Source organism: Poecile atricapillus, chromosome 17 (assembly GCF_030490865.1).
Source record: "Poecile atricapillus isolate bPoeAtr1 chromosome 17, bPoeAtr1.hap1, whole genome shotgun sequence".
Classification (NCBI taxonomy): Eukaryota; Metazoa; Chordata; class Aves; order Passeriformes; family Paridae; genus Poecile; species Poecile atricapillus.
The window spans coordinates 2,507,806-2,615,552 of record NC_081265.1 but is presented as its reverse complement, the minus strand read 5'-3'; the positions used below and the strand labels follow the sequence as shown (position 1 = coordinate 2,615,552).

The 107,747-nt window shown below is 50.8% G+C and overlaps 4 protein-coding genes across 7 annotated transcripts; 2 read left to right on the top strand and 2 right to left on the bottom strand.

The window, feature by feature from the left end:
• The first annotated feature begins 6,550 nt into the window (after window positions 1-6,550).
• Window positions 6,551-35,894, top strand: GNA13 (G protein subunit alpha 13). The gene is made up of 4 exons (XM_058852169.1): window positions 6,551-6,939; window positions 9,206-9,432; window positions 26,726-26,776; window positions 31,142-35,894. Exons 1-4 carry the CDS (start codon window positions 6,657-6,659, stop codon window positions 31,712-31,714), a joined length of 1,134 nt encoding a protein of 377 aa, XP_058708152.1. The 5' UTR covers window positions 6,551-6,656; the 3' UTR covers window positions 31,715-35,894.
• A 16,642-nt stretch (window positions 35,895-52,536) lies between these two features.
• SLC16A6 (solute carrier family 16 member 6) lies at window positions 52,537-60,552 on the bottom strand. Of its 2 annotated transcripts, XM_058852438.1 has the most exons (6): window positions 60,403-60,552; window positions 58,253-58,494; window positions 57,515-57,658; window positions 56,692-56,820; window positions 55,029-55,850; window positions 52,537-54,468 (listed from the first exon to the last, which is right to left on the bottom strand). In XM_058852438.1, the coding sequence occupies exons 2-6, from the start codon at window positions 58,485-58,487 to the stop codon at window positions 54,212-54,214; spliced, it is 1,587 nt and encodes a 528-aa protein (XP_058708421.1). In that variant the 5' UTR covers window positions 58,488-58,494; window positions 60,403-60,552; the 3' UTR covers window positions 52,537-54,211. The 2 variants fall into 2 exon arrangements, with proteins under 2 accessions (XP_058708421.1, XP_058708422.1); XM_058852439.1 differs by lacking the exons at window positions 58,253-58,494; window positions 60,403-60,552 and having other exon boundaries at window positions 56,692-56,948; window positions 57,515-57,652.
• Window positions 60,553-64,139: 3,587 nt separating this feature from the next.
• On the top strand, window positions 64,140-86,419 carry ARSG (arylsulfatase G). Of its 3 annotated transcripts, none has more exons than XM_058852435.1 (12): window positions 64,140-64,251; window positions 67,987-68,714; window positions 69,005-69,192; window positions 70,007-70,054; window positions 70,134-70,245; window positions 70,484-70,624; window positions 73,049-73,239; window positions 73,831-73,911; window positions 77,510-77,618; window positions 81,622-81,742; window positions 85,472-85,562; window positions 85,847-86,419. In XM_058852435.1, exons 2-12 carry the CDS (start codon window positions 68,512-68,514, stop codon window positions 86,173-86,175), a joined length of 1,614 nt encoding a protein of 537 aa, XP_058708418.1. In that variant the 5' UTR covers window positions 64,140-64,251; window positions 67,987-68,511; the 3' UTR covers window positions 86,176-86,419. The 3 variants fall into 3 exon arrangements, with proteins under 3 accessions (XP_058708418.1, XP_058708417.1, XP_058708420.1); XM_058852434.1 differs by lacking the exon at window positions 64,140-64,251 and adding an exon at window positions 67,025-67,651; XM_058852437.1 differs by lacking the exon at window positions 64,140-64,251 and adding an exon at window positions 67,030-67,651 and having other exon boundaries at window positions 70,487-70,624.
• Window positions 86,420-87,133: 714 nt separating this feature from the next.
• WIPI1 (WD repeat domain, phosphoinositide interacting 1) lies at window positions 87,134-107,212 on the bottom strand. Its single transcript, XM_058852440.1, has 13 exons — window positions 107,056-107,212; window positions 105,054-105,136; window positions 103,679-103,848; window positions 100,075-100,171; window positions 96,758-96,855; window positions 95,628-95,720; window positions 95,319-95,389; window positions 94,531-94,638; window positions 94,007-94,171; window positions 93,771-93,878; window positions 92,352-92,473; window positions 91,644-91,744; window positions 87,134-87,671 (listed from the first exon to the last, which is right to left on the bottom strand). Exons 1-13 carry the CDS (start codon window positions 107,124-107,126, stop codon window positions 87,624-87,626), a joined length of 1,335 nt encoding a protein of 444 aa, XP_058708423.1. The 5' UTR covers window positions 107,127-107,212; the 3' UTR covers window positions 87,134-87,623.
• Window positions 107,213-107,747: the final 535 nt, after the last annotated feature.

Below are 107,747 nucleotides of genomic sequence, written 5' to 3'. Positions count from 1 at the left end.
CTTGGGCCAGGGTTTGGAGCAGGCACAGAAACCGATGGAGGCTGGTTGTCCATGAAGGGTGATGCGGTGCCCGGGGCAGCACTTCAGGGCGTGATCTGTGGTCACAGCATCCTGCTTGGCCACGGCTCTGCAGGGCATGCAGGGTCCAAGGAGTGGCAGCCCCATCCCCTAGAGTTTTGGGTCATGACCCCCTATTGCATATCCCTGTAGATCCCAGCTCCAGGCTGGCTCCAGGGCTCAGGCTAGGGCGGGCAGCATGTGCTGAAGTGGTGGAGAAAATAAGGGCATAAGACCATTCTGGAATTTGTGAAGTCATGTAAAGCAAGCTAAGGCCAAGGTGCTGTGACTGAGGGCTGAGCAGTGCTTTGGGCATCTGCCCCTTGAATGCCACCAGCCTTGGACAGCTCAGCTGCAGATGCAGGAGTCAGGTGGGCAGTTTGGGGAGCTGGTGGCTTTTTCACACCAGGAAATTGTGATGAAGAGTGAGCAGAAAAAGACCATGTGGTTAAAGTGCTTTGTCACAGTGGAACTGCCTCATGCCATGGGGCAGGGGGTGACAGTACCTGACTGGCAGCACTGGAAACCAAGAACTCCAGCAAGATTTTGCCTGGTTCCTCAGAAAGTGGCAGAGTTTCCTCTGCTGCCCCCAGCTCAGCTGCCAGTGCTCAGCTGGAGAGGCTGAGTCCTCACTCACACAGAATCTGACTGTGCCAGGGCTCGGATGACGCATCCACAGGAATTCTTGCCAGCCAGAAGGCACTGCCCTTTGTGTGAGTACCTTCCTGCACACCACAGGGAACACACACACAGGAGTGTGAGCTCACACCTGTGTGTGCCTGGGGTGTCACCTGTACATGTCCTGAGCAGGCACTCACACCACTCTCTCCATGAGCTGATCCCACCCAACACCGTTGGCATTCTCCCTGTGTGCCCAGGACACACGGGAACAGGTTGTGCAGCACATTTATACCCCCAGCCATGTGTACATCACACACTTCACATCCACGTTGCCACGTCCCGAGGGGAGCACCCACGCTCCCCACGCCTGTGCAGCTGTTTCTCAAGGCAGTGCCTTCCCCACCAGGGTGTTTGTGACTGCTCTGGATTTAGGATCTGTGGTTCTCACACTTGAGGGCAGCAGGCTGGCCCTGAGCTGGGAGCAGAGCTTTCTCCATGAACAGTAATGCCCTGAAGGCACAGGCTGCTTTCCCATCTGCTTCACTGCCCTCATGGAAGTGTTTTATCTTTAGCTCTGCTCTTTCATAGCACCCAGACAAGCCAGTGTTTTGGAAGGCCTTTCTCCTGTGTCTGCTCAGCCATTCCCATGTGGAATTCCCCTCTAAGTCACAGCAGCTGCTGGATCAGACACTCTGCTCCACGCAGATGATGAGCAACCTGTCATTCCACACTGGTATCCAAGTTATCCTGCCTCATGCTTCAAGGCATCAGCTGACGGCCAAAAGGAGCAGGAGGAGAGTTCCTCATGTTTGCAGTGTCTCATAATTCAGGGTCTGAGTTGCTGTTTGGTTCTGCCAAACCAAGCCCAGATCCTGGTGCCCCTCTGAAATGCCAAGGGTGACAAACTGCAGTAGCACAGATGGTCCTGGAGGCAAAAGGCATGAGAAAGGGACATCAGAGGGGAGTTAGGAAGCAACAGGAAAGACAGCACGGGCTTGCAGGCATTTTGATGATGCTAGTGAATAAAAGTGCTTCCATCTCCGAGAGAGAAAGATAGTGGCAGGAGTACATGCAAGGAATTCTTTAGGACATAATATCACAGTAAGGAGCACATAAAAATATGTAGCTCATTTTCTTGGTTTGGTAGGCAATAATCTACCATGGTGTCTCTGAATGCAGTTTAAAACCAAACAACTTGGTCTGTTTCACAAGGGGTGGTGAAAGGACTCAGAAATACTCCAGGTGTGGTGCTAACGCTGGCCTAAGTAAAGGATCAACTACCAACACTTTCCTGTGCCCCACACACTTAAAGGGATAAAAATGGTCATTTCATCCCAAAATACTGAATTTAACAGTTCCACTGAGGAATATAGGTGTCTGATTCACAACGAATATTTTAAATCTGGGTCTTCAAGTGAGTTCAAAAATAAAATGGTCTTGCAGGAGATCCAGGAGAAATAACTCTGAGAAGCTCATGCTGAGGTATGAGCTCTTCAGCCTTGCTGAGCTCCAAAGATTCTGATAATTTTTAATCCTTCCGATCCCCCAAACACCCCCTCACAGGTCAGGTGTGGGTTATTTTTCTATTTCTAGTCTTCTCTGACAAGCTATGATGAAGCTTATGGATATTCCTCTATTATAAAGGTACTTCATGTATTTTCCACAAGATGTCCAAGGTAAATTCAGCTTTGTTAACATCTGTGAGTGACCCACAGCACCAAACACACAGTCAGAGATGAGCTGAGATTTCACCTGTACCCAGGTGAACCATCCCAGCAGTTAATGCTCTTGGGCAGATCTGCCACACGAAGCACGAGGCATTTAAATCAGATTATAGAGGCTTGTCTAGGGCAGACACTCCTGGGCCTCTAATCACGAAACCCACACTTGTGGAAAGCAAAGAATTCTCCAGTCCTTGACACAGCCTGGCTGGCTGATGTGTGAATTTGTCAGTCAAGGAAACAAGGGACTCGAGCAGCAGTTAGAGTGGTGGAGAGCACTGGCAGCAGCCATGCGGGCTCCCTCCAGATTTCTGATTCCTCACGTTCATCCTGGCCTTTCTGCCCCCCAGATAATGGAGAAAGACATTCTCTGGGGAGTCCCCTTTACCTCCTGTTTTGTATGGTAAATGCAGTGGTATTTATGTAGCTGCAAGTTTCCATGGGTGCTCTACCCCATGCAGGGGGGTAGATGATGCTATAGTGGAAATACACTTGTGGTCACATCACAGGGCAATGGTGAGTGTCCATGGGCTCTCCAGAACCCACAGATCCCTGCCAGCCTCTCACACAGTGGGTCCAGGCTGGGGAAAGGTCTGCTGAAAGCTGGATTTTATCCCTCTGGTCTCCCTGTGAAGCCCCACAAGCTGCGATTGTTCTCAACAGACCCACTCTCAATTCTCCAGAGTTTCTCTTGTGGAAAGCACTGCTAAGGGAATCCCCCCCTTTTCTTTAAAAGGTCACATTTCCTACGTGGTTGCCCCTTCTTCAGACATCAGAAAGTTGAATCATCCAGCACAAAAGGCATGTGGTGAGTAAGCCACCTTTCTATGTAAGGAAGCTGGGGATGGCCCTGAGGGGAAGGAAGGAGTAACGTAAGTGAAGCAAGTGGCAAGTAGAGGCTCGGTTTCAGCACACAGTTCCTTCCAGGAAGATTTCAAAGCAGCTGCAGTTTACCCATAAATAAATAAGCAAATAAACAAACAAATAAATAATGGTGCAAACTGTGGCATAGAGAGAGGTGTGACTTAAGCTCAGGTCTGCCAGCAAGGCAATGGTTAAAGGAATATCTGCAGAGCCCATTGTCCTGCCTGGTGGGGCACAAGCACTCCAAATGAGAAGCTTCCTTAGCAGCCTCATGGGAAGAGCTGCGAGCACAAGTGGGCAGCATTTGTTTCCCGTCATTCCCGGGCTTTCCAGGAAAGCTAAGGAAAGAAGTGGCAAAGAGGAAGGAAGAAAAACAAGCAGAGAAAGACCTTATGCACCCTGCCTTAGAGATGAAGCCTGGCTGCTGGGGTGGGAGGATGCAGCTGGCTTCACACCTGACCTGGATGATGCTGAGCCCTCTCCAGGGAGCTTCGTCATGCGGGGCAGGAGCAGCCCCTCCTGCAGTGCAGAACACCGAGAGCCAGGCTGCTGGGCCAGGACACGGGGAATGGAGTACCCGGGGGCTGTGGAGAGCTCCCCATGCAAAGGGGACAGGAATGGGGACATCAAGGACTCCCCAACACTTAACTGACTCGATTGTGGAAACTCAGCAATCCTCTGCAGCTAGGGGGGTGAGATGAGAGTTGAGTCAAATGTCTTAAAACTTGGTTTTAAAACTTAGAGTAGAGCTCAGGAATGACTGGCTTCCACACCTGTACCAAGAGCACCAGGACGTGCTCCTTGAATTAATTTTATACCACATCCTGTTCTCCTACAATAAATGTTGTTTTTTTTCTTTTTTGGTAAGGCCCTGTGAAATAATTCCCATGCAGTTTATCTCCATGTAGGACCAACCCAAGGTGAGAACATTGATACCCATTTCAGATTTTGAAGGTCCTTCCAGCTGGGGCCAGGTGACATTTCCTTGTTCTAAACTCACCTCACAGTTTCTACATTTATTTCTTCCTTTTTCTAAGTTATGATTAATGTTGGGAAAGAAAGCAGAAAAAGATTGAGAGGAAAAGTCAGCAGACATCAAAGACTAGGAGATGTAGGGAGAGACAAATGTTTAATGCAATCTTTGCACTATGATGGTGTAACTGATGGTAGTTAACGATAATTTATTAAACAAATGACTAAAAGAACAGCTGTGCTTAGGGCTGGGTTGAATGAAGTGTGGGATTTTCAGTCCTTGGGATTTTCAGTCCTTGCAGATCCCTCAGCCTATGAGTCATTCTACCCCTCACATGAAGGGCTGCCATTGAAAATAATGTCTTTGCTTCTTTTAACTCAGAACCAGATGAAGAATCCCACTCCCTTTTGCTCCTTGTACAGCCTCGTGAGAGGTCGGGCCCAGGGTGTTTGCTCAGTTTGCAGCCCTGCAGCACCGGGAAGCTCTTCTCAGCCAGGCAGAGAGGAAGGACGTGCCAATTTTTCAAAGTGTTTTAACAAAATGACTCTCTTTCTGCACTGAGAACAAAACCTGCTTAGCTGGCAAGCGCCATCCTGACCCCCTGACCGAGGGCTGACCTCCCCGGGCCGCTTGCCCGGCAGCTTCCCTGCAGCCATGGGGTCGGCTGAGCCTGGGGCCCGTTTCCATGGAATCCCAGAATCCCAGATTTGTTAAGGTTGGAAGGGACCTCCTGAGATCATCAGTCCAACCCCCCTGCCTAAGCAGGGTCATCCAGAGCAAGTGACACAGGAACAGGTCCAGGTGTGTTTGGAATGTCCTCAGAGAGGGAGGCTCCATAATCTCCCTGGGCAGATGTTCCAGGGCTCTGCCCCTCCATGGAAAGTTCTTCCTCACACTGAGGTGGAACTTCTAGTGTTTTAGTTTATGGCCATTGCTCCTCATCCTGTCACAGGGTACCACTGAAGAGTCTGGGACCATGCTCTTGGCACTAATCTTGGAGGTATTAAATGCAGTAATGAGATCTCCTCTGTCTTCTCTACTAAACATACCCATGAGAAGCTGGGGACAGGGACAAGGACAGGGACAGGAGTGGCTGTGTCAATTCCTGTGTCCAGTTCTGGGCCCCTCAGTTCAGGAAGAATATTGAAGGGTTGGAGCATGTCTGGAGAAGGGAATGGAGCTGGGAAGGGGCTGGAGCACCAGGAGCTGCTGAGAAAACTCCGGGGGCTCAGCCTGGAGAAAAGAAGGTTCAGAGGGACCTTCTCACTCTATAACCCCTGACAGGAGGGTGCAGCCAGGTGGGGGTCAGGCTCTGCTCCCAGGGAACAAGGGACAGGACAACAGGGAACAACCTCAGGCTTCTCCAGGGGAGGTTGGGTTGGATATTATGGAAAATTTCTTCATAGAAAGGGTAATTAGACATTAGATTGGACTGCCCAGAGATGTGGTGGAGACACAGTGAAAGACTGGATGTGGCAATTGGTGCCATGGTCCGGTTGACAAGGAGGGGATCAGTCACAGATTGGGCTGGATGGTCTCAGAGATCTTTTCCAATCTAATTGATTCTGTGTTTCTATGACTTAGTCTCTTCTGCCATGCCTATAGTGAGAGGACCAGCGGACATGGCCTCAAGATGACACATGGGAGATTCAGATTAGATAAAAATCACTGTTAGGGTGGTCTGGCCTTGGCAGGGGCTGCCCAGGTGGAGTCACCATCCCTGAAGGTGTTGGAGAAACATCCAGACCTGGCGCTGATGTGGTTTTGTGGTTACAGGGGCAGCGCTGGGTGGATGGTTGGACTTGATCTTAAAGGTCTCTTCCAAACCTTAATGACTCCATAATGCCCATGAAGTCATTCTCCACCTTATTTTCCATTACAAAGCATGTTAAAATTATGATCATGTGCATCTATAAACCTTTAACTCCATTACACAGCAGCACCCTGTGCATGAATGTTTTCACTGTGTTTCCTCGTGAGCGGCCTGGCACCTGCCAGGAGGTACAGCTTGGATCTCCTCCAGGAACGGTGCTGAAAAATCGCAATTTCAAGCTCAAGTTCAAAGCGACTCGGGGGATTTCTTGAGGAAAAGGCAGTTTTATAAGCAAATCGTCAGTCTGGTTAAAAGAAGCTCCGCCTGCCAGAGCTCAAGCAGCGATCGCACAAGGCTCTGAGCACCCGCTGGGATGGCTGAGGTGCGCTGTGCAGGGCTGTGGGGGCTCCCGGGGGTCCCGCCGCTCCCGCCATTTCCTGTGAGGGGCCGGCAGAGGGCGGGGCGCGCGCTGTGGGCGGGGCACGCGCTCGTCACGCGCCGGGCGGGAGCGTGCGAGGCGGGCGTGGCGGGGCGCGCAGGCGCGGTGCGGGGCGCGCGCGGCGCGGGCGGCGGGCGGGCGCTCCCCTCGCTGGCAGCGCTCGCTAAGATGGCGGATTTCCTGCCGTCCCGCTCCGCGCTGTCCGGCTGCTTCCCCGGCTGCCTCCTCACCAGCGGCGAGGCCGAGCAGCAGCGCAAGTCCAAGGAGATCGACAAGTGCCTCAACCGCGAGAAGACCTACGTGAAGCGCCTCGTCAAGATCCTGCTGCTGGGCGCGGGCGAGAGCGGCAAGTCCACCTTCCTCAAGCAGATGCGGATCATCCACGGGCAGGACTGGGACCGCGCGGCCCGCGAGGAGTTCCGCGCCACCATCTACAGCAACGTGATCAAGGGTGGGTGAGGGCGGCGGGGACGGGCCGCCCTGCGAGCGCCGGGCCCGGCCGGGGCGGGGAGAGGCGGCTCGGGCGGGTCCCGCGGGCCGGGGGAGCCGCGGGGCCGCCGCCGCCTCCTCCTCCCGCGCTGTCCCGGCGCCTCGTCCTTCCCCCGGGGCCGGCGCGCAGCCCCTCCGGGCCCGCGGGGTTGTCACCGCGCCGCCCGGGCGCGGCCCGCGGGGCGGCTCCGGCGCCCGGCCCCGGCAGCAGCGGTTTGAGCCCGGGAGGTGCCGGGCTTTGCCTCTTGGTGCTGCGCTGGAGCGAGGCCAGAGAAGGGCAGCAGAGCTGGGGAAGGGGCTGGAGCGCAAGGGGCGGCTGAGGGAGCTGGGGGGGCTCAGCCTGAAGAACAAGACGCTCAGGGGTGATCTTATCACTTTCTACAAGCACTGAAAAGACGTTGTAGCCAGGTGGGGATCGGGCTCTGCTCCCAGGGAACCAGTGGTAGGATGAGGGCACAGTCTTAGGCTGTATCAGAGGGGGTATATGTTTGACATTAGGAAGAATTCCTTCACTTCCGACACGGGAATGGGTTGCCCAGGGAGGTGGTGGAGTCACTGTCGCTGGAGATGTTTAAGACTGGACGTGGCACTTGATGGCAAGTCTGGTTGACAGGGTGGTGTTCGGTCATAGGTTGGACTGAATGATCTCAGAGGTCTTTTCCAATCTAATTGATTCCGTGATTCTGTGATTTCCTGGTAATGCGAGTGCAGTAATGAGCGGTAATGGATGGGGGGAAGATGCACCTGGAAGTGCGTGAGGAGGAGCCCAGCCCTGTGCTCTCAGCATTTCGCTGCAATGGAAGAATCGCTGCTGTTGTGTTGGAAACTGGGCTGACACATCAATTAACAGCAACCCGCAGGCAGAGCCTCTCTTCATAGATGCTTTGCCAAAACCTCCACACATGGTTTAGGGGAGTAGTGGACGCTTGATTTCACTGCTGTCATCCCGACTTCACTGGTCATCCTCGTTTTCTCTCTTATCTAAATCACTTGTTGGATTTGCGGTTTGGACTCTTAATAGTTGGACAAAATCTTAATGAAGTTTCTCAAATAGCAAAGTGTTGCCAGACTCAGATCCTGAAAATCCAGCAAATCTCAAAAGAGAATTGTTTTACAAGCCTGCTTATGAATCAAGCCTGGAAAAACTATTGATAGCAGTAGAAGGCAGTAGAAATCACGAGCATGTATGTCAACCAGGTTAAAGTTTATTAATAAAGCTACGGTGTACTCTGTGAAAATATACACATAGGAGCTGCACATCTGGCTGGGAGGCTGTTTTCCTGCAGTCACAGATTTGACAGATACCTGCCTTTGACAGAGAGAAAAAACATGGAAAGGGAGCAAACTTTAACAAAATACTTTTGCACTGAACGAGCATATTACTGTACAGTCATTTGTTGCCACATCTTAATTTCCTTATATCTCTTCCCACGCCTTTACTGTTGCTTATTCTTTCTGGAATTTTCTTTCTATTTTCTCATCAGTAAATTTAGTACTAGAAATCATTTCCCTGCATTTACCTTGTCAATATGAGCACAGTGAGTTTATATCCTTCAGAAGGACTTTCAAAAGAAGTTTAAAATACTCTTTTTTTTTTTTTGCTAGAGAATATTTACCAAAACAACCACAGAAGTGCAGGGAAGCCTTTAGGTGATACAATTCCTTCTGCACTTAAGCTATAGAAACATATTTTTAGCAAGTGCAATGATTTTAGAACATATCAGTGTCTCTGAAAATATTAAAGGCAGTGATGGAAATACTCTCAGTGATAGAGATTCTTTGTATAATTTGATATAACTGGATACCAAGTTGATAAGAACACAAACTAGAGAACCTTAAAGCAAGACATCAGGTGGTTTAACATATTTTGAAATAAACTTTTAAGCATACTTTGTCTTGTACACATGCCCAGTGAAAGAGTTTGGTAGCACAAGTTGGATAAAATTAGTAATTAAAAATAACACTTTTTCAAGAGTGAAACTCAAACTGTGCATATAATTTTGTTAATCATGGTCATGTACTTGAGATAGCAAATCTGGGGTTTGATATTACCTGTAAATGTAGTGGTTTGAGCCAGTTTTTTGGAGGCTTCCTGATTCCCTACGAGTGGATGTTCCTATTGAGCTTTGTGCAGAGTAGGTGCATTGTTTGCCTCTGTGCAGATCTTTGGGCTGGTGAAACAGTAGATGCTGAGAAACTGCTCACAGTGCTCTTCCTTGTCATTGCAGGTGTGCGAGTCCTCGTGGATGCCAGAGAGAAACTCCATATCCCTTGGGGAGATCCTGCCAACCAGAGCAACGGGGACAAGGTGATGGCTTTCGACACCCGCGCGGTCACCGTGGTGCAGGGCATGGTGGAGACCGGTGTTTTTTTGGACTACCTGCCGGCCATCCGAGCCCTGTGGGCAGACAGTGGCATCCAGCACGCGTACGACAGGCGCAGGGAGTTCCAGCTGGTAAGATTTGGCCTTCAGTGTCTCGAACTGCCCGTGTGTGATTTTGTTCCTGTGTTGCTCTCTGTGTGAAACACCGACCGAGCCGCTTCCTTAAGCGTTTTTGAGTGGTTGACTGTTATTCTGTGGTGTTGCACACAGCTGCATTTAGCTACTTCCCCCCCTTTTTTTAATAATAAAAGAGATTCTGACGTAATGGTCCTCATTTCATATGTGGGAAAGCTGAGGGCTTTTAAGTCTTTTAACAAAGCTCGTACCTGCACAGTATTTTTACCATATGATTATTACCACCCTTTTATTAACTGGTGCATCAACTCAAAAAACCGAGCCAAACAAAAAAAAAATGATTTACAAAAAAGACAGGCTTAATAGTAATGTGATTTTTAAAGAAAAGATACGCATGGGTTAATGAGAAGAATTTAAAAACCACTCCCTTCTCTATTCCAGTTTGAGCAATCTAGCAAACATTCCCTCTGTATACTTCCTGTTTAATTTTGAATGTCTGTGTTAATACTCGTGTAATGAGATTTTTGTTACATTGAAGTTCTGAGCTGAAGATGGAATACACAATTTAATAGTGGAGTAGAGATGGAGTATACAGTTCAGTAGTGGGGTTGGAAAGGAAAAAGAAACCTCTTGATTCTTGAGCTGCAGCTCAAACTGTCTGTGACAGCTGAACTCCCTTTGCTCCATTCCCATGCAAAGACTGCAAAAAGAAATGAAAAATTTTATTTGAATTTGATTGTTGGTTCATAGACTTGTGTGTCCCATTGGCATAGGGTTTTGTGGGGGTGTGGGTTGAGAACCTTAAAATAGATTGAATCTGTTCTTGTAGGTCTCTCAAACATAAGTGGCTTCGTGTTTTTATGTCTTAAAAATAACCTTTGTGTTAGTGTGAATCCAAACAATAGCTCATGATGTCTCCTGTTGAGCTATTATGAATGGTTGTGTAATCATGGCCTGACTTAAAGAGGTTGTGTAAATATTCTATAAATATATATTGCCCTGATCATGGAATGTCTTCTGGAGATTGCAGAATGGGCAGGTGCTGCATTGGCCTATCACCTGGCCAGCCCTGGGCTGAGCTCTGTAAATAAGTTCCTAAGGAGACCTGTTGCTCCTTGAGTTTCACCTTCAAGTGATCATAAAAGAGTAATTGCTCTTCTGTAGTCAAGATTCTGGTGCAGATGTGACTTCTAGTGGTGTAATTGCTGTGCTAGAGGGATCTGCTTTAAAATCTGTTCAATAAAACAGTTTTGTCTTCAATTAAATATGTTTAGTGACTTGAGGCTGTGTAGCAAAGGGAAGGGAGCAATTACTTGATGTTCTGTCATCTTGAGGCTCTGGGAAGTGGGTTCTTTCCATAACTGAAACATGTGCAGAGTTTCACTTTGAGTGGGTTGTGAAGAATTTGTTCTTCTGAACCTTTCAGAAAAAAAGCTGCTGCTTTTTTCTGTAAATCCCTAAATCTGCGTAATTATCTGCAAAAATATATCTTTATCATGTTGTGCTTTAGGGCAGAACTCAAGAATATTTTTTTAGGTGCTCTTAATAGTCGAGTACCATCCTAATAATTTCTGAAAGCAAGGTAACTGCTTTATTTATACTTATATTACTTTATTTCTTAAATCCTTTCAAAATCTCAGCTGGATGTATTTATGCCAAGTTATAAACATGAAGAAGAAAAAAGGCAGCTGAATGATGTCATTGTGTTGAGTGCAGGCAGTGTGATCTGTGCTGGCCAAGCATGAAGTCTCAGTTTTACCCCAGTAAACTTCAGCTTAAGTTCTGCCAGAGCTCCATGTGGGCGGCAGAACAGAGGGAAGCTCCTGGAGCAGTGTGGATTTTTGCTGTACCTGCTCCAGGCTTTGCAGGAGGGTGTTCAGAGTTCAGGTCTGTGCTGTGACGAGAGAGGAGGTCACAAATGGTTAAGGAGGGAGTGACAGGCGTGTCCCAGTCAGGAGGTAGAGCAGGGGGAAGTTGGGAGAGACACAGACAGTTCAGGCGTGTCAAGTACTGACTCTTGAAGTGAAAGCTCCAGACTAAAAATTTTTAACACTGTAGAATGGGGAAAAAGAGGAAAATACTGTTCTGCTTCCAGTTTAGCTGCTTGTGGCAAAAAAAATATGATGAGAAATAGCAGCAATCATTAGATGAGTTGGAGAGAGGGAAAAGTGGCACAAAAATAGGGTAAAGCATTGGGACTGACATGGTAGAGGAGCATTATTGGACTGTTACCTGCTCTAACTTCTTTTCAAACTCTTGAGTTTAACTTTTCACTGGACTGAAAAACATGGCTCACACTAAGCACAGGCAGAAACACTGGGGAAGTATTGGCCATGGGAATGGGACACTTTGGGACAGAGGTAGAGGTGAGCAAATGGAAAATGGAGCAGTGATGGGTAAGGAGTGAAAAATGTCAGAATTTACATATAAATTCTGGAGGAAAGGCAGCAAGAATGTGTAGTGTAGGAAGTATAGAGGAAAAGGGTTTAAGATTGAAGTTTCTGCAAGAATATGCTTAAAACTTCAATATAAACGCATAACGTACATTGTGAGGGCTTGTTGAGCTGCTCTTGCTTTTTTTGTTTTTCTCCAGTATCTTTTACTGATGAGAGTATCTTTTACTGTTGGGAGCCTAAGGAAACAATGTGATCTTTTTATAGCAGCAAAAAAAACTTGGTTGTATTTTAATGGAATTAGGAATCAGCATTTCCATGTCTAGTTCACTGGAGTGTCCTTCCTCATTTTGTTAACTCAAGTGGTCATGGGATAGCCAATATGATTTATTTTCCTTGGTATAAAAATAGGGGCCTTCTGGCCACTAGCTGGAGCATTTATGAAAATTCATTAGGTCATGCTTGTGTAGTGTTTTAAAACTGGAAAGAGCTAATTAGAGCTTAGTGCAATATGTGCCACTTCAGTGCTTCCCAGGTGGTTAATGTTATAATCCCTCACATTTTATTACAAACCAAACTCATTCAGGTGATTGTTCTGCTAGCTCAGGTGACTGCAGGCTGTCCTAGCTCTGTAGCTGAGGCGGTTCTGTAACTTACACTGGAGATTCTGGTCATCCTCAGCCTTCCTCTCCCTCAGCCACCAGGCTTGTTCCTCCTCTGGCCTCTCAGGTGGCTGACACGGATGAGTTACAGATTTATTCTGAATCAGCCCAACACCTTCTGACACCTCATTAACATTTCACATTTCCCGTTGCTGCTTGGTTTCTGGTAAAAATCTCCTGAAATGAGTTGGATAAACACAGCCATTCTGTTAGTTCTGCAGCATGCAGACTGACTTACCTGGGCATTTCCCAGCTGTTCTGTTTGTGCTGGTGAGCTGTGCAGAGTGTGGCTGTGAGGGTTTGCTGTTCTCCTGGAGCTTTGCTCCGAGGCATTGGCAGCTGAGCAGCATTTGGTGCTGTGGAACACTGAGCAGGGCCCTTGTGAGTAAGAGCAGCCTTGGACTCCCCTCTCGTGTCAGTCATTTCTTGAACTTGCTGTGAGAGCTGTTGAGAGAAGCATTTTGAAGTGTTCTCCAGGAGTCTCCTTGTTCTCTGAGAATGGAAGAGTGTGATGAGAGCCGAGTTGCTCAGATGCGTGATAAGCTTTGAATGTGTTCAGGGTTTGTTCTTGTTAAAGGTAACTTTTGGGTGGGTTTTGAGCTTTGCTACCAGCAGTTGTTGATTTTCAGACAGATAGTTTTTGCCCTACTTGCAAGTTAGGCTGAATGTTGTTGGGTATTTTTAAGCCAGAAAACTGCAGAGCAAGAGATGACACTTTATTTTTGTCCATATTTGCGTAGAACTGCAAACACAGATGATACAGTAGGGATTAGAGGATATGCACTCACCTCTGGATCACAACTTTTTCTGTGACATGTCTGCAAGTGCTAGATCAGATTATAGAAGACAGGAAAAGGCGTGTTCTGCTTTAAGTTACAGTGATAGCTTTGTAGTAGCTTCCATGTAGCATTTTTCTGTTGCAGACAAGTATTTCTGGCAAGTACTGTTCAGTTTACTAGGAGATTGTATTGTAGTTTGTCTTATTCTGCTTGGGCTGTTCAGGATTTGGTCTGAATATTGGTGGAGCTGTTGTACACACAAGATTATTAATTAAGCTCTACTAAAAGGATGAGTCCTCTGCTGAACATTAGGAAAGTTTATTCTTCTTTAAGGTGCACGGGCAACATCTTGAAATGTGCCTGATTATAGAGCACTATCCTGCTGAGCTCAGTTGTGTGTGCAGCCAGGCTAAGTTACCAAGGTCTTGCCCTTTTGGAGGGAGGATTCCCATCTTATGGGACAGCTGAGAGATCAGTGCACAAAGTCCCTCTGAAGTGTAGAGCCTGGAAAAAGAGTGTCTTACCTGTCATTCATTAAAGTGTCTCCATTGTGTTTGTGACAATGACTCTCAGAAACTTTTCACCAGCTTCTGCAGTGTGTTGATTTTCCTCCCAGTGTTCATCTCTTTAACCTCCCCACACCCCTCCTTTGGGAAGTAGGCATGGATTTCTCTTTGGATCTCCTCTTGGGTCTGGGATTGGGTGTTCAGTTGTCCCACTCTGCTTGAAGGGTGCAGGAGTTGCTTCTATTGGGACATGACTCCTGTTGGGAAAAGATTTCAGAGACTGACAGGATAATCTTCATTACCGATGTGAGATCCAGTCACCCAACATTTCTCTGAACATTGACTATTTGGGCGTTTAATCACATAATTGAGAGTCAGTTTATTGAAATACAGTGTTGTAATTACACTAACTACTGCTTAAATGTCTGTGTGGAAACCCAAAAGGCTGCTGCTTTTTATATGTTGAATTATGAACAGTTTTTTCCCCTTTCAATCAATCAATACTCTGCCAAATATCAGATCACAGGATGGCTCCTTAAAGCCCTTGGAAAGGGCAGCTTGCCATGTCTTGGTCTTAGGGTGAAAAGGATTTATCAAAGATTGTTGCTGTAACTGTGGAAAGAAAAGTGCTTTACAAATTTATACTTTAAAATGAGCCATTCAAATCTTCAAAAGAGACTTGGATTTTTTAAAGATTTGCTGTTTTTCCAGCCCCAATGGCAAGATGATGCTGGTTTTGAGTTGGTATTAATAAGGCTTCTTATAGGGATTAACTCTAGAGTCCAGCAGTGGAGGGTTGAGTGTCCTTCCTCCAGGTTTGTGGCCAAAAACCCTTCAGTGTGTGCCAGTACTTTGGTAGTGGGGATTCATGGTAATATTTCACTCAAGCTGAATGATCTTCAGGTGAATTATACTAAACACAAATTGTCATTTTTTATTATTTTCCAAGTTGGGATTAGGATTTCTGTTTCAGCCTCTGAGAGCTGAAATGCTGGTTTTGGGTCTGCCCTTCTTCCCTTTCCACCACTCTTCCTTTCCTGCCTGCTGACTTTTCTTGTTAGCAGCAAAATATTGAAGTGTTTGGAGAGTGGACTGGTCTTTATTGCCAGCTGGTGCTGGTCTGGTTTTACTGGAGAACATCTTTGCTGTATTTTTTTTTTTCAGAATGTTGCTATATTCATTTTTTTTTATTATTATTTTTATTTTTTGGTGCTATTAAGCACAAATGTGGTTCTGGAATTGAGAGGTCTTTCAGCAGGAGCTGTCTTGATGTAGATGTGTTGTGCCAAAGCAGGATGAGCTGTCTTCCAGCCAGGAATGATTTTGGAGTCCTGTGTGCTACGCTTGGCTTGTAAAAGCCTGTATTTTCTGCATGGTTTCAGTGCAGTTTCTGAGGATGGAATTCTTACTTCAAACTCAATCCAGATATTGAGTGAACTGGTCTAGTGGGAGGGGTCCCTGTCCATGGCAGTGGGTTGGAACAAGGGGATCTTGAAGGTCCCTTCCAATACAAACCATTCTGGGAATATGTGATCTGTTTATGGGGAACCACTGCTTTTAAAATGCAGAATTGCACAATGCAGTGTGGGAGCAGAGGGATGTGTTCTTATACATATTTTATCTCCCAACAAGCTGTGTTGTGTTGGTAGTCATGTGCCTTAGTTTCCTAAACATTTTATTGCAGAAGACTAGAAGGTGACCTACTTCTTGCAAAAAATGGGAATTCTATAATCAAGCCGTGATTAAATAACTATAAAATACAAGTGCCCTTCTGAATATGAATATTCACATCTTGAGTGTGTGAACCTCTTCTCAGCAGGTTGATTTAAATCTCTGCAAATGTGTTAGAGGAGCTTTTGCTGCTTGTGCTGTGCAGTGTAACACGAGCCCTTGGTACAGACATTCATTCCGAGCTCATTTCTGTGCTCTCCACTCACCTGCAAGGTGTTACATGTTGGTACCTGCAGAGCTGTTTCCTTACAACCTTTGGAATTCAAACAGCAGTGCCTGCACCATTCTGTGTCCGTTTAGAAATGGCTTCCTGAACACAAACCCTGCAGTCCCAGGACTCGTAGCTGTCAGCAAATCTCCATCATGCTGGCAAAACGTGTGGTAGGAATGCAGTGTCATCTTCATGTCTGTGTTTTGCACCTGAGGCAAAGAGAGAGGCAGCTTTTTCATGTGTAAATATGGGATCCTTCAGTGCCGTGCCAGAGGCACTGTTGAGTTGTGCTGCTGTTCCCTAATTTGAGTTTACTGTAACAAGGCTTTGGCCTTAGAGGCTGGTGGAGTCTGCTCCCACCAAGTACATGTTATACCTAGGTTGTATTGGCTGACTGTTTTGGCTCTTTATCATCCCAGACTTCAGTTAATGGAATGCTTTGATATTTCTGAGTTCAGGCCATGCCTCTTACACAGAACTAGCAAAGGGGTAGGAAACTTCAGCTTGTAGTAACTAAGGAAGTTGCTTAAGAAAATGTGAGAAAACCCAAGTGCAGCTGACCTCACTACATAAGAAAAGCAATAGAATAACTGTAGTTGTGGGAAAGCAAGATAATCTTCGTGCCAGCATTGTGTCTGCTGGCACTTTTCTTTGCTAAGCATCTGAATTATCAAATTCAGTGGAGAAGTTTAGAGGGTGCAGAACCCGCCCTTTTACAGAATGACAAGCTGTATACTCACAGTGCTGATGGAGGCTGCCTGATACCAAGTGGAATCTTGTATTACTCTGGAATATGAAACCTTTATTTATATTTTAAAAGTGAATAAATGAGTCATAGAACAAGATACTAGTTAACTTGGCAGCCTCAAACTGTAAATAAAATGTATTTAATCCAAATAAAAATTTGAATAATCCTGGAGACTAACACTCATATTTTATCCCAGAATTGCCTGATGGGTTGAATTTAAATAGTGATAAAGAAAATGTTTAAGCAGCTAAAGAAGTCCTAAATTACTTCCAGTATCTTCTCCAATTGTATGTCTGCATTAACAAGAAACATCAGGTAATAGAGCTGGAAGAGGTGGGGAATTTTAAATACAGAAAACACCCTGAATTGTCATCACAATAACTGATAACAGCTTATTCAGAAAAGAAAAATTTTGAATAGTAATAGGGAGTGAGCTGCCTTTTTCAGCACTCAGTTCACTGTACCATGTTGCACACCTCTCTATCATAGTTATTCCTGCTTTAAATTCCTTTTCCTTCAGAGTCTCCTCAGTTAATAAATGAGAGATGCTCCTCTTCAGAGACTTAACCAAGAAACTGAGAAGACCCCAAATTCTTTTTGTGGCTAGGGTAGAGGAATGTGTAATGAGTTTCTGTTTCTTTTTCCCTTTTTAAAGATGCTGGGGAAATTATTTTAAACAAAATGCTGGGATCTCTGCAGCCAGCCTGGGAGCACTTCTCTGTTTGGGCACAGGATGATATTGTATCACCCGCTGGTGACCAAATCAAGAAGATGCAGAATTTCCAGGGGTGGAAACAGTGCACTGGTACTGTCTGTATTTCAAAATAGCTACACAAAATTGTGGGGGAAAAAAAGTAATAATTACTGAAATTTTACGTGTGGGTGGTATTGGGACCTTTAATTGGTTTCAGTAGCAAAGTTACTCGGCTGCTCTAGTAACTAATTCATATTTCTTTCTAGGTTTAATTAATTTATAGTATGGAATCTACAAGTGACTTGAAATGTTTTCAGCTTCTTGCTGTTGTTTAGGGAGTCTTGTGTACTTTACTGTTACTCTGAGCTCTTTCAGACAAAACTTTTAGTAATTTTTAAAAACACCAATATTCAGCTAATGATACAGTTAGATCTTTCACTAGACCCAGTAAATTATCACAGGATCTTGTCAGATGGCTTGGAACAAGAGCTGGTTTATGAGTGCATCACTGGCTGCAAACAGAAATACCAGAACTTAATTGAAATGGATTCTTCTAATTGGGACAGAGGAAGGAACTAAAAAGCATTTGGTCATCTGGATTTCTCATGAGGCTGAAATAGGAACCAAATGTACTTTAAAACTGAATCCTAGAGAAATGCATTGGGATCCAGTTCAGAGCTCTGATTTTGAAATGCTGTGATTTAGTGCAGAGTTTATGCAATAATGGACTTTTCAAGCATCTTCAAGTTCAGTATGGCCAGTTTTAGTGCTGATACATTTCCACATGCCAAATATTTGTCATGTTTTTGGGAGCCTTTGCTGGTCTTGTACAACTTGGAAGCAAGTAAAGCTCTAAATGATGGATGGTAGATTTGCAGACTCACCAGTGCTCCAGCGTTAGATTAAATGCAGTTGGAGTTGCAAACACATGAAGTCATGGAGCCAGTGGGTCAGTGCTCTGAAAGAAGAGCAAATGTTTACAGTCTGGTTCCAGTCTGTTTTGTGTGCAAAACATCTGAGGTTTATAGAGATGCTGCCCAGAGTGTAAATAGTAACTGGGAGGTGGCAGTTTCTCCTTGGTCAGTGCATGTTTTCCTAGGATTTCTAGGCCTGTGTGGGGCTTGGAGGATTGGTTTCATCAATGAAATTTGAAAATCTTCTGCAAAGTATTGATATCTTTCCTAAAGTAAACTTTGTGGAAGAGGAGTTCAGACTGTAAATACTTAGGGAGGGAGTAAAAAGACCTTTGAAGAAACAAAGTGCACCTGATCCTTGCTTTCATGGATTAATTTCTGTTCGGGTTCTGGCAAACAGCAGGCTTTTGGTTGGATGCTCTGGGTCTGTGGTGTGTCCCATGTGGCAGTTCATGTGTTCCTCAACCTGGCTCTGCTCTCCAGAAGGGGCTGAGTTTGTTTCCTATTTGAAAGCATGGTGATCCTAAGGAAAGTCATGGAATCACAGAATGGTTTGGGATGGAGGAACCTTAAAGCTCACCTTATTTCTCTCCCAAGCTTCCACTATCCCAGGGTGCTCCAAGCTCTGGCCTTGGACATTCCAGGGGTGGGCCAGCCACAGCTTCTCTGGACAACCTGTGCCAGGACCTCACAGCGAAGAATTTCTTCACTCCAGGATTAATGCTGTGGAGTCCGAGGGTTTTTAATTGTTGGAAGGAGTCTCAGCTGTTTCTAGAACATGTCACATCCTGGTTTCCAAGCAGTCTTTTAGAATTAGAAATATGATAGCAGAATGCCTGGTGTGGAGAAATTGTAGTTTTGTAGGCTTTAGTGGAATGCTGTTTCCTGCCTAAAAGCTGTAGTGAATTTGCATATTTTTTAGCAATTAAGAATCTGGCTATTAAATTCCACCAGGAGAGGGGAGGAATACCTTACCAGGAAAACTGAAATGGATTCTTCCCTCATAGGAAAGTAATTGAAAACTGGGAGAGTTTGCTCTGTGGTATACTGGTATGCAGATTAACTTCTTTTTAGAGTTTAATTGTGTTTTAATTAATTTAATTGGAGTGGCATGGTATATATGAAACCATGTAAATGCTCTGCTGATGGGAGACAATCTGAGTGTGAGTTGTGTGAGCCTGGCACTTTGAAGGGAGAGCGCTGCAGAACTGGGTGCAGGAAGGAGCGACAGCTGATGCTGAAGCCTTGTTTGGAGTATTTAGTTCCAGGCTGGCTTGGTGACATCCTTCTGTCACTCTCAGGGTATGGCAGATGTCCCCAGCTTGCAGGTGCTGCCAGGATGTCCCAGTGCAGGCCCTCAGGTTGGCGTGCTCTGTCTCCTTCCATTTGTTATGCACATTTTGAGAATTATGGATTAATTGGATTACACAGTAAATAGGGGATAATAGATTAAAGGGATATTATTAAAGGTTAAACCCCTTCTTAAACCCCTTCACCTTTCTTTGTTAATACTGTTATGCAAGACAAAAATGTCAGTCATGAAATAAACTTGGTGTGACTCCTCTCTTGGTGCTTTTGGAGTTGAGCACCCTCCAGCCAAGGTGATCCAGGTGTTGCAAACACAAATTCTGCTCAGCCACCAAAAGGTTTTACAAAAGATGGCTTCTATGAGTTGGGACTAGAACCTTTCCTGTTTTTAGGACAGATACTCAGTTTGTGTGACCAAACACAGGGCAGGTTTCACTTCTACCCCGCATGACGCAGTTCTGATGGCTCTGAAAAAAGGCAAACACGGCTCGAGCCGCACGCAGAGGACGCTGAAAAGGGGAAATAGGTCTGTGCTCTCAGAGCTGTGACGCATTTGTGATGTGTATTGATGAGGAGCAGCATTATTTTGTACTCCCGTATCAGCAACTGTGTCTGAACGCTCCGTTCTTGCAAAGAAACAGGAATTAATGCCGATGTGCTGAATTTTATCTCTGGAAATGGGCATATCAGGTTTAAATGGCTATTCAAATGGTTGAGCTGGAGAGAAAGATGCTGGGAGATGTGAGATGTCTGGTCTTGACACACGCTATCTGTGCATCAGCCCTTTTAAGGCTGCTCCATTCATGCTTCCACAGGCAGCAGTGCCATTTTCCAGCAGTTTGCCCATTGGTTTTGGAAAGTTCAGGATTAGTTTTGCATGGAACTGTTGGCTGTTATGCACATGGCCACAGTAATGCTCATGTGGACATAAATGGGGACTGCTGTGCTTTGGCCATAATTAACACTTAAAGGAAATCTCTCACTGGGAAATGTGTTTTGTGTTAGTGCACACTCGATATTTTTTGACCCCAATTTGCAGTTTGGGAAGTGAATATATTACTGCTTACCTGGGCCTTTTTCCCCTAATACCTTCAGTACCATTATTAAAAGTTAGTTATTGTATATATAACAGGAGAATACTGCTATTACTGCTTAGAGAGTCAATGTTAAATCAAGTATTAGAGCTTGGAGTGGCAATTCAGAAATAAATTGTTTCCCCTCATGTTAGGAGATACCAATCAAGTTGCTGGATTGCTGCTATAAAACAGGGAAAGTATATTTTTAAAGTTTATTTCCTTGAATAAAGAGGGTATAGGTATGAATGTGGGGAAGTTTTGCCCAAGGCTATTGACTGGGCCATTTTTGAAAGAGAAATTCTCTTCAAAAAGCACTGGGAGGAGTGACTGGAAAGAGAAATTGTAGAAACCTGAAAGCTGTGGAGGAATCAAGATTGTTTCATTTAGCTCCAAGTCTGAGACCAGCAAAAGAGACCAAACCAGTTGAATGTCTCGACATGAGACTTGGTTAAACCTGCTGGTCTAACAATCAAGACAGTTGTGGATTTGAACTCATTAGTGTAATTAGGATACACATTCATGGCATAAATATATCATCTGGATCATCTCCCTCCTTTGTGTAATGCTGCGGATATTCCCTGTTTGGGTGGAGGAGGTTGTGCCCTCTAATCTCCCTTCCACTGGGAATCTGCATTGATTGATTTGACTGAAATGTTTCTCCATTCATTATCCCTCTGTTTATTACTGTCATTTCAGAAGACATCTGCTAAAACTTCAATGGCAGCAGTATTGATTTGTAGTCAGTCTTCTTTTAAATCAGCTTCGGGTGGGGTAGCAAGAAAAATAAAATGTTGTTAGAGATTCTTTCCTTTGCCAAAATCCTCGGATATGGATTTTCCTGGATTAAGCCCCTAACAGAAAAACACCCTGTACATAATGAAGTGTGTGCTATAAGCATTACTAGGGTGCTGCAAAATGCAAAATTTTCAGACTCTGCTTATTTCTCCATCATCTTCCTTCAAGCTGATTCTCCAGTTTTATGGATGGTTTGGTTTGCATATTTAGGCATGTACACACCAGCCTAAAAACACTGTAGTTACCTGTTCTTATTCTAAGCTAGGCTTGTAAAGAAGCTTATTTATGGTGGTGTTTTTGTTTTTTGTGTTTTTGTGGGTTTTTAATTAAATAAAATAGGAAATATTTGTTTCTCTTACTCGAGAAATTCAAGTAAAGTCAAGAAGAGAAAATGTTTGGTGGTTCTTAAAGTTGTAATATAGAGCTACTAAGTTATATCTCCTATTTTCTTAAAATATCTGATTTATTATTTCAATACTTAATAAGCCTTGTCAGTTCAGTATGTTCCATTGAACTTGCAGCCAAACCTAGATGATTTGATAAATTGTTTCTTTCTTTAAGCCTTGTGATGACTAAATCTTTATTTGATGCTTTTTCTCGATCTCTTTTTTCTTTTTTAAGCAATTGGTAGTGGAAAAAATGCAGTGTCCCTGATCCCCTTGAAGAGCTAAAAAGCCATTTGGCTATGCTAAGGTTTCAACAAATCATATTTAGATTGCTGACACTGTTTTCATGGAAACCAAATAAATGGGTGCTTCCTGGGTTTAAAAGATGTGTTCATCTGGTGTGTATTTTGTGTAGGTTTTCTTCTTCTTCTTTCCTCCTCAAAAAGTATTTTTGTGGTTATTTTAGGCAGTAACCAGACAGTGATCTTTGTGCTGTGTTTTGCTTATAAAAGATTCGTGCTCTCCTTCACTGCAGATGACCACACCAGCAGGTCTTGGTCTACAACTAAATGACCAACTCTGCTGTAACCAGAAAAAGTCTATCTTTGAAAAAGAATGAATTATAAAACTGGAGATATTTCATTTAAATAGTTAAATGTAAAGTTGTAGGGGAAGCTGTTGTGGTAGCATCAGGCACCTTGATGGGAGTAAGATTTCAGTGTTTTCTTGTACTTTCATGATGAAGTGCCTTGGCTCTCTCAGGGAGGATCACAAGGCTCCGGGAGACACAGGCTGGTTTGACTCAAACCTTTCTGAAAATGGAATAGCTGACAGTTATGAATAAAGTTACTTAACAGACAACTTCCTGTGGTTTACATGCATTTCTGAATCAGGAGGCTGAAGGGCCACAGCTGAGACGTGTATATTCCATTTGAACAAAAAAGGGCATCTTTCTCAAGCACTCAAAAGGGACTGCTTAAAAATCTGATATCTGGATATAATTCAATAAAACTAAAAACAGCCAAAGCACCCTCCTGTAACACCAGAAGGTCTTTGAAGCTGATGTGTGCGTAGTTCATTCTGCTGTATTGGGGTGTGCTCAAGAAGTTTGCTTTATTGCAGTCCCTCACTATTCATTTGAGATATGTGCCCAAGCCTGTGTTGGATTTTGTCCTTGTATCAGCATCCTTGGGCTGTACTTGAAGTGCAGGAGAGGGAAATGGGCAGGGCATGAGTTGGGCTCCAAGGTGTGGTGGTTCCTGCAGTGTCATTGCTGGCCTGCAGGATCTGCATTTCCAAACTGCTCAGCTCAAATTACATCAAAGGGTTCGTCTGCACTTAAAAAAGGAGCTTCACTTGTGACTGGTTAAAGACTATCACACAGAACCACGGAATGGTTTGGAGGGACACCTATCCCAGATTGCTCCAAGCCCTGGCCTTGAACATTCCCAGGGATGCAGCATCCACAACTCTGGGCAACTTTTGCCAGTGCCACAAAATCCTCAATGTAAAGAATTTCTTCCTGATAACCAATCTAAACCTACTTTCTATCAGTGTGAAGCCATTCCCCCTTGTCTTCTCACACCAGACCCTTGTAAATAGCTTTTCCATCTTGGCTGTATGCTCCCTTCAGGTAATGAAGCCCACAATTAGGTGTCCCCAAAATCTTCCCTTTTCCAGGCTGAACATTGCCAGTTGTCTCAGCCTTTCCTTGTAGGAGAGGTGCTCCATCTCTGTAATCAACTTGGCCTCCTCTGGACTCCCTCCAACAGGTCAAGGTCCTTCCTGTGCTGGGGACATCGCTGTATTTTTAGCTAATCTTTAAATTTCCGTCCTATGTACTCACAGAACGTGGGTGTGAAGTCAGCAGGAGTGTAATGGAGATCTGTGGGGGTTTTAATGGGGGTAGATCCTTCAGTTTCTCATTTCTGTCTAGATTTTGCTCTTGGTGTGGCTCCTTTGTGGCGTGACACCACAGATTGATTGCTGAGCAGCCACGTGGCAGGGCTGGACATGGTGAGCCACACTGGCGTTAGTGGGACAGAGTGGGGAAACCCAGTTTCTTTTTTCTAGTAATTTTGGGTAAACCAGAGAGTTTACAGTTTGTCAGAAGGGAAATTTTAGGTGACAGCTGTTGAATACAGCTATTTATATATGGTCACTGTCATGGATTTACTGAGTGGGATCTGGTTCTCTATCTAAGAAAAAGCAGCCTTGCACAGAAGCTGTCTTTGAGGCTGTTGTTGTACAGAGATATGAATGGATCCTTTTTAAACTGATTTTTAAAAAGTGGTGGCATTAAGGCTTTCCTCAGTTGGTGTGTGCTGAGTTTTTCAGTGTGTTTCTCTTCATTACTGGATAAAATAAAAAACTTCTCTCTTTGGGAAGAGATTGAAGCTTGGCTGCTTTGTAATGCTGCCTCTTTGAAGCTTGTTTAAATGGGTCAAAACTCTCTGCTTCTCCAGTAGTGCACTTTGATAGTGATCTGTTCAGAGGTAGTTTGCTGTTCAAGTGTCTGTAGTTAGCAGAGCTCAGCCTGCTGATAGCAGCATGTCCAGGGCAGACAGAAAATCACCAGTGCTCAGGGCCCTGGGTGGTGGCTCTGTGATATGGGTGAGGGGCTGGAGTGGGATGGAAGAAGAGATAATGAGTTTGAAGCTGTTCTAAGTTTTCAATTGGTGTGCAGATTGGTAAAAAACAGTGAATGAACAGCTTTTATCCTTGGTTACAGGGTTGAGTCATGTCCACAGCACTTGCTGTCTGAACAGATTTTTATGAGGGGAGAACCCAAGCAGCTGAGCCCACGGTGTGGAGGAGGGAAGCTGGAATGTCTCTTCTTAATGAGCTGTGTGCTGTTGGAACTGATGGATTTAATAGTTCCATCTCCTGAGTTTCAGCACGGGCACCTTGATGTTTGTCTGCCATTGACTCTGAGAGGTCACAGCCCAGAAGTGGAGTTGGTGTCTCAGAGTTCCCTGGCAGTGACTTTGCTGTTGGATGTGTGGCTCTGGAGCGTTGCTGTCACTGCAGGCCTGTGTATTTTGCATTTGTGATTTCAGGAAATCCCCTCTTTTGGAAAGCTGCTTGTGGGGATGTTTTGTGACCTTTCCAGGCTGTGTGGTTTGCTTGTCTGCTCCAACTGCTCAATCCACTGCAGTAGCAAGCCGTGGGACTTAAAGGAGAGGTAGTAACTTCCACATTAACTGCAGAGTTAATGCTTCTTTAGGGAGTAGGTATTGCTGTAAGTCATATAAAAAAGCTGTCTAAGATTAAAATACTTGTTTGTATGCACACACACACAAATTCAGCCTCTGAGGCCCAGGTATTCCAGAATAAATACCTGCACTTACTAAGTCTGAAATCTGCCTGATTGGTCTGTAGCCAGCCCTGTGGGGAAGGGAAGGTTGCCAGCTCCTATTGGCACCTAAAAAAGAAATTAAATCTGACCTTAAATTTTATTTTGCCTTAGTATTTGGCTACAGACAGTGGTTTTAGCACTTGGAAGGCCAGAATTCTGACCCTGTTACTCCTTGGGAAGCTTGATGGATGCATAGATCAGGATTGTTTATTTTCTGTGAAATAGGAATGCTCTTCCCTGTACACCTTCCTTAGAGGATTGAGGCTAGAACAGATGCTGGAAAAGATGCTGTGTGCTACTAAAATGGTGTTCCTGCTGCAGTTTGTCACCCCAGAGAAAATCAGGACAGCTGAGCCAAACAGGAGGTAAAATAAGGTGCTGGAGGTGTGTCAAGCATGAGGCATGTTCCAACCAGAGCCCCAGTCTTGCCTCATTAAATGTTCAAATTGCACACTTAAAGGTGTGGTATCTAACTTGTATTATGTAACTTATTTTAGGAAAACTTGCAAGGTACATTGCTGAAGTGTCTGTCAGAAGCCTTTTTGGCCTGTTATTTACCCTACTCTGCTCAGGGCAGATGCTTAGATGACACAGTTGAATAGTGAGGTTTATATTCTGCCCAGATAAGTTTGCAGAATTCACAGTGAAGCAGGGGAAGTCATTATCAGGGTGTAGCTCCTGTCCTAATTCACTTATCTGGATTAGGTGTAGTCACCCTGGCCTCGGATGCTGCTTGATTTTCTCAAGAAAGCTCCATCACAATTCCTGCTCTTCCACCTGCAAAGTGAAAGGACAGGTGATTTCTTTCCTGCACTTACTGTAAAATGAATAAGTTACAGGTAATTAAGAGCTTCCAAAAGGAAGCAGATTTGTGCTTCTGTGAGGATGCTGAGAACCTTACAAAGGTGCTTTCCTCTGCAGTGGATTCCATCAGTACATTCTTATTGAACTCAGGTGCAACAATATCCATGGAAGAATTCCTCCTTAATCCCAGCCCTCTGATGGAGTTCTGCAGGGTTGACTGTGGTTCAGGTTTACCATGAAAAAATCTTCAGTTCCACATTACTGGAGGGATTAAAAACTGCAGTTACCCTGTGCCAGGATAGGGATGACTTAAATCCAGAAGATAAACCTGGATAGTAAATGTGATATCATGCACAGCAGCCTGGAGCTCTGCTCATCACTCAGAGTAAGGTGTTCTGGTCCAACTTGGTGTCTGATGGGAAACTTGAGTAAAATGCTTTGTCTGTTGTGGTTTCTGATCCTTTGTTCTGCTCATCACTCACTGTGCTCTGGGGAAGTACCTGTGGGAATGAGTCCTGTGGCACTGCAGTATAAATGAACTTTCTCTGGTGATTAATCCCTGTACCTGAATGGTTGTGTGAGCACACTGCAAAGCCTCACAGGAATTGAATGTTTCTTTTCATAACGAAGGTGTGGCTGCTTCATTGATGCTCCCTGTGGATAACACTTGGATTTATTTATCAAGTCTAAACTTGGAAAGAATGTGACTATTACAAATGTGCCTTTTATCCTTTTAAGCTTAAATATTAACTGGCCTAAGAATAAATCATCAGTTGTGTTCTTGGGATAGCTGCTTTTAAAAATGGCAGTGATTAAAGCTTACAACTTTTAAACGTAGGTTTCGATAAATTATCTGGACTTCAGAATGTAAACTATTGGGATCAAGGACTTGGCTTATTTAAATAACTGTTTGATTTGTTTTTAGGGGGAATCTGTAAAGTATTTCTTGGACAACTTGGATAAACTTGGAGAACAAGTAAGTCCTTTTTTCTTTTCAGTCTTGAGTTTTAAGTAGTATTTGTGATCTCTGGGTTTTAAGTAGATGAAATGTAATTAGTGTCTACTCCAATAACTTTATCTTTAGTTAACTTGCACTGTTGCATTATCTCAGCAGTTCATCACTGACATGTCAGAAACACAGGGCAATGCAAGGGCCAGGAGACTTTCTGGAAATAAACCTTCTGTCAAAATTGAACAAAAAAAACAAGTTACAAATGCTTGTCCAGGCAGGAGACTGTTAAAGTAGCTTTTCAACACAGGATGACATCCAAAACCAACTGGGTTTGGGGTTACATGTCCAGTTAGGAACTCAGTTAAATCAGGTACAGGTCAGTGGTACCTTCCAGTAATACCTACTTTAACATAAACTCAGTAAAGAATAAAGTCTGTTTTCTCGGCAGAAAAACCTGAAATTTCTGTACAATACTTTTTCTATAGAACTATTAATTAGCACTTGAATGATGAAGGTATTTGCTGATGCTCATCAGTTGTGGATTGTAGAGATGACATGTGGAAAAACTGCCTTTAATGCAGGAGTTTAATATGGTGCTTGAACTCTGTGGGAAGGCAGTTTCTCCATGGTCATTCCCAGCTGATGGTAACCAATGAAGGAATCCAAACCACTTCAGTGAAACCCTGTTACATCATGCTTAATTTCAATTTTCTTTTTAACAGATTAAATTTTAAGCCAGACTATTTTTCTGCTTTGAACTGTCATTGTTCTAGCTAAAGCACTGGTGGCCATTGTGCTTCCCAGATCTCTGGCTTGAGAACTCCAGCACTTGGTCTCTGAATTTGAATTTGGTCTCAAGTTATAAGACTTGCACTTAGGAGGAGAACTGCACTTACTCTAATGAACTGCTGAACTCTCTGCCAGTGGTGGATTTCTCATGGTCTTTGAATCCAGTGCCTTTGAGTTTCAAAGGCCTTGGATTTTTCCCAACAATACTGGATAGAGTTTTGCAGCTCCATTTCAAAGTTCTTCACAGAGAAATGCTGGTCCATTTTGATTAAAGTGTGAAACTTAGTCAGTAGTTGGGTTTTTTAATATTTTTATACATACACACACTTACTGCAGGTCTGATGTTGCTGTGGGAGTGCTGTGATTACAGCTTTTCTGGCTTCAAGTTGGACCAAATGGTGTTGAGAATCAGAGGGACTCATCAGGATCTGCTGTTGTAAGAAATGTTAAATATTTGAGGGAAAAAAGCACTAGCTAAGTTTTGTTAGTAAAAGATTTGATAGGTTCTTCTGATTTATTCTTATCTACATGCAAGATTGTCTAATGATTGTTTCCCCAAATTGTAAATAAAAGTATTTATTCTTATCTGATGCAACTGGGCTGACTTGCAACTAAATTGCTTATAAACACATAGATCTGCAATTCACGTGCTTCTTGACAAAAGGGAGCTGATAAGAGCATGGAGGGCAAAGAACTTAGTGTTCAGATTTAATCAGATCAGCAAAATCAGAGTATCTGACGGGCAGACATGCGTGGGATCTCCTGGATTCCTTGCAACTGTGTGTTGCTATTTCAACTGCCAGTGCAGACTGTATGTATCCAAAATACCTCACAGAGAAACTTGGCTTTCCATCTTGTGATTGGATCTTAGTCATGCCTTAAGTTGTAATTTGAACTAGGCAAACAGTGATGTGATAGCCTAAAGAGCTACTGATAACCAAAGGAACCCCTTGAGAAGCAGCAGACTGCAGTGAATTTGAGGAAAGGAGATAGGAAAATCAGGAAGAAAGCACATGTTCCAAATCAGTATCAATGTGAGGATGCTTATGGGGAAAAATCCACTTACAGACAATGGCAAATATAGGAAGAACTTGGAAAATCAGTGCCAGCCAAGAAAAATGCTCACCTGATGCTGCAGTCTTCAGACGTGGACAATGGGATCAGCACTGAGAAAGGAGCAAGCTGCTTGTATTCCAAGGATCTGGGCATGAGGGAGAAAACATAATTGTCTTTCAGAAAGATAACAAAACTGCTGGGAGAGTTGCTGGGAGTTGTTTGGTCTCCTGTAGCCAGATGATGGCTGGATACCAGCACTGAACTGACAGAGCCCTCATTTGCTGCCTTTTGGATCAGAGTAGCCAATATCCAGGATAAAACATGAAATGGTTTGGGTTGGAAGGGACCCTGAAGATACCCAGTTCCATGGTAGGACTTCTGTGCACGTGGAAGTGGAAAGCACTTGAAAGGATTCTCTTTGTGGCTGTAAGTCTGGAAGGAATTTTCAATGAGTAATAGTACTGGAGAGGGAATTTGTCAGGAATTCTGGGGATAAGCTCCTTGTTCTTGAAAGCTTTACTGAATAAACATTGCAGGCCAACTCCCAGGAGAGTTTGCTTTGTGCCCTTGTTTCAATATTGAAGGTGCCTGTGGCTTTGCCTATTACATTAGTTGGTTTTATTTGTTTATGTAATTCAATAATTTCAGTCACTCCTGAGCTTTCCTAAGACTTTTTGGTTTTGTTCTGGGAAGTTGAACAAACTTCCTGAAAAACAAAAGAATATACATTTCCATTTGGAAGCTGGAATGAGTGTTGAACCTGTGACACTCTTGCCTACATGTTGACAGTCAGCTTTGCTCAAAATCCCTTCACATGTGCCCAGTGACATTTCATACAGGCCCTGCACTGTTTGTGCTGGTTGTTTTCCTCTATAATTTCAGTAGAAAAGACCCAAGATACATTCAACAAAAGGAAAAGTCTTATCACCCTAAAGCTGTTCATTAATCAGGCAAGGGGGTGGCAGCACCTCTTTTGGACAGTGTGGAGGGAACTTGATGTTGTTTTAGGAGTTCTCCTCCAGATTTCGGTGCTGTGGGGTTTGGATATGTAACAGTGCTGTGGCAAAGGCTGCAGGGTGGGGAGCCTGTGCTTCAGAGCTGCTTTGTAATTCGTGCCACAATAAAAATCAGTGCCTTAGTCATGGGCAGCTCTGGAAAAAGAACCCAGAGTTCAGACAAAGCCCTCTCTCTCTAGTTTCACTTCAGGACTTACTGGGTAAAGCAGAGTGATCCTTGAGTTTTTGGAATGTTGCACTCACTTTATGATTTTTAAATTTTAATTTTGTGGTTTGAACTTGCCCAGCTGCCTTAAACTTGGGATACAAGTGCTGAAATAGCCATGGTTCTGTGTGCCTGTTCCCCCACCCAGCTGACTGGCTGAATCAGACTTTCTCCATCATGGTCTTACACATCTTTATAAAAGCTCCAAGTGTGGGAACTGGAACTGTCAAAGGAAGATCATAGATCATTCACTTTTTGAGAAGAGACTGAAATTCCAAACCTAAATTGCGCTCTCTGAAATGGAAAAATGTGAGGAAGAATTTCCATAACAAGTGAACAACAAGGTTTTAAATTCCAGCACAGGCAGCTGTGTGGTATTGATGCACTTTGGAGATAACAGAATGACTTGGACCATAGACAAAATGTAATTCTAGGAAAGGAGAAATCCCCAATCTCAGTGTTGAATTTCATGCTGTCAAAAGCTGATTAATAAGAATTCCTCTTCCTGTGGCATCTGCATCCATTGAAGATGTTTGTGTAACAATAAAAAAAAAAATAGTCTCTTGAATGCCTCTTAAATTCTGGGGAGAAGTGCACTGGAGAACTTCAGGATACAGCTGTCTGTGTCCCCAGACTGCAAAGGCACTGCTGTCCCCAGCTCTCAGTTTCTTCCCCTGTTCTACTCCTTGCACAGTAAATTTTGGGCAAAGTCAGGCAGTGTGAGCTCACCAGTGGGCAGTGATACAGCAGGATGCAAAGGTGCATGGCACAAACACAGGAAGTTACTTAGATTGTAGTTTTCAGGCATAATTGATTGCTTTAAAGTTATTTAGTGGAGCAGCTGGTTTGTTTCTGGAAGCAGTCATGCACTTTGCAGGAGAGCATGGGAGGAATGGAGAGCCCACAGCTGGCATGGGATATCCTGTAGTTCTTGGTTTGGGAAAGCTTCTCTGGAACCCATTGCTGCTGTAGTGTTGGCGTTGTGGGAAGAGAATGGAGGAAGCATGAAGTGATCCAGAATGAGGGAAACTGGCATGAGGAATTGTTGGTTCATCTCCGAGGTTGGTTATGGATCCTCGTCACGTGGCAAAGAGGAAGCTTAAGTTCTTTGGGGTACATGTTCTAATTTAATATTGGGTGTGGTTCCTGCTTTGGGCTCCAGCTCTTTCCCAAAATCTCCAAATGTCAGTGTGGAAATCCACATCCCTGTATTTTATTGAGAACCTCGTCCTGTTCCCATGCAAGCTGCTCTCTCCACTGCAGCTCAGCTGGGCCCATACCTATGATCATATCCTAATCAGAAAACTCTCCCTTTTTTTGCAGGATTACCTTCCCTCACAGCAAGACATCCTGCTGGCACGAAGGCCCACCAAAGGGATTCACGAGTACGACTTTGAAATCAAGAATGTCCCTTTCAAGATGGTCGATGTGGGTGGCCAGAGGTCGGAACGGAAGCGGTGGTTCGAGTGCTTTGACAGTGTCACATCCATATTGTTCCTCGTGTCCTCCAGCGAATTCGACCAAGTGCTCATGGAGGACCGGCAGACAAATCGCCTCACGGAGTCCCTGAACATTTTTGAAACGATAGTCAACAACCGTGTGTTCAGCAACGTCTCCATCATCCTCTTCTTAAACAAGACGGACTTGCTTGAGGAAAAAGTACAGAAAGTCAGCATCAAAGACTATTTCCCAGAGTTTGAAGGGGATCCCCACTGCCTAACAGATGTCCAAAAATTCCTGGTGGATTGTTTTCGCACGAAACGCCGGGACCAGCAGCAGAAGCCCCTGTACCACCACTTCACCACTGCTATTAACACAGAGAACATCCGGCTAGTTTTCCGTGATGTTAAGGATACCATCCTGCACGACAACCTCAAGCAGCTGATGTTACAGTGATGTGCAAAAAAAGACTGGTTTATTTCAGTAACTCTTGTGTGTTGTTTAACTAGAAGTTTACAGCAGGAGTAGAGAAATCCAGATCCTGTCAGACTTCTTGATATGTGGCTAAAAGCTGCTGCTGAACACATTATTGCCAATTTCTGCAGAAATTCAGGCTTAATCTCTTCCAGTGTAGCTTCAAGTTGACTCAAGTTGTAATTTTATAGCAGACCTATGTCTAAGTTACCTGTAAAGTGGTAAATTTGACCTTTTACAAACATATGTATTATCCTAGAAAATCCAGAATTCCAAGTTGAAACTTCAATGAAATTGTTGCAATTATTATACTGTGGCAGTAGTTTAAAGTGGGGGGGGGAGAGAAACTTTTCACATCTAACTTCATTGTAAAGACTGTGATACCATAGCTGACTTATGATTTCTCAGGTCTATTTTTGGTTAGAAATCCCATCAAATCCCTTGCTGGAATCATCTCTTTGAAGCGTGGGTTCCTGGGTGTAATGTACTTCCTGTTTAAGTATAAATCATGGCGTTGGGTTGGAATAGGAGATGCTTTAAAAACATATAAAATCAGGAGTTTCAGACATATCTGTCAGGAAGTGCTGAGTCCAGTGCCGAGGGATTAATGGTTGGCACAGTACACGGATTCACTCCGGAGGCGTCCGCACGTCCTGGAGCCGTGGCACAGAGCACTCTGATCAATCCTCTCGGCATTCTGGTGTGGGATGGGGGGAGCAAGCCCAGCTGGTGTTTTTTATCTTCACTGACCAGATGTTTACTGGAAGTAGCAGATGTTACCTGTGGCTCACCTGTTCTGGAAGCGCTTTAACTTAGCACTGGTTTATTTGAGCTCCCTGCCTCCTTCCCAGATGCCTCCTCTGAGTCAGGAGCGTTTGGTGATGGAGAGAAGGACTTGCAAACCTAAGTGCCTCCTTTGTTCTGTTCTCCTCTGGCATTTTCAGTGGCCTTATGAATTCCCAGCAGAGGCCTTGTGTAGCTGACACCGTGCAGATGAATGTTTTCTTCTGAAAAAAATTAAAGACAGTGTTCCAGCAGAATGTGCTTCGGCTGATGAGGTTCTTTCTGAGACTTTCCAGTTGGGTCTAAGCAATCCTAAGTGTACTTGAGCCAAATAGGTTGCACAGCATCTTCCAGAATGCTGCTTGTGACTATTTTACCCAAAGTCCTTTTGCAGTTTTGTTTAATTTTCTTAAGGAGAATATTGCCATGTGATTAAAAAAAGAAATTATAATAATAATAATGAAAAATAGTGAAAATAAAGCAATCCTGATGTACCCCACAGCACACTGCAAAAAGAGAGTGAGATTGTGATACAAAAACCAGTGTCCCTGCCATGTTTCCCCCAGGCTGTAGTGTGGTGTGGGCAGCTCAGCTGCTGCTTTCCCCCATGGAATTGGCCAGTTCCTGTGGATCATGCTGCTGGCCAGTCCTTGAATACATTTTTATTCTCATCCCACGAGCTGGGGGTGACATGGTGGTGTCACTGCTGGGAGCAGTGGCCCTGCCAGGACATAGGAAATCTGCCTGTCTCCTGAACTTAGTCTTTGCTTACTGTGATTGTAAGTTGTATTAACATCTCTGTACCTCGTTCTCCTGGCAGTAGAAGGGGAATAGTGTATTTTTATTTAGTTAGGTGCTTTGAAAGACCTCTATTTTTTTATATCATCCAGCAAATAGTCATAGGGTAGTCTGTGATTCTGGCCATCAGGCACTGTTTAGGGAGAAAAGAATTCTAAAAAGAGCTTGGGAGAAGTCACAGTGCAGAGTCTAAACACAATCCTCATGTCTGGATGCAGCACTGATGTCAGGAGGGTTAACAGAATCTTGGATGGGGATATTTAATGTAGATTTTGCCTCTACTGGACAAGGATTATTTCTGATTTGGTGTGTTCAGGTTATATGTGAGCAATTCAAGAAGGACAATGAAGCAGAGACCTCTTTCAAGGACTGAACAACACACCTGTGATGGGAGCAGAAGTTCTCCTTTGGGCTATAAATGTTTCATGAGCAGACACAAACCTCTGGTGGCTTCCAAGTCCAGTCTTGGAAAGCAGAAAACAAATCCATGCCCTTGGTTGTCAACAGGAGGAAGAGTTGGGTTGGTTTTTCCTTTGCTGACAGTTGTCTGAATAAGTGTCTTTTCAAAACAGAGACTTACCTCTGATTAAAACAGTTGATTTGGAGAAGTCTGCAGAAGGTGCTTTGGAGTGTGTCAGACCCCAGATGATTGCAGAAAAGACTGAAGGTAGTGGATGATAGGGTGAGTACCAGGGATTTGTCTAAACTAATTTATGTGAAGTGTTGATGAATTTTTTGTCAATTGAACCTGTTAATGTACTGAAGATCCTCAAAACTGATGTCAGTCTAAGGATGTAGCCAGGATCACTGGGCACTTGTGCCCTTAGCTAAAGTGGGGAAATCCTCATCAGCTTCTCCCCAGAACCACCACAAAAATCCCTGTTTTGAATCCTTTGAGATCACCCTCCTGTGAACCCCAGGGCCTGGAACAGAGTGAGGGGGACCCCCATGCTGGGTCACTCGTAGGCCTGGTAGATAAAGCACTATATGAATCTCAGGCAGAAATGAATTGTTTTAATGAAATAACTGAGTCAAATCACTCGGGTTTCCCACTCCCAGTTCGTGAGAGGGGTGAGGCAATGCACCTGGATGTTCCTGTTTACATGGTTCCTGTGTTACCCTACAGCCAAAAACCCCAAACCAACACCCTTGTCCATCTTCAGGCTCACTCTTCATGAGCTCCCTGAACGGAGCAACCTTGGGCTATTGTATTACCTGTTAGATTTGTTCCTAAATATCATTTATTTGTAGCAGGACATAAATCTGGTACAAGAGCTGAAGGGTTGATGCTCTGAACAGGCTGGGTTTGTCCTGAAACAACCACAATTACAGTTTGCTGGTGAGAGTGAAGCTTCCTCATGGAGACCAGTCTGTGGTACAAGGTTGGGATGTATTCCTAGTGAGGGTGGGAAAGCAGATAGAAAGTGAAGTGTCCCAGAAAATCAAGTTTCCTAAAGTTCCTTAGTTCTCTTTGCTGGAGTGAGCTGTGTTCTAAAGATCACTGACCATATGGAGATAAACCACTGTCGTGTCCAAGCTGTACTTGAAGGTGAAATTGTTCTTTTAGTGCTGCAGAGTGTTCAGCTGAGGCAATTGATACCTAAAAACTGTGGCTGTTCATCAGGGCTTTAAAAATATGACTGGGGTTTTTTTCTATATATTGTACGTGGGAGCATAAGCCATCAGTTTGTGTGAAACTTCAGCTTTCTTCTAGAATAACTGTTCTTAAAAAAAGAGTCAAGTTGATCTCAAAGGCTGTTTATGGGGCTTGTGTGTGAGTAGCTTGAAATTCAGCATTATCCAGCAGAGGGGTGGGGTGGGTGGGTGTTCCTGAGCCGGGGGATGTTCCTGGTGGATCCCAGCCCTGAGCCCCCAGGCTGAGCTGTGGCTCCTGCCCGTGGCCAGCAGAACACCCCCTGCAGTTCCTCTCGCAGTTCCTCTTGCAGAAGGTTCATTTTCCACTCCTGTTCCACACCCTCGGGAAGTCTCCTGCCGTGCAAATCATTCACCAGTTCACTTTACAGGTCTTGTCTCTCTGATGGTACCATTAACGTAGTTTTTAATTACACAGCATTGCAATACAGTGCCATTTTGCAATTTCTTTGCGTCGTACTTGAAAATAAGTTGAATTGCAGACTATTTAAAACTGCTTTCCTGCGCTTACAGTAGCAGTGAGAGCTTACCTTATGTGAAGCCTTTATGTAAAAATATATTTTATAACAACCTCATAGATCTTTAACAAAACCAAGATTTGTATTAGCTTTGTATAAATGTTTGTGGCTTACAATTTTATATGTTTAACTTTTTATAAACTTTCCAGGGACTACTTTTTATTGTAAATTTTTTTTTTCTCTCCTTGCTTCAGTTTAAGATTGGCAATAAATTATTTCTAAGGGAGGTCTTAGAAGAAAAAACATCACTTCTTTTTTATAAAACGGTTAAATCAATTCATAGTTTCAAACCTCTTACACTCGCTTGTACATTGCTCTGTACATACTCTTCCAAAAGTGTTGCCTTTCAGCTATTAATATTTGCCTTGTGTACAAAAATTACTGACGATGAATAAACATATACAGCCTCATGTTGGTGTGATGAAATCATTTTTTCTGTTTAATAATGAGCCAGCAGACTATTTTTTTTTTGTTGGTTGGCAAAGCCCAGCTGGTTTGCTCCTGCAAACACATCTTGTGTTTCAAATAAAATATGTAACAGAGTCAAACAAACTCTGCTCCTCCAGGTCCTGCTCAGCCTGATGACTTTGTCCCCGGCAGGGAGGCACCACGAAATTGCTGACTTGCATTTGACAGCCAGTTTTTGTGCTTAATATTTAAAATATTGATGGCACTCGGGTGTGTTCTGCGACAAACCTCCATGAATTATGGATCTTGATACAGCAGAGTTGATTTTATTATTTTTTTTTTAGCCCTGTTTGACTAAGCCAGCCTCTGCCTCCTGGAGAATAGGCTCGCTGGCTGCAGTATGAAGCAGAATTTTGCAGCAAAACATTGATTTCTCATCAGTTTTTGTAGGCCTGAAATGCTTCATTTTCCACAAGAGCCCTTGGATTTGGCTGGCATGCGGTGGACACTAAATCCCCGGAAATACTCAGCCCAGGTCATCCTTGTTTATAGAGCTGGAGCTCAGCATTAGTGCTGGGGCTGCTAACAGGAACACAGGCACTGCAGGAATTCTCTGTGCGTGTTGTGCTGGGTGAGTTGGAGCCTGGATGCTCTCAGAGCCACCTCTGAGCACTGGAAGGAGTTCAAAACCTGCCAGATGCCCTGGAGCTGAGCTCAGCTCCGTGTGGTTTGGATTCCAGGTCCTGCCTATCCCTTTTTCACTCTGGCAAAGTCACACCAGCTGGACACCGGGATGTTCCTCTGACCTTGAAATCCAGGGGTTTTTTGAAGCCTTTTTTTTTCCTTTTTTCCATCCTATTTCCTGAGATGCCACCTGAGAAGTAAAACCAAACCCATCTAGAGCTCAGCTTAACAAGCCATGTTTGCTGTGTTTTATAATCCAAGTGTCACAAGTGTAATTGCATTGCTTTCACCTGGGCTTCTGGTGAAGCTTTTGAGCAAACTGGTCTAGGGGAGGTGTCCCTGCCCATGGCAGGGGTTTGGAACTGGGTGAGATTTTAAGGTCCCTTCTGACTCAAACCATTCCATCATTCTATGACAATTCTATGGAATAATTAATGACATATAAATAACTAATAATTTCTTCTTAGGAATGGGTTAGTGGTGTTGGGCTGTCCTGGGTTATGATCACCTCACCACACTGATGTGCTGGGGGCTGAAGTGGTGGGAAGAGCAGAAATGGAAAAAAGAGCACGTCCCAGGATTTATTTCCAGGAGGAAATGAAGTTTCTTCACCTTTGCAACACTTTTGATTTACTGAAACGCCTCGTTGCAGTGCTGAATGCAGGTTGGGTGTTCCAGCCTCTTCCTTCCTGTGTAAGTAACTCTGTGATTGCACAGTAACTGACAGGAGGGATTAAAAATGCAGTGGGGATGTGCCCAAGGTGTCCCTGGCTGTCCCCTGGCAGCAGGAGCCGGGTTCAGAGCTGAGCTTGGTCCATTTGACCCCTCCTGCTACACTGGCCACTCCTGTTTTCCACACCTGCTCTTCTCAGTGTATGTGAAATGGGAATTACCTGATTAAATTGATTACAAGGACCCAGATGGATGGAGTCCCACAAGGCTCTGCAGTAGTGTTTTATTTGTGCCCAACTTCAGATGCTCTTGGATTGCCTTTCTCTGCCTTCTTTGATGCTCATGAGGGGAAGCCCTTGGTTCCAGCTGGAGTGCAGCTCCCACAGAGAGCGCTTTTCTGGGCTCTGGGGCTCTTGCTCGCTGCTGAGAGCAGCTCCTGCAATTTCCAGCCCTGCTGCAGGCTGGGAGTGCTCTGTGGCAGGGCCTGGGCTCAGTGAAGAGACAGGAGACGAGGAATCCAAACATCCCCAGCGAGGGGAGATCATCCCTGCCCCTGTGTGCAGCTCTGAGCCTCTGCTCAGAGCCCAGAGTTTGATGAATGCTGAGCACTGGAGCTGACACTCCTGGAGCTGGGGCTCTGCAGGGAATATCTAAAGGCTGAGCACTGCCAAGCTGTGAGCAGCAGCTTGTGTTTGGGCAGGGAGGGCTCCAGGGCACTGCAGGGGAAGGCAGGAACATGTTTGTCAGCAGATCCCAGACAGGAATAAATCCCATTTCTCTGCCTGGATGGGTGGAAATGCAGTGACCCACTAAGATGATGCTGAGCAGTGCAGACTGCTTTTTATTAATTTAGGACTTGCAGAGCAGGAGGAAGCACGAGATCCTGTGCATCCAACAGCATCCAGAGTGAGTTTATCCCACTCCCAGTATCCAGTAGTGGATCTTGCCTTCCCAGGGTGCCCTCCCAGGATTCTGCCCATTGACAGGCAACATCTTAGAGCCCAAATCCCTGCCTGATGTCTGAATCCCTGTCCTTGGGTGGCTCTTAGCCAGGCTGCAGGTGCTGCCCTGTGCTCTGCTGCTGCCTGCAGCCTGGAACACAATCAATTTCTCTGACTAGCAAAAAGCCACCTCCATCATCTCCAGAGGAAAAGCAGGAGTGGAAAAAAAGGAGAACACCTAAGGTAAGATCCCCATTCCCCCAGACAGCCTTTGCACTGCTTAGGGGACTCAATTTATTTTCCTTTCCTCTAGCATCCCACATGCTTCTAGTTGAACACAGCACATGGAAATAAATTTATGTGCCTTTCCCACCCAAAAGTTACTTGGTGCTTTTTTTTTGGCTCAAAAGGATTACATGTCTTGTGTGAAATTTGGGGGGTGACAGCAGCCGTGAATAACTCACCTCCAGGGAGTGATCCCACCTCCAGCACTCCATCACCATCCCCACGTGAGGTTCAACTCCTCTGTGCACCCCCTGGGGGCTGGTGGTTGTTTTCAGCTTTTATTGGAAGAAAATCCAGCATCTATCAGTGATACAGAACTTTCTGGGGTTGCCTCGGCAGAACATTTTGCAATTTTTCTGTATGAGCTGATTCTCTTGTATTGATCCAGAGTCTAAGGGTGGGAGCAGCTGTGAATTGATGACTGTTTCCTGCTGTAGTTTCCATTTTCCCCAAAGAAAAGGGAAGCAAATGAAAGAACTTCAGTGAAATCAGCATTTTCAAAGCGTTATTAACATCAGGATTTGCAGGGGGGTAAGTTGAGCAAGGCTTCAGCAGCATCAGCCATCTTACATCATGTCTGGCATTTGCTGAAAAATTGTCTAAAATTAAGGGGAAAACTTCCTCTTTTGTTCTTGCAGATGACCCACTCAGATTCTCCTTCCCTCTCTCTCCCATGCTCACTTAAAAACTTCAGGAGAAAAGGGGATATTTCTCATTTTATCCTCTGCTGCCTGGGGAAGGGACACCAGCCTGAGACTGCAGCAGAAACTGCTCCAGTCCCTCCCTGTCCCTGGATCTTCTCCCACAGCAGGAAACCCTTCTGCTGCTGCTCCTCTCACCTCTGCAATACCCAAGGTGAAATATTATTAAACACTTCTGTAGATCCTCCTCTCATTTCCAGTGAAAATCTGGCTTTCACTGCGCTGAGATGAAGCAGTGCAGAGCCACCTCTGGTGTTCTCTGGGGATGTCACTGGGGAAAGGAACATTTTTGCATGTGCAAAAGCAGCAGGTGTGTGGTTCTCTCCTTGTTCAGCTGACTGGCACCACTGCAAGGATCTGATTGTGGTCCTCCAGTCCCTGGAGGGAGCCTGAAAGAGATGGACAAAGACTCTTTGCAAGGGCTTGAAGTGATGGGACAAGAGGGAATGGCTTCAAACTGACAGAGTTCAAGTTCAGATGGGATATTGAGAAGAAATCCTTCCCTGTGGGGTGGTGGGGAGGCCCTGAGGGTGCCCAGAGAAGCTGTGGCTGCCCCTGGACCCCTGGAAGTGTCCCAGGCCAGGCTTGCAGCACCCTGGGACAGTGGGTGCCCATGGCAGGGGTGGCACTGGATGAGATTCAAGGTCTCTTCCAACCCAACCCATTCCACAATTTCTCCCCTTAGAAGAGCAACCCCAGCTGGCTGAACTGGCAGGTTTGATATATATATATGGAGAGTATTTAGACATTTGTTATTCAAATGAATTGCCAGAGGGAGCTCCTCTCTGAAAGGCTAGCAAGGTAAAGTGTTGTTCTCCCCTCTCCACAGCAGCAGGGATGGAATATGGAAGGGTCTGGCAGCCATGCAGCCATTCCTCTGGAGCCAGGCTTCCCACTCCTCGTCTCCCTACCCCATCTCCCCTGCTTGCCGCAGGATAAATGCCTGTGATGGTGCCAAGGGAAGGAGAGCAGAGGAGGAAAGCACAGCCTGGCACATTCCCGTCCTGCCGTGGCTTCCCTGGCTGGGAATCGCTGCCCACGTGGAGGGAATGAATGTTCCTGGGAGCTGGCAGCTTCCAGGGGCAGCAGGAGGGAGGGAAAGGCACCTGCAGAGAGCAATCCTCAGCCTGAGGAGGTGTCCCAGGTCGGGGGGACCAGTGAGCCCCAGATGTGAGCGGCCAGCACTGTCAGTGGAGTGAAAGCACTGAGCCAGAGCCCCCCAGCTCTGAGCCCCAGCTCCCTGCTAAGGGCAGGGGGGTGAAGGTGGGAGAGTGCAGAGAACTCGAGATCCTTGCAGGAAAGGTCCAGAATGGCTTCTTGCTGAGGGGGGGTTCAGGGCTGGGCTCCCCAAGGCCTCTTTGTGGCAGGATTTCACCTGTCCCATCTCCATTTTCACTTTTATAACACTCACAGACCTTTGCATTTAAGTAACTCCTTGTTATTTGTTTGCATTAAAATAACTCCTCCTCCTTTAAACAGCTCTTGGCAGTAGTGTGGGACACAACCCCACATATTTACAGTTCCTGTAAAGCAAAAGAACAACTAAAACATCTGAAACAAAACTAAAAACTGAACATCATTTCCCATTTTTACAGCTCTTTAGATCTCACATTTCTTTAGCACAGGCTGATTTTTTCCCTGATCTTCTGGTCAGATGGGATTTCTGTTTATGGGATGTGAGTGTCACCTCATCCTTACGTGCCAGGCTGTTTGGGAAGAGCTCCTAATGCAATGTTAGTGAAAAATAATTCAGAGCTGAATGTATTGGTAGGAGGAACAGATCTTTGCTTGACTGACATGGCCAGATTATTGTCTGCAGCCAGTTCTGTTCAGCCCTGGCTCAGTTTGAAGCTGCAGACCAAACCACTGTGGAGGAGCTGGAGGGGTAGAGGGAGGACCATGATCCATGTTCGTGGTCCTGTGCTGTGATGTGAGCACAGGATGGATTCCAGGAACATCAGAGCACTAAATAAAGCAGCTGTGCTTGCTCAGCAGCTTCAGGTCCAGCAGGTCTAGGGGGAGGTGTGAAATTCAGTCTCCATCACCACATTAGTAACGCTTCCTGAGAATTCCAGGATCCCTCTTTTTCCTGCTTTATGTCTCTTTGAAATGCTGGAGAAAGTAATGAAATTATTGTGGGGAAAAAATAGAACATTAATATATGGCTGTAGGAACCATGGGCTAAACTCCTCCTCTGTCTTCCAGCAAACCTCACCAGTGTTTGTAAAAGCTTCCAAACACAAAAAGCATCACACGAGTGTAAATATTGGAGCTTTTATTTGTTTGGATTTAATAAAAACCCCAAAGAGCTGTTGGGTGTGTTGAGGAAATGCTGCTCCTGAGACACCTGTACAAACCAGTAAGCCCAGAATGCCTCTGGCTATAGAGGAAAATATCGGAAAAATGTTTCCTAGGAAAAATGCATGGAGGCAGGTAACTCCCCGAAGGGTTTCAGCTCAGGGTTGAGAGCGTGATCATGGTACATTGTCACTCAAGATGCTTTTTCCCCTCAATGTTGCAAATTCCACCCAAAATCTCCTCCAGAAAGGGTGTTGTCATTACCAGGACCTCAAAGTTCTCCTTCCCTTGCTGCTGCTTTCCTGCAGGTCTCTTAAAACTTTTAAATAAGCTGGATTAATAAAATATGCTCCATCTCTCTCATGCACACATTTTAAATTAATAATGGCAATCCTGCTGGCAATTCACACTGGAACAAACCAGTCCAGCACACCCAGTCCTCGTGTCCCCATCCCACGTGTCCCTGTCCGTGTGTCCCTGTCCCGTGTGTCCCTGTCCGTGTGTCCCTGTCCCGTGTGTCCCTATGTCCCTGTGTCCCTGTCCTGCGTGTCTATGTCTGCGTGTCCCTGTGTCCCTGTCCCCTGTGTCCCTGTCCCTGTGTCCCTGTCCCTGTCCCGTGTGTCCCTGTCCTTGTGTCCCTGTCCGTGTGTCCTTGTCCCGTGTGTCCCTATGTCCCTGTGTCCCTGTCCTGCGTGTCTATGTCTGTGTGTCCCTGTGTCCCTGTCCCGTGTGTCCCTGTCCCTGTGTCCCTGTCCCTGTCCGTGTGTCCCTGTCCCGCCTGTCCCTGTCCCGTGTATCCCTGTGTCCCTGTCGCTGTGTCCCTGTCCCTGTCCCCGTGTCCCGTGTGTCCCTGTCCCGTGTGTCCCTATGTCCCTGTGTCCCTGTCCCGCGTGTCTCTGTCCGTGTGTCCCTGTCCCTGTGTCCCTGTCCCGTCTGTCCCGTGTGTCCCTGTCCCTGTCCGTGTGTCCCTGTCCCCGTGTCCCTGTCCCTGTCCCCGTGTCCCTGTCCGTGTGTCCCTGTCCCTGTCCCCGTGTCCCTGTCCCTGTCCCGTGTATCCCTGTGTCCCTGTGTCCCTGTCCGTGTGTCCCTGTGTCCCTGTCCGTGTGTCCCTGTCCCTGTCCCGCAGTCCCTTGGGGCGCCGGCAGGGGGCGCGCGCGGGCCGCGCAGCCGGGGGCTGCTGGAGCGGGGGGACACGGAGGGGACACGGGGAGAGGACACGGGGAGGGGACACAGAGGGACAGAGGGGACACGGAGGGGACACAGAGGGACAGAGGGGACACGGAGAGAGGACACGGGGAGGGGACACAGAGGGACAGAGGGGACACGGGGAGAGGACACGGAGGGGACAGAGGGGACACGGGCAGGGGACACGGGCAGAGGACACGGAGGGGACACGGACGGAGGACACGGGCACCTTCCCCCCACCTGCCCCGTCCTCACGGTCCCTCTGCTCCGGCCGCCTTTGGGTCGTCCCTGGCCGGGCCAGGCGCGGGTGAAGGGCCGGAGGGACAGGGACACGCGGGGGGCGATGGTTCCCCTAACGCCGGCTCTTCATCCTCTCCTGCCTCGGGAAACCGGGACTGGCTCTGGTCCTTGTCACGGCCAGCGAGTGCAAGCTGGGATTCGGGACTCCAGCCACCTGTGGGAACGGGACTGGCATCATTGGACCCTGCCTGGAATGGAATGGAATAGAAAATTAGAATATTATAGAATGGAATGGAATGGAATGGAATGGAATGGAATGGAATGGAATAGAATAGAATAGAATAGAATAGAATAGAATAGAATAGAATAGAATAGAATAGAATAGAATAGAATAGAATAGAATAGAATAGAATAGAATAGAATAGAATAGAATAGAATAGAATAGAATAGAATAGAATAGAATAGAATAGAATAGAATAGAATAGAATAGAATAGAATAGAATAGAATAGATGGCAAGAGAACCACAAGGATCATTCAGGTCCAGCACAGACACCAGCAATCCCACCCTGGCAGTGCTGTCCAAGCTCTCCTGGAGCTCTGGCAGCCTCAGGGCTGTGCCCATTCCCTGGGGAGCCTGGGCAGTGCCAGCACCCTCTGGGGGAAGAACCTTTCCTGATATTCTACCTGAACCTCTGCTGACACAGCGAGCCTGGGGCTGCCACTGGTCCAACGTGAGAGAACAGCCAGGGCAGGGAGCCTGGGCAGTCACAGCAGCTGCACCCAACCTCTTCCTTCCTCCCTTCCACAGCGCTGGGGCCCTGCTGGTGGCACCCAGTGCAGAGCCAACCCCTGCCCTGCAGAAACCAGGGCCAGAACATCTCAGAGCCCATGGCTGCACCCTTCCCAAGGCCTGCTGAGGGTGTCCTGCAGCACAGGGGGATCAGCAGGATGCTCTGGGCAGATTTTTGGCCACTCTGCTTCTCTGGAGCCTCGTGCCTGGCTGGATGTGTGCCTGTCTCAGAGCTGCTGGGCCCTGGGAGCAGCTCCCTGGCCCCTGCTGGTGTCACCTCTGCCTGGGAACCATCCCCACACACCTGACACTGGATTTCACCCCCATCAGCCAGCCCTGCTTTCTGACTTCCTCTCAGGATGTATTTCACAACCCCTGCCTCAGTTTGTGTCTCTGTTGCTGTAGATACCACCAGCTTCTGCCTGTGTGTGTTTGCTTGTTTTTCTCATCTTTCTACAGCCTTACAGACACAAAAACTGTAGAAGCACATAAGTTCAGGTTTTCCAAAGGAAGCTGTGGTCTGAGACATGCAAAGAAATGTCAGTGGTGGAGAGTTACACTTGTGGTTAGTGACTGTTTGTTTGTTTTGCTAAGTAGAAGCAGGTGTTACAGAGGGTATTTGGGGAAAGAGGAGAAGGGTTGTGTTGCTCAGAGGTTTGAAAACCACCTCACCAGTGTTTACTATCACTTTCAGACACAAGAAGCAGAATGCAGGTGAGAGAGAGAAGGATTTTGTTTTGTCTTTCAACATGTGGATAAAAATCCTTCAGCTTTCTCCTTTCATTTTCATTTTGTGTGTTACAACTTGAAAACCTTATTATCAAGGACTGCACAGAGATGATAGTGAAGCAGTGGCAGGAACTCCAAATGAGTTCACCAAAACCCTACAAGTGTTCAAGGAGAACCACGAGAGGTTATTAAAATGCCTCCAGGTGCTGCTGCAGGATTGAAATATAATATATCCAGAAAACTTTGTGTATTTAAAGGGTTACTATCTGCCATCTACTATGGACTATTTTAAAATTTACTGTCTGACAAGGAACTACCAGTGCACTAAAAATTCTTCTCTGGAAAGCTAATGTTTGTATCTCTTGGCTGACACCGGTTGCTAACACGATGCTCAGTATTTGGTCTGTGCTGAAGCTGCCTGTATCCAGGAATGTTTGTCTTCATCACTCTTGAACGCTCCTAAATCGAGTCTGGGAGACTCCAGGGAGAGCAGGCAAGCCTGCTTGCATCTAAGATATTTCATGATGCTCAGGAGAAAATGCCTTGAATTTAATCCAGGTTATTTACATAGTTTCTCTCTTTTATTTATATATTTATTTTTAAATCCGATTCAGGTTTTTAATGGGTGCTTTGTGTGAGAGGTTTCATTTCCTGTGTCAGGATGTTATTTGTAATTACTGTAACCAGGATTTGGGCAGGTTTCCGTTCTTTACCTCTCCCAGGTAGGACACTTCCTGCTCAGTGCTGACAAATTGACTCCCGTGGACCTGGGCCCCAGATCAGGCTGATGGGGCAGATTTCCCACTGTGCACAATTTTCAGGGCTAATTTTTGCTCTCAGCTTTACAGATCTGCTTTTGTCCTCCCTTCCTGCCCTCACATACTGTGAGCAATTAGCTCCTCTAAAGCACGTGAATTTTGCTATTTAAAGTCCACACCAGAGTGGGTCTGTAAGTGTTTTAAAAGTTGCTCCTTAGAAATGGAGCCACTTATGCATTTTAATTTTCACTGCTGTTGTTTCCTTGGTTGACAGAATGGAATTTGACACGGATAGAAGGTTTATGTCCAGTTCCCACTTCACACACGGAGCAGTTTGGCCTCTCTGCTGTGCTCAGGGGGTTTTAAAGAAGGAGAACTCCACAGCAGGTCAGGCTGCAGGGTCAGGGGCTCGTCCTTGAAGACAAACACTGAGCTTGGAATTCCTGACTCGCTCAAAGCCCTGCAAAGGAGCTGAAGAGAAACCTTTGAGATGTGACGCTGCCCGTGGAGCTCTGGGGAGGACTGGGGCCGTCTCCATGAGAAATAAAACTTTAAGGGGGTTGTGTTTAATTATCTGGGTGATGTGTTTGCAGCAGGGTTTGCTCTAAGTGCTGGTGGGGGACTGGGTTCACCTGCTGGGCTCTTTGTGCTCTTGGCCAAAGCTGGGAAAGGCTCTGACCTCTGTCAGTGGAGGCAGGAGAAGGGCAGCAAACGGGAGAAGAAACAGAGAAATTCCCTTTGTGCCTGCAGCCCCTTTGCAAGGCACAGATATCTGATATATTTTCCATTTGGGGGGGAATTGCTGAGAGCCCGAGAAGGGGGAGCTGGGCAGGGCTGTCCCTGGGGATGCAGGAGGGAGTTTCTGTACGGGCACAGCAAAGCCCTGGCTGGGCTGGGAGCAGAAAAGGGCCGTGTTTGTCCCCAGTGTCACCCATGGGAGGGGACAGCAGGGTCTGTGAGCCCCGATAGCCCCGGGGCAGGGCAGGGCTGTGCCTGTCAGGGCTGATAAGGCAGTGGCAGCAGCGCTGGGGTGAGGCTGGGCTGGCACAGGGAGAGTTTGGGGCTGCGGGATGGGGAGCTCGGGGCTCGCAGCATTGAGGAGGGGAAGGGAGTGATTTCAGGGCAGGCAGGGAGTCTGCAGCCCCTGGGAAGGAGCTGGCCCTTCTGGGGTTCCTCTCCAAGCCTTTGCTCCCTGTTTCCATTTTCCCAGCGTTGCAGTGCTTGGCAAGGGCTGCCTTGTCCCCTGCACTGCTTTTGTAGGAGCAGCAGAGACAAATCTCATCCTGCATCCCCAGGGATTCATCCTGCCCTGCATCCCCAGGAATTCATCCTGCCCTGCATCCCCAGGGATTCATCCTGTCCTGCATCCCCAGGGATTCATCCTGCCCTGCATCCCCGGGGCTGCATCCCAACCCGCATCCCCAGGGATTCACCCCATCCCACATCCCACCCCATCCTGCATCCCCAGGGATTCATCCTGCCCTGCATCCCCAGGGATTCATCCTGTCCTGCATCCCCAGGAATTCACCCCATCCCACATCCCCAGGAATTCATCCTGTCCTGTATCCCCAGGGATTCATCCTGTCCTGCATCCCCGGGGATTCATCCCATCCCACATCCCCAGGGCTGGTCCCATGGCACTCCTGGTGCCAGGCTGTGGAGGGCACCTTGCCCTGCTCTCCCCTCCTGTCTGTGCCAGCCAGGCCAGCTCTCACTGCTGGTCCCCAGGGTGGGAATGGTGCAGCAGCTGCTGCCTGTGCTCACAGCACCCAGCAGGAGTGGCTGTGGGTGTCCCCAGGTGTCCCCAGGTGTCCCCAGGTGTCCCCTGGTGTCCCCAGCTGTCCCCAGCTGTCCCCAGGTGTCCCCAGCTGTCCCCAGGTGTCCCCTGGTGTCCCCAGCTGTCCCCAGGTGTCCCCAGCTGTCCCCAGGTGTCCCCAGGTGTCCCCTGGTGTCCCTGGCACCTCTGCAGAGCTGTGGGATGGGCAGGCTCTGGGCAGCCACAGGAGAGAAGAGAAAGCTCCAGGTTTGTCCCAGGAGCGGTGTCAGAATTGGACCTTTCTGTGACTCTCCATCCACCACTGCATTATTTGGTCATTAATTTCCAGTTTACAGCCACTGAGGGAATTCCAGGCACAGAAAGCTCTCAAAATCTTGTAAATACAAGCTTAGATATAGACACAGACACGGGATTTTACTTGAGGCCTTGGAGAAAGCTTCCAGACTTAGAATCACAACTAAGAATGTGAATTTAAATAAAAAGACATTAAGTTAGTTTGTAGGAAGTTTTAAGGTTTTAAAGTTAAGGTATAGAAGTAGTTATAAAGGTAATAAGAGGTTTAAAGTATAACAAGTAGCTTTGTGTGTCAGTGTATGATTGGTTAAGAAAGTCCTCACTGAGGCAGAGACGTATAAAACAAAATAATTAACTATTGGTGTGAAAGTAGAAACATTCTTTTGTGGCATTAGTTTATTGGTTAATTAATCTTTAAAAGAACTTATAACCTGTGTAACCTTGTGACCACCAAATCACCCAAGATTTCAAATCACCCAAGACCAAGAACATCTGGTGAATAAAGTGAAGATGTGCTCACTCCTTCATGAGACCGTAGAAGAAAAATAATAAATAATAAATAAAATATTTATAAAAATATTTAATAAAATAAATATAAAAGAAACAAATATAATAAATATAAATTATTAATAAAATAAAAATAATAAATAAAAATAATAAATCATGCTTTGAAATGTCTTTAAGTGGTCCCATCTCTCTCACAAAATCCCAATATACAGCCCCTGAGGGAAGCCTGGAGCTGCAGCCAGGGGTCAGGGCACAGTGAGGGGAGCTGGGCTGCTCCCTCCAGCCCCAGGACAGGGCTTGGGAGGGTGCTCAGCACAATTTAGGGGTGTTCTCATCTCAGGCAGGTGTGGGAGCTGGAAAAATAAAAACTCCCACAAGGGTTTGGTTTGCAGCCTGGGAAGGAGCTTGGGTTAATGTAATGATAAAGGTACACAGACAATAAGTAGAAAAATTATAAACTTCTGTTCTTATAGTTGTAAGTAAGAATATGCTTTAAGTAAGTAAGAAATTAAATTGGTTAAGATAGTGAAAAGTTTTAAATTGTAATAGTGGGGTTTTATAGAGGAGACTAAGGATTTGGAAGTTATAATAGAGATGTGTGTGTGTGTGTATGTGACCTAACAATCTATTGGCTGAAAGACAGAGGCAGTGTGGCAGAACTTAACAAAAGTGGTAAGTTATAAAGTCAAAACAAGCCCTGTGTCAGCTGTCTATTGGCCCAAAATGTTGTTATATATTCTGTGTGAAGGAGAAACTCGTGACTACCTTGGAGCTGTGACTGACTTCAAACCTGACGCCTTCAAACTGAGATCTTATCTGAGAGATTTCAGCAATAAATCAGATCAATAGCACCGATGGTCCCATCCCTCCTTATCCATCTCGACAGGCAGGAGCATCCCCCCGAGCCTGTCCCCTGTGTGGGAATGGGAAAATCCCACCCCAGCACTGCTGGGACCCCTGTGCCCATCCCCTGCCACCCTCAACCCCAGCCATAACCTCACAAACAGCCTCTGCTCTTCATTGCAGAACTTGGGTCTTTGTCTCTTTTTGCAACACGTGAAAAATAAAAATAAAACCAAAAAAACGCATCACAGCAAAAGGCAGAAACCCAGAAGGGCTTAAAACCCCCAATTGTGGCAACTTCCCATGGCCCAAGGCCACCCTGGTGGGGATTGGGGTGCATCAGTGGGGCACAGAGGTGGAGGGGAGGTGCCAGCCCTGCAGCTGGCTGAGGCAGGAGCACAGGGTGATGCTCAGCACCCTGCTCTGCCCTCACCCCTCTCTCAGCCACCCCCTGCTCTTTGGGCTGCCTCTCCTGTGCCAGGCTGCCTGTGGCCAGCACCCAGCAGTGGATGAAGCAGAAAAAGCCTTCACAACATTAATGAAAGCTCTGACAAAGGGAGGCGAGGGGAGCTATTGTCTCCTTGGCCTTCTCCTCACAGCGTCTGCGTGTAATGAGACTTTTGGTTATGCTTGTGGCTTCTGTGACAAAGCTGTGATTTAAGGGCTGTCTGTTCCGAGGCAGAGCCGCTCACACGGGCCAAAGTGCTGGTGAGTAATATTTTACCACAAATTGTTGTAACTGGAGCTCAACGACTGCAGTAGGAAGGAGGGGGGGGATTGTATTTGATTTATTAGATGGCTTAGTGCAATTTGCAGCGTGAGCTTTGTGCTGGTGTGGCCGTGGGTTTGCAAGTCCAGCAAGTAAAAGTGGATGGGAATGGGGCTGGGGAGGGGAACACGCCATGGTTTGCTGCTGCCACGATGTCCAGAGGAGGCCTGGATCTGCAGGAGGACCAGCAGCAGCTGGGGATGCCCAGGAGCCCTCCCCGTGTGTGCCAGTGTCCAGTGGGAACCATGGAATCACAGAATGGAATCATTGAGGTTGGAAAAATGTCCAAAATCCACTCCAACCTTTGATGAAACACCAGCTCATCAACTAAAGCAGAGTGCTGAGTGCCACATCCTGGCATTCCTCGGACACCTGCAGGGATGGGGACCCCAAACCTCCAAACTTCCCACACCTGACCACCTTTTCCATGGAGAAATCCCTCCTGAATTTCCTCCTGAATGCTCCCACCTTTAGCAAGTCCACCACGTGTAAAACAGCCCCTCTGGGCAAGCAGCACTTGCTCCTCACAGCCTTCACACAGAGCCAGAAGCTCGAGGGATGCTCTCCTAAACCCCAGGCTTCTCCTAAAGCCCAGGCTTCTCCTAAACCCCAGGCTTCTCCTAAAGCCCAGGCTTCTCCTAAACCCCAGGCTTCTCCTAAAGCCCAGGCTTCTCCTAAAGCCAACCTGTGCAGCATCTCCAGGATGGGTTTGGAGGAGGGAGGAGGTGTGGAGGGCAGGCTGCTGCTGGGATTGCATCACTGTGAGAATTCAGGTCATGTTTACTACAGGCAGCTGGAACACGATGATCTCAGATGGTAACAAGTAACATCTGAGGGGACGCGTTAAAACATTCAAGCTGTTTTGTAAGCACCTACTTTGCTTTCTTTCCAAAGCCAGCTTGGCTATTTGTGAGGATTCAACTGTCCCCTGAAGAAGCTGGTGTCATTTTGTTGAAATAAGTGAAAAAGAACAAGAGGTTCCCCTTCCTCTTAATTTCAAATGGAAAAATGATTTTGTCCTTTTTGTTTGTTTGGTTTCGTGTTGTTTTGGGGTTTTTTGGGGTTGTTTTTTTTTTTTGTGGTTTTTGTTTTTTTGATTTTTTTTTTAAAGTCCCCAAAACAACAAACAAAGCCCCAGAGTCCAGCTTCCTTTCTGCTTCAGAAAGGACAGATACCTACAGTCTGAGCACTTCTGGCCTCTTGCAAGCTGACCTTGTGTAATTTCCTCTATTTACATTTGGCCAGCACTGGCCTCATTGACTACAAGAGTTTATACAACTCCTTTGGAGAGGAATACCAAGGATTGCTGAGGCACGTCCTGCCCCACATTGTCCTATTTACTGTGCTGCTGAATAGATGTACAGTGCTGCTGAGTAAATATGTCCTTATCCTATTTTGTTCTGCCTTTAATGCCTTTGTAGCAGGATCACACAGAAGGTCACAGGCAATTAATTTAAACCAGGTGGGAAAAACAACTCTTAAAATCTTTGTGTGCAGGGAGGCATCTGATAGTGCTCCAGTTAAATGTGCTTTTATTTACGTGAGCAGGCTTTGCAATGCCTTTTCTGGGGGGTTGTTTTTGAGGAAACTGTTGCAAATAATGTTTGTAAGCGAGCCAGAGTCAAATTTGGAGACAGATTATCTTCCCTGGACTTTGGTGTTGGCGTTCAAGCCTGCTCTGCTCGCATGCACGGCTCACCTCTGCTCTAGGACTTTTGCAACCAGAATGGAAACAGCTTGTACTTAATACACATCAGTGTGGTGATGATCCCTCAGCAGGAACAGCATTTGCAAACCTAATGCAGGCAGTGGTGTTTGGGACTGGCAGCACTCCTTGTAGGGTTTGGGGATGCTGGACAGGGAAGGGAATATCAAGAAATTAGGTTTGAGGGAGAGAAAATTGCTCTTTAAAGTGACTAATCTGCTGTTTAGTGGATTGGGGGGGTAAAGGATTTTTTTTTTTTTTGATACACGAGTTGCTCAGCCTGGCGTGGAGAAAGTATTCAGCAACTCTTATTTAGTGGATTTGGAGGGGGTTTTAAAAGTAGATTTTTTTTTTTTTTGCTCAGCCTGGCATGGAGAAAGTACTCAGCAATTCAACAATGATAAAATAATTCCACAATTGTGTTCTTGACGGAGACACGAGGGGAACGCTCCCCAGTGCCACCGGTTCAGGCAGCACTCGGGAGGAGAAAAGGCTCCTTTCTAATCAGGGCTGAGGGGTGAGGGTTTACAAGAGCACCCTTGAGGTCAGCACTAATCCACAGCTTGCAGCAGCTCATTTGGAGAGCTGGGATTGCCCAACTTGCAGGGAAAGCCACTTCAGGCTGGAGGAGTGACATGTGACAGCTTCCCCCAGCAAACCCAGGGACAGCCCAGGGATGGAGAAGAGGGAGCGGAGGAGAAGTTTCTTCACTGTGTTTATTATTAAAAGAAGGAGGCAAGGGAAGGAAAAAAAAAAAAAAAGAGAAAAACAACAACAAAAAAAAAAAACCCAAAATAAAAAAAAAAAAAGAAAAAGTTTATTGCAAATCTCAGTGTTTAAGAGTATTTCCAGAGTCCACTCGGTAACGTTACAAACAAATCAGTAAATCCTGCTTGTGCTGTGCCCTCTCACACACACACTCACCACTCGCTCCCCTGCTCGTGCCGCGACGCAGACAGGAACAGAAACGCACTGTGAGGTCAGTGACAAATGGAGTATTTGATCTGTACTGGAAACTTGGTACAAAATAAAAAGGAAAAAACCCAAAGTAAATACAGTAGAACCTCGCAAATCTGCAGAACAGGGAGCTTCCACACACACGCAAAACCTGGAGGCCTTAAATCCACTTCCAAGCAGTTGTAATAGCAAAGTGCTGTAGTGAGGTCTCGTATCACAAAGACTTCAATAACCTTACAAGGATAGGCTACAGAACATTTACCAAAACGCTTGAAGTATCATAAATTAACAATAAATTAAAAGTACATCGTAATGCAACGTGGTTATTTGTTCACTGATCACCGATTCACACAACTCTAGTTCTCTGTAAGGGATCTTCCAGTCCTGGGTGCACACAGCGAGGTTCTGCTGGCCGTGATAAAGTGCTGAGGCAGAGGAAGGACACGAGACCGCAGGTCCCGGGCAGTGAGGATGAATTGCTCCAGCCACTTGGTTGCAAGAATGCCTGTTTCTTTTTTTTTTTTTTTTCTTCTTTTTTAAAATTTTTTTTGTTTTGGACATCTAAGACAGAAAAAAACAAATCAAGCACCTTCCCAAAAAGAGGTTGTTCTCTTTTTTTTTTTTTTTTTTCTTTTACAGATTGTCCCACATTTCTATGGCTGGTAAAACACAGACAGGTCAGTGTAGCAGTTAATGGATGATGCCACTTCCACTTAAGTACACAGAAATGGTGGTTTGGGGTTTCTTTTCCCCTCAAACCAGAACAGACTTGTTTGATTTGTCCCCCTGAGTTGCCTAGAGGCGAGAAGATGCATATAGGTGGGGTAAGCAAGCTCGTGTCACTGTGAGCAGGAATCTCTCCCGTTAAGACTGAATGAACAGCTCAAATGTTGTCTTTTATCCTTCCCTTCATGCACAGGCTCCACTTCATTTCTCGCTGAAGTCAGCAGCAGAAAATAAAAGCCCCTTGCTGCCTTTGGGGGTTTGCTGGGGAAGGGGTGCAGCTGAGCCCCAGCAGCCCGTGGCTGGCAGGGCTGGGGAGCAGAGGGACAGGGGAAGGTCCTGGGGGGGCCACAGGCAGCTGGGGCTGCAGCAGAGATTTCCTTGTGCACCTGGGAGCCGAGGTTTCGGGTACATTAAGACATCCTGGGCCAAATCCTCCCTGCGGGATGGGCTGGTTCTGGCAGCCGTGCCAGGTCCGTGGGCACCAGCTGAGCCTTTTTCCATGGAAAGAGATGCTGGATCTGTAGGGGTTTTTTTTGTTGTTTTTTTTTTTTTTCCTTTCTAAATAACTGGGTTACTTAAGACTTACCTATTAAAAACAGCTACACTTTATGCTGTAAGAGTAATTTTCCCAACAATTTCACAAGCAATACAAGATAGGCATTGAAGAGATTGATGTAAAGACAGCTTTCCATTATGCAGAAGATCGTTTTTCCTCTCCAGTTATTTAAGCTAATCTCCTTTAACAATCTCAGAATAAATTAATAAATACTAGTTAAATTAGAAACAGTACATCAGGTCTGACTATCAACAGAAAACAGTTCTAAGGATCCCAGTTGGGAGAAGAAAAATGATCTTGTGAAATATGTGCAGTAATAACTGGCCATAAAGACACATGGAGCCTTTGATTTCCCAGCATTTGTGACATTCAAGTTAAGATCATTAGCAATGGTTTCTAATTGTCAGCTATCTAGCCTGGCCTCCTCCTCCAAGCTAAAAGGTGAGTCTGTATCCCTCCAGAAGAAGATTCAGTTGGCTACTGGTGGTGTATGAAATGCTCGTTTCCAGTTCATATTATTGGGTCTGTGTGGAATTTGTGGTAGGGGATGGGTGACAGTCAGAGGCTGAGCTGCTTCTGCTGTTGCTGTTGTCAGTATTTATGGGATCAGTTGGACCTTTACCTATGCTTGTTATCAGGAAAGCAAGTGTGCATCACATCTTCATGCTAGACAGAAGTTATTCTTATGTGGCTATCCGTATTTTCTATGGAGCTTTCCATTGTTGGTTAAAAAAGTTCTGTCTAATAGTTAAAAAAAAAAAAAAAGAAAATTGTTGGTAGCAACTGTTCACATTTAAAATTTCACATTCCCTTTAGAATGGATGTTTTAAAACGTGGAGCAGAGCTGACATTTCCCCCAGCCTTACACTGAGTACATTAGACGGAGAAGGAACAGGGTTTTTTATACCACGCTGTCAGAGCCTTTTCCTGAATTTTCTGCTTTTCCAATATCCATGTCTATAAAGTCATCTGGTAGTTCTGGTGGTGGCCCTGCTGTGCTCTCCTCCACCTGCTGCTGCTGCTGCTGCTGCTGCTGCTGGTGGCACAGCCCAGTCTTGCATGGCCTCACCAGGGCCAGAAACACGGCCCCCAGGACCATGCCAGCAGCACAGGAGTAGAAGGCTGAGCTGTAGTTCTTTGTCGTATCCACTAAGACACCTGGAAAAAACATTTACAGCAGTTAGCCACAGCCCTCTCCCCCCCTGCCCTTCCCTGCTCTCCTGGAGCTTTTCATCTGCATTTCATCTGCAGCCAAAACTCGGTGACAATCGAGTTAAAAAATAAACCCATTGTGTTCTGGGGTACACAGTGTCACCCCGAGGCGAGTCAGAAGCCCCTGGGCACTGCAGGGATGCCGAGCCCGAGGTGCATCAGGCATCTGTTTGTTCTGCCAGGCTTCACCTTCCTGCAGCGTGTGGCACAGGCACAGAGAGAGGGATTCGCCTCTGCCTGTGCCTGAAGTGATGCCAGGTTTGGGTTTCTGACAGGATCAGGGTAGCACTGCAGTATTTCCCTTCCCTCTGAGGTTCCTCAGTGCCTCATCCGTGGGACTCTGCAGAGCTGCATTGCAGTCTGCTGGCTCTGGGAGACTCCCAGTAGTGGCTGCTGGGTTTTTAGGGGAGTGCTGCGGTTAGTGCTGCCAGAATGCCCTCTAGACAGAGATCAGCACCCAGTGTCAAACACCTCCAAAACAAAACCGAGACCAAAGTTTGCGTTACCTGCAAGGGGTGGTCCAGCCAACCCAGCTAAGCTTTGAATGAAGACGTAGACCCCAGCTGCAGAGGACATCTTCTCGATGCCAACCACGTCGTCTTCAGCCAGGAGGGGAATATGTGTGCCCGCTACCGTGCCGAGCATGAACCCAAAATAAACGCTACATATCATCAAGCCCCAGAATCCAGAGGCAAAAGGGAAGGCAACCAACGCTACCGACAGCAGGATGACGCAGATGAGCTCGATGTAGATCTTGCGGATCGGCTTCTTGTTGAGAACCCAGCCCGCAAAAATCCTCCCGAAGACCTCGGCGATGGCCATGGCTGACAGGATGTAGGCAGAGTGGTCTTTGCCGATGCCGAGGCTGCGGCTCAGGGGGATGATGTAGAGGGAGGGAGCGAAGAAGCCCAGGGTTGCAAACAGGCCAAAGAATGCATAACAGATAAAGCTATAGTCTCTCATCACAGAGAAGTCCAGTAGTTTGGTTTTTGGTTCTGGAGGGGTGCTGTTATTTTCAACGGGATTCTGTCCGTGTTGCTTTGGTTCTTCACTTTTCGGCTCTGCTTTGGTTTTTCCAGGCACATTGCTGGGTGAGGTAGTTATATCGACTCCTGAGTCTATGGACTCTATTGAGGTGCATGTTTGCTCGTTTTCAAGCATGTACTTTGTCTCCGTGGACTCCTCTGGAGGCTGTGCTTTCACTTCTTCCTGCTCTCTGATGACGATGGGGCGCAGCAGCGATCCGCAGGCGGTGATGCCGAGCTGCAGCACCCCGACAGAAAGCATGCTGTACCTCCAGCCAATCTGCTCCTTCAGGGCCGTGATTGCTGAGGGGAGAGGAAAAGTGTAACTGGGAAAGCCTGGAGTTACACCAAAGAATTGAATTTACAGCCAGGGAAGGGACTGGAGATTTGCCACTGGAGGGTTCTCTCGAAAAGGCTGAGCAGGGGTCTCTCCTCCCAGGGGTCTGCCACCCACCTTCCTCCCCTCTGCCGCAGCAGACAGAAGCTAAAAGCTGTGTTTATCACCTGGCCAGGCAGATGCCACCCTCTAGGTAGCCCCTTTTGAGGTCTCAGCAAGTTTGGGGACAAAGGAGGCGTTGTTTTTTAGCGAAGGACAGCAAACTCAACGCTTGAGTTTGCTCTCTCAGCTGCCCCCAGGCTAAAACCAGCAAGCAGAGGAAGTCTCTTAGCCCTGCTCAAAGGTGCACGTCACTGCTTAATTACCAGCCTTCATTTGCAGCCAAAGCAGCTTTGCAGTGGGTATTAGCCCTGAGCACACGAGCACAGCACACCACAGAAACCTCCAAGGGCAGGCGGTGACAGGGCCGTGACGCCTGGGGACAGGTCCCCAAAAGGCTGCCAGAGCACTTTGGCAGCCTGTGCTGAGCACAAGCCCAGTAACCTTTAGGAGCAGTTCCGTGCACTGTGTGTGTTTTAAATAGCTAAAAGTTTCTGGGGCTTATTTTTAGCCTGCCAGGTCTATATAGGGACACGGCATGTCCTGCGCTGGCACACGGCACCGGGGGGGGTGGCACTCGGGCAGTGTCACAGCCGTCCCCAGCACTGCCTGGCACTGCACCACGGGCATGTGAGTGACCACTTGTGGCCACCCTCTTGGGAAAGGGTGGCAGCAGCCTCTGGCCCTCCCAGCACGTGGACAGCGTACCTGGTGCGAAGGAGAAGACAGCGAAACATTCCCCTGTGGATGCCACCGCTGTGACCAGCGAGCGCCTTTTGTCAAAATACTGTGATAAAATGGTGACAGTCGGGAGGAAGGAGAGGCAGTATCCCAGGCCTGTGAATAAATGCCAAAAATTGCCATAACAACAAGTAAAGGAGGGGGAAACACCGATGCAAGAACACGTTAAGTCGGCTTTCCCGGTGGTCATTACAGTATCATTTCGGCCAACTCAGCAAGTCACCCTGGAAGAAAATCATTGGGGAAACCAGAATGTTATTCTTTTGTAAATTGGAGGGGGGAAAAGAAAAAGCAAAGAGGAAAGGAAAGTGAAATCTCAAATCAAGAGACCCAGCCTCCCAAACCCACTAGATAATGCCTTCTGCTCCCAAACAGCCAGCAGGGTCCACTTTGAGGACCTCATCTGCCTAAAGTACTTGAGCCTGTAGCAACTGTTCCCCTAAGCAAGGCAAGCTCCTGGCCATGGATATGAACAGGACACCCAGGCCAGGCTGGAGAGGGGGAAAAGTATCATGAGAAGAAACCAGAGACAGAGTGAGCATCAGAGGATTTGATCCCGGGCCCAGCTTTGGTCTCCCCAGCCATCAGAAGTGACTGGTGTGAGGGCAGGGCTGAGTCCAGGGGGTGGCCGGGGTGGGACAGGGCACAAAGCCAAGCCTGGGGCCCATCCCCGCTGCGGGATCAGCTCAGGAGGGGCAGCAGCACCCAGCACACCCCGTGTGTGTGTGTGGGGAGCCAAAGCCCCTTGGCTCGCGGGAGGGGACAGGTTGGGGACAGGATGGTGACTCACCGGAGACGATGCCGATGGTGACGTACATGTCCACCACGCTGCGGGCGAAGGACGCGATGACCATGCCGGTGCTGACCAGCAGCCCCCCGGCCATCACCACCAGGCGGTGGCCAAAGCGGTTGCTGAGGACCGTCGACAGAGGAGCTGGAGAAACACAGAGCCGTGGTCAACACCCACCTCAGCAACTTCACAGCCACCATCTCCTGCACAGGCTCTTCCCAAACTCCTGCCCGGGTCCCTGCGAGGTGCCACCTCCCTGCACAGCACAGCATCACCCTGGAGCCACCCTCGGAGCACTGCACAGCTCACAGCATTTAGGATGTGCTAAAAAATCACCAGAACAGACTTAAAGATGAGCACGTGGAAGCCTGGGACAAATCTCCAGCCAAATGCCCAGACACCACTGGATTTCAGCAAGGCTTAAGTTATTTCTAATCCTTTTCACTGCAGAGTTTGGTTTGAAAACTCTGATTTTTGCCCCTTGCTCGTGAGACCTGAACAACTGGGTCAGGCTCAGCGACATGGACCATGTCCCTGCACCACCCACAGCCATGAACTGGGGCTCAAAGGGACTGCCAGGCTGAGACAGACATTTCTTGGCATTTGAGGAGCAGCCTCTGAGCTTTATGGCTGTGATTTAATTTATAATGGAGCCATTAGAGGCACGAAAGTCACAGGTGCCAGGTCCTGGCATGCTGAGTCAGCAGCACCGCTGCCCCTTGCACCTGCTCCTCTTACCTGTGAAGGTCTGTACAAACACACATATGGATATTATCCAGGATATCCTGCTGTTGGTTTCGTCAAAGCTTTCCATCAGGTCGTTAAAGAAGACTCCAAATGATTTTATGATGCCGTATGTCAGGGCTTCCACAACAAAGAACGCAAAAGCGACTGTCCAGCCCCATCCTCCGTCAGGCACTTTAGTATAAACGTTTGCAGAGGTGCACGGCATCTTTACAGCTTTGACCGTCATTTTGGATCTGGAAAAAGAGGGGAAAAGGAGCCAGGCATCAGTTTAAGCTGAGTTTTGCTGGAAGAGGCAGAGCCTGGGAGCTGTAGCACCCCTGAGGCACCGTGAGCCGGACCCCGAGCTGCCGGGGGATGAAGTGTGGGAGCTGGGCTGATGTTTCTGCCTCTGTCCCTCCGTGGGCTCCTTCCCGCTGCTGCCCTGTGAGCCCCGCAGCAGAAACTCTCGGCTCAGCAGCCGGGCGAGCTGTTCCCAGCAGCCAAGCCCGGGAGCTGGGAGCTGTCATCTGTCTGTCGGTGCACGGGGGCGGATGGATGCAGTTCGTGAAAGATCCGCCGCGGAACCCGGCGCGGGCTGGGCTGCAGGAGCTGCACAACTCCCGGGGCACCCGTCCTCCCCAGCCTGGCTGTCCCCAGAATGGCAGCTCAGAACGGGGGGTGGGCACACCCCCGCTTCCAGCAGCTCCCCTGCAGCCCCTGGCACCCCCCGGGGCAGGGGGGGCTGGATGGGATCACCCCAGAAGACACGGGATGTCCTCAGCCCTGCCCCGTGTCACTGTGGGTGTGCGGGGGTGGCTTTGGTTCCACACGGAGCTCCCGTGGAACCCCAGCACTGCCACGGCTGCCCTGGGGGGACAGCGCCGGTGTCGGGGGGGACTCTGTGCAGGGCTCACAGCCACACCCGCACGGGGGGGACAGTGCCGGGGTCACAGTCCTGGGCTCACGGTCACACCCGCACGGGGGGAGCACGGAGCCGAGGCCACTGCAGCACCGCAGCTGCGCAGGGGGACAGTGACAGGATCACCTGCGCCGGTCTGTGCTGGGCTCACTGCCACACCTGTGCGGGGGACAGCGCCGGGGTCACCGCCGCACGTGCGCTGGGTGGGGACGGTCCCGGGGTCACCGCCACACCCGCACGGGGGGCGGCAGTGCCGGGGTCAGCTCCCCGCGGGGTCAGCCCGGAGGGCACCGAGCGGCCGCCGGGAGCAGCGGCCCCTGCGCCGCCCCGTCCCGCCCGGACCTGCGGCTCCCCCCGCGCCGGCAGCCACCAGGCATTTCCCTCCTCCATTTTAGACTCGGCTCCTCGGCAGCACGTTCCGGCCGCGGGGAGCCCGCCCGGCCCCAGCCCACCGGGGAACTCGGCACGGCGGAGCAGGCGAGTGCGCGGCACCGGCCCCGCGGCGGCTCGGCCGGGCTGCGAGCCCACGCCGGGGGTCCCCGAGCCGGGCAGGGGGGTCCCCACGCCCCGCAGCTCCTCCTGCGGTGCCGCATGGCGGGTGCGGGGCTCCCGGGGGATCCTCTCGGGCAGGGATGGAGCGAGGCGTGGGCTCCTGCATCCCTGCGGTGCCGCCCGCGCCCGGCTCTGCTGCAGCCGCGCAGGGCGAGGGGCACGGGCGGGACCCCCGAAGTTTGTGGGAAGTGCCTGGAGACCCCCCGAGAGAGGGGACGGGGCTGCCGTGAATTCCTGTGTCGCTGCACGGGGAATAGCGGGGGGAAAGCACATCAGGAGGAAGCACGCTTAGGGAACAGTGAAAAAAAAAAAAAAAAAAAAATAAGGAAAGAAAAAACAACCCAGCGAAACCGCAAACCCGGGCGTATGTTTTGTACATTTAAAGATTAAAAGGAATAATGATGGCGGGGAAATAAATTGAAAATGAAGAAGCCGGAGCGCAGGGGCCCGGCGTGGCCCCCCCTTCCCTGCATCACTTTCCCAACATTTCAGCCCTGATTCCTGCATCGCCGGGGCCGCGGGCTAAAAATACAGGGATGCAGGCGAGGGGAGGTGGGGAAGGAAAACGCTGGAAAAATGAAAAAAATAATGTTAAAAAGCGCCCCAAAAGAGGGGAAAAAAATTAAAAAAGGGAAACAAAGCCCTCCCCCACCCGGCTCCCCCGGAATCCCCGGGCGGGAGCCCCACTCACCCGGTGCTGCGGCGGGGTCAGGGGCTGCCCATGGCCCGGGAGGGCGAGCGGGCGACCCTCGGCGAGGAGGCGGCCCCGCTGCCCGCCGGCCTCCGGCCGCTGCTGCTCCCGCTGCCCGCGGCGGCGGCTGCTGCTGCTCGGTGCTCGCTCGCAGCCCTTTTATACCGGCTGGAGCCGGTCTCCGCCGGCGGCTCCGCAGCGCCCATGTGCGCGGCGCCGGGCCCGGCTCGCCCAGCGGCGGCACCGCGTGTGCGGGAGGGGCGGTGCAGCGGCCGGAGCGGGGCGGCCCCGCGGCTTCCCGCAGCCCCCGGGATCAACCTGCCCCGCACAGGGTGCTCCGGCAGGTGCCGGGCCGCCCCCACCGGAGCGGGGTCCGGGGCATCCCCGGGATGCGGGGTCCGGGGCATCCCCGGGATGCGGGGTCCGGACCATCCCCAGGACGCGGGGTCCGGACCATCCCCGGGATGCGGGGTCCGGAGCATCCCCGGGATGCGGTGTTGGAGCATCCCCGGGATGCGGGGTCCGGAGCATCCCCGGGATGCGGGGTCCGGGACATCCCCAGGATGCGGGGTCCGGAGCATCCCCGGGATGCGGGGTCCGGGACATCCCCGGGATGCGGTGCTGGAGCATCCCCGGGATGCGGTGCCGGGGCATCCCCGGGATGCGGTGCTGGAGCATCCCCGGGCTGGGCTCGCAGGGGATGCGGGTGGGATGCGGGGAGCACACACCGGAGCCCTCCTCGGCGCTGCATCTGGGGGTGGCACAGCGTGTTTGTCCCCTCCGAGCTTTGGATGCTGCGCAGGATGCGGTGTTAGGGGAAATATGCCTCTGACTTGTATTTTTCAGGACAAAACGTCTCCTTTAGTTGCATTTCTGGGGAAAAACGCTCTTGGTTGTATTTTTAGGGGAAACCACCTCCTTTAGTTGTATCTTTAGGGAAAACCATCTCCTTTTGTTGCAATTTCAGGAGAAAACGTCTCCCTAGGTTGCATTTTTAGGGTAAACATTTTCCCTGCTTGAATTTTAGAGGGAACCAGCTCTTTTGGTTGTGTTTTTAGGGGAAAACATCTCCCTTAGTTGTATCATTAGGGGAAACCATGTCCTTTTGTTGCAATTGTAGGGGAAAAAAATCTCCATTGGTTCCATTTTCTTTTTTTTTTTTTTTTTTTAAACCCTAAACCCAAAAAAACCCCTCATCCTTTAGTTGTATTTTTGCGGAAAACATCTCCTTTAGTTGTATTCCTAGGAAAAACATCTCCCCCAGTTAAATTTTTAGGGAGAACTGTCTCTGTCAGTTGTATTTTTGGGGGAAACATCTCCCTTGGCTGTATATTTTGGGGGGAAATAATCTCCTTTAGCTGGACTTTTAGGGAAAAATGTGCCCTTTTGTTGCATTTTTAGGGAAAAAAAAATCTCATTTTGTTGCATTTTTTTTTTTAGGGAAAAACATGTCCCTTGGTTGAATTCTAAGGGGAAAACATTTCCATTGGTTGCATTTCTAGGGCAAACCAACTCCCTTCATTGCGTTTTTAAGGGAAAACATGTCCTTTATGTAGGAAGCTTAGAAAGTAGGGATTTGTGAGTCAAGCAGAGCAGGAGAGACCGGCTCACCACCTACAGGGATGGGGAGGGAGGGAGGGAGGGAGGGAGGGAGTAGGGGTTCAGTCATCCTAAAATCACAGAACATCCTGAGCTGGAAGGGATCATTGAGTCCAACCCCTGGCCCTGCACAGACACCCCCAAAATCCCACACTGTCCTTGAGAGCGTTGTCCAAACTCTCTTGGAGCTCTGGCAGCCTCAGCTCACTGCTGCTGCCACATCGTGCTCCTGTTCTCCGTGTGCTGGGCACGGATGGATGCTGCCAGGAGGATTTGGAGTCTTGCACCATTCCCTGTGACTTTTGGGACAGTGACTTCTGCCTGCAGGGAACAGCAGAGGGGTCAGAGTGGGGAGGTGAGCACACCTCTCCTCACCTGCCCTCCTGGGATCTGCCCCCTGTGCCGACCCACAGTGTGCTGGGTTAATGTGGAACCTGCTGATCCTGGTTCATACCCCTGGAAAAAGCAGCCAGGTTAAAATGTTCCTTCACTGCAAGAGCTGCTGTGTTTGGTTTGGCCAGAGTCCCTTCTGCTGCTTTTCCCTTCCTTTGCCCCTGGGGGATTGCTAGTGGCACAACACAGCCAAGGGCAGCAGGTAGTTGGGGAAAAATTCTCCAGATTCCCCAAAATGAGGCAAATTGTTGCTTTTGCTCAGGAATTTTGGGAAAGCTGCTCCTGGTTTCTCTTGGCAATGCTGGCCCAACAGCCGCTGCCTCCAACAAGTGCTGGTGCTCTCAGGGAGGTTTCAGCAGCTTCACTCCTCACAGTCCCCTCCTGAACAAGATGAAATCCTTCTGAAATCCATCCAAAGTCAGCCATGGGAGCGCACCCGGTGTGTCCTTGAGAGCCTCTCCCTGTCCCACAGGAAAAGCCTTTCTCTGAGAGAACCTTTGAGGTGGCTGTCCTTTATCCCTGCCTCCCTTCCAGGGGTGCAGATAAAGGGTGACCGCCCCTCTGGCCTTGCAGAGCCAATATCCCGTTAGATGAGATTTTCCTTGGGAATGGCTCACCCTCCCCGTGCTGAAATTCTTCCTGGTAGCAACAGTGCGAGTGGTTGTGGGACAACAAAAGAGGTTTGTGCCTCCAGGGGAGAAATAAGAATGCAAATATCTTTGGCATGAAAAAAAAAACCCAAAAAATTTGCTCTTTGGTATTTCTTGTCAGTACTTTGCATCTGTCTCTGCCTCACCTTCCCATTCCTTTCCTTTGGGCTTTCCAAGAGCAATAAGGCTTTGGGGAGTGATGGGGGCAGCAGGGGCCCTGTGGGGGGACAGGGATGGTGCCTGCAGCCTCTCCAACCCAGAGCTTCCCAGCCCCACTGAAAAGCCTTTTTTTCTCCATATTGTTTGCCCACTTTGGGGAGATTTCCCTGCTGCTTGGCTTGGCTGTGCCTCGCTGGGATCCTTTTCCCTGGCACATCCCTTGCGGGTCCGTCCCGTGCCTGGCAGCGCTTGCTCCGGGACGTGCCTCCTCATCATCCCGGGAACTCCAGCAGCCCGGGAGCACGGCTGGTGTTTGAGGGCTCTGTAATCCACGGGGGAGCAGAGCAAGTCATGTCTGTGGGCATAAATCAGGCAGGAGCTGGAAAGCAGGGCGGGCTGGGAAGAGCAGGGGAGCGCGGGCCCCTGCGCCGAGCCGCCGGATGGCTCAGCGACTTCCAGTTCATTTATTCTGCTGGGGTTTGCCCAGCCCTGCTCGGCATGTGAAATGTTTTCTCTGAAAGACCCAGCAGTGAGATGGGTGAAAAACATTCTCCTGTCCCAGGAGCTGGCAGAAATCCTGGTAAATCTGCAGAAGTATGTTTTTGTCGGTGCTGCTTATTCTGTGAGGGGAACTAGTATAAACTATTCCAGTAGAAAACCTTTTTCCTGGAATAAAGTCCTGACTGTGTTCAGAGCATTGTCAGGACGGTTGTGCTGGGAATGGGGCTTTGCTGGTAAACATGTCAGCTCTGGGGAGGCACGATGGGGCACACACAGAGCTCCTGCCCCTCTGCCCCACGGGCACACCCCTCACCAGGTGCCTGCTCAAATCAAAATCCCTGCAATTTTAAATTGCAAACAAAACACAGATGTACATTTCTGCCCCCTGAAAGCCCGTCTGCCCTGCCTTCCATCCCCTCCAGGCTGTGGCTGGACATCCCCCAGCGGGGTCAGCACCAAGAGCCTCACTTCTGCTTGCCTGCCTCAGTTTCCCTGACCCCAGCTGGCACAAGGGGTGACACTGGGAGCTCCTGGAGCGGCACAGCAGGTAACCACTCCGGTTTGAATTTTCACCCTTTGCTGTGCCCTTTTCTCCCCTCTCCTTGTGGCCAGGATGAGGATCCTGGTGGGACTTTCAGCAGGGCACTGGGTGGGTTTGGGTTTTTTTGTCCCAGATCAGAGCTGGGACACCCTGGGAAGGTTGTGAGCCCCGGGAGCTGGCGGGGGGTAGCTGGGTGCAGCTGGGTGTGCTTCAAAGGGCGGCAGGTTTTTCTGGGCTCCAGCCACTGCTTTGCTCTCCAGGCAGGCGTGAAATAGGAAAGAATGTGAAAAATGTGAAAATGATCATGCTGGCCCCAAGATCTCTAAACTTTCTGGTCGATGTGTGATAAATACATGGCAGATTCTGCCAGCACTGTGCGGGTGACCCCTCTGTGGTGGCACTGCCAGCGGTGACATCCCAGGGAAGCATCTCCCCTCCTCGACAGCGGGGCCAGCTCGGGGGTGTTCTGCTTGGAGAGGCTTTGGGGCTTCTCTGAACTGGTTTATCTGGTTTGGACTTCTCCAGGTTCCTGTGAGCCGCCTTGCCTGCCTTGCAAAAGGCAGGTTATTTATTTGTTCAGTCCTCCCCGGTGCAAGGTGCGTGCTGTGACGCCCAGGTGTGCCGTGTCCAGCGGAGGAGCACGCTGCCAAGGCCCTGGATGCTGGCAGTGATTCCTCCCGGGCAGCTGATGCAGCTGCAGCCACCTGTGCAGCATTTCCTGCACGGCACAAGGCGAGGTGCCGCAATGTTCCTGCCATAGGCAGCCCGGGGAATCTCTCCTGGGTCATTTTGATTTGTGCAAAAATAGCTGAAAGTTGGTCAGCTCTGGGTGGGTCTGTCTGCAGCAAAGCTGGAGGGGAACAGAGGTGCTGCAGGTGCTGGTGCAGGGTGAACAGGGGCTGGGATTTATCCCAGGGAGGCTCCCACCTCCTCCAGGGGAATGTGCACAGCCCGGACTCAGCCAGGAATTTGAGCTGAAAAGGTCAGAGAGGGCTCAGAGTGCAGAGAAGTTGATGCCAAGGGATGGCCTCACACTCATGGATGTGGTCTGGATGTGGAACATCCACAGGCCGTGTTCTGCCTCGCCTTCAAACGGCCTCCGAGCATCAGGGATCAAGGTTTTGTCTGATGCTAATGCATGAATTGGAGCCCTGGAAGACTTTCCCTGTAATTTAGGGAGGAGAGAGTGTCCTTTGAAAATTGTTTGGATTGTTTTTGTTAGCTGTGTCATCCTGGCACCCCTCCCCGAAGTAAATGGAAGGGACAGAGGTTTGTGGGTTCGGCTGCTTTGAGGTGTGCTGGGTTTTTCCCTGTGGCTGCAGGTGCAGCTGGGGGGCCCTGGGGTGCTCTGTGGGAGCCCTCAGGAGCGGGACTGGGTCTGGGATGGACTGGGAGGATGTTTGGAGAGGCTGGGATTTGGCACAGAGGCCACAGCCTGGGAGGGGCCGGGAGCTGCTGGATGCCAGCGGAGGTGCCCGGGGGCAGGATTAGGTGCTGTGTCTCCCCAGGGAGCCTGAACACCACCTGCCTGAGGAGCTCAGCTCAACTTCGGTGCTTTATTTTCCCCCAAACCCCAAAGCTAGCAGGGGGTGATATCCTGTTCCACTGTGGAGAGTCCCAGACAGGGGGCTGGGATGGAGATGGGATGGGGCTGGGATGGAGATGGGATGGAGATGGGATGGAGATGAGGTGGAGCTGGGATGAGGCTGGGATGGAGATGGGATGGGGCTGGGATGGAGATGGGATGGGGCTGGGATGGAGATGGGATGGAGATGAGGTGGAGCTGGGATGAGGCTGGGATGGAGATGGGATGGGGCTGGGATGGAGATGGGATGGGGCTGGGTTGGGGCTGGAATGGGGCTGGGATGGAGATGGGATGAGGCTGGGATGGAGATGAGGTGGAGCTGGGATGGAGCTGGGATGGAGCTGGGATGGGGCTGGGATGGAGATGAGGTGGAGCTGGGATGGAGATGGGATGGAGCTGGGATGGGGCTGGGATGGAGATGAGGTGGAGCTGGGATGGAGATGGGATGGGCTGAGGTCTCCCTGAGCACTGTGAAGTTGGTGACTCAGTTCTGTGCTGTCCTTGGCCCAGCTGGGCTCACCTCTGAACAGGGGGTGTTGGACTCAAGCAGAGCTGCTCCTTTCAAGTCCCCAACCATGAAGAAATCCAAGGAAATTGCAAAGGAATTTTTGTTTTGAAAGTAAAGGCAACTTGGCTGCCATCAAACATGTCTAGAGACCTGATCTTGATTGTTGGAGCTGTGGGGATGCAGGAGGGTGCAGGACAGGACCTGAGCTCTGGTGGGCTTTGTTGGGGCAGGGTTGAGCAGCCTCTCCCACAGCTGAGCCCCCCACCCAGCACATCCCACCCCCATTAGCTGATGTACCGAGAGCCTCCAGGCGTTATAAATTAACACTCTGGGCTATGAATTATGAATGGAGCCACATCTCTGATCACTGCAATGCTCTGCTGACAGCCCAGGAGCTGCTGATCCAAGTGACAGCCCAAAGCTTTTAAAGATGTGAACAGCAGAAGCTGGGAATAATTTACTTTGCAAGCTACAAACCGCTTGGCCTACAGATGGGGCTCATCGTATTCCCTCTCCTGCCTGCTCCTGTCCTGTTCTTCTCTTTTGTTTCCCAGCATTGCCTTCTCTACTCTCCCTCTCTGTCTTAATGGATGTTGTCCTGTGTTGACCATTCCTTGGGAGCTGCATCCCTCATGCCACGTTCCAGGGTTGCTGGTTCCAGCTGGGGACAGCTGGGGACAGGTGGGGACAGCTGGGGACAGCTGGGTCCTGGCCATCCCCAACCCAGCCTCAGATCCCCACAGCCAGTGCAGAGCTCCTGGTGCAGGACCCAGAGGGATTTTGGCAGATCTGCAGCTTCATCCCCCTTTGGCCATAACTTTGTACTCAAGACATCGTATTCCACAGCTCCATCTGCTCCGTGGAGCTCTGCCACAGCTCTGTCTTTGCCACTGCTCTTTGGAGGGTTTGTCCTTGAACCTTTCCATCTCTGGAGGCCAAATCCTGCCCTAAACTGCTGGATGTGCTTAATCCTGGGTATTCCTGGGGTTTTTTGCCCTCTGGGTTTGTATGGATTGCTGTCTCCTGACCTCTGGGGCAGCTCCCTCTGGCAGCCAGGCTGTGCTCCCTGCTCTGGCAGCGGTGGGGCAGCGGGAGCAGAACTAAATTTAGACAATGAGCTTCAGACACTTGTCACTTGTCATAAACGAAGGCAGGGCCCTGTATGTCCCCCTCGTGGGGCTGTGCCCCTGCAGCACTTGGGAGAAAGCCCTTGGCAAGCAGGAGGGAGCACGGGATGGCAGGAGATGGGAAACCACCCCAGCCTGAGCAGTGGGTGCAGGACAGGGGCACTCCGTGTTCCCAGTCCTGTCCAGGTGAGCCATTGTCAACCAGGCAGCAGAACAACTTCAAAGGCAAAGTGTCTGGAGAAGGTGTTTGTTATGCCCCAGTGTGTGGAGAAGGTGTTTGTTATGCCCCAGTGTGTGGAGAAGGTGTTTGTTATGCCCCAGTGTCTGGAGAAGGTGTTTGTTATGCCCCAGTGTCTGGAGAAGGTGTTTGTTATACCCCAGTGTGTGGAGAAGGTGTTTGTTATACCCCAGTGTCTGGAGAAGGTGTTTGTTATACCCCAGTGTCTGGAGAAGGTGTTTTGCCCCGGGCTGGGGTACAGAGGCACTCTCCACATCCTGACTGTTTTGTTTCCCTTGCACAGGGGATGCTGTAAGGATGGACTGACAGAGCCCCAGCAGTTTCTTCTCCGCCCAAGGGCTGAGGGGCTCAGCCTGCAGGGAAGGAGCCGTTTTTGGACACAAACATCCCTCTGGCTGCGGTGAGGGGAGAGGAGCTGCCGCGGCGGCGGATCGAACCCGCTCCTAGAGGGGAAAATACCGCTTCGGTTTGGTGGCTAATTAGATATTTACCAGGAAGGAAGGAAAGATATAAATAGGGTGACAGTGACTTCAAAGGGTGTTTTTTGACTTCTAAGAATAACACCTTTGCTGGCGCCGATTTCGGGAATATCGGCTGCGCCTGGGTGTGAAAGACGGAGGAGGTGTCGCAGCTCGGTCGGCAGCCAAGGGAGCAAACCCAGACCCCAGCCCCCGTCCGGCCCCACGGGACCAGCTGAGGAAGGGACAGAGCCCGTGGAAAGCTCAGCTGCATCCGCAGGGACACAGCAGGGGGAGTTTGGGGAACACCGCCGGTGCTGCAACGCGGGCAGGAGGGGACGTGTGGCACCATGGGGACCCCATCCCCGTCCCCGTGGGCGGTGCTGGCGCTCACCCTGGCTCTGGTGGGACTCTGGGCTCCCTGTGTGGTGAGCAGGCAGCCCAACTTCATCGTCATCCTGGCTGATGATGTGGGCTGGGGGGATCTGGGAGCCAACTGGGCGGAGACGAAGGAAACCCCGCATTTGGATCAGTTGGCTGCCGAAGGAACAAGGTAATGTCTGACCCCCTTCCCTGCCCTCACCCAGCATCCCGGACACTCTGTCCTGCAGCACAGGGCAATTCAGCCCTGAGGGACTGGCAGGTGAAGGGATTTCCTTGGTGTGGGTTTGGGTGCATGGGGAGGGCAGCCAAAGCCTGGCACCTTGGGGTGCAGGTCCATCCATCCCCGCTGGAACCTGCATCTCCCACTGCCCACCCTCATCCCCAGAGCAAAAGGGGCAGGGAGGGGCAGTGTTAGAGCACACGGGGTCTCGTGAGTTGAAGGCTCTTTTCATTCTGCAGGTTCGTGGATTTCCACTCCGCTGCATCCACGTGCTCCCCGTCCCGCGCCTCGCTGCTCACGGGGCGCCTGGGGGTGCGCAACGGGGTCACCCACAACTTCGCCATCAGCTCGCTCGGGGGCCTCCCCCTCAACGAGACCACCCTGGCCGAGGTCCTGCGGGAGGCTGGCTACAGCACCGGGGCGATAGGTAATGCCCAGAGTGCCGGGGCAGCCGGGGGAGCGGCAGGGGGTGACAAAGGTTCCCTTGCAGAGGAGGAGCTCGGGTGAATCGCTGGCAGTGAAAGGAAAATCTAAAGGATCACGTGAGAGAGATTTCACACATCCCCCTTGGACTTTGCAATGCCGAGCTTAAAATCTTCCTTCTCAACGGTGCTGCCGGAAATCCAGACTTCTCCATTTAATCTCTCATTGCTTTACCTCTCGGGGAATGTGCTGGGTGTTCCTTGGCAAACAGGGCTGTGCTCGGCGGCCCTGCCATCCTGCAGCCCACACCACGGCCAGTGCCACTGCCCCGGGGCTTTGGGCACCCTCCTGTCACTGCTGGGTCCCCCTCAGCCTGCACAAACCCTTTACACCTGCAGCTCCTGCTGTTGTGCACATCGTGCTGGCAGAAAATCCTTCTGTTTTCCCATCCCTCCCCAGTTTTTGCAGTTCTCCCTCCTGGATCGGCGTGTTCAGTGGGAGCAAGCGCGTGCTGGAGGTCAGAAGATGAAGCTGGCTGTTAGGGAGGGGTTGGGAAGCCGTCTGCTCAGAGCACAAGCACATGAAAGAGCCTTTTAAGGCTGGAAGCAGTCGCTTTGCACAAGCATGAGATACCTTATGCGTTTTTTCTGCATTTTCTGCAAAAATAGACGGCATTCTGGAATCGCAGCCAGCACAAACAGGGAGCCTTTCTTGTAGCTTGATTAAAGCCCCCAGCGCTGCGGGCACCTCGTGGGTGAGGGCTGCTGGTGGCCAGAGCTCTGTCACCTCTGAAATGATGTTCTGTGGCTTCCACGCAGGCAAGTGGCACCTGGGGCACCACGGCCGCCATCACCCCAACTCCCGCGGTAAGAGCGGTGCCAGCGGGGACAGGCTGCGGGCCCTGTGGCCACCTTGACCCCCCTGACCCCCTCTCTTGCCTCTCAGGCTTCGACTACTACTTTGGGATCCCCTACAGCCACGACATGGGCTGCACCGACAGCCCTGGCTACAACCTGCCGCCCTGCCCGCCGTGTGCGCGGCACGGCGCCGCCACCAGGTACGGGGCACGGGGTGTTTGCAGCACTGTCCCCAGCCCTGGGGGTGCCCTTGGCTGTGGCCACCTCCCCTCACGCTCTGTGCGTGTTTCCTCTGCGGGGTGTGGGCTGGGAGCACCCCGTGCTGTGGGGACACGGGCACCGCTCCCTCTGTTCTCCCTTCCTCGGCTTTCTGGAAGCCAGGAGAGCATCCAGGCTCGCTGCCTGCTCCGGTGACAAGCCCGGGGTGGCTCTTCCCAGCAGGGTGGCGAGGAAGGACTGCTACACAGAGGTTGCCCTGCCTCTCTTGGAGAACATCACCATCGTGCAGCAGCCCGTGGAGCTGGGCAGCCTGGCCAGGCGCTACACGGAGGAGGCGGTGCGGTTCATCCAGAGGGCCAGGTCAGGCCACTCCCTGTCCCCTGTCTGTCCCCTTAGCTAGGAGAGCCCCTGGGTCACTGCAGGGCTCCTTTGCATCGTGCTGGTGCAATGCCAGGGGAGATGGGTGGTGCCCCGTGGTTCAGATTTGGGGTGTCCGTGGCTTGGCTTCCTGCTGGAGGAGGCACTGAGACTCTTCTGGTGTTTTCCAAAGGGGTCGTGTGTTTTTAAAACCATTTTTGAGCAAAGGCAAAGCCTTTGAGTGGGGCTGTGCCTCCTTCCTGGGGGGAATGTGCGTGATGTCAAGGCTGGTGAGGATGGGAAGGAAACAAACGCTGCCATCGCTCTGTCCTTCCCCATCCCTGTGGATGAGGTGGCAATGGGGTGCTGGAGGTGCCTCCATGGGCGTGAAGTGCTGGCAGGGGCTGTAAACAGGCGCTGAATGGTGCTCAGGGTGGGACCAGAAGAGCACCCAGAGGTGTTTGAACACGCCCCGCGTGTGAGATTGGATCCATTTTGAGGATAAAGCGCTCCCAGATCGCTGGGATTCAGGATGCGCCTCCTCCAGCCCCACGGCACAGGAGGTGCCCGGCTGTGTTTGTCCCCGAGGAGCGAAGTGGCTCGTCCGAATGACGCCCCCGAGCCCTGCTGACGGTTTGTGCAATTTTAATCCCCATTATTGGCGGATTACGAGCTGTGACTTTGCAAAACGCCTCCCTGCAGAGCGAGGAGAGGAAGCGCTGCCGGGCAGCCCTGGCTGAGCCCATCCCCTGCCTGCACCCCGGGATAACCGGGCCCGGGGAAGGCGGCTCCCTGGGGGAAGGTTATGAAACAGAGGTGAATGAAGGGCTGGGCAGGGAGCAGCACATGGGGAAATGGCTCTTTATAAACCTGGGCGATGTTTTGTTGCACAAGATCTGTAGTTAATCCCTTTGGGTGCCAAGGATTGGCCACGTTTGGGATGCTGAGGGTGCCCAGGCTGTGGGACAGCAGAAGCCCCTTCTCCTGCCAGAGCCCCAGGCTGCCAGGGCGCTCTGTGGCTGTGAAACCAAGTGTGTAAGCTCCGGGTTAATAGGAAAAACCTTTAAACTCCCAGAAGTGTTTTGGGGTTATCTGTGTTCATGAAGAACAGGATTAAGCAGGTGCCTGCTTTTTTTCCCCTTCTCTTTGATGGCTTATTCCAGTTTTCCCCTGCCTGACTCATTCATTACAGGGCAACAAAAGAACACCGGATTTGCCATCTCAGTGTTTTTTTAACCAGTCAAGGTTCAGCAATTTGTGACAGTGAGACATGGCACTGCTCGAGCACAAGCGAGCGTGGGAGCAAAAGTCAGGGACTCCTGTCTTCAGTTATTGATTAAAGGTTTGCTCGATCTTCAGGACAATTCTGAGCTGTCCGTGTGGCAGATGGGAGGGATGCTCAGCTGAGCATCACAGCCACGGCTCCCTCTGGAGTGGTGCCCCCAGGGGAAGCAGCTTTCCCTGCTCCAGGGGCTCTGCCATCCCATGGGAAGAGGTCTCACAGTGGCAGTTTGCAAGGGGCACAGGAGCTCTCCTACCCCCTCACACCCCGCAGGGACGGGCAGGGTGCCGGGGGACACTGCCCTTCTCGGGGGATGCAGCAGCTCCGGGCAGGACGGGGTTTACTCATTTTCCAGCCCAGGTGGGTGACGGGCAGAGGAAGGAAATGCCGAAACTGGCGTTGGAAGGGCCGGAGAGCTTCCAGGAGGCAGCGATGGGGCGGCCGGAGCCGGGCGCGTGTGCTGGCCGGGACACGTCCCCGGGATCCGGCCCCTCCCCACCGCTGGCCATCCCACCCTTCCCCTCCGAGCTCCCTGAGGAAGAGCAGGCCTGGTTGGAGCAGATAAATATAGCTGTAAACAAGCAAACAGGACGTGTCCCGGGATGATTTAGGAGCGAGCAGACGGCGGGGCAGCGAACGTGCCGCGCTCCCTGTGCGGGGCCGGGTGGCACTGCCACCAGTGCCCGGTGTGCTGTGGGTGGCCAGATGTGACCCATCCTCTGCCCACAGCCCCAGCGAGCCGGGCACTTGCTGGGGAGGGGGACAAGGGGTCAAAATGGGCCCCTGTGAGAGGGGAGGGAAGTGCCTGGAGGCAGCAGCGTGGGGTGTTTGGCCACTGGAGATGGAGGAGGGGGCAAATCCACCCCAAATGGGGCACGGTTGACAACGGGGGGACAGTGGGGAGAGGTTCAAGCAGGAGCAGGGGAGAAGTGGCTCGGCTCAGCTCAGCTCGCTGTAAGGAGAGGAGTGCCTGGAGGGTGTGGGTCATGCATGTGGGGTGCTTTTCCCCCGAGGAGCTGTGGCACAGGCAGGGGTGGAAGGACCACGGGTTTGTGTCCCCGGGCTCAGCAGTGCCACCACCCCAAGGACCTCCTGCCACTGCCTTGCCCTGGAGGCTGAGCGCTGTCCCTCTGTCCCCTGTGCAGTGACAGCGGCCGTCCCTTCTTCCTCTACCTGGCCCTGGCCCACATGCACGTCCCGCTGACCCCCCCGCTGCCCCCCGCTCCGGGCAGGAGCATCTACGGAGCCTCCCTGAGCGAGATGGATGCGCTGGTGGGACGGATAAAGGAGGTCGCTGACAGCCTCGGGAAGGGCAGCACACTCCTGTGGTTCACAGGTACAGCAGGAAAACGGGCTGGGGGTGACCCTGGGACTGCACCTGGAGATGGGGCAGGACCTGTGTGTGTCCCGTGCCCTCGATGTCCCCTCGCTCGATGTCCCCTCGCTCGATGGTCCCGGTGCCCTGAGGATGGGGAGTGGTCCCAGCGTGGGCACGGGGGTCCCAGGCTGCTGTGGCCACTCAGCTGGGTGCCCACCCTGCCACCCCCTCCGGCTGCGGGGCTGAAGTGCTGGGGCCGTGACTAATTAAACCGCAAATCCTCGTTCGTTAAGAAGCCCAAATCCGCTCTCTGTCGCTGAGCAGCCTCCCTAATGAGGATGTCTTGCTCCTGATGACAGGAACCGCTCGGCCGCTCATTAACACCCAAAGCCGGTGGCACCGTGCCCCCCCTGCCCTGCCCTGGCTGCGCTCCAGGCCCTGCAAACAAACTGCTAAAAACCAAAATCCATCCACCAGCTGCTCTCGCTCGTGTGGGGCGGCACCGCAGGGGTGGCAAAGAGCGATGGAAGGGTCACTTGTCCTTGCCGACCCTGGAGGTGTCCCCTGCCGTCCTGCCGACTCTCATGGGGACATTTCTTTCCCTTGCAGGTGACAATGGCCCCTGGGCTCAGAAGTGTGAGCTGGCGGGACGCCTGGGGCCGTTCGTGGGTGCCTGGCAGAGGCAGCGAGGTAACCTGGCAGCGTGGGGGGGTCACACGGGGGGCACAGCGGGGGCTGCTCCACAAAGCCCTTCAGTGCCCATGGAGGGGACACGGGCAGCATTCCACCTTCCCTGCCATCCTCCTTCGGGAGGCTGCTCGGTTCGGGCAGTGCCCTAGGCTTGAGCCCACCCCAGCGCTGTTTTTTTCTTTCAAACAGTCAAGTTTCCCCCAAAACTGCTGCGGGGGGTGGGCTGGGGTCCCCATTATCCCGCAGCTCGGGGTGAGTGTGCTGCTTTGGAGATGGGATGTTGTTATCTGCCCCATCAGGGTCTCACAGCCCCCAGCCCCATCCCACCCACCACCCTCCCCGCACACTGGGACTTCGTTTTTTTTTTCCTCTCTCCACCGTTTTTTTTTTTTTTTTTTTTCTGGAGGGTTTTCTTTTGGGGTTTTTATTTTTTGTTTATTTTTTTGGTTTTTTTTCACTCCTCCTTTTCCGGCCAAGCCATCTGCTTGGTGGGTTTATTTCGGCCGGGGCAGCCAGAAACATTCATGAGTCAGGCATTTCCCACTTCTGCTTGTATTACGCGGTGTTAAGGTGCCAGGCTCGGCTCCCCCTGCCCGGGGTCAGCAGTGAGGGGCTTCCTTCTCCTCTTCCCGACACTTCCCTGGGCAAACTGCGCTGCCTCCGTCCCATTCCCTGAACCCTTCCTTCTCCCGGCCCCGGGATGGAATCGTAACCTTAATTTTCTAGTAAACAAACCCCGCCGACGGCCCCGGGTTGTTGCTCTTGAGCAACCCAGGGTCACAAGCCCGAGCAGCTGGTACAGAAACTGCGGCGTTCGGGAACAGGGCGAGCAAAACACGGCCCCTTTCCAGCTGCTCTGTGCCCTGCGGAACAGCCGGAGCCCGCCTGCGGTGGAGCCCGGGGGGAGCCCGGGCTGGCAGAGCGCTCCGAGCTGCCTGGGAACGCTGCCGGCGGGGCTGGCTTCGGAAATCCCTCGGCTGGTGGCCGCACGGATGTTTGGAGAGCCGGCCCGGGCTGCTGGTGGCCGCACGGATGTTTGGAGAGCCGGCCCGGGCTGCTGCAGGCTGGGCTGGCACTGCCCGGGGCTGGGATGCTCGGCCCTCCCAGCCCGGGGGCATCGCTCCCTGCCAGGGAACAGCCCCGAGGAGCGGGGAAACACACACTGCTCCCAGCTCTGCTCGTTTCCATGTGTTTCCATATGTTTCCATATGTTTCCATATGTTTCCATATGTCTCTATTAGTTGCTGTGTTTCTACATGTTCCTATACGTTCTTCCACGGTCCTATATGTTCCTATAAGTTTCTACATGTTCATATATGTTCCTACATGTTTCCATAAGTTTCTACATGTTCATATATGTTCCTACATGTTCCTATAAGTTTCTACATGTTCCTGTATGTCCCTATATGTTCCTATAAGCTTCTGCATCTTCCTGTATGTCTCTATATGTTCCTACAGGTTTCTATACATTTCTACATGTTCATATATGTTCCTATATGTTTCTACATGTCCCTATATGTCTCTAGATATTCCTATATGTTTCTATAAATTTCTACATGTTCATATATGTTCCTACATGTTTCTATAAGTTTCTACATGTTTATATATGTCCCTATAAATTCCTATACATTCCTATACATGCCTATACATTCCTATATGTTTCTGTATGTTCCTATATGTTTCTATAAGTTTCTACATGTTTCTACATGTTTCTAACATGTTTTTATACGTTTCTTTATGTTTCTAACATGTTTCTATATGTTTATATATATTACTGTATGTTTCTAACAAGTTTCTATATGCTTATATATATTTCTATGGGTTTCTAACAAGCTTCTATATGTTTGTATATATTTCTATGGGTTTCTAACAAGTTTCTGTATGTTTCTAACGTGTCTCCTGCAGCTCCATCTTTTGTTTTAGGGTCCAACCCTAAGTTCCAGGGATGTTTTCACTGATTTCAGATGGAATTGGGAGAGAGCAGCGTGTCCGTGTGTGCTGCCCCTTCCCTGTGCCTCCCACAGCCCCCAGCCCACCCCAAAAACTCATCTCCCACCTCGGGGTCAAGAGTCCAGCAAGGGGGGGGATACTGGGAGAGAGAGAAACATTTTGGGGATGTGATGCTGGGCATGTTTTGAGGGGAAATTCCAGACCTGGTGTCCCTGTGTTGAGGACCTGCTGTGCGTGTGGTGGGACCAAGGTTTTCATCCCGCCATGGGAATGCACAGTTCAGCTTTCCTGGAAAGCCTGGAAAGTCCCCACAGCAGCAGGGCTGCATCATCCCCAGTCTGGAGAAAATTCCCTGGTTGGGTTTGGGTGTTTCAGCCCTGTTTACTTCCCAAAGTGTTAATGTGACCTCATTCCCAGGCTGCTCTGACCTGAGCAGCCAGAGCTGCTGGGGTGGCTTGGTCAGGAAATATCCCTCTGATGTCCTTCCAGAGACCCCTGACCATGCATGGAAAAACCCTGGAAATGCATCCAGGAGGATGAGTGTTCTAATCTATGTGCAGAGATGGGGATTGATATTAATCGCTGTCATTGCTGGGATTTCCTGGCGTATCTGAGGGCAGGGGGGAAACACCAAAACTTTGGGGGAGACTGGGGATGTGCTCGGTCCGTGCCAGGGTCAGAAACCTTTTCCCTGGGCTATTCCTTGTGCCGTTCGTGTCCTTGCGGGCACGGCAGCGCTGTTTGGGGCTGGATCAGCCCGAGGTGTGGGGCGGTGGCTCTGGAGAGGCCGGGCCGGGCTGGGGATGCTGCAGGGACTCTCTTGGCTGTGCCCCGAGGAAATGGCTCGGGGCGAGTGCCGTTGCCATGTGCACACTGAAAGGCAGCGCACAAAGGCTGCTCCTGGGAAGTTTGCTCGGTGAATCGGGTTGGGATTTTCTCTTTGCCCCATTCCCAGCCCCTTCCCCCTCTAGCTGCCTGGGGCCCTCTGGGCTGCAGCCAAGGCAGAGGCTCTCCAGCACCCTTCCAGCCCTTTGGATGCTTGGTGCTCCCTTTTTGGGGCTCAGCACCCCGATTTTGGTGCTCAGCACCCCAGCCCCAGTGCTCAGCGCTCCAGGAGCTGGAGGGACTGGGCAGCTTCCCTGTGCATCTCCAGTCCAAGGGCAGAGCAGGGGTGCTGCCAGGGAAAGGATGGATCAGGCTCATTAACTGGCAGCAGGGTTATTAGCAGGATGGTGTTTTTAATGAGGCAGGTTTCCAGCAGGTTGGGGGGGAGGGGGAGCTGTTGGTGCTGGGCCCTGCAGAGGACAGAAGCCCCTGGAATAAATTCCTGCATTTCCTGCCTGCTCCATTCTCTCACCTGGCATCAGAAGTGGATGGAAACGCAGTGGCTCTGGCAGCTGCTGCATTTCTCATCACTCACTGGAGCAGAGAAACACAGACCAGTGCCCAGCTGAGACCCCTTTCTTTTCCCTTTCCCTTTGAAAAACACTCGTAGTTCTTCTCCCTTCCCTGGCCCGGTGGAACCATCCTCCTTCGGGGTAATTTACACCATCTCTGCCCCTGAGCAGCTCCTTTCCCAGGGAAACTCCGGGCTCAGGAGGTTTTCTAGCAGCAGCAGGATGCTGAGCACTGCCCTGTTCTCCTGCAGGTGGGAGCTCAGCCAAGCAAACGACCTGGGAAGGAGGGCACAGGGTGCCAGCCCTGGTGTACTGGCCCGGCCGTGTCCCTGCCGGGAGGACGAGCCACGCTCTGCTCAGGTGAGAGCCCTCGGGGACCCAGCTCATCACCTGGATATCGGCAACAGCAGCTGCCTGCGCTGGTTATTCCCTGCCCTGTGCCAGGCTGCACTTTTGTCCTCTCCCAGGACTTAGTGCTTCAGCTGAGAGGAGCTGAAAGGGCTTTTTGTGAGGCTGGAGGGCTGGCGCTCGCAGCCAGCGGGCTCCGCGTGCTCCCGGCCGCCGTGGCCAAGGGCCTCCCGATAATTAAAAGATGACGATGTTCTCTCTCCCCACCAAGGAGCAGGCTCAGGCTTTGTGGTCGGTGAAAGGCTTTATGTGGAGGAGGGTGCGGTTTTGGGGAGAGATGGTGCTGGCAATCCCTGCAGGATGCGGCCAGGCCGGGATCCGGCGGCAGCGAGGGCGAGGGCTGCTCCCCACAGCCCTGCTCGCTGGGGAGGGCACAGGAGGGCCCGGGCTGCCCCTCTCCCTGCAGCATTAGAGCCCTTCATGTGGAACCTGCACCTCTCCTTGCAGCCCTCCTCGGCAGCAGATGTGGGGCAGAGCCTGGGGCAGTGTGGGGGGAATGTCCTCGTTCATCCCTGGGGGATCCCCGCGGTGCTGGGGGTCAGGCTGCTGGGGTTTGGGGTTCCTGTTCATCCCTGGGGGATCCCCACGGTGCTGGGGGTCAGGCTGCTGGGGTTTGGGGTCCCTGTTGATCCCTGGGGGATCCCCACAGTGCTGGGGGTCAGGCTGCTGGGGTTTGGGGTCCCTGTTCATCCCTGGGGGATCCCCACGGTGCTGGGGGTCAGGCTGCTGGGGTTTGGGGTCCCTGTTCATCCCTGGGGGATCCCCACAGTGCTGGGGGTCAGGCTGCTGGGGTTTGGGGTTCCTGGGCATTGGGATGTCCTGTCCCTGTTCATCCTTGAAGCACACAGGGTGGGGCTGGGTGTTGGGAAAGAATGTCCCAGCTGCTGGAAGCAGGTCCTGACTGGTGGGCCCTGGGGCAGTGCTGGGTGTTCCTCAGGTCCTGAGATAAGCTGGAGACACTCACTCCTTCCAGGGCCCCAGGGCAGCTCTGGGAGCTGGAGTTCTGCAGGCAAGGGAAGGTTTGAGCCATAAGCTGAGTCACTGGTGTCTGGTGGAGGGGATGGGGAGCCTGTAGCCCCCCATGGTTTCACCTCCAAATCCTTGTCCTCCTCGGGCCGTGGGGCAGAGCTGCCAGCCCCTGCATTTCAGGGTCACCATCCCACCCCCCTGTCCCTGCCTCCAAGCCCAGGAATTCTCATTATCTCCTCAGAGACCTTATCTCCTGCATTTCCCAGCTCCAGTCGGACAGGTTGGACAGCTGGAAATCTGGAAATCCAGCAGAGGCTCGTGCAGCACTGCAGGTGCTCCCAAAGTGTCTCTGTGGCTGCCCAGGAGTGGCAGTGCAGCTGGTGTCCCCTGCAGCAGAGCCTGGCAGTGCCACGGGGCCATGCCCAGCTGGGCAGGGTCCTGCTCTGGCATCACCCCCTCCTTGGGAGGCAGCACAGAGTCAGCCTGGGGCCATCAGCTCAGGAGTGTCACCACTGTGGGCCCAGCTGTGGCCTGAGGTGGGACAGGGGACGTGGAGGGACACCGAGGGAGATGGAGGTGCTCACAGGACAGGTGGCTGCTCTCTGTGCCTCTGTCACCCTCGGGGACAGCCCCCACAGATGAGCATGTGCAGCAGGGACATTGAAATCCCCCCAGCTGGTGGGGAGGACCGAGAAACTGGGGAGGAATGAAATGGGTGTGCAGGAGATGAATGTGTGTGCAGGGGATGAATGTGTGTACAGGGGATAAATGTGTGTGCAGGAATCAGTGTGTGTGCAGGAGATGAATGTGTGTGCAGGAATCAGTGTGTGTGCAGGGGATGAATGTGTGTACAGGAATCAGTGTGTGTGCAGGGGATGAATGTGTGTACAGGAATCAGTGTGTGTGCAGGGGATGAATGTGTGTACAGGAATCAGTGTGTGTGCAGGGGATGAATGTGTGTGCAGGGGATGAATGTGTGTACAGGAATCAGTGTGTGTGCAGGGGATGAATGTGTGTACAGGGGATAAATGTGTGTGCAGGAGATGGATGTGTGTGCAGGAATCAGTGTGTGTGCAGGAGATGAGTGTGTGTGCAGGAATCAGTGTGTGTACAGGAATCAGTGTGTGTGCAGGGGATGAATGTGTGTACAGGGGATAAATGTGTGTGCAGGAGATGAATGTGTGTGCAGGAATCAGTGTGTGTGCAGGAATCAGTGTGTGTGCAGGAATCAGTGTGAGTGCAGATGAGTGTGTGTGCAGGAGATCAGATTGTGTTCGCTTCCAGAGAACCTCAGCACGGTGGCATCCCCAGGAAGAGTCGGGCTGGGCATGGGAAAGCCTTTTCCACCTGCATGAATCTCCTCTGCCCCTGGGGTTATGGAAAAGCCTGGCTGGGGCACAGAGGCTGCTGGAACTGCTCAGGACCTCGTGGCTCCGTGTCCTGGCCAGGGGTGAGCGAGGGTGAGCCCTGGGGAGCTGGGGCTGGCACAGAAACGCTGATGCCTCACCACAGACCAGCACCTGCACGCTGGGCTCTGCACAAAACTGCCTTGTCTGCTGTTCTTAATTATGTTTAATTGTCAGAACCACCCACTGTGCTTCTGCCCTTCCCTGCCCCAACCCGAAGTAGGGCATGGAAGAAGTAGGTCAGGAGGGTGGTGAAGGAGGAGATTGCACCATCCTGGCAGCGTGGGGCTGGGCAGGGTGGCTGAGCTGTGGGGTGTGGGGAGAGCAGCTGCCTGCAGCCTGTCAGAGCGCAGAGCTCTGGGGTGCTCAGAGCCATGGCCAGGCAGTGCCAGGGGAAGGGATACCCACTGCCCCACAGGCAGGGAGCTGCTGTCCCTGGGCACTGCCAGGCCCTTTTCCCTGCTGTTCAGGCAGCAGCAGGATGCTGGAGTGGCTTTATTTGTTCAATCAGTCTTGGCCAGGGCAGGGGTTGGCAGTGTGGCTTTCCCCTTCCCTCAGGCACGGCTCCCAGGATGTGCCTGCTGGTAGGGCCTTTGATACCACCTTGGAGCAAAAATCCTGGTTTTGATGCCTTTTCCCATGGGTTACACCTTGCCATGGCTGGGGAAATCTTCAACCAGCTCTGCCCTCGATCATGTTGTTCTCCCAGCCCGGTGTTCCCCTCCAGAGGTCCCATCCATGGGTCAGTGGATGTTGGGAGCTGGATCCTGGGGGTGCTGGGCACCCGTGGGGCCAGGGGCAGGTGAGCTGCTGCTTTGGGGGCCCTGCTCTGCCCCCAGCAAGGTGCCTGCAGGGATTGCAGTGCAGAGCCAGGATTTTTTGGGCGCCTCCCTGCCGGCCTGGCCATGGGGGCCGTCTCGGTGAGCGCCGGCCGGGGCTCGCAGCAGTGTTTGTTCTTATTTGTTCTCTCTGTCTCTTAGCAGCTAAATTAAAACTCATTCAATGGGAGAACTGGGGGCTGTTAAGCCCAGGGCTTTCCTCTCTCTGCTCACGCAGCTCCCATCACGCCCTGGGCAGGAGACAGCAGGGGCAGGACACACCAGGATCACGCTGGTGGCAGACCCGTGGTGACAAGGTCACGGTGGCAGCACCCTGGTGACCCCAGTTCCTGGTGCTTTTGCCTCCTGAACCAATCTCCTTGCCCCAGCCAAGCCCTGACTGAATCCCAGCAGCTGCCTGGGGGCAGGAGGGGTGTGAAATCGGGGCTTCCCAGAGCTGGGTTCGATTTTTTCCTGTTTTCTGGGAGCAATCGTTTGCTGGGAACGATGGTTTTCTGGGAGCAATGGTTTACTGGGAATGAAGTTTCCCTGGGAGCAATGATTTGCTGGGAATGCTGGTTTTCTGGGAGCAATGGTTCTAGGAGCAATGGTTTGCTGGGAATGGTTTTCTAGGATCAGTGATTTTCCGGGAATGAGGTTTTCCTTTTCAGCTGTCAGGAGCTCTCCTGTGAGGGATGTGGGGTTCAGGTGAGGTTGGGGATCCTCACTCCTTGCTCTGATGACTGTCCCCTCTTTCCCCAGCATCCTGGACATCTTCCCCACGCTGGTGGCCCTGGCTGGGGCGGCGCTGCCCCCGAGCAGGCGCTTTGATGGCTTGGACGTGTCCCCAGCTCTCTTTGGCTGGTCAGACGTGGGGCACAAGGTAAGGCAGGGCCACCCCCGGTGCCACAGCAGGTGCCTGGGCTAAAACTGGGCTAAAACTGGGCTAAAACTGGGCTAAAACTGGTACTGGCTCAGCCTGGGGATGTGCAGATCCATGGGAGTGCCAGCCCCTGGCCTGGAAGAGGAGGAGGACAGCTGGAGATGGCTGGGTGCTGTACCAGGCTGGGTTTGGGATATCAGGGTAAAAGGGTTCTGGGTAAATGAAGATTGTTTTGTGCTTTGTTTGCAAATCTGGGATTAAAGGTGGAAATGCCTGTTCCTGCAGCTTGGCACCTTCCTGTGTGCCTCAGAGCTGTGTCTGTGATCCCAGGGACACCAGCCCAGGGTGTGGCAGCCTGCAGTGCCCAGCATCTTTCTCATCCTAAAAGGTGCATCAGTGTGGGGAAGGGCAGCTCCCAGGGGTTCAAACCTGGTTATACCAATTTATTTATCTCACCAGATCGAGACATAACAAACCCCTCCTTCTCCCAGCTCCAGGGTTCCATCAGGACAGCCCACCCCACATCTCGAGCTCTGTCCAAGCTGGCAGCATCTTTCACCCCAAAACCCACAGTTTTCAGGACAAGCAGACACAGTCTCAGAGTTGCACGAGATTTTTGCAGAACCAATAAAAAAAAAAAGGAGAAGTGTCTTTAATAGCTGTCCCATGGATAAATCCTGATTTTGCTTTTAAAGTACACCCTCCTGCAAGCACCGTGAGCCAGCTCCCAGCGGGATCTTGGATTGGCTTTCCGTGTCCATCAGGGGTTTGGTATTTGCTTTGTATTTATGGAACCCTCTGCTGAACTGGGAGATGGAGCAGGGAAGGGGATGGGATGTGGCCAGCACACTCCACTCTGCTCTGCTCCTCGGGATTAACCCTGCTCGGCACGGGCAGTGCTGGGAGCAGGGCACTGATGGGTTGTTGGGAATGAGATTTCCCTGGGAGCAATGGTTTGCTGGGAATGCTGGTTTTCTGGGAGCAAAGGTTTTTTTGGGAATGCTGGTTTTCTGGGAGCAAAGGTTTCCTGGGAATGCTGGTTTTCTGGGAGCAAAAGTTTTTTTGGGAATGCTGGTTTTCTGGGAGCAAAAGTTTTTTTGGGAATGATGGTTTTCTAGGAGCGATGGTTTTCTGGGAGCAATGGTTTTCTGGGAGCAAAGGTTTTTTGGGAATACTGGTTTTCTAGGAGCAATGGTTTGCTGGGAATGCTGGTTTGCAGGCAGCAGTGGTTTCTTGGGAATGAAGTTTCTCTGGGAGCAATGTTTTTTTTGGGAATGATGGTTTGCTGGGAGCGATGGTTTGCTGGGTGTCAGGGTGCAGCCATTCCTGTGTGGAATTTCCCCAAGGCTTGGGATGGCACTGCCATGGGATGGGGTGACCTCGGAGGGGACCCCCAGCCCCTGGGGTGATGGGAGCAGCCCTGTCCCCGCTCCCTCCCCTCCTGGCTCCTCTCCTGTCACCCCCCGCCTGCCAGCGGCCGATAGTGACCCCCGTGCAGCCTTTCCCTGGACACAAATCCTCCTGAAAGCAGCTCCCTCACTCACTCCACTGCCCAATTTCCACACTTCCCTAATTGGGGTCGCTGCAGCTCCCAGTGTGGGCTGCCTGGTGACACTGTCCCAGTGTCCCTGCTTGGCGCTGGCACAGGCTGGGGTGGCACCAAGGTCCTGCTGAGGGCGAGGGCTGCTGGCAGGAAAAATAAATCAAACCCACCAAGGAGCACCGAGGGCACCAGGAGCAGTAAATCCCTCTGTGCATCAGCTGAATGTGAATAGCCTGGAGCACCACGTTCAAGCAATGAATTTTCAGGGGAGAAAAGGCTTTCACCCCCCCCCACCTTCTCTATTTTTTATTTATTAAAATAATAGCCATGGATTAATGGAAGAGTTCCAGATCTGGGAATGTTTCTTGAATCAAAACAAACTCCTTAATTATGCAGTAAATTATAACAGATTTTCTAAGTGTGGGGTTTTAAGAGGTTTAGGAACATGGTTGTTGGTAGGAAGGGAGGTTTGAGTGCCCTTGGCAGCATCCCAGCTGTGCTGTTCAAGGTGTAGGCAAAGCTTTAAGGCTGCAGACAGATGAATTGGTTCAGTTCCTGGTCCCTTGGCTTCACAGGCCTTGAATATTTGCTGATTCCTGCTTTGGAGCTCTTTGATCCTGCCCAAGGAGTGTCAGCAGAAGGGGACTCTGCAGCAGAGCTTCCTCCTTGCACCAGGCTCAGACTGCACCACCTCTTACACTTTACACCTTTCCTATTTTTCCCCAAAAACATAAAGATCCAACCAAATTCCAAATGTGATTTTTAAACAAATTATCATACAATGGAGGGCAATAACAGAAAGTGAGAACATTTGGAAATCAGTCCCTACACTGAATCCTGGCATTTCTTGGATGAAGTTTCAAACAGTCCCATGAGACTGGCTACATCCAGACCAGGCAGCATGGGATGGACACCTCTGGCTGCCTGGGATCCCAGGAATTCTCTGCCAGGCGGTGTGGGATGGACATTTTGGGATGCCCAGGGTGCCTGGAATGCTCCGTGCCGGGCACCTGCTCAGGCACTGCTGCACTCATCAGCTGTGAGTGCTGTTACTAAACTTGGCACTGCAGCTGCCTACAAACTCCAGCAGATGTTTCTAATTTTTAGCACAGTGGAAATTTCTTGAATCACTTTTAAACTCAAATCCCAGGGAGGAAACCTCAAGTGACTCATCCCTCAGTGAAGGCACTGGCTCCGCGGCAGATGTTATCAGAGAGAGGAGCTGCTGGAGTGTCCAGCTCACTTGTCTCCTCACTCCCCAGTGCCAGAGCAGCCATCCTGTGTGGATCAAGTGTCCTAAATACCAAAAGGGAGAGATTCAGCCCACCCTTCCCTCCTTCCCCTGCTGCTCACCCCGTTTCCTGGCTGTTGTCAGGGAGGGGAGCCCTGCACAGCGGGGTGAGTCACACGGATGGAGGGATGTGGGAGGGATGTTCCAGCACCTCACCTTCCCCTGTGCCTCGCATGAGCTCACCCTCAGCTCGTGGCTGGCTGGGGCTCCAGCCTGGGGCTCAGCTCCCTTGGATGTCCCCAGTGCTGGCTGAGCTGTGAGCACCCAGAGAGGTGCTCAGAGCACCTGAGACCACCCTGGCTCCCAAATACTACATGGGAATCTAGTGATAGGACGAGGGGGAATGGTGTTAGAGTAAAAGATGGGAGATTTAGAGTGGATGTTAGGAAGAAATTCTTAATTTTAAGGGTGGGGAGGCCCTGGCACAGGTTATCCCAAGAAGCTGTGGCTGCTCCATCCCTGGCAGTGTCCAAGGCCAGGTTGGATGGACCTTGGAGCAACCTGGGACAGTGGAAAGTGCCCCTGCCCATGGCAGGGGCTTGGACTGGATGGTCTTTGAGGTCCCTGGTCCAACCCAAACCATTCTGTGATTTTATGATAATCTGCTGAAAGCCCCAGAGCCTTTGTGATCCCTTTCTCGCCACAGAACTGGGAGATAAATTCAGAGGGTCCTGCAGGGCCAGGAAAGGCCAAGGGAGATGTTGGTGTTTCCTGGGGCCCTTTTGCCATCTCCCCACCCTTCAGTAATCACAGCTCTGCTGGCTGCTCTGAGTCCAGGGCCTGAATGACATCTGTGAATGTGCTCAGGGGTGGGATAATCTGGGGAGGGAGAGGATTTCATGGAGCAGGTTTTCCCTGGCATGGGATGACAGGAATTATTCTGTCCTTCCTGCAGGTTCTGCTCCACCCCAACAGCGGTGCAGCCGGGAAGGTCGGTGGGATCGAGGCGCTGCGGCTGGCTCAGTACAAGGCGTTTTACACCACAGGTAGTGTGTCCCTACCAGAGGCTGTGAAGTCTAAGAAGAGACTTCTGGAATTCTTAAATCCCTGCAGATGCAGGAGAAAACCAACTCAGGTTAATTCAACCAAGAGCAGACCCGAGGATGTGCCGAGCTGTATCTGCAGGATGGTGCTGCAGCCTAGGGCGGGTCTCAGAAACCTCTTGGAACAAGAGCTGGGATGGGAATGGGCCATCCTGGGTGGGTGAGGAATACAGAGGTGATCCCTGGACCTCTGTGACTCCAGGGTTTCTCTCCCATTTCCTCCCTAGGAGGGGCCGTGGCCTGTGATGGCAGCACGGGGCCGGCGGAGCGGCACCAACCACCCCTCATTTTCAACCTGGACCGTGACCTCCAGGAGCAGGAGCCTCTGGATGTGGCATCCAGGGAGTACCAGGCAGTGCTGCCTGTGATCAGCAGGGCTTATGCCCAAGCTCTGCAGGACATTGCAGCAGACAATGTCTCGGTTGCAGATTATTCCCAGGATCCAGCTGCAATTCCCTGCTGCAACGTGCAGCTCGTGGGCTGCCGGTGCCACGGGGCTCACGGGGCCACACAGGATCCCCACGTGGAAGAGAGAACACCACGGCTTTGTCTTTAAGCAATAATTGCTCAGGCTGCTCCTTTCCCAAGTGTGGTGTCTGTGGACTCCAGGCTGGAGGTGGCCATGGAGAGGGATGGAGGCTGTGGTTCCCTTTGCTCCGTGCTGGGAGGAGGGAGGTGAGTTGGGTGTGGGTCTGGGGGAGCACACAGAGGGTCCCCCTTGGACCCTGGGCATGTGGAAGGCTTTTTGTGGGACTCTTTATCTGGGAAATAGACAGCTCTGGGATTAAAACTACCTTCTGTGAGAGCTGGCTTTGGGAGAGGACTCCTCTGGGAAATTTTCTTGGTTTTCCACTAAAAAGAAACTTTCCAGGAGCAGCTGGTGGGAGCACAAGGCAGGGGAGGATGGGGCTCACAGCCTCTGGGCAATCTGGTGCAGAGACCCTGGAAGTTTGGTGGCTGCAGAGAGAAAACTCCTGGCTGGCAGCAGGGGAGTGCTCTGGGAATGCAGCACCTGCCCCAGCAGCTGCCTGCATCCAAGGGTTTGGGAAAGGCTGTTCCCTGAAGGTGGCAGGGAGAGACCTGGGGCTGCTCGCCATCATCTCTGCAGGAAAGGGAGAGGTGTAACTGTGGGGTTTGGGGAGGTCAGGGAGAGGTCCCTGCCCTGAGCTTTCCCAGCAGATCAGGGCTACAGGCAGAGGAGCTGCTCCTGCCCAGCCCAGTGCAGGCACAGATGGAGTGAAACAGCTCCTGTGGGGCCAAAGGCCTGGGGAGCTGCACAGGCAGAAATGAAGGTGCAACTGAAACCTGAGAAACCACTGGGATTTCTCAGCAGCTGAGTGAGGGTGTTCTGAAACCATTCTGGATTCTGATTTACACACCCAGATCTTTCTTTAGCCATAGGAGGATTTGTGTGGACTCACCCAGGTGTGCTGCCCTCGCCCCAGCCCCCAAAACCCCTCCCCAAACTTAATCCAAGCTGACACATTTAGGGCCCCAAAAAGTACAACAGGAGCTGCCAGGGACAGACTGTGACTTTATTCTGTCTTTCAGCATAGCAAATGGCATCTTCTCTAATATCACTGCAAAAATACTTTGCTTGGGTTAAAGTAGTCTGTATATACTGTACAAAGACATAAGTTTAATATCTCTTCCTATAAGTACATTTATACACATAAAACAGCATAAATTAGAAAAGGGACAAATGGGTATATAAAATTCTGGTTACATACAAATCCGATTAAATTAGCATTTACACTGTGGTTCTAACATAGAGTTTGTTAAATAGAGCCATGTGCATACAGTACATTGACACCCCACCCAGACACAAATTAGAACATGGGCTAAAAGGGCCAGGTGTTCACTTACACAGAGGAAAAAGTGTGGCCCACCTTAATTTATATTTTTTTTCTCATCTTGGGGACTCACAGATCTGTTCTTCGAAACTCCTGGCTTTTCCAAAGCACCTCCCAGCAGCTGTCCTAAGCGTGGATGTTTTGCTTCTCCTCATGACCTCTTCGCCTTGCCTGGCTGACCTCCACGGCACAAGATTATCTACCAAAATCAAAACAGAAGGGCCTTACTTTTCCCAGCACCAGGGAGCGTTTCCAGTTGGTTTTACGCACACGGGAGGAGCAGGGGGAGGGATGTCCCGCAGTGTTTTACTTTCCATTCAAAGGCAGATTGGTGAGAGGTTTATTTATTTGCTCTCCCCCTCCCCAAATTTACAGTCCTGGGAACAGGAACCATCTGGCTCAGTGATAAGAGTGTCTGGCTTCTGGCTGGCATGGGGCAGAGCAGAGCCAGGCTTTGGGCAGTGCAGTTCCTGGGGGTGAAGTGCATTTGCCTCACCAAGTGCTCCCAAAAAGCTCAGCTCTGGCGTGGCTGGAGGGAAGGGTTTGTGCTGGGTATCCCTGCCTCACTCTGGGGTCTCCAGATGGATCCCAGAGTTAAACTCCAACAGGTTAGACAGGATTAGGGGAGGGAAAGCCCAGCCTAAACAGCAGCAAAGCCAGGAAAGTGAAAGAGGAGGCAGGAGCAGAGAGGAACAGACAGCAGCAGGACCCTGATTCACCTCCCACCTCAGACCCTGGGGAAATTGTGCCCCTGCTTCTGGGTGAGGCAGGGGCAGCCCTGGCACAGATCTGCCACAGCTCCAGCCTTGCCAGACCTGGAAGGGATGTGAACCCCACAGCTCCTGGTCTCTGCCAGCTCCTCCTCCCAGCTCTGTCTCTCCAGGAGCTGCAGGACCATCACTGGCCAGGTTTCCAGGCACAAGCACTGACACTGGATGGCACAATTCCCAAGGGGCCTCAGATAATGTGCTGATAAGCTGGGCTTAATCCTGCAAGCCCCAGCTGCCCAAAATGCCAGTCTGAGCTACAAGGGCAGGAGCCAGGTTCTGCCAAACTCCCTCATCCATCCCCTGTGAACCATAATTACAAGTAGAGCCTCACTGGAAAATCTGTGGCCTTTCCTCTGCTACCAGCCAGCTGTTAAAAAATAATCACTTAAAATAATTAAGTGTCCATATCCATGCATCAGAAAGAGGGAAAGACCATCCAGCAAACAGCCAGGAGGAATCTGGGCCAATGCTGCTTCCAGAGAGCCAGAGATGTATCTGCAGCCTGGTTTCTTGTATCAACATCTGTGGTCTGGAGCAGCTGAGGGGTGTGTGGACCCCATGATAGGGTACTGATTTCTTCCCTCTTGTAGATCTCCCCGGATTTTTTCCCTCCTACAGGCAGCAGTATCCTTTGGCAGCACAGGAAGCTGCCCAAAGTGTTTTGGAGCTGCCAAAAACCGATGGGAAAGAGATGGTTTTTAGGAGTGATGGAGTATCAGTGAGGGGAAGCTGCCTTTGAAGAGCTGATTGCAGCCTCACTTGACTTAATGAAATATCTCTCCCGATAAAACCTTCACCTCTGGGTCCTGCAGCCAAATGCAGGATGGATCACCTATGCCTGGAAAGCACTGACCAATCTGCTGGAAGAAATCATTCCTCCTGCTGAATCCCAGAAGTTCTGGGGAGATCCCCTGGATGCACTCCCCAGCTGCACACAGGCCGTGCTGTTTGCAGAATCCTGTAGGATTTCTTCTGCCAAACCTCACAGCACTACCCCAAAACTGCAGTGCCCTGCCTGGCCCAAAACACACCCAGCAGCTCCCAGCACCACTGGAAACCTCACTCCCTGCTACACCCACAGAACAGGGGTGGCTGCTCAGGCAGGTGACCAGAAACAGCCCAAACTGCCACAGTTCTGCAGCCACAGCTGGGTTTGCTCTCCCCACCCTGTAAAATCTTCTGATCCTGCAGGGTGAGAGCTCTGCAGCCTCCTCCCTGAACATCCAGCACGGCACCCATGGCTTCAGCCCCCTCAGTAACACCTGAGTCCTTCCTGCCCAAGATCAGCAGTGACTTGGAGTGCTCAATCCACCCCATCCATGCAGGAATTGTCACTGAACTGGTTTAACCTCCTTCTGCAATCCTGGCACCAGCAGCAGCAACATCCACGTTCCCTCTTCTGAGGCCACTTTTTACGAGTCCTCCTTGGGCTCCTCATCTCCTCTCTGTCCCTCCTTCCACTTAATGAACAGGCAGTGTTTGACAGATTTTATGTCAGGCTGAAGCTGGTTTTCCTCAGTCTTTAACAGCTGAGCCTCTGAAGTCTTGCTTGAGGTCAAGGGAAGACAAGAGGTTTCAAAATGGGGAGAAACTGTGGGGTTTGAGCACTGCTGTTTCTCCAGAACCATGTCTGAGTTCAAAGCCATACCATGGGCTGCGGGTGAATATTCCATTTTGTCACAAGTTTTGAGGTTTTTAAAAGTCTTTTTGTTGCACATTGGAAAACAAACAAAACCCTTCCCATGTTTCCGCAAAGCCGAACGCTGTCAAAACATTTTTGTTGGATAAGGTCAGGTTTTCTCTCCCTCCTTCTCTGCACAGGAGTGACCTGAAACCCCCTTCCCTGAGACTGGAGATCAGAAGTGCTGAGAAAACAGCCAAGTTCAGTGAAATCCAGAGCATCCAAACATCCTGAGTGCTCCCACTGTGAGAGGCAAACCCCAAACCCAAGAGTGGGGGCTTTATCTGGGAGCTCCATTTGCTCAGCCTCCTTTATCAGGGAGTATTTTTGGAAAGCACCTTCCCTTCCCACACCACCTCCTCCCTAACAATACACATGTCACCGCTCTGTCAGGATAATGACAGGATTTGGAGGGATCAAAGTTCATTTCATAAAGCACCTGCTGTGGTGCAGCAGGGGTTTGGGGCTGCTTTCATCCAGCACAGTCCCAGCAGGAAGCCTCATTCAGGAGCAGCGTGATTCCTGCATGCTGGCATTTGCTTGTCCCCAAACCATGAGTTCAAGAGCAGGTTTAGCAGAAGGCAACAAAGGATTTCTCTCTGTCCCTGCTGCTCCTTCCAGGGGCCTGGGCCATCACCTTCTCAGTGGGCACACAGAGGGAGGCATTTTAAATATCCTTCTTGAGTAATGGAGTTGGACAGCTGGGAAATTCCTGCTCCCTGTTTGCAGCAGGGAATGTTGCAGGTAAGGAGAGAAATAATCTGAGGGTTGTGGGAGTTGAGCCGGGTTTAGGTGGTGCTGGCTCAAAGGGAGTCATGAGCCAGCCTCCTTTTATCTAAGTAACACTTTGCCTCAGCTCAGAGGAAGGTGCCTCACAGAGGTCAGCTCAGCACATGGAACGAATCCTGGGATAAGGTTTGTACTTCCTCCTTTTCAGGCAAAACTCCAACAGCAGGATATGTAAAAATGAAGTAAGGAATTCCAAAAGCCTGCCAAGGTTGCAACCTGAAATCCATTACAATATTCTGCTGCATTACTGCTATGAAGACACCACTGATTACAACCAGACCATAGCACAGATCGACATTTGTCCAATTAGGGGTTAGGTTATTAATTATTAATGAGTGCAGAATAGGAAAAGGAGCTGGAATGACACTGCCAGGCTGAAGTTAAGGTTGAAAAATCCACTAGCTCCTTCCAATGGTAACTGAGAAAGTGCCACATAAAAATCATAAAATGGCTTAGAACTCTGCTATTCCTTTCATCTCTGTACTTGGAAAAGGAGTTTCCTTCTCAGTTACCTTGGAAATGAAGAGACTGGTGAGGTTCAGGTATGTTCCAGCTGCATTCCATGAGCTAACACAACTGACTGAAAATGCAACAGGGTATTAAGTTTTTATTTCTAAATTGTTCCAATTAAAACTATTCCTGGTAATATTAGGAATCTGCTCAAGGCACAAAGGTTAGGTCTGGATCTGAGCACCATTCAGCAAGTTTGTTCAGATCTATCTCTGCTTAGGTTTGATCGTTTTTGCCCCATCCCCAGCTGCTGTTTAGTGGCGGTGTCATTTTCCTGGCACTGTCCCTAGAACCCATTCAGTTATTTTAGGTTTCCCAGTGAGCTGGGACAAGGAGGGGGGCAATGGAATCTCTTCTGGAAGAGATTCTGCCTTCTTAGCATGAGGGCTGCACTGCAGGTTTAGGGGTCCCGAATGCTCACAGGAGGAAACTCATTCTCGTCGTCCAGACAGACTGGTCCAGTCGCAAACTCGTGCTCTGGGATAACCTCCCCACGCAGGGCTCCCCCGTCCTCCGAGTAACCTGGCCAGGGGAAAACACAAGGAGTTACTGCAGGAAGGGGAAGGTGTCTCCATGGGCACTATGGATTATGGATGAGCTGCATGGTCAGCTCCCATGGCAGCAGCTTTCCTCCTCCTGCCATGAACCTAAGCACCAATTCCAGAGTAAGATCTGTGTTTGGATTTGGGTGTTACACTTGGGAATATGATGAGATAGTCACCCAGTGTTTTCCTGCAGCAGTTCAGTGCAAGGTATACCGGCTTCAGAGACTCTGAGGCAATCTCACCACAAAAACAGTGAGCCCTGACTTCTACATCCATGGTTCCAACTCCTGGAAACCACCTGGCAGCAGCTGCTGTCTGCCAAAGAGCTGTTCCTCCTCTGCCTTGGGCCTGTCTGTGGCACAGCTCGGCACAGGGAGCAGAGCTGGCACAGGAAGCAGAGCAGAAAACTCGTGCCCTGTTTTTTGTGGCAGGGGATGAACCAGGTGAGCTCCAAAGTCCTGTTGCCCCAGCGTGCAGTGAACTTGTGCTGATCCTGGACGAAACCTTGGAATGTGGGACGCTTTCCACTTTGCCCCAGGTGGTTTTGTGGCTTCTGCCTGAGGAAGGGCAGATGTGGTGCTTACCTGGCATGGTCGAAGTTGAAGGCACTGTACTTTGTCTGGCTACAGTTGCTGCATAAGATTGAGGTACTGGAGGCTGAAGGTCGTTTTCTTTGTTCTCCTCCATCTTTCCTGAGCCAAGCAGACTAATTGTACAGATCAAGAGAGGGGAGAAGTGTTAGTTCTGATCCTGGCTGTTCCTCCCCATGCATGCACATCACCCATCCCCATCCCTGCGTGCAGCAGCCCCAGCAGTGCTGTGGACAGGGGAGCATTGTGCTCCACAAGGAAAGCAGGGGGTGAAGAAGGAGATAGGGAAAGCACCACTTCAGCTGGAGGACAATGCTGGCATGGGAACAGAAGGGAACAGATTGACCACAAAAGCTTTAGGTTACAAAGGCAAACAGTGTTTCTAATCACAGAGGGGGCTCCGAAGGGCTTCCAACAGGAGCAGACTAGATGGGAAAAGCAGCCCTGGCTAGTTTAGGATGGAGTTTGAGCAGAGATATCGTATGATGTAATGTAACTCATGACCCAAGGGCCCTTTTCAGCCCTCTGATGCTCAGAGGAGCCCACATGACAAGGCTGGGGGCTGCGGGCGGCGCGCGCTGGACAGCGCAGCTTTGAAGTGCTTTTGTTTTGTGGCTTTTCCAAAAGCTGCTGGCACTTTCCTGGCTGGCAGCCACCTCCCGGCCTGGAGCACATGTTACATCTCACCCCACCCCAAAGGCTTCACATCTGGAGCCAAGCAGCCCAGATGTGTGCGGGGGGGTTATGTGCTTAATGGGATTTGCATATGGACTGAACAGCGGCGAGGGAGGCTCTGTTTTCACAGAATCCCAGAATGATTTCGCTTGGAAAAGACCTCTAAGATCATCGAGCCCAACCTTTGACTGATCACCAGCAGCTTGTCACCCAGACCAGAGCACTGAGGGCCACATCCAGTCATTCCTTGAACAACTCCAAGAACAGTGACACCACCACCTCCCTGGGCAGCCCCTTCCAATGCTTAACCACCCCTTCCAAGAAGAAATTCCTCTGCTTTGGCACTGGGCTGTTGTTCACGGAAGCTCACGGTGTCACTTCACACCATCCTACCCCCAGTCAGCTCTCCAGCACCCTCTCCAATCTGGAGAAGGTGCTCTGCTCTCCTGACACCACAATGGTCAGAGCTCTGCTGTTAGGGGCATCTCCTAAAGCACAGCCTGCCCAGTCCAAGCTGCCATGGCATCTGAGAAGTCTCTGGTTTCTCCTGCACCAAATCCTGTGTCCCTGCCTGCTGATGAGCTTCCCATCCACATCTGTCAGATCAGATAGCTCAAATAACAAACTCAGCTCTAACCTTCTTGCTCCTACAGCTCCATTTTGTGCTGCCAGGTGAGATTTCCCTTCATTTTTCAAAAGATCAGCCTCTGTATGAGGTGGGAGTGAAGGCAGAATTACCTGTGATTTTTAATTAAGACACACTCCCCTCCATCCTGTGGGTCCAGGTTATAGATGTAGAGATGTCCATCCGACGTCGTCACCAACAGCCGAGGCAGCTTCTGAATCCTGGTGGGAAAAGCATCCTGAGGCCAAAACCCCCCACACACAGACACAGCAGCACCCACAGCACGTGCTCTGCAGGCAGGGGATGAGATAAGGCTGGCCTGGCCCGGGTCAGTAGGGTCAGTACGTACGTGGAGAGGGCACAGATGTTCCTCTGTCCGGAGATGTTCAGCCGGACGGTGGCAAAGGCTCGGTCCTGGCTCATCATGCCTGACACCTGGGCAGGGAGGTAGTTGGTAGCAGCCTGGAACATCTTTCCCATGTAACCACTCCAGGTTGGAGGCTCCTCTGGCCGGCTGAGGGGTCACAAAGCAGCGTCAGTGGGGTTGCCATGATCAGCGTGACAAAACATCAGGAACAGACCTGATCTCGCATGGCCAAAGGGTGTTTTGGAGCACCTGTACATTGTGCACCAGCTTGGCTGGAGTGGGCAGAGAACACTGGCACCTAATAAAGCCAGAGAGGCCTGGAGAGCCTGACAGCAGGGGTGCAGTGTGTGGCTTTTCCAAGGAACAAGTCCCACAGGACACAGCTTGCAGCTGGTATTGCTCATGGAGAGAACGTGGTGAGAACACGGAGAGCAGCTGTGTAAACACAGACCTCTGAAGCAGAGACAGCCCTGGGGCAGGCAGGTTCAGCCAGGCTAATCCCTCACCTGTCTGTGAGATGCTCCAGTTTGAAGATGTGCACGGTCTCTGTGTTGCTGGAGGCACAGAGGAACTGGGAATCCATGCTGAACACCAGGGAGCTGATGTTCACATACCTAGAGCCAAGCAAGGACAGGACTGGTCACTCCACAGCGATCATTCAAGGGGAACTGCTGGGTTTGGCTCACAGAGGAGTGGATGGGCAGGAAGGAGACCCATCCATGGTGAGGATCACCCTGCACAGCTGCTGCTGAGCCTGTGGCCTCACTGAGCAATTCCCTAATCCCTTTGCTCAGCAGGCCTGGGAGCAGCCTCAAGCTAGTGACAAACAGCCAGAGAGGTGGAAATGTCCTTGCTCACAGAGCTGCCTGTGGAGGGACATCTGTGCCAGCCTCACTGCAGCTTCTGGTGCTGCAGAGACCAGGGAGGATATCCAAAGTGCTCAACAGTGGGTTACAAACAGCATCTCCTGCACAGGTTCAGCAGGAATGAGGTCTCTGACAATTCTGTGAACTTCATTATTTCAAATAAGAAAAAAGGAAGGACAGAGTAAACAGGACGGAGTGACTCCATGTCTGTTCCTTGCCATTGCCCTGTTCTGTGACACACTGAAGGGAATCAATGAGCTGGGCACAGCCTGGCACAGTGACACTTCCAGCCCATACGTTTACTCATGTTTTCCTTCTGCTAAAGATGCCAAAGCCACCAGGATCTGACGTTGCCCTGTGTCCTTGTGTTTACATTTTGGCTCTGGGAGCCCTCTGTGTACTTGCCACTGCCAGAAGAATGAACTGACCTTTTCATCCCTCGCCGGAATTCATAGAGTTTTTGCCCCCCAGGAATGGAAAATACACGAATGACTGTGCCCTGCAAAAAATGCAAATGGAAATATCATGTAGGAGCAGGCCAAGGAGCCCGAGCCCTTTCCCTGACACACCCAGGAAACTCAGGACATGCAAAGGCTCCTCCTGTTTGCCAGCTGGGCTCGATCTGATCTCAATGCACTGACCAGTCATGGCCGTTCTGTGCTGGCTATGTTTAAGGGGCAGCTCAGGGGTGCTGATGCAGCCCTGGGCAGAGGGAGGGTATGTGCAGCCACACTCACTTTTTCAGAAGCACTGGCCAACTTGGAGCCGGTGGAGTTGAAGGCAAGAGCGGCCAGAGGCCCATCGTGGGCAGGAATGGTGCAGGCTGTTTTCTGTAAGGCACAAGGGAATGTGAGTGCAAAGGGACACGCTGGTCCTTGGACTGTGTGGGCAAAGGGACACGCTGATCCTTGGACTGTGTGAGGGCAGAACGTTCCTGCCTTGTACCCTGTCCATCTGCTGATGTGGATCCATGGGATCGTCTGCTACTGATGGTGTCCCTTCAACATCCTCAGCAGTTTATCTCTGCCCTGCCTGGAGTTCATTCCCCACCTATTATGGCCACTGTGATTACAGGAAGCTCATCTCAGGGGCAGAGAACCTCAGCTCCCTGCCTCTCCAGGGTTCAGGATTGTGTCTGCACCCTCTGCAAAGCCTGGTCCTTCTCTGTCAGGATAAGAGCTGGCTTCCCTGCAATTCTCAGTGCTGCACAGCAGGTCCTGCTGCAGTGACACCACCCTGGTACCTGCAGGGAGCCCCAGCCCTCGCAGCAGCAGCCTTTTCCCTGTGCTCTGCTCCTCCCCTGCTGCAGATCCTCAGCTCTCGCTGCACGTACGGAGCCACCAGCCTTATGTAACCCAAAGCCCTGCCATCAACAGCAGATAATCATGACCCTGCATCCAGCCAGGGAGAGATTTCCTAAGGGGACTTTGGACACTTTGCCCTCCTTGTGACTTTGGGTTCGGCATCCCTTCCAGCCCAGTGTGGCAAAGTGGCTGCTCCAGATCCTGCGCTGTGCCTGGAGCAGCCCCAGCCCCCCTGACCCCCACTGGTCACATCATTCCCGTGGGATGGGCTGCTGACACTCCCACAGCAACCCCCGTGTCAGCCTGGCAGCGGCCCTGGGGCTGCAGGGCAGTGGGTCACGTTTCCCTGAATATCATCCTGTGCTGGGAGATGCACGTCCTGACCTCAGAGCTGTCTGCTCCGAGCAAGGGGATACATCCAGATGTGCCTCGCAGGCAATTCCCTCGCACTCCAGCTCGGTGGAGTGTATTTATTCATCCTTCCCAAGGGCCCCGTTGGCTTTGCTGTGGCTCTGTTTGTTTTCAGCCCCTGCCGGTATCCAAAGGCCGAGCTTCGCACTTACCAAAGTATTTCCGTCGTAAAGCACGATCTCTCCGCTGGTCGCGCTGCCGGGATAAGCCAAGTAGGAGTTGGCGTGGTTGATGGAGAGAGCACACAGACCTGGCAGGGGGACAGGGACACGGCTGAGGCTGCGAATGGGGGGAGGACAGCACGGGGCACGGAGCGGACGTTCGGGTTCTGGCTCATGCTGGGACTGCTCGGCCCCGCAGCGCTGGGAACAGCTCGGCCGTGGGGACATCTGCTGGTACGGGACAGAACGGCGGCCGTGCCCTGCCACCCTCCCTGAGCACACGGAACCCAGATCCGGCTTTCCAGCACGCTCTGGGCTTTCCCTCTGCATTATCTCCCCGGGGAAGGCAGGAATAGGTGCACGGAAGAGCGAAGGACATGTGGCTCTGAGGGCTGACAGCACTCCCGTCCAGCCACATCTGGACACGTCCAGATGTGCACAGGGTGTCGGGGCCGGGCTGGAAGCTCAGAGGAGCAGCCCAGCGTGGGTGCAGCCCCGTTGCAGCCTGGCTGAAGGCAGTGCCATTTCCTTCTGCTCTGAATGGAAAAGGGAAGGAAGCAGAGAAAGACAAAGGAAATGCGCCAGATGTGCAGGGAGTTTCCGGCTGACGAGGAACTTGAACGTAGCGAAATTTGAAGCACAGGGGGAGTTCTTCCCCCCTAAGAGCCATCTGGTTTTGTGCCAACACGAGCACAAAGGTTCCCAAACGCTCCTTTCAAAGCGGGCAGGAATTACAGGATGAGACAGGGATGGATGGATACGTGTGTGGGTACATCCATCTGCCTGTCCCCCAGGTGACCTCGGAAAAGAGCATCTCTTCCTGCCTCTCGTTCAGCCCGGTGAATCCTGTCACATACGAAACGTACCTCGCTCGCTTCCTGCCGCACATCCGCGGGCTCGCAGCCCTCCCAAACCCGCCTCAAGGCTCCAGCACGACCTGAGCGAGCTTCCTGAGCCGCGGCGGGGCTCGCACCTAAGCCCACGTGCGGAGGAAGCGGCGGGGTTAAAGGCAGCAGCACAGCCACACACCGCACGTAGCCGCGGGACGGGTCGTGCCGTGCTAGCCCCGTGTCAGGACACGGCCCTGGCCCCCGCCCAGCAGCAGCGGGGAAGGATCGGCCGGAGCTCTCGTTTTAGGTCATTGTTTATAACCAAACAAAGAGACCGCAGCCGAGCCAGGAGCTGCAGGATCAGCCAGAGGCCCCGGGGATCCGTTCCCCGTCCGTCCAGAGGCGAGCACATCGTGCCAGGGACGGCGCACCGGGAGAGGCACGAGGAGCACGGCAGCAGCAAAGCGCCGGCAATTAAAAGGCAATTAAAGAGGGAGGGATAGGAGGAAGGCAAAGATAGCCCAGAGACTGCTGCTGTGATGAGCATCCTGCCTTCTCCATCCCGCCCAGGGAGCACGGGGGGATCAGCGCAGCCCTTTCAGAGAGGATCAGGGAAGGCTGGAGCTGAACAAAGCGAGCTCTGAGCGCTGGGGTGAGTCAGCCGCTCCCTCTGCTCCTCTGGCCGGGAAAGCAGGCCAGGGGAAAACACACATGTGAGTGTACTGGGCTGACCTAGGAACACACAAGGAACAAGGGTGACAGGGCCACAGGCAGCCTTTGAAGATGCTCCTCTCCCTGGTGCTTGCAGCGGGGGGCTCAGGGGGGAGGAGGCAGGCTGGCACTGCTCAGATGGCACCTCTGGGAGTGCCACGTCACAGGCGGCTTCCTCAAGCACCATGGAAAAATGCTACTGTGCCTAGGAAGCCTGGCCTTGCCCTCAGGCCAGCAGGTCCAGGCACATCCAGGGCTTGGCAGGAGACACGTGAGGTGGTTCCCAAAGCTGCAGTCATTCCCAAGATGCGTCCCCACAGCACACACGTCACCCAAAGCACTGTGACCTCCTTGGTTCAAACGCTGCCCCTGACGTGAATCACATGAAAAACAACTGCCTTGGACACCGTAGGCATTTTCCTCTCCTATGTGGAGGAGGCTGGATCAGGAGCCAGGTGCTGGCCAGGAACAGCCAGAGGTCTCACTGTGACTGGCCAGTGTGGCTGCAGCAAACCCTGGTCCTGCCTGTGCTGGTGTCACCATGCCCAGGACACACACCTTAGGGGCTGGCACATTTTCCACGCTCTCCTACATCCCCACTCCTAAGCAAGTTGCACAAAGAGCAGTGAGGCTGCACTGCCCTGACCTACTGGACACATTGCCCTTGGGGTCAAGCTTGGGACCAAAGCAGATGGCCCAGGGACAACAGGGGCACTGCACTTGTCACTCAGCTCATTTCAATGACAGCTGCTACAGTAAAAAGGGTTTAAAACACTAAGCCCATATGAAGCCTGTGATCTGCAGCATCCCAGTCCTGCCCTAGCTGATTGCTGCTGCTCTTAAACCGTGACCTGATCCTCCAGCCCCTCTGCAGAACAGCTCCAGGCCTGGGTATCCCTGCCCATCCTGCTGCCGGGCCTTCTCAGGAAGGTTTTAAACTTTAATTATATTTGCAGCATTTAGCATGTTTAATCCACACACAGAGCCCATCTGGAGTGACCTGAAGTAGGTCAGGGGAGCTGCTGGAAGAGCATCCCTTGAAAGCCCCGAGGCCAAACGTGAGCACATCAGCAGCTTCCCAAGCACCCAGCCATGAAAGGATGCTGCAGCCCGAGCAGGACAGCGCAGCAACGCGGGCACCCGGCCAAACTTCCCTCTCTGCTGCTAAAAATAGCTCCTCTCCCAGCAGCAGGAAAGCCGGATTCACCCTGTGCCACACACACAGGATCTGTGCTGCAGCCACCTGCCCTGCCCCTCGGCTCTGCAGCCTGCATGGAATCGCAGGCTGCAGCTCCTGGGAACTCCCTGGCAGGGATTGGTGCTGTGCCTGGCTGTGTGTTCTGTCCCTGGTGATCACTTTGGGAGCTGATCCCAGGGTGAAGTCAGACCCTTCTGCCCATCTCTGCTCTCCTTTGATGCACCTGCTCTGGACGGAGCAGGGGTTTGCTCCAGGCAGGGCAGGGTTTTGCTCAGGACAGAGCTGGGTCACAGCACCAGGCCTGACAGAGCTCAAGGAGAGTCTGGACAATACTCTGGGCACAGGGTGGGATTGTTGGGATGGTGCTGTGCAAGGCAAGGAGCTGGATTCAGTCATCCTTGTGGGTGCCTTCCAACTCAGCCCATCCTGTGATTCTCCCAAGCCTGCCTGACTGCCTCCGTGTATTTCTGACTGCTGGATTAGGATGCCCAGGCCACAGGCTGGTTTAAATTCTAACACAATGCTGTGGCTCTACAAAGCTCCCTTTCACACAGCTCTCCCATGCTCACCTGTTGTGTTGGGAGGTGTGTCCAGAATAGTCTTCAAAAGCTTCATGTCCTTGATGTTATGGATGTAAATTGACTCTTCCAGGCAGACCACCAGCCTCTGCAAGGACACAGGGGACATGCACAGAACCCCACCAGCACTGCCCCTGGCTGCTGCTCCCACACTTCCCAAACCCAAACCTTTGCTGTCAGACAAACTCAACAGGAATTTCCCACACACTGAAATGTAACAGAAACGGGATCTCTTCTGCTTCTCCATCCCCTCTCACATTTGGGTTTGTACGACCCTTGTTTTGAGTTTTTGCATCTGGTCTTGCTTTAGAGAGAAGACAAAACTTCATGACTTCTCTGCTCCTCCACATCTTCCACATCCCCAGGAACAGGAAGACCCATCATGGTAACACCCCACCACAGGCCTTGATTGCCATCTATTCCTACCCCAACTTTTCTTTGCAGTTCTTAACAAATTACTTATTTATCACAAAGACCTGGCAGCAGAGAGGCTGCAATCCTGCTTGTCAGTGTGCCCCTAGATGGGAATACAGGCCCTTTGCTCTGACTTCTTCCTGATTTGGGAGACAACATGGAGGTGCTGGGTCTGCCACTGCTACTAAACTTAATGCATCTGTCCAGCACATTAATGTTTATTTTCACATTTGCTGTTAGCAGAAAGACTCTGCTTTATGTGCCCTGCAGAACTGCATAAACACAGAGCTGAGACTCATTTGTTCAGGGACAGTCACCCTTGCACCATGTTGGCTGAAGGGCTGGGATTAACCAAGTTCAGGTGTTTGTACCTCTTCTGCTGACCCTGCCAGGAACATCCACCCAGCCATGGGGAGGCAAAGGGAAGCCCTGGGCCACCACCTCTGTGGCCACTCAGCTTTGTGTCTCAGCTTGCTCCAGATCCCTGCGTGTCACCACGGAGGCTTTTTGCACAGAGGCTTTTTTTGGGACCAGGCTTTGGGTCTGGCTGAAGGGCTGAGCTTTGTAAGTCCAGCAAGTGCACAGCTTCACCTCCCTTAGTGCCAAGAGTCCGGAAGCACTAAAAACATCCCAATAAAAGCCTAAGCCCAGACCCCATCCATCCTGAAGTTGGAGCACCCAAATCCATGTCCAGGAAGCCTCCACCTCTTCAGAAATAAGGCCACTTATTTAGTATCTAAATGTGGAGCTTAGTCACTAACTTGAAACACCCACATTAAAAATCTCTGCCTTGCTCCACCATTACTCTCAGATCAAACTCTTTCCCACTTCTATTCCTGCTAACCACAGCATCTGGGGCTGTGTCAGAGCCATTTTGCATTTCCAGGAAGACTTTGCCTTTTCTACAGTAAGAGCCATCCACTTGCAAGCAGAGGAATATTTATACAGCTGATTTGGGCAAAGCCACCATGTGCTTTCCCAGAACGGGCTGCTCTTGATGTCCAGGTGAAGGGAGCTTTCCAGATGATGGCAAAACAGCAGCCAGAGAGGCTGGCACCCACAGGGACAAAATCCAGGAAAGTTTGGGAGGTGAAGAGGCAGAAGAGGTCTGGACAAGCTCAGCAGGGTCTGGAGAGAGCTGGTTCACCCCTCCTGGGCTCCACGCAGCCCTGTGGCTACGTGGGGGTCACTGGGATGGGGTTTATCCTCACTGTGCACACAGACAGAGCCTCAGAGAAGGTGAGGTGAGGTGTGATTGCTACACAGGGTCAAGGCACTGCTAATTGTCCAAAATGTTACTTCCCACCAGCTTGTTCTGTAGTTTGACTGGATCAGGTCAGACAACTGAGCTGTATCTGGGGCTGAAATGGGTTTGGACACAGCCAGATAAACACCTCAAACCTCTGCAAAGAGCTCAGCAGGGTTTCAGCAGAGAGTGAAAAACCCAGGAGCTTCCCAGCAGTCCCAGAGCACAGCCTGATTCCTCCCTTTGAGACAAATCAGGATTTACCTTCACACACTTCAGAGTTATCATGGAGCTTGGAACTAAGAATTCCCACAACAACTGAGGGATTTGCTTGTTTGCACAATGAGGACTTTTTCACAGAGGGAACAGACTGAAACATGCACCTTTTGTTTGAGACCTGCTCCTGGTTAATTTGTCACCATTTTCCTGACTTAATGCCTTGTCTGGGATTTGTCCTTCTGTGAACTTCCAATGGAGTGTAGCTTCCCTACAGAAGCTCAGATAAGAGTTCAAGTGTCACATGCAGAATCTGGTGGCCACCAGTTTAAGTCCTGGATGCAAACTGAAATAATGATTTCTATTCAACCTACCCAAATTGAGAAGGTTTAGATGGGACTTGAGGAAAAAGTTCTTCATGGAAAGGGTTATTAAGCATGAACAAGCTGTTCAGGGCAGTGGTGGGGTCACCATCCCTGGAGGGATTAAAAAACTGTGTGGAAGTGGCACTTTGGAACAGGGCTTAGTGGTGGCCTTGGCAGTGCTGGGGAATGGTTGGACTTGACGGTCTTATTGATATTTTCCAACCTAAATGACTCCATGATTCTGTGTTTCTAAACATCTGTAGCATCCTCAAATCCCTCCTGGTGTGTCTGTGGCACAGCCAGAGGATGAGCTCAGCCCAGGATTTGAACCCCAGCTCATAAAGCAGCCAAGAACTGCGGATGCACAGCTGGTTCTGTGCATCACCTTCAGGCAGCTCCAGAGCAGCACACGGGGAGCAGCCTGAACTTACTTTATTCACACCAATCTCCTAGAGCTGCTCAGCAGAACCTCCCAGTTTATTTTTACACACACACACATCTATCTGCAATTCAAAGGAAGTCTCTTGTTTGCCAGTTTCACTGTAAGCTTAAGTGAAAAAAATCAATTTAGGACAGATTTAATTGTAGTACAGGAACTCCTGGTCAAAGACAGCTTTACTGGAAGCTCAGCCCAGAGAGCCTCACTGCAGGTCTCACTGTTGCTAACTGAGGAGAGGCTGATTATATACAATTACCCAGACTGCTTATTTCTTCATTGTAAAATGTCCTCTGCTTCTTAGGGCATATACTTGGAAAATAATTATGGATAAAAAGATGACTTAAAATCCTCCAAAAGAGCTCAGGGCAGCATGAAGCTGTGTCACATCACAAAGTAACACTCTAAAAGCCTCATTGTAAGTGGCCTGAATGGGTTTTATACCTTTAAAACCAAAACAAGGCTGCTATCAGTACTTGGAAAACGGCTTTTTGCGTTATCCATAGAATTCCAGATACTCCTGGGTTTTTGTAACCAACTTTGAAGGTCTCGAGATGGCAGAGGTGGGCCTGAAGTCAGAATGTGGAATCCAAGGGAGGGAGCAACATGAAAAGGTGTTTATTTGGTAGAGCTCTGTCCTGAACACACAAGAAGGCAGATGACAAAAAGCCTTTGTGCAATTGCCACCAAAACAAGGCCTTGGCCTCCTTTTCCTGAAGGAAACAGCAGTGGCAGATGATACCACAGCCCTGCAGCTCCTGTCAGAGGCCTCTCATGTGGGGCTGGGAGGACAGCACAGGCACCCACCCCTCCAATTCCCCTCACAGCCTTCCTGCAAACCTCCCCAGGCTGCTCCCAGCTGGAAAGGCAAAAGCAGCAAAGAGCCAGAGTGGGATAACTCTGGATAACCCCTCTCACCTGCCGGTTCAGCCGGATGGACAGGATTTTACTGGAATAGCTGTAGTTGCAGATCTCTGTCCCTTTCTTGAAGTGGTAGACATTCATTTGCTGTGGCTTGGCATGGCTGACCACAACCACAAGGCTGCTGGAGAACAGACGCTCCACGATGTAAACATCTGGGATTTCATCTGGGCACACAAGGAGAGCAAGGCAGAGCCTTCAGCTTGGCTCGACTGCAGCAACAAGAGTCAGCTCAAGAGGGGATTGGGTTGGAAAGTTCTGTGCTAAGGTGTCCAACATTGTTTTTGTGAAAATTTTCTCATGCCTGGCACAAATCAATTAGGTCAGAGCAGGAAGGGGTTAAAGAACCTTCCCCTGAAGGCAGAAATGAAGTTCTCTTTGACAGTGCTGCTGGGCAGGGCCCTGCTGAAGATAATCCTCAGGCACTCCAGCTGCACTAGATCCTTGGGAAGGGAATATGAAGTGGGGAGCTCCCTGCCTGTGGTCAGGGACTTTTCTGGGGTGTGTGAGGGTTTGTTAAGGTAAGGCAGGACCTGGCTGTGGCTTGGTGTTTCTCCCAGCCTCCCTGGGGAAGCAAACAGTGCTGGTGTTTGGGATGACTCCTGCTGTGTGGAGAAGGCACCAGTGCAGTGGTGCTGGTGGCTCTGTACCCAAATCCCTGGAGACTGCAATTCCCAGTGTGCCCAGCCCTGAGTGATGCTCAGTTTGGGCTGGGCTGTGTTGGATGAACAAAGGCTGCCCCACAACTGTCATCCGGGACTGATTGATGCCTCAGCCCATAAATCTGAGTGTGTCACTAGCAGGGACCTGTTTCCTTTTGCCTGACTCTGGGAAAGGAGCCTGGACCCTGCTCCAGATGAGGCAGCTGTGTCTGACTGCTGAGGCTCCTTCTGCAGCCACTGGAGAACATATTCACTAACTGAACACATCCAGCTGGGAAGTGTTATCCCCAGTGCATCTCTGCTGAAGCATTTCTGGCCTGAAGCAGCCTGGAGTCCCTGCTCCATGAGGCCAGGCTTGTTTTGGGCTGTTCAGTGTGTGTTGCATGCTGCTGTGAGCACAGCTAAGAGCTGCAGGCCTGCTGGGAATGACCTTCTTTACATGGAAAACCTGTTAAAAACATCTTGCTTGTAAATACCACACTGGATTAAAAGCCTGGGAGTTATCCAGCAGCTGTGCTGGAAGCCTGTGGGCTGCTGCCCATGTACCTGAAACATTCCAGTGGGAAATTGCCTCTGAATGCTGGGCTGCAGCAGGAGCTGCTGCTGTCACAGCAGTGGAAAAGATGTGGGGCTCTAACAAAGGTGAAGGACTCCCATGAATTTAAAGTACTGCTGGTCAATATTCCGCCCCAGGGAAACAGGAGACTTACTGCTTTCATGGACCTGGTCCAGTTGCTCCACAGAACTTAAGGAGAAAAGTCTGTATCCAGTTGTGGTTCCAATTGCCAGGGAGCTGCAAAGACAAAGCAAAAACCTGCTGGTTCTGGGCTGAAGCTCTCCAGGTGACAGCAAGACTCCCTGCAGGGATGGTGTACTGGTTTCCACTGGGATGGGGATTTTTTGTCATATTAGCTTGTATGGGGCTGTGTTTTGGCTTTGTCCTGAACACAGGGTTGGTAACCTGGGGATGTTTTTGTTGTTGCTGAGCTGTGCTTGCACAGTCAAGGCTTTTTCTGCTCCTCACCCCTCCAGTGACGAGGCTGGGGCGGCACAAGGAGCTGGGAAGGGACACAGCCAGGCCAGCTGACCCCAACTGACCCCAGGGACATCCCAGGCCCTCCAAGCTCAGGGGATAAAGCATTAGCTTTTTAAAGCATTAGCTAAAAAAATCACTAGAAAACTTATTCATTTCTTTATTCCTTTTAAGTTTAAAGCCTGTTTTGCTCTTCTTCTAATCCATATCTCACAGCAAGAAATGAGTAAGTTTTCTAGTGATTTTTTTAGCTAATGCTTTAAAACCACGACAAGGGGGAAATAAGGAGGAAGGGGAGGACATTTGGAGTGATGGCCTTTGTCCTCCCTGTTGTGTGTGATGCAGCCCTGCTGTCCCAGGGATGGCTGAGCCCCTGCCTGCCACGGGAGGTGTGGAATGAATTCCTTGTTCTGCTTTGCTTGCATGTGTGGCTTTTGCTTTAATTATTAATCTGTCTTTTCTCAGACTGTGAGTTTTCTCACTTTTACTCTTTTGGTTCTCTTTCCACCTCACTGAGTGAGGAGTGGGCTGGGGTTAAACCCTGACATTGGGGAAACGAGCAGTTCCTGGCACAGTGGTCTGTGAAGGCACAACTTCAGGTTCCAACCTAAATAATACAGAGTACCAAACTCAGGAATCCAGTTTTCCATCTGAGGCTGTTGCAGCCTACAGAAGGCCAGTATCATTCTGAGAGAGCAAACTCATCCCTTCCTACAGCCCTGTGGCTGCTGGAGGAGCAAACAGGTACAGATCTACCTGGGAGGGTGCAGGCAGGACCCATGGGACACAGAAGGGGCTGATCCACCTGTACTGACACAGCGACTTATCCTGCTTGTGGAAGCTTTGCTCTCACTGCTAATGGGGCAGAGTCTTGTCAAGCGCTGTCTCTGCCCAGTTCCAGATGTAGTAAGCAGCAGGATCTAGGTCTTGAACCAGCGGCCAGCCCACAATAGCAGCGTTTGTACTGGTGGCAGCGACCAGCAGCTTCACGCCAGCAGCGCATCCACATCCCTCAAAGCAGCCTTTGTTCGGGCCCACTAATGCAAAGGAAACGGCGTTTCCAGGTGTGAATGAGGCTCATATCTCTGATTCTTATCTCGTTCCCCACGGTCTGGGCCGATCCGGCTGCCACATCCGTGTGTGGCTCGCTGTTTCGGGAGGTTTTGCTGTCCCGGTTGGGAAGGGTGAGCGCAGGTCAGCGGGGCTGGGGCTGCCCGGAACGCGGCTGTTCCCCCGAGCGGGGCCGGGCTCCGGCACGGGCCGCTCGCCGAGAGCCTCCGCGGGGGTTTTGGTGGCCCTGGGCAACGCCGCCACCTCCCAAGTGGCCACACACCCTCTCAGCAGACAAAGCCCCGGGGGAACGCCGCTGCCCTGAGCATCCCAAGCGCTTCCCGAGCTGCGGGGGAGGCAAAGCCCGGCGGCCGCTCCCAATTCCGCCTCCCCGGGCCCTCGGTGGGTGCTGCGGCCGGAGGGGCTCCGGTTGGGATAGAGCAGCACGGCCCGTGTGTGTGTGTGTGTGTGCGGCCAAGGGGGGGTTCCGCGGGGCCGTCCCTGTGGGGACCTGTCGCGCCACGGGGGCGCTGGCACCCGCCCCGCTCCGGGCCGCGGGGCCGGACCAACCCCGCCCGCCGCGGCCCGGCCGCCGTCGCCCCCCGCCCCGCGGCGGCCGCCCCGCTTACGTGCAGTCCTGGTTGTAGGAGAAGCAGCTGAGCGCCGCGGGCGCCCCCGGGGCCTCGGCCGCGGCCTCCATGGAGCGGGCGCGGCGCCTCGGCCGCTGCGGCCCCCGCGCCCGCCCCGGCCCCGCTCCGCCGCCGCACGGGCGGTGCCGCCGCCCATTGGCTCGCTCGCCGCTGATGGACGCGCGGAGCGACCTATCGGATGAGGAGCAGGCGGGGAGGGCCCGCCCCCCCGAGTGGCGGAACCGCCTCCCATTGGCTGGCGGCGCGGAGCAGCAGCGCGGGGCCACGTGGTGATGTTGTGGTTGCATCAGACGGGAGCGGCGACAGCGGGGGGACACGGGGACAACGGGGGGACACGGGGACAATGGGGACAACGGGGGGACACGGGGACAACGGGGGGACACGGGGACAGCGGGGACAACGGGGGGACACGGGGACAGCGGGGAGACAACGGGGACAGCGGGGGGACACGGGGACAGCGGGGGGACACGGGGACAACGGGGGGACAACGGGGACAACGGGGGGACACGGGGACAGCGGGGGGACACAGGGACAACGGGGGGACACGGGGACAACGGGGGGACACCGGGACAGCGGGGGGACACGGGGACAACGGGGGGACACGGCGACAAGGGGCTGCTGCAGCGGCCCGGGGTGGCCTCAAGGAAGGCTTGGGCGGGGGAAAGTGATGG

Bases quoted from the DNA above. Each gene is read 5' to 3' on its own strand.
- SLC16A6 (XM_058852438.1), bottom strand. From the start codon at position 58,487: ATGACGGTCAAAGCTGTAAAGATGCCGTGCACCTCTGCAAACGTTTAT. The intron at 57,659-58,252 runs GTAAGAGGAGCA...GTGTTTCTCCAG, and splicing joins GTTTGTACAGACCTTCACAG to CTCCTCTGTCGACGGTCCTC. The intron at 55,851-56,691 runs GTACGCTGTCCA...CTCTCCCCTCAG, and splicing joins TGTCTTCTCCTTCGCACCAG to CAATCACGGCCCTGAAGGAG.
- GNA13 (XM_058852169.1), top strand. From the start codon at position 6,657: ATGGCGGATTTCCTGCCGTCCCGCTCCGCGCTGTCCGGCTGCTTCCCC. The intron at 6,940-9,205 runs GTGGGTGAGGGC...TTGTCATTGCAG, and splicing joins CTACAGCAACGTGATCAAGG to GTGTGCGAGTCCTCGTGGAT. The intron at 9,433-26,725 runs GTAAGATTTGGC...ATTTGTTTTTAG, and splicing joins GGCGCAGGGAGTTCCAGCTG to GGGGAATCTGTAAAGTATTT.
- ARSG (XM_058852435.1), top strand. From the start codon at position 68,512: ATGGGGACCCCATCCCCGTCCCCGTGGGCGGTGCTGGCGCTCACCCTG. The intron at 70,055-70,133 runs GTAAGAGCGGTG...CTTGCCTCTCAG, and splicing joins CCATCACCCCAACTCCCGCG to GCTTCGACTACTACTTTGGG. The intron at 70,625-73,048 runs GTCAGGCCACTC...TCCCCTGTGCAG, and splicing joins CGGTTCATCCAGAGGGCCAG to TGACAGCGGCCGTCCCTTCT.
- WIPI1 (XM_058852440.1), bottom strand. From the start codon at position 107,126: ATGGAGGCCGCGGCCGAGGCCCCGGGGGCGCCCGCGGCGCTCAGCTGC. The intron at 95,390-95,627 runs GTGAGTGTGGCT...CATTTTTTGCAG, and splicing joins TGGCCAGTGCTTCTGAAAAA to GGCACAGTCATTCGTGTATT. The intron at 94,172-94,530 runs GTGAGGGATTAG...GTGACCCCTCAG, and splicing joins CTGGAGCATCTCACAGACAG to CCGGCCAGAGGAGCCTCCAA.